At 30.1% G+C, this 116,452-nt stretch overlaps 4 protein-coding genes across 9 annotated transcripts; 2 read left to right on the plus strand and 2 right to left on the minus strand.

The window, feature by feature from the left end:
* Positions 1-7,618: 7,618 nt before the first annotated feature.
* On the plus strand, positions 7,619-67,808 carry LOC106784682. 5 transcript variants are annotated; one of them, XM_014744485.1, is made up of 7 exons: positions 7,619-8,384; positions 26,639-26,716; positions 40,138-40,254; positions 50,694-50,887; positions 64,472-64,627; positions 65,718-66,051; positions 66,926-67,808. In XM_014744485.1, exons 3-7 carry the CDS (start codon positions 40,185-40,187, stop codon positions 67,078-67,080), a joined length of 909 nt encoding a protein of 302 aa, XP_014599971.1. In that variant the 5' UTR covers positions 7,619-8,384; positions 26,639-26,716; positions 40,138-40,184; the 3' UTR covers positions 67,081-67,808. The 5 variants fall into 5 exon arrangements, with proteins under 5 accessions (XP_014599971.1, XP_014599975.1, XP_014599974.1 ...); XM_014744489.1 differs by having other exon boundaries at positions 26,639-26,712; XM_014744487.1 differs by lacking the exon at positions 7,619-8,384 and adding an exon at positions 17,257-17,272.
* Positions 67,809-105,526: 37,718 nt separating this feature from the next.
* LOC106784643 lies at positions 105,527-109,981 on the minus strand. Its single transcript, XM_014744417.1, has 2 exons — positions 108,894-109,981; positions 105,527-106,690 (listed from the first exon to the last, which is right to left on the minus strand). Exons 1-2 carry the CDS (start codon positions 108,999-109,001, stop codon positions 106,397-106,399), a joined length of 402 nt encoding a protein of 133 aa, XP_014599903.1. The 5' UTR covers positions 109,002-109,981; the 3' UTR covers positions 105,527-106,396.
* A 1,206-nt stretch (positions 109,982-111,187) lies between these two features.
* On the minus strand, positions 111,188-114,393 carry LOC106784642 (mitochondrial dicarboxylate carrier). Of its 2 annotated transcripts, none has more exons than XM_014744416.1 (8): positions 114,106-114,393; positions 113,196-113,296; positions 112,969-113,124; positions 112,700-112,866; positions 112,432-112,639; positions 112,280-112,360; positions 112,160-112,216; positions 111,188-112,070 (listed from the first exon to the last, which is right to left on the minus strand). In XM_014744416.1, exons 2-8 carry the CDS (start codon positions 113,286-113,288, stop codon positions 111,951-111,953), a joined length of 882 nt encoding a protein of 293 aa, XP_014599902.1. In that variant the 5' UTR covers positions 113,289-113,296; positions 114,106-114,393; the 3' UTR covers positions 111,188-111,950. The 2 variants fall into 2 exon arrangements, with proteins under 2 accessions (XP_014599902.1, XP_014599901.1); XM_014744415.1 differs by having other exon boundaries at positions 113,196-113,312; positions 114,106-114,391.
* A 596-nt stretch (positions 114,394-114,989) lies between these two features.
* On the plus strand, positions 114,990-116,348 carry LOC106784622 (peptidyl-prolyl cis-trans isomerase CWC27 homolog). The gene is made up of 5 exons (XM_014744371.1): positions 114,990-115,191; positions 115,269-115,478; positions 115,543-115,743; positions 115,833-115,972; positions 116,052-116,348. Exons 1-5 carry the CDS (start codon positions 115,150-115,152, stop codon positions 116,311-116,313), a joined length of 855 nt encoding a protein of 284 aa, XP_014599857.1. The 5' UTR covers positions 114,990-115,149; the 3' UTR covers positions 116,314-116,348.
* Positions 116,349-116,452: the final 104 nt, after the last annotated feature.

Below are 116,452 nucleotides of genomic sequence, written 5' to 3' on the forward strand. Positions count from 1 at the left end.
CGCCTAGGTGCTTCGCCCTACTCACTCGTTGCGTGGGATACGCAACACATATTTTTATAATCTTATAAGATTCAGAAAAAGAAAAAAGAAGAAAAAGAAAAGAATAAGATTTATCTCGTCAAAATTTTATTTCATAGATCATACAAATTGCAAAATCAATGTTATTTTAAGAAGATCAAAATGTTAAATTGTTGGTGAATACAAAATTTGGACTTTTTTCGAATGTCGTTTAAAGTTTTCTAACAAATAGCAACATCTTCGATAAAACTATCGCATCCCATAAGTTAGAAAACCTTAAGAAGAATTTCTATTCGTGTAAAGTCGTGGTAAAGAATAAAAAGATCTATGAACATACAAGAAAGATACATAGGAAAACTCGTAACTCTAGTGAGAAACGTTAGTCTCGAGTCAACTTTCGCGTCGTTGCACTCGCTTGAATCCGCATAGTCAGACTGAATAACGGGCAGGAGGGGGGTAGGGGAGGGGGAGGGGGCGCGGTTATGGTGGCGGTAGTGGTTCAGAAGAAGAGGATTGTATCGAGATCCTCGCATATCGAAGACGATGGGATCACACTTCCGAAGTCATTTGGAAGTTGGAAGAAAGGATGGGGTGTGCAAGTATGGAGAGAAAGGTTTGTAGGGTCTATAAAGATACGGGGGTAGGAGAGAACGGGGGGGAGGGGGTGGGGGTAGGGTCGATTGAAAGAATGCAAACGTGCATGCGGAGGTAGATCAACGAAAAGAAAAGGAAGCGTTAGTGGGAGAAAGAAGAAACATTTGGTATATCCCAGTGACGGTGTTTTCCTCTTGGATGTAAATCGTAGTAGAAATTTCAAATGAAAGAAAAAGGAAGAAAAATGAATGGAAAGAGAGAGAGAGAGAGAGAGAGAGAGAGAGAGAGAGAAAGATAGAGATAAGAAGAGACAGTGTAGAAGTGGATGGAGGATAAAGAGAAAAAAAGAATAAAAAATGAAAAAGAGAGAAGGAGAGTTATAAAAGCAAGAGAAGAGGGATGGGTGGGGTAGATTTGGAAGGAGAAGGAAGTACTCGACTAGGAAGCATTGCTTGGTGACGCTTTTCGAGGTGGTTTCTGTCGCACGAACGAAATTGCGGCTGTTTATCTGAGCCAACCGACAGAAATTCCATTTCGTCTCGTGCCGGCATACCGACTCTTCGTGGCATGCACGCAAACCTTACACATAGACTCGAATACGTTTCTATAGTTGTATAGTGGATAAGAGAGAAAGAGAGAAAATAATATAGTTCGTTGTATGTGTTTTTGTGTGTGTGTGTGTGTGTGTGCGTGTATCTCTAGTAGTCGCGTTCGAGTCGTTGGCACTCTTATTTATTTCGTTTCATTGCATAGAACTAGCGATTCTCACACCGAACTAAATTATGTCCCCCAATATATATATATGTATATATACATATATGTGTATATGTGTAAACATATGTATGCATTTAGGTAGTTCGTTAACAATACATGAACACACATTAGATTCGAAATAGAGTTTGCATGTTACCTGTCAATAAATGCGACGTCGATTTTAAAGTGGTAACGTTTTATATCTGACATGTAATGGACACTTTTCCATGTCCTCTTTCTCTTTCTTTTTTAGCAATGGACTCAGAAGAAAAAATAACATTTTATATGTATATATATATATATGTAGATATATATATATATGAAATATTAGCGTAAAATGTGTTACCCTTTTAAATGACGCGTTCCATTTTATTATAGTTAGATCAAAATTTATAGGACGGTTATATTTCTTTTCGTAACTAACTTTTCCTGGGTTTATACGTATCAAGCGTGCGGATTTAAAAATGGATACCAGGGGTATGTTATAAAGTTGCCGCGAATATTCCTGGTCTATATTATCTTGTTGTTTTTTGCTTTGCATTTTTATATGTTTGTTTAGCTTTCTATATTTTTATTTTTTGTCTCGCTTTGTTTTGTTTTGTTTGACTTTCCACCTCGTGTATTAAGCGATCCCAGATAATTTAGATTTATGACCATCCGTAAAGATACGTTTCCATAAAGCTTGTGTTATCAGTAAGAATAAAATACCTATACGAATATATGCTATTCGTTAATATCTAGAGTATTTTTTTTCATTGGCAGATTAACTAATGAGTTTAATATTCATAATATGAATACAAAAAAATGGCTGTTTTTATTAATATTAATATTAATTGATCACATCGTGCCATTGCTTTTGCAACGTTTCTTGCAAAATCTGGAAAAAAAGTGTAAAAACCATTTTCCGAAGTATTTAAAATTCTCATGAAAAGTTGATTACTTTGAAACTTAAGGAAAAGAGAGAAGTTCACTAACTGAACATTTGTTCGTTCCTTCGTTCTCGTTCGTTCACGTTCGTTTGTTCGTTAGTTAGTCAAGTTCTTCTTTTGCCCTTTGCGTTCATTAACCGACAAGAAACTTCAAAATCCTCTACGATCTTCGTTTCCCTTTTGCACCGAAAGAAACGTATTCGCTGACTCAATCGTTACTTACCTAGTCTCGATTCTATTCTTCTTTTCCACAATAATCATAAAACGATTATTTCATTTGGTTCTATTTATCTTTCTATCTTTTGGATTACTTTCTTTCTTTTCTTCTCATCTCTTCCTTCCTATTCTTTCTTTAATTACCATTCTTCGTTTTACGTGGTGAAAATAATTATAGCATTCAAAACAAAACAGTCATGTATTGTTAAAACTTGTTGTTTTATATGGAAAATCTTTGCAAAAATAACTATTGTCCAATTCTATTCTTATATAACTCATCATTGTTAAGGATGGAAGGAAGCTACTTGTTACTCGAAACGAATTCCTCCGAGGACAAGAATATTGTTCAACGATAATTGTTTTCCACTTGATGAGTTTTTAACTAGAAATCTTTCTATTATTGTTTAACCCTTCGTTGTTCATGAATTCATTGGTCTTGAATAAAATACATTATGAGAACTCATCTCTCTCTCTTTTTCTCTCTCTCTCTCTCGTGTGAAATATTTTTCGATAAATTTTACATAGAAATGAAAAAACTTAATACACGAGAAAATTCATTATTTTATTTAAACCATGTTAACCATTTTTTTGTTTCTTTAGGTAACTTAATATTTTAAAAATTACTAAAACCATGATAAAAAAATACTTAGTATAATGTAATACTTGAAACGAACATTATTCTATTAAAATATCGCGTAACAGAATTTCACATTGACTCAGAGAATGATCGTCATCATGTTCGTGTCATATTTTCGAAAGGGAAAAAAACTTTTGACGGCTTTTTCCACTCGTCAAATTTCTAATACGGGACCATCCCTTTCCTAAGAGACATCTTGTCCATTCAGTTGTCACTTCATTATTCACCCGCATTTTTAGAAAGGAGATGACAACGAGTGTCTTCGAAAGAATCTATCCATAAAAAGAACCATCAGCAATATTCGACTGAAGTGTTCAGCTTTGATCGATTCCTTTCGTACTAGTAATATCAAAATTATCTAACCTTTCAAATTTTGTGTCTCTTGAAATGTCTCCATTAGAGGAAAAAAAAGAAAAAATATTATTTTTAAACCACAGCGCGGTGTCCCGATGTTTGATATGAAGATTCACGGATTGACATTTCAATTATATTTAAATTGAAAAATGATTATTCCCGTAATAATTATTTAACAGAGAAAATTATTACTTATTATTTTTTATGACAATATTCGTTTAGATTTCCGATACGAAAATATTGAATATTCATAGAAAAATAAATCTATTGATAGATCTGATAGACAGATTGACTTTTTAAATTTGACAAGTTATCGTGAACGTTGGGCCAAACTTAGTAACTAACTTAGAACGTAGAATATTCTATCTCGAGCAGAGTGATTAACTTAAGATGTAAAGTAATACCACTGATCCTTGAGTTGGGTCGATGCGATTACCCCTATCGTAGTAACCGGAAGGCGGCTTCGGCTCTAACCCAATTAAATCGTTGCAAGCGTAATTCGTGTAGAATAGGCATCACACCTTACAACGAGAACGGTTTAGCTAAGTGACGACATTAATTGCTACTTTGCAATATATATGTGATCGCACCACACTACTCCACATTCCTTAATAATTATCAACATAATAGAAAAAAAAAATTACCAAATAGCCGAATCGATAATAATTATTTCGATATATTTTCAAAATAAATGATCCTCTCTGTTTTTCTTTTCATCATCAAATATAATATAAAAATGAAACGATTAAGAGTAAATTAATGAAAATAAATTGTCGACACGAAACGCGCGCGTACGCGTATACCAATATTTTTTCTCATATTATTTAATAATTAATTATTTAATAAACCCACAAGAATACAGTGAAAAAGAGATATTCAATTGTTAAATTAAAATAAAAGATCCTATATGAGTCAGAATTAAAAAAATAATATTTCTTTGCATTCTAATTAATCATCATATATAAAAATGAAGATCATATCATATATAGAAATGAAGAAATTAAGAAATTAATGAAAATAAATTGCTAATTTAAGATATACACATAAACCAATATTATTTCATAATGTTGGATATCTATTAAATATCAAGAAAATATAACAACAACAAAAAGTAACTTAAGATGAAGTTATCGAAGAAGCTGGAAAAGAAGACGTTAAATCGGATAAAACGAAGTCATACTATTCGTCGTTGTTACTTTAAAAGAGAAGATCTCGTTTGTCAGCTTTTCAAATAGTATTTCTTTGTCTCGTTCGTAAAAGAGTGAGTATGATAGAAAGAGAAACAAAGAAAGAAAGAGAGAGAGAGGGAGAGAAAGATCACGTTGGTAAGCCTGCTTGCTTCCTTGCTTGCTTGCTTGCTTGCTTGCTTGCCTTTCCAGAAAAGTCCAACGTTTTTACGGAGAAGTAAAAGTGGAGCGGAAGAATGAAGTAGCCGAAGGAAGAAGAAGTAGAAGAAGAAGAAGAAGAAGAAGAAGAAGAAGAAGAAGAATAAGTTAGGTGCACCTCGGTAACGGGAGAATGCATTTACCCTGGCGAGCCGATGAAAGGTCGAGCGAACTGCCCAGTGAGAGAGTAGAAGAAAAGGGATGAGTAAAATAGAATAAAAACAGTCGGATCGAAGGGCATTAAGAAGAATTCCAAGAAAATGGCGTAAAGAATTCTCCATCGTGTATACCTATGTATATACGTGTGTGTGTGTGTGTATGTGTGCGAGCGTGAGTGTGGGTGATGTGTGGGCGTGAGTGTGGTGTATGTGTAGGTGTGGGTGTGGGTGTATTTGTGAGTGTGTGTGTGGATGGGTGAGTGGCCGGGTGGTTGTGTGTGTGTGCATTTATGCAATACGTGTGTAAACGCGTCCAAGTATATATGCGTATCACTGTCCTCGAAAAAAAAAGGAACGTTAGTTCAGGGGTCAAAAGAATGCGAAAAAAATATTACATCCTTGGATGCGAGAAAAATACTTACGCATCATTCGCCGAAAATAAGAATTTCTTTGTTCCTTTTGTTTCATTTTGTTTCTTCTCTTTTAAATTACAAAGTCGACGAGAAAGTTTTCTACGGTCGGTTAAAAATGCATTTGGTTTTTCTATTTCTTAATTTTTTTCTTTTCTTTTTCTTTTCTTTTTCTTTTCTTTCTTTTCTTTCTCTCATTTTCTTTTTTCTTTTTTCACTTTAGACAAATTAGAGGGAAGTTTGTGGTCAGAAAAAGAAGGACGGAATAGAAATACGAGAATCGTTTAGTTCTTTTTTTTTTTTTTTCTCAGTTTTGTTTCGGGGTAAATGTTGGGATGTACAGAATTTCATTCAAAAATTTAATTAATGACTATGAGAAAAGGGAATTTAATAGAACAGAAATAGAACAAATTCTCTTAGGATGTTCTTCGTGTTCTTTTACTTCGTTTTTTAGGGTGATAGTTGAATGTAATAAATGCTATGCGAAATCAGGATTTAAGCATAAAAATTAATGAGTAAGGAAGAGAAAGAGAGGGAGAGAGAGATAGAAAACTTTTTATCAGTCTAACAATAATTAAAGGAAATACAGCGAAAAGGCAAATGAAAATCGAAATAAAAGTAAATGTTACCTAGATTTTCTTCGTATATCCATACTCTCTATTTTTGAATGTAAAAAATGTCATTCGAAATCAGAATTTAGGTATAGGAATTAATGAATAAGAGAGAGAGAGAAAGAGATAGAACTTTTTGTCAGTCCAGCAATGATTAAAGGAAATACAGGAAAGAAACAAATGAAAATAGAAATACAAGTAAATGTTACCTAACTTTTTCCTCTCATGTTCTTTACTCCATTTTTGGATGTAAAAAATGTCATTCGAAATCAGAATTTACGTATATAGGAATTAATGATTAAGAGAGAGAGAGAACTTTTTATAAGTCCAACAATGATTAAAAGGAAACGTAATGTAGAATCAAAGGAAAACGTTTCCAAGGTGTTCTCTATCGTAGATCGTTACTTCATTTTTTACTGAAAAAAAGAAAAAAACAAACAGAAAAACCCGTCATTCTCTAAATCAGAACGTAGGCGTGGAGTTTGCAAAAAAAGAAAACAGAAAAAGAAGAAGCAAAAAGAAATATGGGGGACAAAGCGAATTAAAACCAAAAGAAAAAAGAAAGAAAATAAATTATCTTTCGTACTCTCTTGTTCCCTCTATCTGTAAAAAATTTTCGAATCTTAATTGCAGAGAAATGGTGTTTAATGGCGTGAAATATTGGTTAGAAAAAGATGCTGACTCTTGTCGCAACCGAGGAAGCTTTTAATCCGTTGGTTGGGAACCTGTGTGAAAAAATGCTGACCCACCGATTTCACTGCCAATCCGTTAGAGAAAACGCGCAAGAGATACCGAAAGAGAAGAAGAAGGCTCTTTTTGAAATAGTTTAACGTGAGAATAGAAGAGAATAGAAAGAAAGGAAGAATGAAAGAAAGAAGAAAAAGATGATAAAAGAGATGAAGTGACAGACAAAGATACAGATAAAATACGAGATAGAGAGAGAGAGACCGTGGAAGAAAGACAGGGTGAGAGGGAGAAGGAAAAGCGCGGGATATGCGCGTCAGGGCCGTAACTTGGGATTGGTATTTAGTGGGGCGCAGGCGTCGGAAAATAGGAAAGGAATCCCCTCAGTCTTCGAGCGAACCCGATACGCGCGGCTTCGCTTCACTTCGTTTCGTTTTCCATGTGGAGTATCGAAAAATCCATTACTCGACTACTAACTTTCTTTCTCACGCGTATCTCCCTCTCCCTCCCCACCCCACCCCCCTATACCTCATAACACAATCGTATTACGATCGATAAACTATATACTTTTTCTTATAATAATATATGTATTATTTAATACATATTTCTAATCCCTAGAAAAAAAAACAGACAAATAAAAAACATGCAAATTGTTTGTTTTAATTTCATCAATAATTATTATATGTTATTTTGTGTAGATAAAACGTTGTTTACTTTTTTTTCTTTTTCCTATTTTTCTTCTTCTTCTTCTTCTTCTTTCTAGATTTTATCTCTTCTTTTTATTTCTAATTAATTTTATTATTTATTGTTAATATTCGTTTTCTTTTTTTGTTAAGAAAAATATTATTTTCTTCTTTATCCTCTCTCTCTCTCTCTTTTGAAATCGAGAGTCTCGCTTTGTTTATTATAAATTTGTCTTACGTGTTACTATTTTCACGTGATACTACTATCTTTTTAAATTTCTGATTGTATATTGATTTGTTTATTTTTTCTTCTTTTCTTTTTTGGTAACGAAATATTTATCGTTGTTCCGTATTATAAAGTATATATTAAGAAATATTTGTCCAAGTTGTAGTAAATTTTCTCTTTCAGTATGACCTGGCCGAGCTGTACTTAGTAGCAAATATACTGTAATTAACTCTTTCGGTAATAGATTAATCATTTCGTAACGAAATACGGTTGAGTAATTTCAAGTGCGTTGGTAATATTCGCTGACGCGTGTTAAATAATTAACGTGAACTCTCTCTCTCTCTCTTTCTCTCTCCTTCCCTCCCTCCCTCTCTCTCTCTCTCTCTCTCTCTCTCTCTTTCACACACGCACTCCCACTCTATCACTTTCTCACTCGCTCGCATCTATCTATTTTAAAATATTGTAATAATAGTTTAACCAAATTAGATCGTGCTTTAATTATTATTATTATTATTATTATTATTATTACTAATATTATTATTATCATCATCATTATATGTAAAGCGTAATATAAATTAAAGCGTTTATACTTTATATTCGTCAAAATTTAAACGAAAACATCAAACGAGAAGAAACAAATTGTAATATCAACAAGAAGAACAGTAACAAGGAACAATCTTGGAAGAAATTATTGATACAATACAAAAGGAAGCACTTGTAAGAAAGGTAAGCGATCAAGTATACTCGATAAACGAGTACGTACTTAAAATATATATATATAATAAAAAATAACTTTACTTACTTGAGTCACTTTAATTCATTCTCTGAGATCTCACTTGAAACGAAAGGAAAAATGAAAAGACAAGAAAGAAAGAAAGAAAGAAAAAAAAGGAAAATAAACTTGAGAGTTAAGTTAAACCACTTTTCGTGTACTCGACACTTTTTATTATAATTCTTAAGAACGATCGATAACTTACCCTTATTGGTGTGTAATAACTCGAAGTATGGTTGGGGTAAAAAAAAAAGAAGACGAAAAGAATGAAAAAAAGGGAGAAGAAAGTTTAGCATTTAAGGGTCGAAAATTTTTCTTAGATTAATTATAGTCATTTATAATATTTTATAGATCGAAAGTTAAATTTTTGAATAGTTATCGAAAATTTTATTTCGTGTAAAAATGTATACTTACTTTTAGGTAAACATTTGATTTAATATCTTCTTTTTTTTTTGACATTTGGGGAAGTTAAATTTTATTAAAAGATAAAATTACAATTATTTATAGATTATATAGATTTATAATTTGATTGTATAATTTGAATTATATTACAAATTAATCAAAAAGTAATTTAAATCTTTCTTAGTATTAAAGTTTTCAAAATATTGCTAAATTAGAATGTTTGGTAATTTGAAAAGATCGAAAATCCTGTCGTCTCAATAAAAGTAGTTCGAAAGCATCAAAAGAAACTTTAGTTCTTCAAGTAGAAAGAGAATGAGAGAGAAAGAAAAAGAGAGAAAGAGATAGAGGGATTGGACTTCGACGTTAGAAGTTGAGTTATGGATTTTTCATTCTCCCCTTTTAAAAGACGTTTAGAATCCTCTCTGGCACGTAAGGGCACACAGGATTGGTTGCTCAGGCACTGTGTGGCCAAGAAGAAAAATGAAGTGTTCGAGTATACCTAAATGGAATGAGAAATAGAAGCAGAAAAAGGGAGAGAAAGATGGGAAATTATTGATCTCTAAAAAGCAAATACGGGTTCGAAAAGGGTGGAGATTCTTTCGGCGTGACGTGAAAAGCAAAATGAAAGAACCCCCGTGACAAATTTCTTTGAAACGAGTCACGAGCCTCGAACAAGAATCGCAAGTACAAATACTAACACAAATACGAGTTACAACCACGGGAGTTAACGTATGCAGATTTATTACTGCTCGTGAAAAAAAACGAAAAAAAAGAAAAAAAGATTTTAGGTAGTCATGCTTGCCTCAGGTTGCTGGAAGCTATCAAAAACGTTCTTACTTTCGTGGATAAAGACGTCAAGATATACAAACACGCATACACAGAGACATTTATATATTGTGTCAGGTAAAAATTGTCTTTGTATTTTAATGCAAAAATGAAAAAAGGTTTTTTTTTCTTTCATATTTTATATACGACCATTTCTAAATTATTAAAAACATTTTTCTGATTGACGTTTAATTCATTATTCATGTCATAACTGTTAACGTGCATAATTGTGTCAAACAATTCATCAATTTGTTCATTTATTAATCGATCAGAGTTCTTTTGTATCTTTGAAATCAAAATTACCAAATGAAAAAACGTATTGAACGAACTTTTCACAATCCTTATCGATACTGGGAACATAATTTAATTACTCAATAATATATCACTATTCTCACAAATCTACTTAAATATTATTGACAAATCCAATTAGTAGTACGACCAGAGGTATGCGATTATAAAGTAATTTACCGAATAAAATATGAGGCAATTTTTTTCACCAAGTTCGATATACTATCGGAACGATGGGTAAGTTGTAAAATCGAAGATTAACGTGGGAATTTTTTTTTTAACGACTTTCGGTAGTACGATACGTGCCACGGGACATTCGAGAGCCAAGAAGAAAATATCTTTCTAGTAGCAACGCGTTACTACCATTGTACCATTTTTACTTCTACTGCAACTGCAAATGCAACGGCAAATGCAACGAACTCGATGTTCTCGCGAAAAATAATGGGGAATCCAATTACGCATGGGCCAGTGGTACATTTTCGTAGAAAATAATGTCGAAAGTACCTACCTCGTTACACTAACGAAAGGATTAGGGGGTCGAAAGGTGGAGGAGAGGGAGAGAGAGGGGGAGGGGAGGGGGAGGGGATACTACTGGAAAAGTAGGAGAAAAAGAGAGTGCAATCAAGAACTTTACTTGTAGATTTTTAATCGTTATAGTAATCAACGAGTTAACTGCCGTAGAAATCGTAACGAGTTTCGTGTAGTCGAAACGGGGTAAAAGAAAGCTTACTGTTCGACTCGATTTTCCTACCATCTTGTCTCCTCTTTTTCCTCCTTCTCTTCCTCGTCTTTCTCCTCGTCCTACGACTACGACTGCTACTACTACTACTACTACTACTTTCACGTCTAATTATCTCGACTTACTGCTGCACTTTTAATTAGACATTCATTGTACATTTCCGGTCATAAAGTTTAGTCCTGCGTTACGTTTATTGTAACTAAATGAATACTACTACTTATCGTTCTAACAATTCACGACTAGATTAGTTGTATTTTATTACGTTTTTCTTTTTTCTTTCTTTTTCTCTCTTTTTTTATTCAGTTGGGTTAAACAACAAATAATGCAAAGTTCATTCGTAAAGCTTCTATTATGTTTTTCTTCAAAATTTTCAATTTTTTTCATGCACCTTGATAAATATAAACTTGTTATCCACGATAATTGTGTGGTACCGCAAGAAAAATGTAATATTTTATATCTAAACAAATGACGAGGGGGTCTAGAAAATATTTCGTTAATCTTACAATACTTTTTCAATATTTTATATTTAAGTAAACGATATACATATTCATTTTCTTTTTTTTATTTGACATCCTAATATATTTTTTTCTTTTTTATTTATTTTTATTTTGTTCATTCGTATAGGACTATTTCTTCAGGAAACATCATTCATGTTATTTTGTTAACAATGTTAGCGCTTAATATCAACACGAACTCATGTTTCCGTTATAAATTTCATAACGATCGATCCCCATCCCCCTAACCATTCTACATTACTCGACAAAGAAAAAAGACTCTCACGAAAAAATAAATGATTTGACCCGAAAGTGTCGTTCGATTTAATAACCGTCGGACGTTCACTACGTGACTAGGTTTCCCTAACGCAGAAATTCTCTACTATGGGGGGGCAATACTAATGGCCTCGAAAGCTCTCATTTTGAAACAACTTTTTTTTTCTTTTTTATACAAAAAGAATGTCTAACTTTTGTACATCTCTCTTTCTCTCTCTTTCTTTCTTTCCTTCTTCCTTTTCCTCTCTTTCTTCTTTTTTGTCTCTATCACCAAATCTTGTTAAAAAGTCGTTGACAAAACTTTCTTAAATAAATTCATTGAATTCGAAAGTGAAAGAGAATGAAAGAGAAAAAATGTAAATCGTCCGAGAAGGAATAAATATTTTTAATATCTATGAATTTTCGTCTCATTTGAATTTACAAACAGGAAAGAGATAGGAGGAAGAAACTATTACTCGGTGCATATGTATAATATATAGTACATACATGCACACACACACACACATAATATATATGTATATATATTATATATATGTATATCTTCATGTAAGTAACGTGCGGAAACATTCGTCAACATGCAAATGCAAATGCAACGTGTGCAAATTTCACGTACAATGTTACGTGAAATCACTTGACGACATTTACATGAGAAATATTCTATGTGAGATATCGTTCAACTTTTAGATAAGAGTGGAATTTAAAGGATGTTTTTCGCGTATAACATATATATATATTTCTTTTTGTCTATCAACGATAACAATCAAATTATTTAAATGGCTTGTATTAAATGATTCACCTTGTATATGCTCATGTTACTTGAACAATGATGCAAAGTTTCATTAAACAAAGAAAAGATAAAAGAAATATAATATAATGGAAATCGGTTTATCGTTGAGTATAAAAGCGGAACAAAACTAAAGGTAAAATAAATAAATGGCTTTTCTAAACCCTTCATGTATCTTCCTCATCGTCAATTTCCGTTGGATATTCTTTCGGTCATTCACTGATTCGTTCATTCGTTCGTTGATTAGTTAGTTCGTTCATTCATTCGTTCATTCATTCATTCGTTTCTTCGTTCGAGTAACGAACGTTCAACAACTATCATCGACCGAGTAATCCCTTCTAGCGCTATCGTTCGTTCCGTCACGGAAACGAGAAACGCAAAGTAAACAGCTTAATTCTCTCTCTGTCCGTCTTCCTTGGAATTTAATTACAACACTGAATTCCCTTACTACTCCATGCAATTGCTATTTTCATCATTTAAAAGGCAACTATTCTCTTCGATACTATTCTAACAATAGACAACTATTACGTATACTAGATTAATTATTCTTCACTGTACGGATAAATGTTTTGATTATTATTGTTAAACTACTTGATATATTAAATATAATAATATTTGAAGTATTTAAATACTCATCTTGAGACAATTGTTTTTCTTTTTTCAAAAGAGTGTATTTCTCGATATAAATTATAAATACAAAATTCTTAATAATATCATACATCGTGTAAAGATATGATAATAAATCAGACAATGAAAATACATAAATTAAATATATCATCCTATCTGAGATATTATTTTGTTCCCAACCAATTTTTTGATATCATACGTAAAGTGTTAATTTTATATAAAAAAAAAAAAAAAGAAATAAAAAGAGTAAAAGTAAAAAAGTATAAATTACATAAGTGGAATAATAGAAATGAACTAAAAGAGAAGAAGATAAAAAAAAAAGAAAAAATAAAGGGAAAAAAAATAACAGTTACACAACGGAAAGAAGGTAAAATTCCAGTCACATCTGCGTCGAATCCTTGAATTTTGGGATCGCTAGCAGTTTTCTCAGCGAATAGGAATACGAGGAAAACTCGGTAAGTCGGAGTTTCGAAAGAAAAGAAAAGAAGAAGAAAAAAATAAGGAAGGAAGAAAGAGGGGAAGAAAAAAAATAGAGTTTGGGAAACAAAACATGGAAGGTCTGCGGAAATCTTGTGGATCTTGCTCGCATTACTTTTTCTCTCCCCGAAACGGGCAGTCGGTGGTGGGTGGGAGGGAGAGTGGGAGAGGGAAGAGGGGGGTTTAGAACGTGGCGACCACTGTTAGAGGAGAACTCGACCATGGAAAATTTGAATAAAACTCCGGACGAAGACTCAGAGAGAGAGAGAGAAAGTGTTTTTTTTTTATTTCTGTCTTCTTCTTCTTTTTCTTCTTCTTCTTCTGAGTCGTCTAGTTTCCCCTCAACCCTTCAGCAAGACCCCACGTTACCCTTTCTTTTCTTTTCTTTTTCTTACTTCCACCCTCCCTGGTGCAAAAGAAATGCAAGTTTTTCAACGGAAAGTCGTAAAGAGTCGCGACCGTGTTCGGGAAGAATCGCACACTCGACTTTTCAACGTCGTCTCGACATCTGCGCTCCGAATTGCGTTCCTTTATCCAGCCCTATGTTTCCGTAAAGTTAATTCGATGAATATTCGAAAAGAATTTTCGTTTTATTTTTTTTTTTTATTTTTTTTTTCCGGTAGAATTCAAAAAGAGGATTATTATTATTATTATTATTTTGAAGGATTTCTCACGTTAATGCAAATTTATTCGTAATATTTCAATGGGTCGTTAGAATCGCGTTTGAATGACGTATCGTTAAGATAAGAAACTGATAAATCAGTGATATAATTCGTTGATATTTAATGTATATTCTTTTAACTCATCTTTGATAAAAGGGTGGTAAAGAGAGAGAGAGAGAGAGAAAGAGAAAGAGAGAGAGAGAGAGAATAAGGAGAATAACCAAAGCTTCAACACTTCCTCCATCCATTTTCACAAGTTGTTGAGAATCCACCTCAAGTATGCGTGCCGCAGTCCCCAGAAGCAAGTTGCTGTACTAACTTGTCGTTTCCGACCAAGGAGAAGGAATCCTCTTCTCATTTGTCCAATAACCCACGAACTGGAATATTCCATTTTCTCGAGTTTCGCACTTCTCTTGAGAACCGCGAACCAACCAACCAACCAACCAACCAGCCAGCCAGCCAGCTAGCTAGCTAGCTTGCTTACTAGCTTACTTGTTAGATATCTAGATAACTAGATACCTGCTAATCCAAAGAACTAAATTCTATATCTATCTATCTATATTTATCTATCTATCTAACTAACCTAGTTGAACCATGCCAGAAGGAGAAATTTCTTTCAAAAAGAAAATAAGGATATATCCTTGATCGTACGATAGAACGCAGATAGATCGTATACCGCATACGGTATCCTCCAGGGTTATCTTCCACAGTCACTCACTGACCGACACCCCAAAACCACTGGGAGAACTATGTCCTATCTATAACACTCTTCGATTTAAGAAAGAAACTCGGGATTCGATTACTTTTCCAAAAGATTTTCAACATTTGTGGAGACGTTTTATAAACTAGAAGAATTTATTTCTTACTTTAAAATATTCTTTTATTTTTTTTTTGAAGTTATTCTTGTTTTGGCGCACGTTTTGGAAAGTGAATTTAGATGCGACCGAAAAATTGACACCACGAAGTTGTCGATATTTACGATACGCGGGCAAATCGATTTCAAATTTACGTCTTGAAGTAATTCGTAAATATAAATAAATTAGATTGTACATATTTTAAATAAAACCTTTATCAATGGTATTTAATATCTTCATTTTATTTTATCATATTATCGTCTTTTCGACATATGTAGAGTATTATATTGGTACGCGAGATAATTGAAGTTACTTTTGAGGTTATTGAGGTTATGTTCGTTTTGGTACGCTAAAGAAGTATAACTTCTTACGTGCGTACATAAGTACACACACCAGTTTTTTTTTTGATTCTTAGTATTTTTTGTATTACTTGATAACTATCATCCGGTATCAAATTTTCGGTCTTCTCGAAAACTAGGTATCTATCGGCCGATATTTAATTTTTATTCTTGTTTTTTTATAACTGTTTGGCCCACGACTGGTATCCGATTAATCGTATTCTTTTACTTTCTTTTTTTTGGCAACACATATTTACCTTAAAACATAAACACATATTTAATTTTAATGCGGATTAGATAAGGTTATGAAATGAAATAGAAACATTTTTCATTGTGAATTTTTAGAAAAACGCAGCTGATTCTGGTCACGAGTTCGTGCTCAAGTGATCTGATACTTATCAAGTTTTCAGTTTCTGTCATGAGCGATCAATAAAATATTAAAAACGCAATTGAATAGTATAATAATGTAACCTGATGTTGTTCCTTAACGACATAAACTTTTTTCTAATCTTTTTCTTTTTGTTCTCAGAGTTAAACGATAATAACGATAATACATTTGCATAATAAAACGTTGATACGTCACTACTCATAAAAGACGTTATCACCCCTCAGATCTTAAATATTATATATATACAGAACAAATGGCACGTGCAATACGTTAAGTATTATACTTACCTACGGAACTTTTCCAATCCCTTGGGAAAAGAATACAAAATCGGAGATTCTTATCGGTTACTCTGACGATTAGCATAAATACGTTTACGTATTGATCGTATATATTATATTTTATGTCAAGTTAATACATAACTTTTCTCTTTTTACGTCATAATAAAGATAAATTAACATTTATTGATTGACTAGAGAAACTGATCATCCTAAAGAAACAAGATGCCCAACCAGAGTACACCCTAGTAGTAAATGTAAATCTATCAAAGTCTCGCGAAACTTGGTACACAGAATTTACTCAAAGTCTGAACGTCGATTCTAGGATGCTTACCTTATTACAGGTACTGGATCAATGTCCTGCTAACTCAGCAAACCAATCCTATAGCAAATACCTCAGTGGTCCATTACGAAACGGGTCGTTGATTCTCATAAAAGAAAATAAACCCCCAACTAGGGTTTAGACCTATTCTTACTTTTATGACAAAAGATTCTACTTTTATCTTCCTCAATTAATTTATTTTTTCTTTACCAGATTACATTCCGTCAAGAGTTCACAATTTTTTTCTGAATCCATCGAAAATAATGCTTCCCATATAAATTAAGTATGTTATCTGTTCGATATAATAATTTAATCAATTTATGTGATATTTATTATCCATCAAATTTCTATTCACGTTTATCTGACGCAATTACCTTCAAAGAAGGGGGTAAATCTTGTAAATAGATTAAATAAATTTAACTGGGTCATCTCAATGATATATTTTAAATCCGTGTTCGTAATACATATTCTCTTATCACTACAAACCATCCGAAATCAGTTCAATAAATATTTCATAATCTCACTAATATTTTCAGATAAAAATAACTCACACATATACACACAAACACACACACACACAAATTCATACATACATATAATATTACACATTTTACATCGATCTATCATCGTAATTACCAAAAACCTTTCAGGAATTATAAAGTAAGATGTATAAAATGAGAAAACAAAAGAGATAGATATATATATATATATATATATATATATATTTATTTGGAATCATGTGAAATCGTGGTAGAACGCGATCGTGATCATAAGAGCTGATCAACTTGGTAGAATCTATGCGAGAAAGAAAGAGAGAGAGAGAGAAGGAAAGAGAGAGAGAAAGAGAGAAAGCAAATGGAAAGTTTCCGAGTAGAACTTTGTGTTCCACAGAGGAAGTTAACCAGGACGATCATTAGCATAGCTGGGGATGAGTTTCGGTTAATTCCGTGGTTAGCACCCAGTGCCACCTCGTTACGGCCACACTCCAAAGTGCTTCCCCATTTTCGGGGAGTCCCCGGGGACTTTGCGTACTTTTACTCGCTGCGTATCGTCCTATGTGGCAACTTAAATGGAACCAACTCGATATACATGTATGTATGTGTGTATTCCTCTTATTCATGTATTCATCTATGTATGTATACATGTATGTACATATGTACTTATATATTATATATCATTAACCAGCCATTACCTTCAACTTTACACATGGACCATTTACTTTTTCACCTTCGCTTAACATCTATTTCATTTCTTTTATTTTTTGCTAGTTCTCTTTCTCTTTCTTTATTTCTCTTTTTCTTTCTTTCTTTCTTGTTAGAATTCATTGCCTTGTATTTGAAATTTTACAAATAGCCAATACTTGTAAATTATTATCAGACGTTGCAGATGAAAATGTTACTTGATTTGAAAATAACCGTATAGTTGTGTAGATTGTAGATAAATGACAGGTTGATATACTGATGTACGACTGGAAATAGATCGAACTATAAGCTTCGTCGAAGTTATATATAAGTATTACTTTGCTGGAATACGTGTATGCGGGCATCAAGTAAACGTCAATAGTGCTAATAATAGATTACCGTATAAAGACAAATATCTATCAGCGTGCAAAACGAATTTTGCGACCAAAAATAGAAAATATGTGCATTTAGCATTTGTTTCGTTTCAAATAAATTTGCAAATTATTTTTCTACATTCTAAATTATTTTTCTTTTTTCTGCGTTCTTCAACACATTTATAGGCATATAAATAAATACACGTGCGCTTGAGTTTCATTGAAAGAAATCAGTAAAAGAAAAAACATTGAAATAGTTTAAGAAAATAATCAACGAATCTAATTTGTTTGGGTTAATCGTTTTATGGTTTAATAAGTCAAAAATAATTGGACGATACTCAAATAGGATATTTGACTAAAAAGAAAAATATTTCTTGGTTAGTTGATAGAGTCGAGGAAAATAAATTAAAATTAAACAGATGTTACGTAGAAAAGCGAACACGTACATAATACATGCGCACATATAATCTACGATGTTTCCAATTACAGTTGGTCAGAATTTCGTTAACAAGTCGGAGCATATTCCGGACATCTGTTCGTTGGAAGGGTCTCTATGACGTCGAGCTGACCTTATTAGAAATTTTGCTTAACTAATGAAATTGGCAACAACGATACAAATCGTGTCATAGCTTTTCTACAAACTATACGCACATCTTTCTTTAACCGATTTATCATATCGCAAGCGTGTCATTTCTTAACGAAGGATTTTTTTGCATTCTACAACGTATTATTACTTGATACGAAATATCACGATTAATTATAAATAGTAATATTAATTACTTGTAAGGCTAATTTCATATTTTTAAATTTCAAATTACAACGAAAATTCGTGGAAATTCCTTAAATACGAAATCGCAATATTAATTGACTTAACACATTCTTAAGTATAAATATTAAAATAATTAATTTTAATATATTATACTCTAATTTATTTTAAGTATCAAAATTATTGTACAAATCCGAAATACTTTAGGTCAAGTTATTTGCTTTATTATCACGATTTTATAATTAGATCGATCTAATTGATCCAATATACACTTTAGAGTTGGAAAATATTAATGAATTTCGCATTATTAGGAACGATATTAATTAGACCGTTGTTAGTAATTAAGGATTTGTAGGAAATCCTGAAAGTAAACGAGTTGTATCCGGTAGTCCGTACGAATGGAGCTTGTCTATTCATTTATCCATCTTGATAATGGATATTGAGTCAGGATACAAAGCGTTCGATGACCGGTCGTGGTACACGTTACGTTGAAATAGTAGTGTGAGAGTCTCGTACTATTGAACAGAGAGAATAGGAGAGAAAGAGAGAGTGAGAGAGAGAGAACGGAGAGGGGGATAGAAAATAATGTATACCGATACGACCGCTAACCGAGCGAATGATCGGTTGCCATGATCGATCGTGATGCATCATGCCCGTTCTCGTTCGTTTTCCATTTGCTGCTTTTAAAATCGTCGTGCTTTCGAATAATTCGCTCGTCGCTTATAAAAGCTTTCACTGAGCGCCATTTTTCTAAAAACCTTAGCTCCGATTCGATCACAAACCCCAACCTCCAACCCGCCCCTTCCCAGCCAATCACGATTCCCCCGCAAAAAAAAAATAAAAAAAAAGACAAAAAACAAAAATTCAGGTATATTTTATTTTTATTTGTCCTTTTTATTTTCTGACAGTTTTTGATAAAACTCGTTTTCATCTCCATAATAATGTTTTTTTTTTGCTCCCTCGTAAACAAAACAAAACGAAAAAAAAAAAACAAAACAAAAATATGGCCGAATAAATTTGGAGTAGTGAAATTCGTCTGACGATTGCATTTTTGACACGGTTTACGGATATTAAAAACGGGAATATTATTATTCAACGGTTGGTATGTAAATGTAATATCTGATTACTGTTTAGAAAAAACACTAATGCAGCAATGTAATATACCGGAGTTTGGATACAGTTCGATAGAAAACTTCCTAACGCGGGATTATCGAAGTCGATTTAAATTACAATCTTTATTGTTTGTCAGAGTTTAAAATACAATATTTCTTCTCCTTTTCCTTCTTCTATTTTTTCTTTTTTTTTTTTTTTTTGTTAAGCTATTCCATACAGTCAGCGAGTTAGTACCTAAGTTCTAACATGGAAGATACTTTAAAATAAGTACTTTGAATGTAAATCTTCTTTTACATTGTTATAGTAAAACTGGAAAGTAGTATGATAATCAAATGCAAGTGATTGGTAATGTACAACAACATTTATTTTTAGAGTTTCAGTTTGCGAAATGTAACTTTATCTTGTGTGTGTTTTTCTTTTTTCTTACATATAATCGCATTTTGTATGTACACGTTTTGAAATTATAGTCGTCGGTTCATTTTTATTCTCTCGTTAAAATCCTTTCTCGAATATTATTTTTATTATTTTGTACTTTTTTTTTCTTTGTCTTTTTTGTTTGTAACAGAATATTATTTTAAAAATATATATATATATATAAATGTATGAAGATACGCAAGGATCCTTTTACTCGTTAGTTAAAAATTGTACATTGAAAAAAATTGGATTACATTTTCTTGTTCTTTTCGAGATGATTTAAGAAAATATTTATATCCTACACACGCGCGTATACGTTTTCCTTTTATAAAATGTAATTTGGCGAAATGGTTGGTCGTAGTTGCTCGTTATCGAAGCAAGCTGTTGCACTACGGTTTAAGAGGCTGTGATTCGAGTCGTACAGTAAACTCACTACACAATAATGTTCATTTTTATGTTTGCTGTATTATTATCTTGCGGTTAACAAGTAGTGCAGCATTGTATAGTATACTACAAGGGACTAAAAAAAAGTATATCATATTACTAGAAATGATAAAAAATGTCACCTTGCATTTATAAGTTTTCTTTTTTCATCATTATATTTTTCTCGTTACATAGAAGGAAGAATTACAATTTGTATTATCTTGCGGTTAACAAGTAGCATTCTACTTTGGTATAGTAAAATAATAATAAAATATAATATCACGTGTACACTTTAAATTGCTAAATGTTAGTATACATGTTTTTAGACTGTTAGATCTTATTGAATAGTAAATAGAAAAATAAAATAAGGAAATAGTATTAAATATAATATTATGGTGATCTAAATTTTATTGAAAATCGATAAATATTCATAGACATTTAATAATTTCGCACTAAAATTATAAAAAATGCAACGTTGGTTTGTTCGGTTTTGCAAAGAAAAAAATTCAGGACGGTTCTCTTGAGCATAACAAAGAAAGAATAAGAGAAGCTGACAGAAACGTAGAGTCGAGTCGAACTCGGGAGACGTTGTCGAGGATGTTTGAAGGGGGAACACACGATCGCGTTTACACGCGCTGGGAGAAAAGTATATCCGACAAATCATGACACCTGTTCCAAATGGAAAAAGCCTTTTTCTAACATCCTTTGTATACACATCATTTTTTTTTTTTATTTTGTTCAAAATGTACATTTGTGCACTTAATTTATAATCAAGAATATTTCTCGTTATAAGGTACTCGCAGAAAAGAAATTATTTTTAAATATGATAATGCATAATTATAAACATACATTCGTCATTGCGTTCATAAGTGTACAATTAATGATATTTAAAATATATTTTGTATAAATCAATCCTTACCTGTACAAGTTGCAATCGACTATAAGTTTTATTATCACTTCGTGTGTACTTAAAATGGTACACGTGACTAAAAACGTGTTAATATAAAATATTTTAATATTATTATTTTATATTTTCTGCATACTAAATATATATATCATGGTAAATTTTATTTAAACAAAAATAATTGAATACAAAATATAAAAACGCATGTATTATATCATGTCATTCACGTTTTTATTGAGCAATAATAGGTTGGACGTTAGAAGCACGTGTTTGAAATTATTGATGAAACGGTAGATATTTGGTAAAATAGAACATTGAAAAATCGAGGAACAAAATGTCGACACGACGTTCGAAATGTTGACATACGATATTTCGATAGCAACCGCTAAACTCTTCCTGGTTTCAAACCGTAAGCCATAAGTTACGCGAACTAACTGCTCATACACGAGCTCATGTTTTAGCGCTTTCAAGTTTTATGCATCCTACCGGACTGTTTCTCGATAGAGGCGAGAGATTTACGATCTTGTTTTCTATCTCTCTCTTTAACCCCCCCCCACCCCCTCTCTCTTTCACTCTCTCTCTCTCTTTCTGACTCTGCACTTTCGTTTCCATATTTCGCGTTATTACAAGCTCATACTTTTAAATCGAAGTGCCAACGCGAGTAATGTTAAGTGTCAAAAGTTAAAAACAATATTTTGTCTCAAAGATAAATTTATTTCCAGTCGAACGAAACATATACACACACGAATGACCCAAATTCTTCGACGATATGCCAATATTTGTTACGCTAAAGAATAAATAAAATAAAATAAAAAAGACGAAAACCCCTATATAGGTACTAGTATCCATTATAAACATTTGTCAAAGTTTTTTTTTTAGGACACTAAGCTCGAGTTACAACTTGTCAATTTATCTTTATGATCTAGACGCATATTACACTAGCAGAGCCTCAACTAACAATTCTCTCTTTCTCTCTTTTTTTTATTTTTTTATTTCTTGTTTTGTTTCGTTTCGTTTCTTTTTTTGTTTAACCTTTCTTTTGGATTCACGTTACAACGATTCATAATGCCTCAATTTTTGCTTCGGACATTTTTACGATATTCAATTTTCGCGCAGGATTAAAAATATCGAAGAGAGGAACGATCAACGATACGTTTCGTTCAGGATTACTATACCGCTAGTGTTATGTATATTTAAAAAACATGAACTCTAAATTTACCTTGATTGGATTTTTCGTATAATTTTTCAATGTCGTTAAATTAATCGTCGCTGTTTGATTTTTCTTTTTTCTTTTTTAATAAACGACAATTCATCTTCTAATATTCGCAATTAATTTTTTCATCAAAGTTTTCATCAACATCGAAAATTCTCCCCTTTTTTTTTTGTCATTATTCAAAGACACACACACACACACACACTTGTAGACAATTAATATTACATTTGATGATTAAATATTAAATATTCGATTTCAAAGTGAGAATTATAATCAAAGTAAATACGATGTTTCGTACTTGATGTTGTAAAATATCTAATATAGTAACGCAATATTTGAATTATTCAAAATAAATATTAAATATTATTTTTACTAACGATAGGAAAAAAAAACCAATTGGGCATTTTTATTCTTTCTTTCTATTTTTTTTTTTTTTTTTTCTATTTATATAACTTCCATCGACGTAAATTCGTATTTAAACATCAAAGAGTTAGGGATATATATTTAAATTCGAAACCCTTTTTGACGAGAGTATTTAAATCACGTCGCGGAATATTTCGATTTTAATTAAACGTTGCATTCGTGAACGAACCAAGGCTGATAGTTAACAGGCAGCGAGCGTTCTAATCGCTTAATGCGCCGAGCACGACACGTTTACGCGCATTTTTATGCGTCCATTAAAGGTCTCGCCCGTTTCCGTTGTTTCAACTATCGCGCGCAATATTTTATCGCGGAAAACTGTGCTAGAGTTGGCCGGCCAGCTTGGTTGTGGTGGTGTGATGCTGGCCTTTGGCAAAAGAAAGAAAAAAAAAAATAAAACAAGGAAGAAAAAAAAGGGTACAATAAATTCATTCACTTACGGGCTTTTAACGTTACGTAAAGTATGTTCCTATGAACTAACACACACACACGCATGCACACTTATACATTCAGACAGACAGACAGACAGACAGACATACGTGTGTGACATTTAATTCGAAATTATTGATCTCGACGATTCGTAAATCTATTTCTTTTCTTTTTGTTTTTTTTTTCTTATAAACGAGAATAAAGTATATAATAAAGTTAAAAAGCATTAAAAGGATTAGAATTTATTTGAAATTGACTTGATATAAATTTCGTGAACGATAACGATCATTGTAATGTTAATAATACCTAAGTTCTAACACTTTCTCTCTCTCTCTCTCTCTCTCTCTTTCTCTGTTAGTAAAAGGATAACGATAATGATAACGGTTACGATAACGTAGACCGAGATAAATTTCGACGCGGTTTTGTGCACATACATTCAGTCGAGAAAGTACGCCTTAAAGGGAATTACCGATACCGTATCTAGATCCTCCTGAGAACTCTCAGGGACATGGTTATCGTTCAACGATCGTTAGAAGACGAGAAGATAAAAATTTGTCTTACTTTTTTCTTACTTTCTTTCGGACAGCTTAACTTTTATCGTTAGAAAGTCATTTCATTTTTCTCTTTTTCTTTCTTTCTTTCTTTCTTTCTTTTTATCGTGCCTTACCTTAGTAGTAGATTTCATACAACTTCATTAATTTAGATTAGAAGCTTAATAGATATTTAGGTATTCGAATTAAATACTGAAATAAATGACAAATATATTCAAGAGTATCGTTTATATTGAATTATGTGTTACATTTTAAGATAAAGATATAAATCAAGAAAATAATTTTAATTGAAAATCGATGACGGATAAAAAAAAGATGGAAAAGAATATGTGGAAAAGAAAAAAAATATCAAATGAAATTAGGAAAGTGAGAGTTTAGGTGAAATATATTCATGTTGGATTTCGTTTATTTCTTATCGTTAGATCGTGACCATGTAACGTTCCATGTCACGACATTGTGTCACTGGTATCGACCTACTTTTAAGCAAAAGCCGAACCAACGGGTCATTTAACATGTTGCATTACGTATGACAGGATTACAAGACACACAAGAGGTTGGTTATTAATTCGACACATGTATGTGTGTATATATATTGGATGTCCATGACGTAGCTTTCTCTCTCTCTCTCTCTCTCTCTCTCTCTCTCTCTCTCTCTCTCTCTCTCTCTCTCTCTACGGATATGATATCAATAGTTCGACCAAACAAACGTTTAACATTAACAATATTAATGTAAAAGGAACGAATATGAAATATCAAATCAAAACGTTATATTAAATTCATTTATACATTCCAAGATATAATTTCAAATTCTTTAACAGGAAAGTTAATACTCAACGTATACATAGCATATGGAAATATACAGGTGCACCAGTTGATAAATCTGGGAGGAGGAGGCAGGAGTGTTGGTACTGTATCACGTCATACGTTAGAATCTTAAGAATTTATAAATGTGTTAGATCTATAGTGAGATTTACTGTTCGATGCAATCATTATTCCTAGAATACATCAACTTTGTAACCCAAATGATCCAGTTTCAACGAATCTCTCGATTGAGGTCAAACACTTGGATTTCACACGATCTATAATGCAACCCTATTCCGAATGAATCGGAATACGAAAAAACAAATTCTCGAATAATAACAATAGTATATATAATACATTGGTAACAACAAGAGAGTAAGAATTTTTATATTTGTTTTTTTCTTTTAAATCGAACTAACCGTATCTCAAAATTGCACAAGATTTGATTCGAATAAGGTTTATCTAAAAGTTTTGACGAATTGAACGTATGAAATTAAACATAAATAAAGAATTGATAAATCAAAATCGCATGTTATATCAATAAATAATCGTTTAATTGATATCAGTTCGTTGCATAAATTCATTTTAAACCGTTATAACTTTACGAAGACGTTTATCCAACCGCTTCATCGACCGCTACCCGATTACTCAGCTTTTCAGAGGAAACCATTGGTTATCGACCGCAATCCGATTAATCAAATTTACGGATTTTACTCGTGTCGTTGTTATTTTGTTTAAAAAAAAAAAAAAACAAAGAAAAAACAAAAAATATAAAAAGAACCACAACGTTTATTTTACAATTTACTCATAAAAAATTTTTTAAAATTTCATTTTACATCGATTTCAATCTTACGAAAAATAGATTACATATAGATTATATATATATATATTTGTTCAAATCTAATCAGAAGAAAACGTATAACAATTTAGAAGAAGTTTCTGGTTTATCCTAAACTAGCGTAATCCTAACAACTCTCTTGTAACACGTAGGTACCTATAGTAAAGCCGACCACAACGGCAGACGTCGAGTTTGGTATTACAGGTTCTAAATCCTGCCGATCCTATCGTGTATCTTTCGTGTATCTTTCGTGAACGAGATTTCTCCGATGTATCCTTCGTTATATTATATCGTTTCTCAACGATATTTTCCTATCCCTATTCTCTTTCACCCAATCTCCTTCCTCCTTTTATCCATTGTTCTTCAATTTTATTCTCCAATTTAATATCGAAACGAAAATCTGTATCTTATTCCTTTATATCTTTTTTTTTCAATGTGTGATGGGGTAAGGTGAGGTGGGGTACGATGGGGAAAATTATTTTTTTCTTTTTCCAATTTTCATGAAGAAATACATTTCGTTTCTTTTTTCTTATGCCCTTACCCCCTCCCCGCCCCTGCTCGTTTCTTCTCTTTTTCAATATAATACACACACACACATATCTATATATATACACGAGTTCGTAAAGTTTGTCGTTATAAGTCGAGAAAGAAAAGTGGATTGATTTCTTGTATAGGGAAAAGAAGAAGAAAAAAAGAGAGAGAAAAAGAAATGGTATGAGATCGAGACGTGACCAAGCTGTTCTCGATAGGGATAATTTGTCAAAGAACAAAACCCTGAAGGAAAGAGTCCTTCTTCCTTAGCGGAATTTTCACAACGAAAGGTAGTAGTAAGAATTCTTAAGAGAGATGTTTCTTCTTAGAGTAGAGGACCTTAAGAAATGCCTTGCAATCGTAAATCCTAACGATTCGAACGACGAAATCTTTTTCTATCTTTTCGTTTCTTTTTTTTCTTCTTTCTTTCTTTTTTTTTCTTTTTTTTCTTGTTCCTTTTTTTCCCTTATTTTTTCACATTCTTTCTTTCTTCTTTAAGAGAACTGAATGAGACTTGGAAATCGAGATTCGAGGAGACACACGACGAAAAGAGGTTAAAGAAGTAAGCTCGTAGTAAGTAAGTATTCTTATCTATGAGGATAAAGAGAGAGAGAGAGAGAGAAAGGGAAGAAGAAGTAGAGTGGGGTTTGACGGGGAAAGGGGTTGGAAAAGCTATGTCGTCTTAGTTGATAAAAAAACGATCTAATTCGATTGGACTTTTATCTTCTTTTAAAGTAGACATTCTAAGTAAGGAAGATAAATCAGTGGTTATATGTGACATTTAAATGATTTTTTATATATTTGTTAGAGAAATATTTCTATTTTTTTTGTTTTTTTTTTTCTTTTCTCTTATGGTTTCGATTATTCGTTTGAAATTTTAGAAATATATTTGTTTATTTATAAAATGTCTCCCAACGTGTTTAATTTTCTCGTATTCAATTTTCGCGTCAATATGGTTAAATACACATGCGTAATATTTTCTTATTGGAATTATTAAGAATATTTCCAAAAAATAATTACGAAATTACTTTGATAGTAAATAATACATAAAAACAAAGAGGAAACTTGTATATTGAAATTAATTTGACTAATTAAAGAGGAGGAAAAAAAATGGTAACATTTTATTGTGTCAATTGATTAACAAAAATAATACAATTTTATTATTTTAGATTTATTGAAAAAATAGACATTTTGTACAGACGAATTAACTTTTCTCTCTCTCTTTCTCTCTTTCTTTCTCTTTTCTTTTTATGATTACCATAAATATTCATCAAATATGTACTTACGAACATTTTTCATGTTTCATGATAATACATTTTGCGAAGAAAAGTAAAAAAAAAAAGATCGAAAAAGTATCGTCATAGTCAGGAACGCTTAACGCTATGAATGGAAGGGTGCGAATATTACTTTTCCACCCTCAACTTCCAACATATTTTCCTTCGTATCCCGTTGTCCTCGTAAAATCGAGGAAAACATATTGTACTTGACTTTTCTTCTTCTTCTTTCTTCTTTCTTCTTTCTTCTATCTTCTTCTTCTTCTTTCTTCTTCTTTCTTCTTCTTCTTCTTCTTTTTCTTCTTCTCTTTCTCTCATTCTCCTATTCTCCCATTCTCCCCTATCTTCCCTTTCTTGAAACGGTCGTCTTACAGACGCTGATGTGGCAGGAGCCTTGAAATTCCACCTCTTCGTTCCCGTCTTCCATTCCCTGGTTGATCTGTCGAACCGCAATCTCAGGAATTCTGCTTCTCGTGTTTGACATCGATAGGAGGGTACACACGCCCCTCTTCGTCCTACTCGTTGAGAGAATACCACAAGGGAAAGGGGGAATCTGAGAAATGAAGAGGAAGGGTACAAGTATCCTGGGAGGAGTATATATATATATATATATATATATATACGTAGACATATATGTATTGATAGACCACTACAATTCCGTTTAATGAGTTCAAGTTTATCTCTACGATATGATAGAAATACTATATTTTTACTATTAATATAAAACAATAATTCGTCAATTATTTCGATCGAAACTTTAACTGCAATTAATCATTTGCACTAGAAACCTTTTTTTGCTCGGATGAATCAGTAACAACTCGTGACGATTTTCTCCATATTTTTTTTAATTTCTTTACAATTATCTTGAAATGATTTCACAGACAATTTAATTTGTAAGACATTTATATTTTTATACTTCAAAAAAGAAGAACATCTGTTAAATATTAAACAATAATATTAGTATGACTTCCACACGTGCTGGACTCAGAACTTTTTAATTCTTCTCTACGTATCAGACACAGTACATTTCTATTATAAATAAGTATTACTTCCATTCGTTTCCCGTGTAAGTATGAAAAAATCTTATCGCAACCTTTCAAAAATTATGATAAAAATTTGTATCTCTCTTTATGATAGTCTCTGAATTTTTCAATCTTCTATTACTAGACTCAGGACTTTCTAGCCCCTTCGAAATAACTGCTCTTCTTTTATATATATAAAATACTTTTATGTATCCCATGTGTTGTACTTGTTATGTCGTACATTACCCGATCCCATAATCCAGGCAATCTAGAACGAAATAATAGATATAATTCTACTACTTTTATAACGCGTTACACATACATTTTTTTCATTATTTAAAATCTTTATAATACATGCATGCATGAATTATTATTTGATATTCATTAAACTATAATTAATAAACATTTTTTTGTATCTCTGACTTCCCTTCTCATTTAATCCAATTTTATAAAACAAAATCTAGATTTGTGTGTTATAAAATATATACAAAAAAATAATATTTCCTGTATAATGATTCTCGACTAATAATATAGAATCAAATTTTTAATCAAAAACTTCCCAATTCTCTTTCATCATTAGCATGGAATGAAATGACTCAATTCATTTCTTTATCATCGTTCTCTCTCTGGATGTTAAAAAAAAAGGAAAGATAGAAAAAACAAACAAAAAGCCCCAAAAAAATAGAAAACGAAAGCAAAGTGTCGTGCAGCAATAGTATTGTTCACCAAAACAGAAATCGATTAAATCGACACAACGACGACGACAAAAAATGACGGTCAACGATTCAACGATTCGAACGAATTTTCCGGCAATTTGAAAGTCGACGAGTTTTCTCACTTCCCCCTTCTCCGTCAACCACACCCTTCCCTTCTTCTTTACTTCTGTGTCTCTATTTTGTTCACTATGAATACTTTACCTTTCTAATCCCGTTCAACAACAACTATTTCTCTCTCACTCATTTTCTTTTTCCGATTATTCGAGAATAAACCTCGAGAAGAAAATGGGGGGAGAGTGGTTGGGTGAGAGAGAGAGAGAGAGAGAGGATGCAAGGTGGAGGAGTAACTTCGAGTGATAAAAAACTTTAGCGAGGCGTATAATAAAAAAGTTTCCTTTCAATCCGGTATAAAAATGTGACGCCACAACAAACCATGAATGGATATGGAAACGATGCGTTTTTTCGAACGCGTGCAAACGACCGCAATCGTTTAAATCGATCTATTTACTTGCCTACGATTCTTTCGAACATTCTACACCGAAATAATAAAAAATTGAATTTTGTGTATTTATAGATAGAACGATGTTTTTAATATTAAAAAAAATATATCAAATTTAATAATTAGATAAATATGAAATATTTATTTTGAATATAATTGTTGAAGTATAATGTTATCCACAAGTGTTCTTTTCTTTTCTTTTTTATTATACAAAATTGAAAATTAAATTAATAATTTTAACTAATAATTATATTATGTGAACTTTCATAAATTTTAATACATATTGCGTTTATTATGGGACGTATATGCGTGTATTAATTTCTTTTTTTCTCTCGAAATAATCGAATTTCTCCGACTTTAATTCACGATTATTTCAAGTTGGGGATCTCATAAAAAAAAAGTGTGTATATATATAGGATAAAATAAAAAGATAAAAAGAGAGAGAGAGAGAGAGAGAGAGAGAGAGAGGAAGAGGGAAGAAGAAAACGATATGGCGTTCACAATGCTCACAATCTATCGCGAATTCTATTTTTCTCCTCGTACTAAAAAGTGTTCGAGTTTGTTCGAGTGAGAGATACGAGTGGTACAAATACATGTACACATACATCCATACATACATACATACATGGTTATCCAATAAAGATAAAAATCGTAGTGATCGCAATTTTTGTTGCATCGAATCGGAACGTACGAACGAGAGTTCGATCATTAAACCGAACAAATCGAAATGACTGGAACGATATTTCGATACGCTGGCCAAATTACAAAATCGGATGGTTCTGTTCAGCCGTTAAATCTTTTCTATATTAATTTCGATATTATTATTAAAAGAAATACGATCGGATAAATTTAATAAGCTGACAACAAATAATAGAAAAATCATTTTTACGATTTTATTCGCACTATCACCTCGTTTGATTTAAAAATAAATTGTAGAAATAAATCGAAACGCGTAAAGTTCTTTAAATTATGTTTATAATTTTTATAATTAATTTTTTACTCATAATATATATATATATATATAAATATTAAGTCTAAGTCTTTTTTTTTGTATGCAAACAATACGTAATTTATATAATAAATTTTTTCATTTATATTAATAATATAATTATATATCGTTATGATCAGAAAGTTCTCAATTGATCACTAAAGTCAAATAACATTGGGCACGATTTGGCCTTGGATGGGGTAACCGCTTGGCAAAACCAAATTATCCTCATCTAATTTTACATATAATAAAATAATGAAAATCACACATATATTCAATGACATAGCCACGTTGAATTAATCGGCTTAAAATAAACACATTTCTATATTTACATTGGATAAATAGTTCTCGTCAGATCACTAAAATCAAGCAATCCAGGTATCGTTAGTAAAATGGATGGGTGACTCGTCCGAAAAAATAAAAAATAAAATCCAGACGGTAAAAAAACATGACCATTTCTCAATGATATTAAATAAATATGAAAAGATGTGTGTGTGTTAGTAGAAAAATGAAACTCGAATCGTAAAATGGGAGAGTAAAAAGCACAAATGACAATTAAAATCGCATAAACATAATTATCAGAATAAAAATAGTAAATACTATATTCTTAACAGTGTATAGACATTGCAGAAATTTGCACAAAAGAGAGAGAGAGAGAGAGAGAGAGGAATTTAATGGAATAATTAATTACGAATAACGAGTAGGAGAGAAGTGTCGAAGGCTAAACTAAAGTGTCAGGAGAGAGGATAATTGACACGCGACACATAGAAACAGCCCGTTAACCCTAAGTTGGACTACGCAACGATACACGCTAGGTTCACCATTGGTTCATCTAGCAATCCAGTTGCTCCGTTTCCATTGTCTATGCGGGAACATCAACTAATGTTTACCCTTGCTTAACCATACTACAGTACCCAGACTGCAATTACTTCATTTGACGTAGTATCTCCACATCCATATCCTTCACACACATACAAACACGCACACATTTATATACACAATAGCATACGAGTTGGTCCCTGGAGGGCTTCGTACCCTAACGGCGTTCACTCTGTCTGGCAATATCGTTTATATGCGCTGTAAGAGACGAACTCGTGCATATATCCATATCCATATGCATGTATGAGTGTACGTAAGAGAATAAGGACTAAGGAGTAAGTAAGAGAGAGAGAGAGAGAGAGAGAGAGAGAGAGAAAGAGATTGAAATTGATGAAGGGTCATAGGGAAAGAGGATTAACCTGAACAATGGACATTCTGTTAATTACCATTGTAATAACTAATAGCATAAAAGAGATAGGAATAAAAGGTACCACTAGATTTCTAACATCCTTTACCTTTAAGTATCAACCAAGAATCTCCATTATATATTCGAGTTGTATTACATATCAATCCACTTCAATTTTATTGTCATATCGAAGGATACGAATATTATGGTTTAAAGAGGTTAACCAAAAGTACACAAATTATTAGTCGAGTTCTATAACTATACCAAACAGTTACTTGTCTAAGTTAAACATGCTGTCGGATTGTTATGATGATACGACAGACTCGTTCTGAGTTTAGGTTAACGATTATTAAACTTGTCAATTTTTAAACTATCGTTCATTGGAACATACTATACATACCATACATATCATACACATATTTTATATGTATACATAAACTCTCTTTTGGTTGTTTATTTAAGAAAAAAATGGCGATGGTTATAAAAGAAGAAGATGGCATCGTGCTTTGGATACTCAAAAGTTTTCCCTTAGAAACTTTTCTTTTTTATTTTTTTTTTTTTTTCCCCGAAGGCTCACGTCGTTTCGTGCCTGATAAGCCCGATCAAATCTTCAAATACCTTTCAAACTTCCTTTGAACTTCTTTCAAACTGCACCACGTACTTAACTTTCGCGAGAAAAGAAGAAAAAGTAGAAGAAGAAGAAGAAAGAGGAAGGGGAAAGGGGAAAAAAAAAGAACACGTTCGAAGCATAATTAAATTACGCTTCGTGGGAGGGGGGAGGTGACTTCTTTCAAGTGGTAAAAAAGATGAAAAAAAAAATGTCCCTACCAATTTTTGTTCTCCTTATATATTCTAAAATCGTGCAGTGAATAATATTATGCGAGATTTTCTTTCAATCCTTTTTAATGAATATCACTTTAAATTAAAAACCACACACATGTGTATACAAATATAAAATGCATATTTAAGAAAAAGAAATTAGAAACAAATTATTCGTTTCTTTTGCTATATATATAATGGTAAAAAAAAAAAACACACACACACAAAATACGTTTAAACAAAAAATTGAAGTCTTTAAATTCGTATTAATTTGGAACGCAAGCCAAAGGGTTGAAAATAAACGCAAAACGATTTAAAATCCGATTGGCGAAATAAAAACGAGAATGAAAAGAAATCAAAGAAAAAAGATGAAAACATAAACAAAGAAAGTATGCGAGTGAGTGTAAGAGAGAGAGAGAGTAAGAGAGAGAAGAGAAAGAGAGAAATGAAGAGAAAGATGTCAAGGGATCGTCATAGGGCGTGAACAAGCATCCTCTTTCATTATGACGTCCCCAATAAATCCGAGCCCTCACCGGGGGAGAGGGTTTGCCATCCTGTCGGCGTTCGTTGGCTGACATCGACAGCTCATTACATCGTCAAGGAGACCGCTAGCTCACTCACTCGCATACTCACGATCCCGTGATATACATAATTCAAGTATTCCCGCGTGCGGCTTCCCCATCACGCGAAGACGTTTCCTACAAGGGCTTCACCTATCTCCGTCTTTTTTTTCTTATTTTTTTTTTTTCTTCCTTTTTTTCTCTCATACTATGACGACAACAACGACAACGTCGTGACGACGACTTGACCTCAGCTTCTTCACGTCAGGCTTTAACGAAATACCATAAAAAATGAATTTACATTTATGGGAAAATAATTCGGTTTCATTTTTTATCTTTTTCCTTTTTTCATTCTTTTTGTCGAAGGAATTTTTTCGAAAGGAGGAACATTCAATAACGATAAGCGTAGAATTTTAATGACTTTTAAGATATTTATTTTGCGATCGATGATGTGTATACTTTATTAATCCTTTCCACTCGAGGCTTTTTTAATCGGGCGAAACATCAACGATTCAAAACGATTTTCCGAATATTTGATGAATATTTTAAAGCTATCTTAAAATTGATTTCAACAGACAATTTAACATTTATAACTTTGATATTGTAATATTTTATATATTTCTTTAAAGAAAGAGACATTCGTTAAACATTAAACTTCGTATTATTGTTTTGTGTGTGATACTTTATAAAAGCAATCTCCATTATACGAAATTACACAATTTATTTTATTACCTGTCAATAATATATAATATTATTATGTTTAGTAATAAAATAAATTAATAATATATATATATACAATTATTGAAATAACAGAACTTTTATTATAAAATATATAATAGAGTTCATAGCAGATTTTCTGTTTTTTTTAATGTTAGAAAAATTAAATATTAGTTGTTAGAAGAACGTGCCGTCCTAGATTTTCATAATATGTGCCATCTTGAATATCTACTACTACTTACTTCTATTCTTATTTTCCTTCTCTCTCATTCTCTCTCTCTCTCTCTCTCTCTCTCTCTCTCTCTTTTTCTTTTCAAAGGAAGAAAAATCTCTCCATATGTTACCAAGCCGGGTAAGGTGACGGAACGATACCAGCTCTGTGTAAGATATTATATTGCCTTCCTAACAATGGCGTTCACGGTATCAGAAGCGGCAAGAACGTATTACCGTTAATATATCGACGCTCACAGGGATCGATAATTTCGCAAGACTCGACATTAAATCACGCTTTCTCTCTCTCTCTCTCTCTTTCTCTTCATTTCTCTTCCTTTTGCTCCCTTTCTCTCTTTCTTTTTTGTTCTCTTTATATATCTCTTTTCATACTCGTTAACTGGCACTTCTTTTGTAATATATTTTTATTATTGCTTACGACAAAATGTTTTTTTTTTCTTTTCCATTTTTGCGCAAATGATTTGTCATAAATGTTATTCTGGTTTCTTTCTATTTTTTTTTTTTTAATTTTAATTTTAATTGATTACGATTCAAATTTTTGTCTTCATTCTTGAACGACGAATTATTTATATTATATATATATATATATACGTGTATGAATCTGTTGATATTCAGTATTTGCATTCGAAATAAATTTTCATTTTAGTTTAACGTCCTACTCTATATTCATTTAAACTCGTATTTTTTTATCACCGAGAATGTCTGAGAATATAGATTTATTGTCATTAATTAATGATAAAAATAAGTTTCTGATAATAACGATTATTTTTTCTAATAGATTTTTTTTAATTTTCTTGGAAAGATCTATTTTTGTTTTTTTTTTCTCTTATTAATAAATTATTCTTATTAAATGGTAACAGAGAGAAAATGTACTATAGTCTGCGAATAATTTTAATAGATTATTGCAAATTAGTTCATATCAGCGAAAAAAATGGAGAGAGAGAGAGAGAGAGAGAGAGGATTAAAAAAAAAAAAAAAATTGGATGAATATTTCATAAGGATGTTAAAAATTTAAAGAGACCTTTTTATGTTCGTACTTAAAATTTTACAACACGCATCACGAGATTTTTCACAATCAAGAAAAAAAGATATTATCTTTATAATACTCGAAAATATTCCCGTTTTTTTTTCTCCTCCTAGATAAGGATTATGATACCAAACTTGTTTTTAGGCAAAGAAAAAAAATAAGGCTTACAATTACAGTAAAAAAACAAAACAACAAAAAGGTAGGAAATAATGGAAAATAACTCAAATATCATATGTGTGAGAAAACTACCCTACTACTTACGTTATTAATGAGAAGTGAAATTATCCTTTAACGTTCTTTTTGTTTTCCTCTTTCTCTCTTACACATGAAACAAACACATCCACACACAAACACACACACATACCTATCTATCTTCGTAGACTCATTGTACTCGCATTGAATATGATCGTCTTCGCATATAAAATATGAAACGATGAGAGAATGAAAAGAAGGAAGTATAATTCAAACGATTCGATGTGCGCTTGATCCAAGATTAATTCGTCGCAATTTACGCCTCGGTCACCCAACGCATCCACCCATCTAACCCCCTCTACATAGACACACGTACAGAGAAACTACCCTTCGGAAAGCTTCCCCGAATATACCATTCATATACATACACAGACACACATACATTCATCCAACCGCAAATCAATGTTAATCCTTTCCCACCGACATGAATATTCGTACTTCGAAACGATTTGCAAGCACGATTGTAAATCGACCTCCACTCTGCTATACTTGCATTGCATTGCATTGCATTGCATTGCATCGCATTGCATTGCATCGAACGATACAGAAAAATTATGGAAATGACGTAGTGTTTAAAATGTTTACCAATTACAATCCTCTGAACTTATGTTCTATAAGTATATACGTTTGTTGTATGTCGATGTATATGTATATGTATGTGTGTATTTGTTTATATGTGTGGATATATATATAAATATAATATCGACAGGTATATTGTATATCACACAGTACACATTCGCATACATTTCAAGTAGGTCAATAATACTCGACAATTTCGAATGTGTATGCAAGAGTACAGAAATATTTACGAAAGTAAAAATGAATGAGTGTGTGTATTGTATTTGTGTATGCATGCGAGAGAGAGAGAGAGAGAGAGAGAAAGTGAACAAATCGATCGAAACGAAAATTTAGATTCTTGATTCATCGACGAAGAGAACAAATTGTGCTCTTGGGAACGTAATTAGTAGTGACCAATTCATCGTACTTAATTGAAATTCGAAACTAACCAAACAATAATCTCTTATCCTTTCTACTGTTGTCATATCTTTCAAAATAATTTTTTATTATGATAGGAAAGAAGGGTGACGGTAAAAGTTATTTATTTGCTCATTTACTCATTTGCTTATTAACTCACTTACTCATTTACTCATTTATTGATTACTTATTACTCATTACTCAAAAATACTGGTTTCCTTATTGATTTTTAAAAAATTAAATAGAACACAAATTAAATACTAAATTATAATAAATTATTGTATATTATTTCGCTATATAGGTTTATAAAACTAATGAAACCTTTATAAAAAGGGAAATGGAAAAAAGTGTTCTTGATGCGTTGTCAACGTAATCTTTACTACAGAAAAAAGAAAAGAATAAGGAAAATGAACCTATTATCGTATTCCGTGAATGGTTGAATAGATCTTATATAATCCAAGCAAAGAAGATTCGGGAAGGGAGATTAAGAAGATATCTGACAATAAGGAAATTGCTTACCATCCTTCTGAACTTTTATCCACGTAATACATCGTCTAAGAATATTACGTTTAATCCTAAGTATTTTCTTTTGTCGTAAAAAAAGGAAAAGAAAAAATAATAATAATAAACGTTTACGATATGTTCTTGCATAATGATAAAAGAAATAAAGAGAGAGAGGGAGAGAGAGAGAGAGAGAGAGAGAGAGAATGAGAGAGAAGAAGAAAACGAAAATGGAAAATTGTCCTTAGTTAATTTTTTTTGTGAAGTCAGTATTTAAACATTAATAAAAGAAAAAAACATATAAGAGAAAGAAATTAAATCTATAATAACCTTAATTTACTCAATTGAAAAGTAATAATATACAATATAAAAACAAAAGGATATATTGGAAATAGACAAAATAGGAGAAAAAAGAAAAATGAATAGAAATGAAATCAGTTATATTATATTTGATTCCAAAAACTAGATCTAGAAATGATTTCTTGCGTACGATAAAACTATTTATTTTCATTTTTTTTTTTTTAACCTAAACTGTGTTCTTCGACCGAGTTTCTATCCTACCCCTCATCCTCTTTCTCCGCGTCTTCACTTTTCTTCAAATATTTTTTTGTTCCTTTTCTTTTAATTTGTTCTTTCTTCCCCAACTTCTCGTCGTGAGTAAAAGTTTTCTTCCGCGCGAGGAATTGTATAAGCGTGAGTGAAAGAGAGAAAGAGAGAGAGAGAAAGAAAGAGAGAGAGAGAGAAATAAAATTGAGAATTCGTTCATCGATCGAAATGACAGAAAAAGACGAGATAAACTAAGAGAGGAAAAGAGAAGTATAAGAAGGGTAGAGAGGAAAAGTTAATAATTCGCGAGAGAACATCGAAGGGGATAGAATAAATGCAAATTGCAAAGTACGATGCGACGGTGTGACGTTGCATGAATATTCGCGACTCGCCGCAGGCACGATTTACGATCCGTCACGGATAAGATCCGTATCTTCCGGATGTGTACGAAATATACTATGCATATATATATATATAACTATTCTCTATTTTGCTATGAAAATTTGGAAGAAAATGATGTCGCCGAAATACACGAAATACACCAATTACACGAATAATTTCATTATATTATTGAATTTTTTTCTAATTCATTTGAAAATATTCAAATGATTTCTTACGTTACTTTTTTTCTTTTGTTTTTCTTTTTCTTATTTTTTATTTTTTATACTAATTTGATATAAAGGCGAATTATAGTAAGAAATAGTAAAATTATAAGTCTGTTATTATAATTATCTGTTATTATAATTATATTAATTATATATTATAATTATAGTAAGAAATAGTAGAATTATAAGTCTGTTATTTTAAACAGAATACTTCATTTGCTATTGATCGACAATTCATTTATGAATTAAACAAAAATTTAATGGTAATTGGCAATGCTTTGAACAATTCATTTTATTCGAATATAATAATAATTACTCTCCATTTACAATTTCTCGAATTTTCGATATCGTATTAAGAGAATTATTATTAAGAAAAATCTTGATCATCATATATTTGCAACATTAACAATATTAAAATACTTTAATATAATATAAAATACTTAGATTATATTATTCCTACAAGAGATTCAACAGTTTCAATAATAAACTATGGAAATTTTATAATGATAGAATCATTTTGTTACATTATTAAACAATTAAATATTATTACTCGAGTGATTAATTCAATGATAGTTATAAACGTTTAGAGAACAAGTCCATTTTCAAAAATGATGCTCGTTTTTAATCATAATGATAAAATTAGCCGAACAAGTATTGCACAGTTTAATTCGAGAATAGTCGAAAACGAGGAGACGATTGTACGAAGTTCGCAAATGGCATACTTTTGCAGAAAAGAGAAAGAGAGAGTGAGCGAGTGAGTGAGTGAACGAGTGAATGAATGAATAAGAGAAAGACAGAGAAAGAGAGATGGAGAGAGAAGGAGAAAGAGATAACAACAATACTAACACTGGGAACATAACGAGACGATGATTATGCGCTCCGTACGTTCTGCGACAAATCGTCGCTAATGCGAGACAATTTGCATTAGCAATTACTCGATAGGACGAGTAGTATGTAACTGCATCCGTTTAGTTATGCAGACTCTGCAAAATTAGGATAATAAAGAAGAATGTGTATATATATATATATATACAAGCTTTGTAATACGATCCGCCGGGAATTCTATTATTTCGAAGAGGAATTTCATGATTCACCGATTGAAGTATCACCTAGTAAAATTAACCCCCATTTCGAAGGATTATGATCAGTATCCAGAAATCCATAAGATGAGAAAGAAAAAATGTTATATGTTATTAATCCCTTAGGCATAGAAATAAAATAGAATTCTATATGTTTCAAAAAAAAGATTCTTTTTTATTTTTGTTGTTTATTTTCATTGAACAATTATATGAATAAAATTAATAAATTGCGCGAAATATTTACATTGTTAAATATTTACTTATATATAATAATAATGGAGAATAAGTAGTATTGTTTCAATAATAAATTGTGATATATAGTTAATTCTGTAAATTAAGAAAAAAATTATGAAAACTTTGAAATATTGTATGACAAGGGGTTAATAAATTTGTTCATATAGTTTCAAATTATCAATCTTATTTAGAGACTTTAATTTACGAATGCATTCGATAATTAACAACATACAATAAATTTCTGTAAAATTTGAAATTTATCATTTCAAAAATTTATGTTTTATTATATGAATATTAATTTACGAAAAAATTGACAATGATTATTCTTAATTGTGGAATTGAGTATAAATAAATTAATGAAACTATGACGCTCTTAGTAATATGATATATATATATATATATATATATATATATTTATACACATATATATCGATCTCTCATAAATAATTTAACATAGTCAAACGAACGTTATTCTCGTGACCAAGTGCAAACATCTATTTCAAACATCATTTCGAAAGGTAAATGTTTTATAGAATAAATTATGAAGATTTTCATCTGATTACCCATACCCAAATCGAATAATGACAATCTATAGAAGACGTGGATTTGACCGAATTGATTTATCATTATTGATACACATATTTCGGTCATCTCTCGTGGTTATTGTTTAATCAGGAAACATATACCAGTTATTAAAATTTTTCCATATTATATTTTTTCTCTTACAGAAAACTTCACATAAATATCGTCGTTGATTATGGAAAGTTGAACGAAAATGGTGTTGAGCGTGTTGCTGCCTCTACTACTACTTGTAACAACTTTAATTTATCTCATAAATTCTACCGGTAAGTATAATTACAATAATAATTACGGTTAACGAATGAAACTTAACCGAAAATCATATTTTATTTGTCCAATAGTTTTTAAAATAGACCATAAAAGTTTCTTTTATAAAATACACAAATTTTTTAAAAACAAACAATTTATTTGTAAAAATAATATACACATAAATTATTGATTACCATTCCCCTGACGTAATCATACAATTCAAACTTTATATATTTCTATTTATAAATCAAATAAGAAGAATTATAGTTCGATTTATAGTTCGAAGATTAATTCATTGAAGAAGAAAACAATAAAAAAATAGAGTGATGAATATAAAAACGAATTCATCATTAATCACGTAAGAAAATAAGAAAAAAATATGTAAAGCATTTCTCGTGTAAGTCGAAGAAAGTATAGGTAACCTAGGTAAACTAGGAATAGAGGAAATAGTTCGACTATCTTCATCCAGAGGAAACATCGACCACGGCGTAGAACTTTCTCAATTAGTGGCCCAGCCTGATCGACCAAGAGCTCATTCGTATTCACGATGAAGCCACGATTGTAGCCACGATTGTAGCCCAGAACAGAACGATAACTCTCTGTTTCCTCCTTTACTTTATTTTCTATCTCTTTCTACTACCCCTTCCTAACCCTCTCTATATATCCCTTTTATACCCCCCTTTCCATCACTTTTCTATCTTTTCTCTTTATTTTCTATATGCACTATCAAAATACTTTCTATCTGCTACTCTCATTAGTTCTCGTTTTATTTAACATTCCCCACCCACCTCTCTTTCTCTCTCTCTCACTCTTTTTCTTGTTTCATTCATAGTTTCCTTTTACCTTCTCTCTTTTTCTTTTTTATTTCTTTGTCTGTATCGTTTTTTATGATTTTAGTTGTCTTTCTTTTTTGACCTATCAAAGTTTTATTTAACATTTTCTCTCTCTCTCTTTCATATTTTCTTCCTATTTTCTCCTCTCTCTCTCTCTCTCTCTCTCTCTCTCTCTCTCTCTCTCTCTTTTTCTTGTTTCATTCATCCTTTCCTCTATCCTTCTCTTTCTCTTTTTCTTTCAATTTTTTTCTTTTCTTTCTATATATCCTTTTCTATGATTAGAGTCTTTTTTTTTTCTCTTTCCTTTTTTGTGTGGTCTATCGGAAATACCCTATCACTCAGAAGGACGACCAAAGATAGACGACGACTGAAGCTACGGCCTCGCGAAAATAATTAGGGTCGCTGCTTTTAATTACTCGTCCGTTCGTTTCCATCCATCTCCTCTTTCCTTCACTATTTCTCTATTTCTCTATTTCTCTATATCTGTAGTAAAGAACCGAACGATGTAACCCGTCTTTCTCGACTCTATGCACGACCATTCTCGATCCGGTCTAACGGACGTGCTTTAAAGCACGAGCTTTCATCTCTCTATCTCTCTCTCTCTTTCTCTCTTTCTCCCATGGTATCCAATCCCAAACTAGGAATAATATCGGGAATCGAAGTCAAGCGTGAATCCAAGTATCAACGTCGGAAAAATGAACGTTTAACAAAATTTTAAACTGTTATTACTATTTCCTTTCCCTACTCACCATCACCATCCACCATCACCAACAACCATCACTACCAACACCCCGCTCTTTCTTTTTTTTTTTATATCGTCCATCTATTTATTTTTCTTCGTAAAAATAAAGATAGAAAGAGACAGACAGACAGACAAAACGATGGAAGAAAATCGTTACGTTGAAATAAATTTATAGAAAAATAAATAAAATAGAATAAAATTCTTATAAGCGCGGTGAAAAATATGGAAGGGAAAAAAAAAAAATTTGTAAGGAATTTTCTACAAGATTCTCCATTACCCAGGATCTCTATCTTTTATTCCCTTCAACAACTCCCATAAGTCTCACGTTTTAATACTGAATTTTTTTTCATCTCTCGATTTCATTCGTTGTCGCCACCTCTTTAGATATTTTCCTCTCTCTCTCTCTCTCTCTCTCTCTCTCTTTCTCTCTCCTTTCCGCCCACCATCTCTCTCTCTCTGTCTCTCTCTCTCATTCCTATTTTTTACTTTTTTATTCATTGAAATGCATCGGAAAACGCGATTGAAATACCGGTTGTTTCTACTTGAATAAATTTCAACTGAAAGTAAGAAGAATGAGAGATCTTTCAATGTATAAAGAAAAACGGAGAGAGAGAGAGAGAGAGAGAGAGAGAGAGAGAGAGAAAGAGAGAGACGAAATGGACAACTTGCTTTTTTATTTGCTTCTCTCTCTCTTTTTCATTCCCTTTCTCGTTCCCCTTATTTCTTTCTCCCTCTCTCTCTCTCACTCTCTCTTTTATTTTCTTTACTAAAACTCGATTCGTTTCCTTTACGTTAGATCTCCGCTAGGTTCTTTTTTTGTTTTTCAATCTATTTTCTTCCTTCATTTTTTTTTTTTTTTGCAATCGAGCGAAGAAAAGGCGTTAGGTCGAGAACCAAATAAAAACCCCATCGTACAGATAAAAGGATTCCGAGGAAAATCAAAAGCAACATTACTGAAAATCTTTATCATCTTTATTTTTTTTCTATTTTTTTTTTTGTTTTCCTCACACTTTTTTGTCAATCCTATTACGAATAAAAAAGGAAAACACGGATTTTCGATTCATCGTTAAGATTAATTTGTTAACGAATAATAAATACAAAATATATATTGATAAAATTTAAACGTAAAGTAAAGAAAAACGGAGATACATCGTGTTAAATTTCATCGTTAACGATCCAGCTAGATTTTTCTTCTCTCTCTCTCTCTCTCTCTTCCTTTTTTATCTTTTTGTTTCTCATTCTCTAACGTCTATGTAAGAAAGAAATTCGCTCGAAACTTTTCTCTCGGTTCGAACATTACAGCAAAATACTTTTCTATCGTTTCCAACATCCCACCCCACTATACCCCACCTCACCTCTATGTTCACCTACCTACTTACACCCTATTCCTGTTCTACATTTTTATTGTTTCTATACGAAAAGACCTTTTTCTGTATAAGAATCACCACTACCAACCATTGTTGGTTGCAATCCCGATGTAATTGTATTCTCACCTAACACCGTAAAAGTAAATACAATATTATTCTATTCCGTTTAGAAATGATTACAAATTGTTAGTGTGTATTCTCTGTTCAGACAATAATCTTATTTTAATATAAAACTCTATATTAACATTGTTCTATATCAATAGATTGATCTAACTTCCTGCTGACTAATTAGTTCTCCAAACTTTGTTACGATTAATCGTAACTAACAATAAGAACGTTCTATCGCTATAAAGCTAACTATTAAATTAGAAATTGTTTTCTTACTTAATTCTATTGTATATTCGATATAATATAATAAATTAATAAATCGATATTAATAAATCAAATCGATAGATACGCGATAATATTAATTAATTTAACATAAAAGTAATATTTTCTTTTTTCGTTTCTTTTTTTTTTTTAATATTTTATCTCAAATTATTAAATTTATTACAAAGTTAATATAAAAAATTGTTCGATTCAATGATTCAAAAATTCGATTTACTAGTGAAGAGAGTGCGCATTTCAATGTTCATAGCTATTCTCTAGCTTCTTATTAGGAAGGAAAACATGCAGAAGAGAGAGAGTGTGTGTATGTATGTATATATATGTGTATGTGTATGTATGCACAGCAGCACTTTCCACTTCACTTTAAGAGGCCACGACGGCGAGCTCGTTTGCATCGTTATTGACTACTTCGAAGAACCGTTGCGAGCGGATCTCCTACTTTTCCCAACCCCCTCCCCTCCCCCTCCCCCTCCCTCAAACCCACCCCCTTTTCCTCATACCTACGTACCTCATTGTCAAACGTGTGCACTCGTGCTTACCTCAGGACCTGGGATACCATACTACTAGTATAGTAGTTCTATTCCTAGCACATTGTCCTCCTACTATTATATTTACCCACCAACTTATACTGAGGTGAATTAAAAGTTTTTACATTATTTTTTTTCAATTAATTATTTAATTAATTGACTAATTATTTTTCAAACTTTGTTATCTAATTTTTCATTCCTTTTTTGAACATACGTACCATGAAACTTTATCCCCGCCTCTCCACCCCCTCCCCCCCATCACCACCAAAAAAATACAAGTTAGTTGCAAAGTAATAGCAAGTTATTTTGTAAAAAATTCATTATAACTTTTTCGAGACGTAACTTTTTAAATTAATTATTATTTTTTTTTTTTTCCTTTTTCTTTTATTTTTACATCGCAAAATCTCTCGTTCGTCCTAGAAAATTTTTTTCCGTCCGATTTCGTAGAACTTATCTCGTGAAATATTTTATCTGATGGGTAGAGCTTTTGGTACATTGTAATAAATTTTGTTTTTTTTTTTTATTTCCTCCTCCATGGCTTTTTCTTTTTTTTGTCGTAAATTTTATCCTTTCTTTTTTTTCTCTTTTTTTTTATTTTCTTTTTCTTTTTATGATTTATGTCTCGTTTACGCGATAGGATAAATTTGATTAAATAAAAATTGTATAAACAATAACATGTGTGGGGCTCCTCTTATCGTAACTTTTAAATGAATTTTGATCGATATGGGATTTATGTAATTTGTATCCCTTTTCTATCGTAATTAGATAATACTTTATCAAAAAGCTTTCTCCATTCATCCATACCAACATCATCGTATATCTACATTGAGCATCAGACCGCGATAACTTGTACGAGGAAAGAGTTCGATACGGATTACATCTCTCTCTCTCTCTCTCTCTCTCTCTCTTTTTCTCTTTTTTTTTTCACACAACCTATCATGAAATGCATGCATCCGTGCAATTTCATAAATCCTTTCACACGTTCTTCTGACGAGCTTCCATCGCACTGATTACTATCGTCACACGTATAGACCTCAATCGATGAACAACGTATTTGTAGAGACAAAGTATTGGAAAATGTATGTAATGAAAATTTCGAAGTAACATTTTAATATTATATATACACAATAAAAATATATATATTTTTTTTTTTATATTCACTTCTATTAGAGTTTTTATTTATCCGCGTTACTTTGTATTTTTATCATCAATATTTTGTAATTATTGATATTATTTTGTAACTTGTTTAAAGTATTTAACATTTATTATATTAATTATTATTTTATTTTCGAATTTTTATCGACCGATACGATTTCGTATTCAAATTTTTATCATTTTGTAACTACCAGTGTTTAACGTTTACTTTAATTATTGTTTTATTCAAATTTTTATCGATCGGTACGATTTCGTATTCATATTTTTATTATTTTGTATCTCTCAGTGCTTAACATTTACTTTAATTGTTATTTTATCCGAATTTTTATCGATCGGTGCTATTTTTATTTTTATCATTCTATAATTCACAATATTTTACATTTACATTAATTATTATTTCATTCGAATACTTATTGATCGATGCTAATCTGTATTATTTGGAAATTTACATTATTTTACATTTATTTATTTAATTATTTCTATTCCATAATATTGATTTAAACAACATTTATATTGTCGAGTTTAAATATACTTACCTTTAGATCGATTATAAATAAAAAAAATATAAGTCATTAGAATGACAATAATAATATAACAAACAAGTGGCAGAGAGAAGCCACAAATGTACTGCGAATTGACATTAAAGCATTCGAAATGGGAGAGCAAAGTACGATTAGGCAGTGACAGCTAAACGATAATTTCGCGCAATGATTCGACGGATCACTAAACGAACCAACAGGTCTAAACCGATACAATATCCTCTAGGTTTTCGAATGAACCGTCAAACGAATCACCACCACATTGCATCGATCTCGATTGATTTGAGTTTTGTATATGTGAGAACCGAACTATTACCATATACAATTATTCCTTCTATATATATATATGTAAATATATGTGCATATGTATATGCATTTATTGAGAAAATTTTACCATGTATTCGTCTGCATACATAATATATTTGTAAGTGTATGCATGTTAATGTGTATGTATATTTCTATATCATATGTATAGATAAAGAAGTATGTCTGTTTGTTGTATGTTTGTTGTGTATATTCGATGATCGATTTGATGGTAACATAGCGAGTCAAAGCTTTCCCTTCTATATAGAGATATATTTCTAAAGTTACCTTTATCCCTTTTAGTCAAAGCTCTTTCAACCATTGATCGTGTTCGTTTTAACTCCTCGGAGCTTAGCCAACAGGAAAATTCTTTACAATATATGTTGTTTATGATTTATGTCAAAACTATATTTCTAAATCTATCATTTTTATTCTAAACGAAGATCAAGAATAATCCAAATGACAAAGTTCAATTAATATATTATGAAGTCCTTTTGAGAAATAATTTAAACTTATATTATATATCTATTTATTCCTCGTGAAATATAATAATTTAAGCTTCATTATTAATTTTAGTCATCGTGAAATAAATTGGACTCATTATCAATTTATACTCCTTTTAAATTATTATTATTTTTATTTATAATCGGATTGTTTTAAATAAGATATAAGAATAATACTAATAATAATAATAATAAAAAATAATGAAAAAAATGATTTATGTTGTAGCCGAGTAAGAAGAAAAATATGAATAATGTTATATTATAAATAAATAAGAGTGAAAAAAATAAATAAATTTGTTTTTATTTAAAAGTTTAAATTTCAAATAGAAAGTTTAAAAAGACATAGTAGAAAATAGGTTAGTTTACGAGCGGTTAAAATAGAGACACTCGCTTTCCTTAATCGAACAAAGCGTACCCTGTAGAATGAGTTAAGAGATAATTAAGGTGATTCGCGACACTCGTTTCCTTCGTAATGGCATCGTCCAAGCAGCGAGCTAAGTTTTCGCGAAGGAAGCATCTGGAGACTTGTTCTCTTCCAATTTCATTCTAATCGACTTTCAGATCGAGATAGAGCAAATCTACGGATAAGATTTGTAAGAGAAAAATAAAGATAGAAAAGGTAGTGAGGTCTTTTTCCATGAAGTATTTCGTTAATGGAAGAAAGTGACAAGAAAATATTAGCTGTGTATGTGAATAGAAAAATAAAACATTAATCTTATATGTATATATATAAAATTAGATTTAAAAATAAAAATTATTAACAATATCTCTTTATTGAAAATATTAATTTAATTTAAAATTCGAAATAGTTTTTATTTCAATTTAATTTTCTCTTTTATTTTATAAGTTTAACAATTTTATTTTTATTTTAATTACAATTATTTCACAATTTTATTTTATTCATTTAAAATAATAAATAAAAAAAATTTAATTTGCTTTTTTTTTAATTTTTCAGGCAAAATGTGTCAATTTTTGTCTACTATCCTTAAGAATATTTATTACCTATGTACTTTTTATAGAAATTATAAAAACTATACAATTTAACACGAATGTGATTTCAAACGAATTGGTTTATGAATTTTTTATGATAGAAACCTATACGATATCAAAATGCGAATATAGATATAAAAAGAAATATAAGTATGGATAGGGATAACCAATGGAATTACATCGTAGCTTTAGAAAGAAAGATATCTTGTATGATAAGAATTCAGATCAGATCTCAAGAGACTCAACCCTTATAAACATAAGGGTATNCTAGGTGATACTTCAATCGGTGAATCATGAAATTCCTCTTCGAAATAATAGAATTCCCGGCGGATCGTATTACAAAGCTTGTATATATATATATATATATATATATATATATATATTTTTTTTTTAATAGACTGACGTAAGTTATTTAAATGTTTTTCTATAAATAAAGCAAAAACACACGAATTAAATTTTCCCCTCCCATTGAAATATATTTATTCTCATTAATATTCAGAGATTAATAAAATGATGATGATGATGAAAAAAAAAAAAGAACGTGTAGGTAAGAGATTTAATAAGGGTTAGACTGAAGGGATTTAATTAGGAGAAAATTCGCAAAAGATTTCATCTAAGGGTCTTGAAAGGGTTTCGTCGGGTCTTAGCCAAATAGCGCATATAGTCCGTTGGTAGTCCGAGTTAATTCCCTCCCACTAACTCACCACACCCGCTCCCTGCATCCACACCCACCCAACCTTACCCAACCTTACTAACAACATCGAGAGATAACGTTTCTCTGAATCGGGGGATTGAATTAAACAGTGTAAGAGAGTAAGTGAATGAGTGAGCGAGAGTGAGTGAGTGAGATAGAAAATGTTGTCCAGAACGGCATGCACAAGTTAGGCATACCAACGATGCAAAAAGATAAACAGAGAGAGAGAAAAGGAAAAGGGAAGATGGAAATGTTAAGAGAACCAGAATTTTAAAGTACCAGCTTTAATAGCTAATGCAATTTAAGGAAAGTCTCGTCAAACAAGATGGCAGTTTCTCGCGTTACCAGTAGACACTGTGGTGGTTTAGGGAAACGTATAGCAACGTATACCACAGCCATGAAAGGGGCCCAGAATCTGAAATTCTGCTAGCCACCAACGCCACTGTGGCTAACGTCTCTTCCGTTTGCATAGTTAAAGGAATAGCTCGTGTAATTACCGAAGTCCTAGTTTGCTACTAACTACCATCCTTGTTTATCTTATTATTTTATTCGATTAATTTGTCTATATAATCTTTCCTTTTTTTTTTCTTTTTTCTTTTTTCTTTTTTTACTTCTTTCTCCTTACCCGCCCCCCACGCTCCGCCCGCCCTAATTACAATTAATTATTTTATCATAATTCGTATCATATTGATTGTATTTCAAAAGATTTTCGTCTATATGTATATTTTATTCACTCCTTTGACACATATTTTCATAGTTCTTTTTCATCCGTTCATCCGAATCTCAAAGATCTTGTCAAAGTAAAGGAAAGGAAAGACTTAGTAATTTCATTCTCGATATATCCACTAGAAAAAGATCTTTCAAACGGAACGGTAATAATATAAAAGGATTCTCTCGTATCGTTCATTTGTATAAAATATCACAAGAGGAGAACAATCTTTTTTTTTTCTTTCTTATTTCCGGTCAACAAATACGCATTCAGAATTTTCTTTTCCTTATTATTATTTCCTCGTGGTATTAATGTTACATTTACAATAAATTAATCATACAAATATACAAATACACACACACACACACAAAATATTTATCAGGTCAGTCCAAAAGTTCGTGCGCATTACACTATTTTCAAATTTCGCAAAAAGTGTGCACAAACTTTTGGACTGATCTGATACATAAAATTATTGTAATAATAACCAATCACGAAAAAAAAAACACACAAAAATACGTAGAAAATATTTTCCCAGTGCTGTTTTTCCTTACGATTTTAATCTGCAATTTGTATTGAATGAATTAAAATTAAATTAATATACACGTCGCGTAGAGATAAATTTCGATCAAAACCCATGTAAATACACACAGTTATTTAAAATGATTATAATATTTACATATATGTTATATGTGTGTGTAGAGCTGTTTCGCGTCGAGGGCATCGTTATCTCTCTAGCCTAGTATAAACTCTCTATTACTCCCCGAGAAACTTCCTAGAAGTTTCCAAGAAACTCGAGGTATAATTAATGGGCTCTCACATTGATCGACGACTTTGGAATAGCAAATCCCAAAAGGCAAAACGCATCTATAGATCCATTAAATCGTTTACCTACTCACATACTCGTATATGCACACGTGCACACATGCACGTACACACACACACACACACACATCTCGTTCGACCGGAATTGTTAGAATAAAACTTCAAATTTGATAGTAATTGGATGTACGTCGAATAATTAATAGAATAAAAAAATTAACTAAAAATAAATTCCACGAAAGAAGAAGATGTAAAGGAAGAAGAGGAAGGGGTGGAAGGGGATGGGGGATTAGGGACAATATAAAATATAGCAAAGACAAGAAAATCGTTAGAAAGTAAGTAGGAAGCTTAGTTTAAATGTCGAATGCTGTAAGGCAAAGCAAATAAATCCAAACTCGAGAAAGTTTTCGACCCAAACAACAAGCCGACGAACTTTACCAATATACCGCAGGAGTAAAGTTTTAGCGGTGAACGTTTATGTCTCTTTCTCTCTCTCTCTCTCTCTTTCTCTCTCTCTCTCTTTCTCTCTCTCTCTCTTTCTCTCTCTCTCTCTTTCTCTTTCTGACAAACCATTTCATTCCACGTTTTGTCCTCAGACGACGACAGTCGGGAGAACATTCGAGAGAAATGCTCGAAATGAGTTTACCTGGTACTTTTTGTTTTTTTTTCATTTCGACCATGTAACAAGTCTCTACTTAACTCTTAGTGTATATAATCCTGTAGCAAACCTGTTAACTTCCTACTACCATAAACGTTTCAATATATAACCTTGAAACGAAAAAATCTATTTTAAAGTTAAATACGGTTTGAATTAAATGTTAACTTTTAAGGACTGTATGAACCGTGTAATTGAGAAATGTAAAAATTGTGTCATGGTTTGTTTGTTAGATGCAGTAAATACTATAAACACCACCACCACCACCACTACCACCACTACCACCTCCACCACGGTGGGGAATGGAAAAAGTGATGATGATGATGGTACGAAGGATGTTATCAGACGTGGGGAACTCGTGACAGATGTCCTTGCACAAAATGGCGGTACTGCTGTACTTCCTTGCATGTTTACTCATCCTGGTTTAGTAAGTAAATCATTTCATTTACATTTTAAAAAATAATACAATTCTAAATGAAATAAATATTTATTACAATTGTGATTAACGTCGAAATTAATATTTAATACGTTTGACTAAGATTTAGATCTTTTTAATATTTATTTATATATTTAATCATCAAGGAAAATCATCACGTTTGTTTTAATATGATTTAAAATGACAATTTCATAAATTTGTTCTTAAAAATCATTGAAATTATTACTATTATTATTGTTATCCAAACCCCTTGTGGATAGGGGGATAGAATATATCCACAGTATCCTCTGCTTGTCGTAAAAGGCGACTAATAGGGGTTGAGTATTGACTTGACAACCCAAACTCGTAAAAAGTCACTTGTTAGGAAAACTTCAGGAAGAATAATTTTGCTGATTCTTCGATTCAAACTTTTTGAAAAGAAATTCAAGTCCTTCTTCGAGCTATAAATTTTATTGGATATATAAATTATTATTATATTTGAAAAAAAAAAAATAATCAAATTATTATTCGCAACTATAAGAAATAACATTTCACAATTTTGAGATGAAATTAAACAAACGCGTGGTGTTAGTCTCAAGAAAATTAAATAAATTAAACAATTAAAAAGAATAAAATAAATGTGAAGTAATTCGAAATTTGTATACACACAGAATTATAAAAATTTCCTTCAAATCGTACAACGAAAGAAACTAAAATTTGTATGCACGTACACGCGTATATCCATAGGGATACAAAATGTCAACTAATAAAACAAACTGAACACTCTAACACGTACACGTGTAAACAGTCATAAAAATTTCAAAAAAAAAAGAAAAAGAAATCATACAACTGAAGTTAATTGCAATTTAATCACATAAATACGAAGTAATAAACAAAATCTTATCACACGTTAAAATAATACATAATATTACATAATGAAACTGACATAACACTTGAAAAACACTTAAAACGTATACACAGAGAAAAAGAAATTCTTTTAAATCACACGCTTGAAATAAAGCGAATTTAAGTGCGCGTAAATGTGCACACCATTAACAAAGAAACAAAGAAAAATACGGAGAGAGAAAGAATAAAAAGCTAGACGTTCGTTCGCAGTAGACGTAAATAAATAATCCAACTGGTCTACTGGGGTATTCAAGCCAAAGGTTAGTTCTCATGAGAAAGAAGTGTAGGGTCGAGAAATCGCGAGAGTTGGAAAGCACCTTCCGCGAATATATTACATGCAACGAACCTTGGCAAGATGAAAGGGAACTCGCTTAAGAGAGAGAGAGAGAGAGAGAGAGAGAGAGAGAGAGAGAGAGAGAGAGGGAGGGAGAGGGAGAAGAAGGGGAGGGGAATAGCAAAAAGCAACGTCTTTCGTATAGAAGTACGTCTAGGAGGGCATCCATCCTCACCCGGACGTAATTTCTCTGCATTAATGTTGCAAGTGTCAAGTTGGCTCTCGTCAAAAAACTATGCCACAAGAGTAAACTCCAGTTCGGTTTAGACTACAAGCTCCTGTTCTTCAGCTTCTCTTTATCCAAAGAAAGAGATAGGGTAAGAAAATTGTTTGCTAGTATTACATAGGAAAACAACATTAATAAAAGTATTATATCTTGCTAGACCGAAAAGTTCTCTCGGACAGATTTATTAATAGAATAATATTTGTTGTATATTTTATATATTCGAAAAAAAAAAATATCATATATTATATTATATATAAACTATATACTCATTTGTTTATTTTGTCCGCGTAATATCTTTCCGGGTAACCGAATGAATGAACAATAATACAGGAATATAAGAAATACAGGATATTGTTAGGTAGAAAAAGTATATTAGAAAGAGAATATCTTGATGAAAATTCATTTAATGGTATGAATATTGAAAAATAATACAATAGGAATGAAATTGAAATGGAATGTTTTTGTAAAAGGGTTGTTTATTCCTTTTTAATGCACTCAATCGTGTTTTACGATTCCTTGCGGAGTTTAAAAGCAAACCACGGGAGGCAAGGAAACAAGGAAGCAAGGAGGTTAGCAAACAAACCATGAGAAACGCGTAAAGTGTTCTACTACCTCTCTTTCTTCTTATTTGATCCTTCTTCCTCCTCGCATGGAAATAAGTTCGTCGTTGGACGGTGGCCGTTGGCTTTTGCTTCTCTTTGAAGCGGTCAATTTCAGACCGGTGTGCTTCGTTCGACGCCGCGGGGAAAATTGCACGAGAGAATTGCATTTCCTTTGTCCTTTAAGCTCTCTTGAACGTTGGTATATATCTCTCTATCTCTGTTTCTATGTATATATGTGTATGTATATGTATATATGTGTATATGTGTGTGTGTCTTGCGTCATGAGTAGCTTTGATCCTCTGTTGGTGACCATTACCACTAGGCAGGAAGGATACGTGGAATTGATTTTCACTTTGCAACGTTTCTGACGAAGGATATGTTTACTTGTTGACGATTAATAATTCAGATATTTCTGATCCGCTCTTCCATAAATACTCATTCTATTCTATTTAATATTATTCTTTTTATCAACACGTTTCTTTTATTTTTATATGAGATATATTATATATTTTTTTAATACCATAGGGTTATATATATATAAACGAAAATTTTTGAGCTTTAAAATTCGAAACTTCGTAGATTAATTTTTGTTTCGTTAAGTATTTAGAAACATTAAAAATCTCATACAAATTAGGACGAATAGATTATTTTACAAAGTATAATATTTGTTTAATAATTTTGTATAATACAACGAGTGCTAACTTTTTGTTCAAATAAATAAATCAGGTTCAGCAATTAATAATTAAAATATAAAAAGTAGAAGAATTTTTAATATACAAAAACACGACAGATTAAAAAAAAAAAAAAAAAACGAGAATAAATTTGATAGGAGGAGTAGTAGTAATATCGAATAGAAATTATTTTCGATAGATCGATCGAGATGTTTCAACGAGGGTAACAAAGAAATCAGTTTGATGCACACTCCCCCCCATCGCCCCCCGACTCATTGCTTCCTTTCTTACCCATTCTCTTCCCTTCCGGAACTTCCCCGTTCCGTACTGCTTTGAAACGAACGTGCATCTGACAGGAGTTAATTACACCACGAGAGAGAAAGAGAAAGAGAAAATGAAAGACATAGAAAAAGAAGTGGAAGAAGAAGAAGAAAAGAGAACGGGAAAGGAATTATCGTGACAATGCGACCACCTTCCATTGAACCGAAGATTCGAATTGGCCGAAAAGATTTTTCCCTGAATTCTCAATCTATCTATCTATCTACCTATCTATCTATCTTTTTATCTATCGATTTATTTTCTTTTTTTTATCTCTTTTACTTTTTTCCCTTTCTTTCTATTTTTGTTTTCTCTCTTTGAGAACTCGGCAAGCTCCAAATAAACGCACGGCGTATCGGATTACGGTCGAACACGTCGAGAAGGAAAAGGAGATTAAATGTTTGTACGACCCAATTCCTGTGCGAAGCTCAGCACTCGTTGGCTAATCGTGCGATTCGTCTTTAGTCCTTTCGTCGATCGCCACTTTCTTATAAAAAAAAATCGCCATCTTTAATTACACGAAATTATTTCCAACCTGTATATGGAAAATAAATACACGCGTGGCAAGAGAAACGTATAACACAACAATAGTTTTCTTTTATTACTATAATACTATAATTTAAAACATATTTACTCTCTATACTACAACTTGTTTAGGAAATAAAAACTTATCGGAAAAAAAATTTCCTTCTTATTGAAGAAAATTTTGTGCCATCTTTTTAATTACACGAAATTAATTCCAGCGTATATTAAAATTAATACAAGTGGTTAAGAACGTATAGCACAACAGTATTTTTTCGTTTACTACTAAAATACTATAATTTAACATATATTTACTGTATCACAATTATTCAGGAACAAAAAATTGTGGAGAAAAATTTATACATATCATAATTTGTTTTTTCTATTTTAAAACTGTCACATACGCGTATGATGTCGGATTCTCTAAACAAAACCAGGACGTCATGCACGTGACGTTGCTCAGAACGTATATTTGAAAAATATATATAGATCTATTATATATTTAAAATATATCAATCTTCTCTCTTTTTACTTTAATTTTTGTTATTTCGAGTCGTTACGTTGATAACCAGTTTCAATTAAATAAAATTCTCTATCATCCTTTAATTACAATATATTTTAATTTAGATACGATCTAAATATTGACCATGAAATTATATATACATTTTCTATTTTTTTCTTCATATATATATATGTATATATATAATATTTTTTTTTTCTTTTTTTCCTTTGACATTTTTCGTTTCTCTCGGATTAAACTTTAAAATACGAGATAGTTTATTTCGCAGTCGTGTTTTCTCACTAAAACTTGCTTCATCCATTAGAAATAAGAGAAACGAGGTCGAACGGTAAGATGCAAGGAAAGATCATCGACTCGAAAGATGAAAATAAAATTTAACAGCACTCCTTATGCTGTGGAAATCTGTCAATTCAATTTTCAAACCCCCAATATATATCTATAAATACGTATATATATATATAGAATACGTATATATATAGAATACGTATATATATATGTATTCTCGATAGCTCTGATGCGGAAGTTAAACATTAGAATGGTTTTTCCAGTACACTGTACCATATTTGCTACATGTTCTAAAAATATATAGTACGCCATACGCCATAAAAAATTTCAACTTATTTACATTCCCGAAGCATACGAGCGAAAAATTCGCTTTCGATATTTTACGGAACTTCGTTGAACATGAAACCCCCTCAAAATAAAACAAAAAAATATATATATATGAAACAATTTATTCTTAATATTCGTCAAAAACGTTGTAAAACAAATAAAGAAATTGAACAAATTCGTTCAACTTTATTACCAAATTATTTATTTATATAATATTCATTCACGAGATGAATGAATATTAATAATAATCTTTCTCGAATATAAACTCATCGATAAATTTATATTCCACTCTATTAATCGTTTATTTATATTATTTAGATATTTTATAATGAGAATGTTTTATTCGTACACGAGTGTGTCCAGATTTGAATGAAGACAAAAAAAACCAATAATTATTTTTATCGAAGCGTTTATTTTTCCCTCCGCCCCATAATAAATGAAAATATAACCCCTAATGGTTATTGATCGTGATTATTGGATCGTTCGATTTAACCATTCGTTTCTTTTTCTTTTTTTTTTTTTTTGTGTCGATGACAGATCGTCGACAGTTGTCTTGATGGGCTCGTTCGAACGAGAGGGTAAACGTTCGTCAGGAGTGGTAAATGGAACCTTTACCGAAACAATAGGCAAAGAAACGAGCTTACGGAAATAGCCCACTTAACAATCCCTCCACAATATATACACGGTTACTGACATTAATGGCTTAGACTTTTCTTACTGACAATGATTTTCTCCGTTGTATTTTAATATCATTGTCTTTACTACCCTCATTTAGTATTATAATTCATTTCTAGTTTTATTCTCTTTAATTAAATCCTATATATATATATATATACTACTTGTGTTCTAATTTTAATCAACATCAATTATTGTATCTCATTCAAAGTTTTGTACAATTAAAAGTTACCGGTACGGAAATAGCAATAGAAAAATTTAATTCGTGATTCGGGATAGGGTGGAGAGCGAAGGGAAGGGGAACACATTGGAATGACTTTGAATAATTTTTGTGATCTAATTTCATTTCATTTAATTACTTAACGCATAATTTGATAATAAGATTGTGATATAGAAATTGCAATAAAATAATTAATTCGAGGTTTGGAAGGAACATATTATAACAATAGCCTTGAATAATTTTATGGCCTAATTTTGTGTTTTATATTATTTTATTGTATTAAATTTTATAAATTTCAATACTAATTGACATCGATTCGAACTAAATGTGTTATACTTTACACCTAATTTTATATTTAACAAAAATTATTCCGATGAAATTGCAATAAAAAAAAAAGAAACAGAATTTAGATGTATATAAAAATATTGAAATATCCTAAATCAAAAAATCAAATTATTTAGGAAAAAAAGGATTTAACATCAATGAACGTCAGTCTTAAGAATAATACAATAAACGCGATGTCACTCGTAATAAATGATCAACCTAATAAATATTCATTATAAGCTAGAAAACATTTAATTGGGGTACGTTTAACGAAAATGAAACGATTAAATTGAACTTAATATTCCTTGAATATGTTCACGTATCATTAATCTCGATAGTTTTGGATCGATTGAGTTTCGAGTCTAAATTCGATTTCATCAAATAGCTCACGTTTCTCTTGCTTTCGACATTCTAACATATACATTTATATCCAATTGTAAGTATATACATCTTTCTCTATGTGCGTATGTGTAAATGTTTGTTGTATACTTGTATGTATCGTTTTGAGTAAGGTGCAACGATGTTTTCCTCGGATCTACACTTGACTCCTTCTGTGATTAATTCAGCAGTAATATAAGCAGTACACACCTACATAAATACATATATTGGGTTCAACACAAATACATGGATATGTGTATCAAACCAATGGCGAATAGGACTTGCATGATACGGCATATCCAACGTGTCGAAGCCGGAATGGCATTCTCGTTTGATGAGACTAATACCTCGAGCTAACTACGATCCAACCTATATCCGCTTATAATTCGCTGTTAGAAACGCATTTATGTCATCTGTTCATTCCAATAAATCTTTCAAAAACCAACATTCTTAAAACTCCTAATTAAAAAAACTATTCTATTACGATATCATTTATATCCAATTAAACAATAATTGTCATTTCGAATACTTCAAAACCGAACAAATATATTACGATATAATTTCAATCCGATTAAACTATAAATGTCATTTCAAATACTGCGAAACGATCAAATTCTAAAAACTTGAAAAACAAAAGATACAATGAAAGTGACATATATAATAATTTTATTTGCAAATGTAGTACCTATAATTTTACATAAATTATAATTAAATCTATTCTTTTATACGACATTTTATAAATGGTCAGAAAATTTTGCTCTGACTAAAAAATATTAATAATAAAAATAATCAAAGTCTTGAATAATAAATTATGAGAGAGATAACATTAATAATAATAATAAGTTTCTCAGATTATTGTTGGAAATTTTGTTGAACAATGAAAATTTCTATCGAAATAAATTCAAGATTTTTCTTGCCAGTTTTTTTTTTCTTCTTTTTATGTCAAAAAATTCATTAATCATTCGATGATAATGTTACTAATAATAATAATAATAATTTGTTAAGATATAAAAGCAATTATTTACACTGAAAGATATTGTAGGATCTATAGGGGGAGGGTAATAGTGCTGGTGGTCGACGAATCGGTCGGATGGAAATTACAAGGAGAATAACGCCTACTTTACAACTAGCAGTTACACTAGAGAGTGCTTCGTGGTTTTACAGGCATAGGGAAAGCCTGCTCTTGGCTAAGCAATTTACGTCGAGAGGAACTGTTCAGGAAATTAATCTTCGACGATTAAACCGTGAAAACCGTTTAATACGTTTCGTTCGAATCTATTGCTACATAACTTCGAATTTCATAGATGAACATGTTAAGACACTACATATACTCTAACTAGGCATATATCAATCCCATAGCTATATTTTAAGCATTATAATAAACTTAAATGTAATTCCCTATATCACGTGATCTTGGGAATTTAACTAGAAATTTAATCGAAATATTATATATATTTTTTTTTATTTAGAATCCTAATGAAATTTTTCTTTAAATTGGACAACACCGTTGATCGTGAAATTAAATTAAAAATTTGATTACAATTCTGTTATTTTCTGGGAGTCTAAAGAATACAATTATAGCGTTTATAAGAAATAACAAAAACATCATTGAAAAAATATTAATTCTATTAGTGTCGATCAATCGAATAAAGTTAAATGCGGTTTCGTACCGGACACGACGTTCGTTTGATAATCAAAGCCCTGACACATAGCTAGCTGTCGTGTTACTCGTGTACTCGTAACTCGGTACTCATGTACTGTTCGCCTACTTGATCAGCCATGTCGAATTAACCAACGATCAGTGTACCTTTCGTAACATATCTATTCACGATTTCTAAATGTACCCTTAAACAACAGGTCCATAAATTACCATAATACTCAAACTAGAACTGAACTCTGTATCGGTCTATCAAATTTTATCATCTAAAGTAACCACAACCAGATCAGATGACTCATTTTAGTATTTTTCAATTGAAAATCGCTATTTAAACTTGTTTTTTTTTATTTTGTATACATTTAACTTTAAAATATTTGTAATTACTAATTGAAAATTTTATTGATGTTTAATTATTATGTTAATTATTATTTATATACGCATACATATTTTTTGTTGTTGTAAAAAACTGGTCATAATTTACGATAACATAAAAAAAAAATATAAGTAGTGTGGTATGTTAATAAAAAATGTATGCATTTGATAAACTTGCATTATAGTGGTTTCGAATAATTTTACGTTTAGGATCTCGGCTGATAAAAATACGTTCCTGTTTCTGGTTACGACATGATATGGAATATGATAGGTGAAAATTTCGATAAATTTTTTCTAATATTTTGTCGACGTAACATCGTAATTGTCGAGTGCGTAACGTAAGAAGAAGGAATAATAAAATGGACAAATATTTATGTTCGTCGTAAATTATTAAACGATATCGAACGACATTTCTCTGCTACGGTTCGATAAGTCCCATCGAACTTTACGTTCAGTTCTCGTAAAATGGTTATAAAAGGGAAATATCCAAAGTCGATAAAGTTTAACATATCGATTGTCACGTGACGTTAAAAGAAATAAAGAAAAAGAGAAAGAAAGTTAACTGCAACGAAGGATAAAATTAATCGTTCAAAAAGATATTAAAGATGAAAGGTATCGTGATTAGGGGGAAAAAAGGAGGGGGGGACGATAAATTTGTGGTGACTTATTTTTTTTTTTTTTAAGTATCACACGAAATAGGAATTAAAAAGAAAAAGAAAACACATAAAAAGAAAGAGTGAAGAGTTTTAATGAACGAGTACGATATTTTATATATACGTTGAACTTAAATAGAATATGCAAATGAATAAATGAGAATTGAAATAGAATTTTGTCATTGTACTAGTTGAAATATTATCGAGTTATATCAATGTTACCCAGAGAAATTGTAATTTATTTTCTATCCTATAATCGGGAGAAAAAATAAAATCAAGATAACTGAAAGGGGGGGGGGGACAAGAACAAAAAAGGAATAATATAATATATTATGCGAACCGTTGGAATTTGGCGTCAATTAATTTTGAATAAAATCTAGGCTAACGAAGGGTCGTGGGAGGGACGTGGGAGAGAAAATGAAATACAAATTTGTTGATCAAATTGGATAAATAACAAAATATTTCTTTACAAATTCAGAACAATATTTTATACCATTTGTTAATTCGTGCATGCGCGCGTACTAATCGATACAAACATTTGCGAAAAATTCTTCTACATGTGCTTGTCAAATCGAGCTTTTTGTTTTATTTTATTCTCCATTTCTCCGAGATTTTTTTTTTTGTTTTTTCCATATACGAATTAAAGCGAGCAAATGCGATTACGGTTTAATTAGAATTGACATGGTGGGAATTTCAAAATTGATTAACTCGGTTGCGACAATACCGAACGCGATTTGTTTCGTCGAATGATTGACAGTTTTATCATTTACCGGATGGGAATGACACGTTCAGCAAGGCACTAGCAATCGGATTTTCCGTAATTAACGTCATAGTCGAAGAATCAATATACGATCAGCAGAGAAACGTTACTTCTTTAATTAATATCAACGTAATTTTGGTCTCTATCGTCAGAATTTAACTTTCAAAACATTATGTTAACAAATATCTTTCAAACAAATACCACAGACAATTAACCAAAAATTCTATTATATATATATATATAATATATACCTAATATATACCTATATATATTAAGGTATTATATATATATATATATACCTAATCGACGCGATAAAATTTCTACTTAAAAAAAAAAAAATAGAACGAAAAGGATAAAAAGAAATGGAAAAGAAATTGAACGAAAGCCCTAATAAAATTTTCCCCGCATCCAAATATTTATTTTTATCTTTTATTTATCCCCCATAACAATGCCTATTTACTTTTCATACTATACCTATCCTACATTTTTACATTTTTTTCTTCAAGTATCTCTCTCTCTCTCTCTCTCTCTCTCTCTCCCTCTCTTTTTCTATCATTTTCTTTTCGCAGAAAAAGCAACGTCAAAATATCCATATACATATACGTAAGTTAGGTAAACGAAAGGATCATAAAAAATGGTCTATCGTAAACTCAAGTATTGAGCGAGGATGTTTAGTATAGTTGAAGCTGTGAAAACTCACATACACACACACACACACATAAACGTATACACACCTATATACACATTTAGGCTAACAACGAAGTAAGCCAGCATGATACCAAGCAATAGAAACGCGCATACGCGAAAAGCTGTAGATAATAGGTTCACATTCTAAGCAGACGTATACTTGTCGGTTGGCTTGCTTGCAAGCTGCAACGTCGAAAAGCACCAAAGAAGGCAATCAATATGCCAGTGACACCATGGACACGCAGAGAATCATACGAAGCATCGTCATCTTTTATTCATGGTGCGTGTCGTCCTTGCTTTTACTCCCACAACCCACCTCTTCAGACTCTCTTCACCCCCTTCACCCCGCTCACCATTTTCACCTCAACCTGCTCCTTCTCGAACCAGTAGCAGCACCACCACCACCACCACCACCACCACCACCACCACCACCAGTCCCCCTTTCACCATCATCTTTATCCTTCTTCTTATTCTTATTCTTATTCTTTATCCAATACTTTTTCATCTTTACCCCTATTTTTTCTACTTCGTCTTCTACTTCTTCTTTTTCCACTTTCTTTTTATCATATTCAATGCTTTAACGTTGACAGATTTCCTTTATTGTTTCGTTTTGCGTCACTTTATTTTCTTTTCCTTCGGAAAATGGAAATCTCGCGTTTTAACAAAAAAAAAAAAAAATAGGATAGATAATTTTTGTTTCATCGATTTGTATAATCGTATTCATAGGATGAAATTGAAGATTGTGTACGTGTGAAAATTTACAGGTCATATATCTCAATAAGAATTTATGAATTAAAAGTTAACAACATATTGATGTCCAATAAATGTTAAATTTGTCGAGTATTTAGTTAGGTCGTTTTTATCAAAGAAACCTTTCGTTTTATACTGTAATTGTACCTTTAAAGCGTTTAAATTAGTCATGAATATTAGCCTTCTCTTTCTCTCTCTCTCTACCTTTATTTCTCTCGGAGTATATAATTACCCAAACAAAGAGAGAGAGAGAGAGAGAGAGATTTTAGCTGAAATAATAACGTTACGTTGCACACAGGACAACAAGACAACTTACTACCGATTAAACACAAACATCATTTCACCGAATCTCTGTGTTTTTGTTAATTTGTTTAGTTAGTATTTACAGATTTATACACTGTTAGTATATATAATAGTTATATACAAATTACCAACAAATTTAATGAAAGTGCAGTAATTGTTTTATACCTTTTTCTTTTTCTTTTTTTTTGTAGATCTGTTCTTTTTTTCTTTTTATTATTATTTTTTTCATAACTCTTTTTACATTAATACAGGTTTTTCATACTACTGACCTCAACAATTTGAGGAATAAACAATAACCTACAGTTTACCATTACAATACACACACACACACACACATATACACATATACGTACGTTTAATAAACGATTTATGCCTAGATATTTTATTTTTTTTTATTTTTTTTCGGATCCTTTTACAAGTATACAAACCGTGCAGTCTATCCGTACTGACCTAAATAATTTGAAGGATAAACAATAACGTTGAGTTAACTGACGTTTTATAAACGGTTTATACTCTAACTCATACACATTGGTTTTATGTATATGGGCAGGTGCATAGACGATGTTGCAATAATTAAAGGGACGACTATGGTAACAGGAGGCGTTTGCAAATAGCCGTCCATTTCAGATGCAATAAATTTCTGAACTAGTCATAGTGTTCGTACATAGTGTTGTTACGAATGTTCTCTAACGAGAAATCGAATGGTTCCATCTCTCTCTCTCTCTCTCTCTCTCTCTCTCTCTCTCTCTCTCTCTCTCTCTATTCTAGCTTACGTTAGTCGATTAAATCGGACTAGCAACGAGATTTCAACAGAGAAATAAAAAAAAATCAAACAAGATCAACTGAACTGAAATCGATAGTTTTTTAGTTTTAATTTTTATTTTCTCTTTCTCTTTCGATTCAAAAAGTTGAAAACACAAAGAAAGTTTTATTTTTTTTTTTTTTTTTATTTATTTTTAAACTATAATAATGAAAAGTTTTACAATAGATTCAAATTTATGGTTCAATGAAGCTTGATAGTATTGTAAAAATAATCGATTTAAGTAGTATAAACAGGGAGAAAGTTATATATATATGGTAAGACATTTTTAAGTAGTATAAAAAAGAACATTTTTAATTAACGTTTGCAGAGAAAGATAACTTAAATAGCGATTGTTGATCATTGTAAATAACGGGGTGTGACTAAAAAAAAAAAAACAAGAAAAAACATTTTAAAACTTTCTTTTTATTAAAGTTATAAACTGATTTTAATTTTCGATTTCTTCAGTCAAACGTTCCTCGTAAAGTTAACGAAGTAAAAGAAGAAAGTTCAATTATTTTTTGTTTTCTTTTTGTTTTAAGTCAGAATCTTATTCCCTCTTTTATTTCGTCGTTTTTATTAAAAAAAAAAAGATAAAAGGATTATTACATACTGGTTTTAATAATACGGAACAAAAAACCGTACCGTTTTATACGATGTTTATAATAATATACGAAGAAATACAGATTTCATTGGTTTAAAAGGAAAGCAGAATGAGGAAAGAAAGAAAAAAAGAAAAAGAAAAGGAAAATTCTTATTACTTTTTTCTTCCTTTTCTTATTTTATAATCCCGATTTTTTCCTCTTATGAAGAAAAGAAAAAAAAGAGAGATAAAAAAAATACATAAAGTAAGAGTTCATTTTGTAAAAGAAAAAGCAATATCGGCTGTAGTATAACAATTATGGTAATCTAAATTATCGCGTACTCTAGGTGAATTAAACCATTGAATTTTCAAGCTCGTCTTGGGCTTTGTTTCTCCTACGAACTCGACTTTATCGAACGTTGATAAATAGAATTTACTGGACCGAGTTAGTGATTCGATTTATAACGAGTAAAACGAATGAAAAGCGACTTTGTGGTTACTTTATCCTTTCTCTCTCACAGACTAACACTCTCGATACATTAGTACGTTGCACAATTACGAGATTCGATAGTTATTCGCACATTGTCGAATAAACTGGCCTAATGATTTACCTCTTCGCTTTTAAAGAATTCGAGTTAATGAATACGAAGATATGAAGAAAAAAAGAAAATCAGGTAAAGAATAATTCAATACATGTATGTAACATAATTTTTCTGAATTTTAGGTAACATGGATAAGAAGGAAGGATAAACAATTTTTAACATTAGGGAGAATCACGTATTCCATAGACACGAGATTTATCGTCTTACCCGATAAACCTAATTGGAATTTATGGATTAAGAATGTTAAACACGAGGACGGTGGTATCTACGAGTGCCACGTGAGATAATTTCTTAGTTATTTATATCTATGTACTTAAAATGTGAATGTATAATGATAACGGGTATATATAAATCAGTTTTGGGAGAAGAGTGCCTTAATATAGGCAACCATTTGTACGACAACGTGTTTCTTTGCGCAATTGTATTTACTAACACCTGTGTATGTACAAATATATTGCCTATATTAAGGAGTACTCGTCCGTAGTACGAATATAAAAGGTTGTCTATCCTAAGGAACGTTAATACTCTTTACCTTTTTCAAAATTGACAAATATGAAAATTTGTTTAACTTAAAGCGCAATTTTTTGTCTAGTATTTTCAAAAAGAGTAATTAATACAAGATAATCGATCAAATATCATCGGTATAGGGAATATACAGATGACATTTTAGTAACTGTGTTTGAGAAAGTTATCTTCTAGTAAATAATATATAGTTTGAAGTATTTCTATGATTGACCTAACTCGTTTATACTGTCATTTATTCATGAGTACTAAATCCAGTTCCAAAGAGACGACTTCGTACCGACAGAATATATTCCTATAGTCTGATCCGCGAACACAATACGTTTATATTAATCGCATAAGATAGCATGCCAATGGCAATGGTGATGAATCGTACGGTCGACGGTAGTAAAGGTTTATCTTGGACAAACAGTAGCTATGACCAGTCACGATCGGACAGCAGTAGTGATAGTATAATACTAATACGGTGTGAGAGAATAGAATGGTGACGAACTACGACCAGACAATAACTACATACTATACTTACTCGGAAACTACGATAATAGGATAACCTAATCTTAATATCATTCTATAAAGTCTTCGACAGAAATGTTAATACATTAAAAATGTTACGATTCAAATTAATCTCTCACTAAAAATTACAAAATGAACCCATAATCTTTCGATAATTTCAAAAAGTAATTATCCTTTTTGTATATCTAAAAATTAGAAGCCTCGCTCGTAAATTTAAACTAATGTTGTAAGCATGTCGAATGATTTTAGAAACTTTTTCTTAATAAATTGTGGCTAAATCTGTTACGAATATAAATAATATATATAATCGTATTATTTTGTATTAAATTAAAGATACAATCGGAACCAATGAAACAACGATTGATTCGTTTAAATATTACCGACGCCTACTCCGTCATACCTGGAAGTCCAGACTTACATATAAAACAGGGCTCGAACTTACGTTTGGAATGTCGATTGATGGCAGCTGCTGAAACACCTAGTTACATATTCTGGTATCGCGATGATCGTATGATCAATTATGATAATGAGCCTGGAGTTAAAGTCGAGGCTACGAAAAATGGTTCGGTTCTTCTAGTAGACAAAGTTAAATTGTCCCATGGTGCTAATTATACTTGTTCACCGAGCAATGCAAAGCCAAGTTACATCAGGATACACGTTATCGAAGGTTAGTCGAATATAATTAATAAATAGTATTTTTTTTATAATAAAAATAATTTTATCCAATAAAATGTAAGATAATTGATCATTTATTAATTGGTAGATAAAATTTATAAATGATTTTTTGTTAACAAATCATTTTTCAATATATAAAACGATAATAAGAAATAAAATAAAAAACAACAAACAATTTTTGTTCGCATAATTCGATCGTAATTTTATGAAAATTTATTGTTTGAAAAAAAAATCACGTAAAAAATATCGCACTAATCTTTATCGTACAGATTATATACGTTTATACCGTGAGAATAAAAAAAATTGAAAACAGGAGTTCATCGAAATGGAAAGATAATGGAAGAACTCGGCGTAGTGCATACAAACGAGAAGTGGAATCGACCGCGACTCATGGCTCAAGATATCAATTTATATCTGTCTTTCAGCAAGAAGAAGAAAACAGTCGACGAGTTTAATCCACTTTTGATAGTAGATCGAACGTGATCGTGAAAAAGTTAATGGAACATTGAGCTCTCCGTGCTAGGTTTTTCAATAATCACGAAAATAAAATATTCTTAATTTATTGAACACATATACAATACGATATAAATTAAATTATTTTTAATCGATAAAACGTAACATTACGTTATTTGTAACGTAAATACAATACGATTAAAATTAACATTGTCTTTATTTAAAATTATGTTAAACTAATATATTGAACACAAAAAAAAAATCAAAGGGAAATAAATTTATTTTGTATGAAGATCCGATAAAAAAAAAAGAAAGGATTTTCCTTAAGGATTTAAATTAATATGTGAATAATAGTAAATTTTTAACGAATATTTGAAATTAATATTTGTTTGTATATTTCATTGTGCTTGCAGAAGAAGAAAATCTAGCAGCCATGCACGGTGGTAGCGAGAGAAGAAATTCAACGTCGAATACGAGGAACAACGTTTGGTCCATTTATTTTCTTCTTTTATTTTCTGTAGGAGCTTTCGAGTTAGTCTTTCGGAAAAATTCCTTATCAACTACGTGACTGTCAATTTAAATAAATCTAGGTATATACATAGGATCGTTGTAAGTTTTATCAAGCATTAATAATAATATTATTAATAATAATAATAATAATAGTAATAATAATAATAATAGTCATCATCATCATCATTATCGTAATAATATCATTTCTTTTCATCGATTAAATATAATAATTAAAATTTGAATCATTCGCAATTTAATAATCGATACAATTAAAAGAGAAAATTGAAATCTAAAGTTGAAATAAAAATTCTTATAGAGAAACCTAATACGATTCGAAAGCTCCTACAACTTTATCAAAGCAACTATTCTACATAGTAATTTAACAAACTTTGTAAATTCACTCGAAGAACACATCAAAGGTATTATCGAAACGTACACTTAACAATGATAATGATGAATACAAAGTAATCATTTATCTAGTTCTATTATATCTAACCAATAACGTTTGTTAGTAACTAAATTGAAATTCAAACAACTTGTAAGCCAATAGAAATATTTCATTCGATTTGAAAGCACGTGTAAATCAGTTTATTGGAATTCAAATTTTACAAATTTACGATAAAGTTAAATCAAATGACATATCAAAGAGTCCGTTGATTAAAAAAACCAAAATAATTATTCCTATCAAAATTCAATCGTTTAACACGTAGAACCAACAAAAATATCTAATACGATTTAAATTTAATTTAACAAAAAATTTGTACGAAACAATATAATTCATATAAAAAAAAAAAAAGAAAGGAATAGAGATCGTTTAAAGACGAAAATATGAATATTAAAAGTGAAACAAATTCGTATTGAAATGATATAGAAAATCTTATAATATAACCAATTAATTTACAAAAGCATTGTAACATAAGTCAAACTTGGTAAATTATCTACGAAGTTAACTCGAAGGACACGTTTCGAATTTCACTGAAGTATCGCTTCCTTGGATGTAACTAATACAATATCAAAAACTTCCAGCGTGGCATTATTAGGTGGAAACTTGGTACTTTAATACTAAAGTTACTACCACTAGTGGTATAACTTTTGACACGCGTTACAATTCGCCGTAGACTATATTAAACTTCTCGTAAATTTTTGTCTTCCCTACGAACGAAACAATGAAAACGGGAAATGATACGTCAACGTATACCTCGAGATACCCATTGTTTTTAAAAGCTTTAAAATTCGTAATAGAAAACTCTGATAACAATTTTTTTCATTTTTTATCATTATCATTATTTTCATTATTATTATTATTATTATTATTATTATTATTATTATTATTATTATTATTATTATTTTAGTTTTTATTTATTTTTCTCCCATTTTTAATATTTTTTCTTTCTTTCCTTATTATTTTTTTTGTTCTTTGTTCACGTGACATGCCACCATTTCTTTTCATGCGCGTCTAATACAAAACTATTGTANTATATCAAAAATTTGAAAGAAAAAATCTCTTTCTCTCTCAATATTAAAAATAATGATGATCAAGATCAAACGAAAAAGAAATAGAAAAAAAAAAAGGAAAGAAGAAAGGAAGGAAAGGGTCAAACGTTGTAGGCAGAAATAAATTTGAAATTATTTTTTCTTTCTTTCCTTATTATTTTTTTTGTTCTTTGTTCACGTGACATGCCACCATTTCTTTTCATGCGCGTCTAATACAAAACTATTGTATAATACATTACTTCATGTCAGAACAGTCACGCGCTTCGCAGCACGATTTTTCCCAGTTAACGCTGGGCACTTTATTAAATTCCACGCCACCGGACGACGTCTTGAATGCGTTTTAATTAATCCACTAATTGAAGGTATACGCGACAGAAACGAATCGTAATTTTCTACCTCATTGAAAGAGTTTTCGTTAATATCCTACAATCCTTAATTATAAATACATCATCGATATAACGTAATTTTAACCACTTATTTATTTGTTAAAAAGAAAAAAGAAATGTGTACTTCGCATGAAAAAAAAAAACAAAAAAAAAAAAAACAAAAAATTTAACCATTGTTCTACCGACAGAGATGCACGATCATTTTTAAGACCACTGCACAACCAAGAAGAAAAAAATAATGACTATGTCTCTATGTGTAAATGAATGTGTTCACTGGTATTCATGTATATAAAAAATATATTACACACACACGCACACATTCTCTCTGTCTCATTTTCTTTTTCTTTACATATAAAAATTGCTGTAAAAAAAAATACGTGTAATTATTAATTACAATAGGATATAATTAAAAAGGTAAGTGTTATTAAAATAATTTTTTGCGAGGGGGTTGGGGGAGGTAGGGTAGAGGGGAGGAAATATCATGTTAACGTGCACATAAAAGATTACCATTGGGGAAATCGAAAATGCAGAGAATTCGTTTTATACTGAGCCTGTCATAATCCTTTCATAATAAGGATTAGCTTGAACACACCGAAGACGATTACGATCAGGCTCGGCGACGATGCTCGATTATTGCGAACATTGCGGAAAACGTATCCAGCGTATCAGGGTCAACATTTAATCCTATTTACCTTCGCAGATTAATTCCTCGGTCTACACGTGAAATTAATTCTCAGCAAACAATTTCGTATAGTCATCTATATTGTATTTTATCGCTTCTCAAAATAAATTTTAGTAATCGCGTTCCCTTCTTTTTTGGGATATATATATCGCGAAGTATGATTTTTGTATTTTTATTTTTTTTTTTTTTTTTTCAAATCAAATCATTACGGTAAAATTATTTTTCACGATTCCCGAAGACGTTACTTATTTTTCATTCGATTTATGCGAAATGTGCGTCTGAATATTTGTATATCGTATAAATGGGGAAAGTAGGGGATGAGGGTAGCATATTATAATTTTTTCTTTCGCGGGAAAATGTTGCACGTTTAATAATGTTGATTATTAATTTTCATCATGCACGGTTGTTATTATTACTTTTTTCTTTTCTATTAAACAACGATATAAATTTATGTTCTTCTTTATATTCCAAAATGGAAAATATAAATAATGTAAGGCGTTAATTTGTTAATTGTCTACAATACTAATTTGAATTGGTACACATTTGTGAATAACCCACAGTACACGTTTATATTGATTCACAATTCTGAATTATACACAGTACAAATTTGAATTGGCACACATTCGTTAATAATTTCCCACAGTACAAATTTCAAATTGTTACCAATGTTTTTTTTTTGTGTTTTTTTAATTCTTTTTGAATTAATAATTAGATTGAAAAAGATTACAAAAAAATATATTTTTTTTAAGGTTTCTATGTAAAAAAAAAATGTTTGATCGGATAATAAAATAAAAAAACAAATGAAAAAATAACTATGAGAAGATCGGAAAATATAAAAAAATTGTCCGTTACTCCATTGGTAGAAAAAATTTGATTTACCCATGCCTTTCGAGAATTCGAGGATCATTACCAGGAACGATGATTTCGGAAAGAATTTTCCTAGCGTATTATTACAAAGGGGAAAAGACATTCGACATATCTGACGAGGGACAAAGAACAATCGTTTCGAAAAACTCGTGACCTACATAGATCAGCCCTCGGTGATGCAAATTCTCGCCAACTCCCATGAGATAGGAAAAGAGAAATAGAATGACAAGATAGAAGAAAAACAAAAAAAAATATATAATAAAATATTAACAATTTATTCAATATTCCTAGACTTTTTGTAATATTTTTTTTGTAATGATTTTTCCTTTCGATTATATCAAAAATTTGAAAGAAAAAATCTCTTTCTCTCTCAATATTAAAAATAATGATGATCAAGATCAAACGAAAAAGAAATAGAAAAAAAAAAAAGGAAAGAAGAAAGGAAGGAAAGGGTCAAACGTTGTAGGCAGAAATAAATTTGAAATTATTTTTTCTTTCTTATAAACGTAAAACGATATAGGATCAAATTATCTCGTTATTCGTTCCTCTTTTAATTACACAAAAAGAAATGATTATTTGAAAGATACTATCGAAATATATAATAATAACGGAAAAGGAGACCTGTTTTATTTTCTCTTCTTTTTTTTTTTTTTTTCATGCTCGCTGAAACGAATGCAAAAAAAAAGGATTATTTTTTTTAGAATACAAAGCTCAAGTTACTCGGTGTACCGCTTAAAAATGAGGTCGGATCTACAATATGGTCGAAATAAAAAAGCTAAAAGGAAAAAAGAAGGAAATAAAAAAGGAAGAAAAAAACAAAGAGAGAAAGATAGGGGAAAAAGATAGAGATAGAAAAGGGAAATGCACGGTGCTTGAAAATACACCTCCACGTGGCATTGTTAGCTGAACATTGGATTACTTTCTTTAACGCCGCTTGATAGCAAAGCCATTGTTTTATCCTGAGACAATATAGATACATATATATGTATATATACGTGTGTGTGTGTATGTATGTGTACGTATGTATATATGTATCATGCTCACAGCTCGTTTTTACAAGGAGTTCCGAAAATACACAGATGGTACTCTTGTTAAAAGCAATATCATTCAATATTGAACAAATACAAAATAAATAAATAAATGTATAATAATAAAATATAAACTATAACAGTCAAAATAATTATCCATATATTTTACAAATTAACATTTTAAAATATCAATTTTAATAATTGCGTTTCGACAGATAATTCAATTATTCGATTAACAATTGTTCATATCTTTATTTCGATACTGATTAATAATTTAGATAAGTTTTTTTAAAACTTAACAAAATTATCTTTGAAAATAGAACTTTGTGAAAAGAGAGAGAAAAAAGTGGTCTTCTTTTTCTTTCTTCTTTCTTTTTTCTTTTTATTTTATTTTTAAATTTCTCCCTTTAATTTATATACGATGAAAATGGTTGCTCAGTTATATGGGTATTTTCACTTCAAGCTTTTACCTTCTGGAAATTCCTACAAATTAAATAAATAAGATTAATAGGAGAGAGCCACTCGTTGAAGAAATTAAATATCCGAGAAAACGAGTTAGTTTAACTTCTGAACGTTTCATTAGTATTAATAAGTGAATCTTTCGGTTCTTATCCGTCACGTATCAAATTAAACGCGAATACAATAATATTAATTAAAAAAAAAAAAACAACATATTGTATATGTATATTCAAAAAAAATTTTTTTTTCACACGAATTTCATATGATTACAAAAATAATTTTCTAACGATATTTATAATAGAAAACTACTTTTTTTTTTAATTGAAATTACATTTAATTTTTTAAATTTATTCTCTTATATTAAAATTCATGAAAATTTTTAATTGATATTCAAAATAAATCGAACTTCTTTATATTATAACCGTATCGTTTAAACTCTCAATTTAATTGAAAGGTCAAGTTAAACTAGAGATAGTTAAGCTAACATGAAGTAATAAACGAACGGAGTCAAAGCATGTGTATGTTTCCGAACAAATTGAAACTAATAGAAACACAAAATTCACATTCTCTCTCTCTCTTTCTTTCTCTCACACACACACACTATCTCTCTATCTCTGCCTTCCTTCAATGTTTAATCCAATTTTCTTTCTGGACCAAATATTGTACAGCTTGAGATAAGAAGAAAAGTATCACTACCTGAACCACTCTCTCTCTCTTTTTCTGTTTCTTATTTTTTCTTTTTATATTTTTTTTCGGACTATAGAAAAAAACATAGTCTACTAAATAAAAAGAAAATATCATCCAATTTATGACATTGAATAAACTTTACACTTTAAATCGTTATACCCAATCGAATTTTAATAGTTTTCTATTCAATTGGCTTCTAAATAATATCCGAATTTTTGATAATTTATATTGAAATAAATTACTATAGTATTTTTTATAATTTAAACAAAAATTTTATCTTATTGCAAAACTAAATAAATGCAACAACATTAATATTTTAATAATAAAAATGTTGATAATACTTATTGGACATATTGAACATTTTCTGAAGATCGGAATAATTTAAAAAATCGTAAAGGATTCAAAATGTATTTTTTTTTCTTTTCTAAAAAGAAAACAAGATCAACTAACAACTTATTTTTTTAAACCTCCCTCCCCCTGAATAAATTAAAATACATAACACACATACATACATACATACACATATATAAAAACATCAATTCAAGAACAATTTGAAGATTTCTCTAGGGCAAATGAAAGTTTCGCTTGATCGTGTCGAATTTAAAGGAATCAACGAATGAAAATGTTACTTCCTTCGGGAACGAACTCTCAAGACGCGACGTATCGTGAAAAGAAAAGGAAAGAAAAAAAGGTCGTTTTTATCTTTACGAAGAAATGGTCGTTTTTATCTTTTCTTTTCGTGATGTCCCTATGATTAGACAGAGACGACCATCCAATCAGACGAAAAGAAAAAGCCAAACGAATATGCTTTCAATTTTCTTCTTTTTATTGCATCCCTTTTTCCTCCTATTTCTTTTCACAATTGCGCAATATATGCTCCTAATTAACCCCTTCAACTGCATGGAATTAAATAAAAATCGATATCTCGTCAATTTAGTTTTCTTTTTGTACAAATTATTTACGAATAATATACGAAAAAGCAATATACACTAAGAATTATTAATATTATAATATTATAATATTAAATGTGAACAATTATATATGAGAGAATTATTTACGAAAGATCGATATGCTAAAAATTTATATACCTATAATAAATATATATATAAATTTATATCTATATATACACACACACATCTAATTCTGTTTTTACACGATAGATACGTTCCCATAGAATACATTTACAAAGATTCATGTCAAAAAATATATTGTATCTATCGAAAAATAAAAGATTGATTCCAGTGCTAAGAAATCAGCAAAAAATAAGACAATAAACGATGATTTTACAAATTTCTTCTTAGAATTATGGGTCAATTGTGTATTAAATCAAAATCGTGTAAATAAAAGTTCGTGTAAAAACGTAACTGGGTATATAGTATGTAATATATAAATATATTAATATATTAGGTATAAATCCTTAGGAAGATTTGATATCATAACGAACACGATAGATGATCAATGTTGTTTGATTTTCGCTGCAGCTGCGTTAAAGTAAATAGTAGTGAGAAACGAAATAGAAAAAAAGAGAAGGGAAGTTTAAAAAAGAAAGAGAGAGAGAGAGAGAGAGAGAGGGAGAGAGAAGGAGAAAAAGCAAACATGAAAAGCCGTGCCGCTGGCGGCTACACATCGAATCGATCACGTGAAAATTCGATGATCCAATAAACGCGAATTCAACATCGTAAACATCCTTCCTATTATATCAGCTTATTTTTCCAAGAAAATATCGATAATCGATATAATGCTATGTAATGAATTGAAATATCTATTCGAGCATTTGTATACTCGTAATTTATTTATCCTTAAAAAAAAAAAAATGAAAAAGAAAAAAAAACAATTAAAAAGAAAAATACGAAAAAATATAACAAAAATATTTAAGACGCTCAAAGAAAAACTCGACGTCAAGAAATTCATAATAATCTATAAAATATATATTAATATTCGTTTTTACAAGAGATATTATTATTAAATATTTGTATTTATAAATTATATTATATTTCTTAATGCAACAGAGGAGAGAAAAAAAAACTTCGTTTACTTGCATCAATTTTTATAATGGTTTCCGTATATCTTTTTTCTTTTTGTTTTTCTTTTTCTTTTTCTCTCATCATCTCTATCCATCTTTTAGAACAATAACGTGTTCGCGATATAAGTGCATGATCGTAGTACTTTACTATATATACAAGTAAACGCAGCATGATTCATGGATATCGGTTTCCGATATAAACGCTTGGTATATTCGTGCGAGTTAATTTCAAGTATCTTGGATGGCACCCTAGAAGATTGAAAATTCCCTTTCAAGGATATAACCATAACCTAGGTTCAGAATAAAGTACATCATGGAATTAATATAGATACCCATAAATCCTTAACTGGACACTACACTACACTACACACACACACATTTTTATCTTATTTCAATTTTAATATTTAAAATAATAAGAGACCTTAAGAAATTATCAAATATTTATCCGTACACACGTATTTTGCCTGGATCGTAATAAATTTGAATTTCATAAAATTACAAAAATATTTGTGTAAACTATAAAATAGATAATTTATATAATTTTTGTAATATTAGAATTGCACGTTCCAATTTGGATCGTAATAAATTTGAATTTCATAAAATTCAAAAAATATTTGTGTAAACTATAAAATAGATAATTTATATAATTTTTGTAATATTAAAAATGCACGTTCCAATTTGTTGCATATAAAACAATATTGCTAATAAGGAGCCATGAATAAAATGTTGAATTTCCTAATGACATGCCTGGTATGTTACATAAACCTAACAGTGATACTTGTAGGAAAATAAAGCAAAAAATATGTTTCCTGTCTAAGGGCTATAAGCTCGCGGTGTTTGCGAATAGGTCGGCTAGAAAATAAAAAGAAAGAGGAGGAGGAGGAGGAGGAGGAGTAGTTCGTATCACAGTCATGACTACGATGAATAGAAGCTGAAAGCATTTACACTAAGCAACCAGGTTCCATAGAAAAAGAAGATCCCTTTGCGTCTACTACGACAAGTTTGTCTAATATGTATTTGAATTTTGTTCAAATAAACGTGAAAAATATCATCGGTAGATTTTCTTGCTTTTTCGTTATTTATTTATTTTTATTTTTTTTTTTTTTCTATAATTAAAATCAACGCAATTATCCTTTTCGATAAAAGTTACATCAATGAGGATACTAAACGTATTTCTATTTACGAATACATCGTATTTTGATTTTTCTGTTTTTTTTTTTTTTTTTTAATGTGAAAATGAATTAAGTAATTTTCGTCGGCTAATAAATCCAGCGATTTAAAAAAAAAAGAAGTGTTCAAATCGAAATAACCAGATCGAACTTTAGAAAATTTTAATCATCCTGTTAAAAGGTTTACCGTTCTAACGAGAAAATTAGCCGTAAAAATATTAGCAGATTAACAGGAGATGATCATGGGAGAAGAATAATTGATGAAATTACCGGATCGTTCCATTCATCTTCCTTTATGGACTATTGATATTAATTACATATAATCAAGAATTCGCGGAATTACGAGATAAGGTTGATGAGAGCACGAGTTTGAAGTATCGTTTGCATTAACCTAATTCCGATTTTACTGATTCAACGATAATTAGCGATATTACAAACGAAGGGGTATACGCGGGTGGTTATTGGAATTTCCACTGATGAATTCGACCAGCGAATCATAGATTTATGTTAACTATTTTGTCATAGAAAGAGAGAGAGAGAGAGAGAGAGAGAACAAAGTATACTAAATCTATCGAAATACTACATGTATACCTAAATGATTATAAACAATTCAAATTTTATGCTATTTTTTAAAACTTGTTTAAACTTATCTTTATTTCATTATTAAATCAAAAGTCTATACAAAATATTTTCGATTCTACAAAACATTGGACTAAATTCCACAATCAACAAATTTTTCCAAACAATTTTTTTCTTAAAGTTTCCACAAAACCGAAACTTTTGATTCAAATCGCATTAATAAAATTTAACAGGCTTAAATGATAGAATATTTAAGAAAAAAATGTCATTAGAAAAATTAGCTTATTATTTATGCGAAAATATTAAACGCGAGTTAGGAAAAGCTAAGAAGAGACTAATACATAATTTCATTCGACCCTCTCAGCAAATACTAATTCGCTGGAATTAGTCTCCCTAATTTAAGCGACTCCAGTCCTAACATAAATACAATTTAGCGACCCTCCTTCCTCAAACTGAAATATCGAAGTTATACTCTGCATTTGTCGGAGGCCCGATGAATGAGAAGGAAAAGAAAAAAAGGGAAAATGTGTATGTGTGTGTGTGTGTGAGAGAGAGAGAGAGAGAGAGAGAGAGAGAGAGAGAGAGAGAAAAATAGAGGAGGATGAATAAAACGAAGGGGGAATAAAAAGTAAAAGTAGGACAGCCGAATCGGCTATAATCTTCTCAAAGAGTGAAACAGACAGAGACGGATAGATGGATAGATAAAAAAAAAAAAAAAGGAAACAGCAGTCCCTTATAAGTTCCAATCGAAACGATATATCGGCGGACAGCTGATTTCCCATGTGGTAGACATCGTCTTTCCACGTCGGATTATTCGTACTAATAATTCGACGCAAGATGACGTCAAACGAACGCAATAATACGCGGAGTGTGGTGTAACGTTGATTATTAAAAGAGACCATTAGTAGAGATAGCTCGTAGTCGTGGATTATTAGTGTAAAAGTAACACACAAAAGTAACGTCAAATTTTTAACAGGAATTTTGTCAGCCCCGTTTCTTTTTTTCACTTTTTTTTTCTTTTTTTTTTTTCTTTTCTTTTCTTTCTACATTACGCTCGTCAGCAATCCCCCAATTTCGCTTGTCAAATGAGAATCTCAAAAGGCATGAAAAATTTTATTGCGCGTATCAAGGGAGGAGATGGTAACCGCGCCGCTCGATAAATAATACCCATGAAAGTATACAGAAGGATAGAAAAAAAAAAGGAAAAAAAAGAAAGGAAAAAAAGAAGATAAACAAAATAATTAAAAAAGTCATCGCTAAAAGGAGGAAGTTTTACAACGCAGCGATTTAATTTTGCAATATTTTTTCACTCTCTTCGTAGTCGGCTTCTTGAATTTACTACATTGCGGTTTCGCGGTGAAAACCACGGGTTACGAGCTTTTCCAACTTCAAACTTTTCTCTCTATTCTTGAGTTTGCACTTTACGGGACGTTGAAGAACGTCTTTTTTTCGGTTTTTTTTTTTAAACAAGTAGAAAATCTTCACAAGATACTTCCATTCCACCCACTTTCGCGACCGCCTACTTTGGAATAATAATAAAAAAAATTCCTCGTGACATTACCTACTGCCGATGTTCTAGTTTTAAGTAATTTTTGCATTTCTGAACCTAACAACCAACCTTCTCGACGAGCAAGGAAAATATTCACCCTGTTCTCTGCCTTCGATCTTCCGCAATATTCGTGATGATCCCTCCCTTAGTAGTCGGTCTACAAATAACTTAATGCGGTTGTCGTGATTCGAAAGAAAAATGTTAATTCTTGTCGGTAAACATATATCTACATATGATAAAGCAGATTTCGCAGAATTCTATCGTTGTTAACGCGTTTCTACGTTATCGACAAAATTACTATCGATAACATATTGCCTATAGTTACCTTCCTTATCGACTACTTAACATTCGATAAGTATACAACCTACATTATTTAACGAAATTTTTTTTTTCCTTATCAATCAACGAAACTCAATACTAAAAGAACTTTCCCAAAAGATGGAAGATTTATCGTAAACGAATTCCGAAGTAACTTCCAACTATTGTATCTCCGATCGATCAAAGTAGTAAATGTATAGAAAACACGACTGACTCTCTCCAATAAGCAAGCTTCCTGTCAATTCCGACGTCCTTTTAAATGTGAAACCAAATAGAATAAATAAAACACGAGACTAACAGTGTACGCATTTAATAGGTAATCTAGAAAAATGTAATGCGTCATCGCATTAGTAGGCCTTTCAAAGAACAAGATGCGTTTGCAACGCTACGATCCGATTAGTCCGCACACGAGCGGCAAACATTATTCTTTCGTGGCGTTATGTAAAAGCGAAGGACGGCGCTTAGCTAAAAATAGAAAACAGGCGTCGAGTTCATATATATATATGTCTCTTTCACACGAACTATCTTGCGTTCTCTACCGTCCCAACCAGTCAGTCAACAGAAATTGCCTGTTCCATCTCGCATTACCCTTTTCCCTGTTTTTGCGACGTACTCCAGAACGAGAGAGGACGAAATGCGCATAACTTCGAATAGCCCCACCAAAATGTCGTAAAGCAAAATCATCGAAACGAACGACGACCACGTTTCCTTCGCGTACGACCAAGGTCACTTGGTGCTTATTCCATTCGAATGGTTACACCTTTCTTTAACTTTTTTTCGTCTTCGAAAAACATATTACAGAGTCTTCTCCGCAGTACCTGTACGCCCAGAGGTTCTCAACCTATCGAAATTAATCTAATTGTAAAACAATTAAATCGATCTAACCAAATTAATTTCCAATTTTATATCATACGCCTAGAATATTTTTTTTTAATTTTTTCTTTATCCGACAATGAACGAACTATTGCAACGATGATGCGCATTATACGACACCTAACAAAACAGATCGCGCCTCTATCATCAAGAGAAATCAATAACGAGAAAGCGTCGATCGAGAACGAAAGGCGTCCAACTACGACGAAATAAATAATCGTCAATTGTTTTATTCATTTTTATATAGGAAATCAAGAAATCTGCATAAATGATCTATACAATATTCTCTCTCCCCTTTTGTCTGTTTAAAGTAGAATTAATCTACGAAAATAGATTAGAAACTAGTCGCTCTCTCTCTCTCTCTCTCTCTCTCAGTTACGTAACAATCAAATAGAATAGTCATCGTTAGTTGAGAAACTATACGCTAAACTACTTCCTGTATTACTTAAAACGAACAATTATTAAAAATGACTGTTTAAAAATAATAAAGAAAAAGCCATTTTGGAAGCGTAGATGGCGCTACAGTTTGCCATGCTCCATTACTAGTCTCCATTTGTCTACCCTCTAAAGTAGAGGAAAAAAATCCTCGAAAAAGTAGTGACCTTGAGAACGATCTCTCCCTCTTATTCTCTCTTTATCTTTCTCTCTTTTTCTGTAAGATCGTTGGTATAGATGGTAGGGCAGCGCAAAGGCATACTTCGACGGCTTGGAACGCGGCGCTTATTACGAAGAAAGAGAAAGAAAGATGGACAGAGAAAGACTGACAGAAAGAGAAAGAAAGAGAGAGAAGAGTGTAAAAAGCCAACCGGCATAACTTCAACACAACGGAGGACGAGGCTTCGTATTGTAAGATACGAAAAGTGGGGAGGAAAAGGAGGAGAAGTCATCGTTGTGAACATTGCGCATATGTGTGCAGCACAAACACAGTTAAAGAGTCTTGAGGTAGGGCAGTGGAAATTTCCACTGTGCTCGCTCCGAGACGACGGTCAATACTCTCTCCCTCTCTCTTCGAATTGCTTGCGGAGTTACGGCCGGGGGAGTACAGGATGTTTCAAATAAAACTATCTGTCTGGGTTGTCATTATCATTAAACTTCACCCAAATTCATTATGACCATGTCGTTAAGGAAGATTGGGGTTTTTTAACTATTGGGATACTTCTAAGACAAGAGGGTAGAAAATAATTTTCTTGAGTATCAATTAAAACGGTATGAGAACTTGTTTGGTTCAACAATTGTCTTAAAATCTACAATTAAGGTCTTAAACATGAATAGTAATGGATACGCGAAAACAAATTTTCGAAAATTTGCGAAACAGATGACCATAGAAATAATTGGATATAGTTCTTTTGTGTGTGTTTTTTTTTTCCCCAATATTCAAGGAAGAAAATGAAGGTTATTTGAAAGCGAATAACAATCGTCAGGGATAAGAATTTAAGCGAGATCGACTTTCAAAGGAAAAAGTTGCTTGCTGCGCGTCCTTTCGTACATTTATCGAGCTACTTATCTTCGTCTGTATACCACTTTATATCTCTCTCTATGTGTTTCTATATGTATAGTCGATTCTACTGTAGGAATTGTCAGTGACTCGACCTCAGCACCGTCTCGACGCGACTACATGAATCGAGGCCAACCTCGAGATCGGTAAATTTAAAATGACCAACGAACGAGCTTTCTCACCGATCGAGATACCAAAACCGACGATGCTCGCGCCAACCCATGACCGACGTATAAAAACTTTTCTCTCTAATGATAGTCTCGCAAAGTTATCTTAGCGAACTAACCCTTTTACGAGATGATCTTTGCGAGTAACGCCATCATCAATCTTTCTAACAGTTAATTGTTCATCTTGATTAAAATGGCGGATAGAAAACAATATAGCTGATACTACATTTAACCTAACTTTTTATATTTCCATTGGACTTTTACAACGATTTATAATTAATAATATTATTTTATTTATTATTTGAGTCAGTACCAACTTAAATTATTATCTGGAATTTATCAGCGCTAACAGTTTTTAGGTTAAGTGCAAATAAAATGTAAGAGAAATTTGCAAGTGGTAGATATTGAAATAAAATGGCAGACGATCGAAGTCTTCAATAATTCGCATTGAAATAGAAAGGAATTCGTTACCAAGCTTGAAGTAACCTGTACAAGTCTGTAGATTTTCTCTTTCCACGAAAGAACAGCCTAACCCCTTACTTACGAAAGGGTCGCCGAGGGATTCGTTCCTGACGACAAAGAAACGGCAGCTAGCCAGCGGTCACGTGACACGATTTGAATGCAGCGAGAATCTTTAAATAGCCCTCCGTCTATGCGCGAATACTTCGAGTTCTCCTCGTTCGTTCAGAGTTATCGCTAAGAGAGTAATTCTGCATGGAATGCACTGAGTCTCATTGTCAATGCAATCCTTCTTACAATTTTTCCTTATAAAAATTACACCAATTTGCACCAATCTTTTTCAAAATTCAAATGACAGCGGAGTGTAGTACGCAATAAACAAGAAATACATAATAGGCAGAAAGTCAACCGTGTGACCACATGTTTTCTTTTAAATGAAGCATATTTCAGAAATCAAAGGTCAATTGATTGCATTAATTAATTTAGTATGTGTGTAATGCATGATAATAAATTAAAAATAAGTAAGACACTGTAATTTGATGCGCCATCATATTTTTTTAATTTATCTTTTTTTTGTCTTAAATGAAAACAATTCAAAACCCAATGAATATTTGGTGTTACATCAAAACGATTAGCCAAGAATTTGTAATATATGATAAAATGTTTACACAGGTAAGGGGAAAAGTATGCAATCTAAATAAGGAATTTCTTGTCGAACAATTGATTCAGACTGACTGTGAGTGAAACTCACATATCGTTACGATTGAAATTTGCAACGTTTTTCTTTCTTAAGAAGAAACTGTCTTTAATGTAAACAACTTCTTCTTTACGTCTTTGATTCTTCTTGGAATACATTCGATGCGCCAACCTATTACCGATCGCTTTTGCGAACTACGAAGCAATTTGAATTATTGGCGGGAATCTTAATCTCTTCTTTCGATTATTTTATTGAATAAATCAAAAACAAATTATCATATATTGTAAATTATTCATTAATTATTGAATTTAATGTTTGTAATTATATTCTGATTAAATTATTATTATATTTAATTTAAATTAATTCAGATATAAATATGCACACACACACACGCGCACACATATATGTGTTTAGATATTACAGATGAGGAATTTGAACGGAAAAGGTTAACCACCAAATAAGAACCCAATAAGTCTCGTCTTCTCTTCACATTTACGTCGTATGGATTAGAAAGTACTGCATTCGATGGAAAGCAATCTCAAAGGAAGACGAAGTTCGAGTCCTCTCGTTCGAAATAAGAAAGAAACTCGTTCGCAGGCTCGCTACTAACGAGAAATCAAACTAACATACAACTTTTTACACATTCTTAACTCGGCATATTCTTTTCCTTACTTCTAAGACTAAATGTTACCATGAAATAAGACATAACTATTCCTTTTTTTACATTTAACCACACATAACATAAGAAAAAAGCATAACATATAATTAAAATCACGAGTGATTTCTAAGCAGGGCGAAAAGGAAAAAAGGAAAATATTCTGAAGCACGGGTAAAGTGCGTCGCCATTTTGAGAACAAAAAAGTTTCACAAAATGGTCAAATCATCATCTTTATTTTTTCTCGTTTTAATTTAAAATGAGGAAAAAAGGGAAGAGATAATTGTGTTTAAATAAATTAACTTTAATGTAACCGAGAAAAAAAATATAATGATAATGACGCGCGTGTAAATTTCACGTTTCGTTCGAAAGACGTCATATTAATATTATCGTTGGTTGAGTCCAAAGCTAAGAAAATAGTTTTGATACAAGTAGATAATATAAGAGTGAAATGGCACGTATGTAGGAATATTTACGTATTTAAATACTTATTGTCAGATACTAACAGATACGTGTTTAATCATTTAATGCATACACGCGAGCAAGAGAAAAAGAAAAGATAAAAAAGAAAAAGAATAAGCCTAATCGTTTTAATAAAATTGAATACGTTTAAGATAAACTGTAAACATCTGGCGGCAAACATTGAGATAAATTCGATCCAGTTTCTACGAATATATTTCATCATTGAGACCGACGTTTAGCATTGATCTCACGTTTTATTATTTAAACAAATTTTTATTTGTTTTCTTTTTTATTTTTCGCCATGCAAACAAAAGATGAATTATTTAGAAGGCGGAGGGGTAATAGAAAAAGGAATAAAATATCATATAAATTTAGTATTAAAAAAATAATTTGGAAAGAATTTACCAAAGTAAAAAATTGGATGATTTTTCATAATTTTTGTAATAACCCAGGGTCCTATTGTTAACATATTCGTACCTGAATTACGAGCGGGTCGTCCTCTCGTCGTCGTCAAGCAGAAGCTCCAAAGAGTCCAGAAAACGAATCATCATCGTCCGTTTCCAGAACTGAAAGCGCGACCGCTTTATCGTTCGTCCGACCAACCAACCAACCAACCCAACCACCAACCAGCCAACCAACAAACCGACCACGACCGACCGAGTTCACTTCAGACGACCATAGTATTGCTCCCTTCGCTCGGTAAAACAGAGTTTTCGACCAACGACTCGTTTGAAGAGCTCGAAATCATCCACAGATGTCATCGAGTTTAATTACTCTTTCACATTCCTATTGAAAAATTTTTATTTATATTTTTTCAGTTAGTTCATACACATCTCCGATTGTAAGATTTATTTTACATCGATGTAACAACATTATTTTAACGAAACAAACAAAGCGGGAAAATTTTACTTAGAATACACGCTAAGTATAATACGTCGAAAGTTCGTGATGCATTTTTGTTTATTTTAATTCTTTTAAAAATACCCTTTAATATATGCATCGAAAGTAATTTAATATAAATTTGATGTAATTGGAAAATCGGAAAAATTTAAATACCCAATCACGCGAGATATTTGAAGATAAAAAAAGACGCGTTGGATTCATTTTATATTTCTTATTTATTATTCTTTTAGAAGATTAGTAGTTACTTAATATGCGTGTGAAAGTAATTTAATGTAAATTTTATATAGTATAAAAAGACGAATTAATTCAATATGATAAGTGAAATAGAAAGTGAAAATAAAATATTATCCTAATTTTAATTGCACTAATTTGTTCATTTTTATTATTTCAAGTATATTAAATATCGTAAAATACGTAACAATAAAATAATACGTGTATATGTATATATATATATATATATATATATATATATATATGTACAATATCCGCATAGAGCAGGAAAAGCTAATCGATAACGATGTGTGCTTGTAAGCTTCAGTAGTCTCGATAAAGTTCTCGCACAATATTCTCGAAGAATCCCTATTACGCCAAATGCTACGTATTTCCTTGTCTAATCCGATCAGACGAATTTCTTTTGCAAGTCACTTTCTCATTCTTTCCCTTTTTTTTTCTTTTTTATTTATTTATTTATTTTTTTTCGATCGTAGTTATCTCTTTGTTGTTATACTGCTTGTTGATTGCCAATGCACTATGTGATATGCGTCTTTGGAAATGTACACTGGTGATATTAATTGTTAAACGATAATTGAAAGGTGACTTTGCAACTTTTTTTTAGTCTTCTTGTTACTCTCCAATGGAATAAAACTTGTGCATACATATTATATGTATCTATTATACATACGCTAATATGTATACGATTACAAATATTTTATATATACAGTTATGATGAATATACATTTGTATAAATAAAATACATTATATTTTATTAAATCTCAATATTACAATATTATATTAAACAAAATTAAATATACTTAGAAAGTTATACAGAAATTTGTTTCAGAGTTTATAATAATAATAATTTATTATAATACTATATATTCTTAATTAATTTTAATTTATTATTTAAATCGTATATTTTGTTTAAACAATTATAAACTTATTCTATTATAAAATAATAACCTAACAAATAGACTAGAAAAATATTAACAATTGTTTAGTTATCAGTAAAAAATATCTCATATAAATGAATTAAATTAAAATATATATATATATATAATTGCTTATATATAATTTATATTATATAAATCATTTGACAATTTCATTCTAATGAAAATATTTCTATTAATAATTTCATATCGATCGATAAGAATAAGATAATTCAATATAATTATGATTCATATATTAAACAATACATCATTATTCTCAATAATAATTTTTCAATGAACATTAATTATAAATTAATATAAATCGATAAGAATAAGATATATGTAATAATTATTGCGTATTTTAGTGAATCATTTATCAAGATTCTTGACTGATTGGAAGACTTGAGATTAAGAACTTTCCGTTGGCTTGATAAAAATCGTTCTCTCTCTCTCTCTCTCTTTCTGTTTTTTTTATTATCTGAACGATAAAATATCTAGAAAAGAAAAATGATGTTAATCGTATCATGGCGCGTGCCATGCAATGAGGTTTCGTAACGATTCTCGCAGTTTGTTTACAGTCTCGCAACCGTAGACAAACGTTTTAGGTCAGGTTCGGCGAACCTACAAAAGAGAAAAAGAGAAAGAAAGAGAAAGGGCAAGGGGTTCAAATTTAAACGAGACCTCCTACGATGCTACGAACCTAAGAACTTTCATAAAGATTAAATTTAGAATTTAGAGTTTGATTTATATCATCTCCGATAACACACCTAAATTCAACTTAAAACAAAAGATCGCCGTGTTGTTTACGAAATTGGTCTACTTTTAAAAACAAAAATAATACAAATTCATTAAAATAATAATTAATTGCGTAATTAGTACAATGATAAAAATAACGAGAGAAACGAATTGTTTCATTTATTTTTTATCTCACCTAAAATGTATATTTATTTTTACAATTAATTTTATTTTGTTATCTGACGAATGATTTTCTTCAAATTTGCAATTCGTTTAATTGTGTTATCGTGATAGAAACGACTAGATCGAATACATTTAATTATTTTATTATATTTTCGATCTATATTATTTTTTCAATCATTTTATTTATCCTACGAATTATATTTCTGCCTTACGTTATTAGATGGTATTTGATAAATGGCAAAATATATGATTGGATTTATTTCGAACTACATTTTGTTTATTAATGTAAAAGGTCACGTGTCAAGAGAGACGAGATCATCCATATAAATCGCACATATACACAAACATATACACGTATATGTTAAATTTAGATAAGAAAAAATATGAATATTAAAATGTTATTAAAAATAATCAGAGATGTGTACGTTAATTGATAATAATTTTTAGAAACATATAAATATGTGAATCTATTTCTATAAAATTTATAGGGAAATTAAAAATAAATCGATTGATAATAAAATGAAGAAAAAGAAAGTAAATACAATATGTTTGCAGAAGAATATAGTAACGAATTCAATGAAATAAACGGATAAATAAATTTAACAAGTAAAAGAAGGTCATGACGTATTAGGCCAACGTAGTATTGATTTCAGTTGGTTGGAGAAGCTCTCTTCATCGGTGCATCCCTCAATTTCGTAGTGCATCAATTGTACTACGACGTAGATCGAATATTCACAAGGATGGCCAATCCTAAAGCGAGAAAAACAAATTCTAAAAATCAAATATTCATTTTCTATCAAAAACCTAGTTATTATAATTCTTTAATTTATTATATATAAAAAAAATAAACAATTGCAATTAACCACAACAAAAGGATAATCGATCTAGAAAAAGAACGCAATAGAAAAACAAAAAAAAGTTTCACAATCTAAAATTGCACGACGGTAAATAAATTAGCCAACTAACTATTGACACAAGAGAAGAAGAAAAAAAGAAGATGAAAAAACAATTCGAACGATCTGAGAGTATCATCACTTAAAGTACAATCTAAATTTACATCAGTAGACTTATTTAAAGATCCTAATTCCCCGTAGAAAGGAACACACTAGTCTCATTGGCATTAGTCCATAACGTGATTCTCAACAGTGGACTATAAGAAACATTAACAGTTGTAGCATCCAGATGACCAGCAGAAGTAATTCTTCTTTGGAATTCTTTTGTATAGTAATTGTAGTAGTAGTAGTAGTAGTAGTAGTATTAATAGTAGACATTGGTGTCCGTGACATTAGAAAGACGATGAAAAAGGATTCTTCAAACTTTAGTACTTCCTCGAGTTATTTTAAGCTTGCAAATTCTGACAGATTAAATTTAAATTCAAACAAACCCACATATTCTTCTTGGTATTTCCGGTTCTTGATTGATTAAGATCAAGGTTTATCCATTTCCACGTAAATCACATTTCTTAGAACAAATAAATTAAACAAAAAATAATCTGCGTTACATTATTTTAATATAAATTTATGGGGGGGAAAACAATGTTAAAGTTGCACGTGATTTGGCAGATAATGGTTGGTGACCTTGAAAAAAGAATCTCCGAAGATTATATATCTAATAAACTACCTTTCTTCGATCATTCTGAATAGAATACAGACGACTTGGCAACTATAACTACTTCGGATATGTAATATAGAAACGTTTTCGAGACAATAAACGTCGCGTTAAGCGAATCTAAGGCGCCTTAGATTTTTATTGTTAGTATGATCTTCTCATGCTATTGGTTATTCCCTAAAAATAACTTAATATAAATCTGTTTGTTGTTCTTGCTACAAATTTAACACTACACGTATTATTTTATATATATATTTATATATATGTTATTTAAATATATATATTTTAATATAATATTTACCATTCAAATATGTTATTTAAATATATATATTTTAATATAATATTTACCATTCAAATATAAAAATAAAATAATATAAAAATAAAATAATATAAAAATAAAATAATATTTAAACAAAACTATATATGGAAATTTTTGTATTAATTCTTAATCATTAGAAAGTCGAGACTGCATATGAATGGGTTCTCTACTACGCGTACTATTTTTAGTCAGATATTTTGACAATTTTTACTAAACATTCAATACATATATATTACAATGTATATAAGAAAAACAGGACGAGATTGTTTTAAGCAAGCAATTATCAAATTTTAGCATAATATTTTTCGATTAAAAAAAAACTTTAAAATAATGGCAAATATGTTCATTTAAAATTTGATTTGACACAACAGTTGTAAATGCGTGGATGGTTGCGAACAAATTACACGCTTACATTAATTTAACAAACAAAATTGGTTAGAATTTGTAATTTCTATTGTGGAAAATTCACAAATGTGCGCAGATTAAAATTTGTACTGTAAATTAATTTGCATACAAGTATGCGTCAATGAAAATTTATATTGCAGCCAATTTACATACTAAACGCGAACTTTACTTTAAATATTTAAATAAAATGTTACATATCTTTTTTGTAGATAAAAATATAAATAATAAAATTTCGATAAAATCTTTCGCCCACGTTTCTCAAGCGTGGTATCGATAAATCGATTGAATTTTTCCACACCCTTGCATTATATTGTTTATTCAAAATATTAAAATAACGTTCATCCCTTATCTAAAAATATAATTTAACTGTGACTAATTCAACATTTTGTATCTGTGCCATCCAAATACTCAGAAATTGGCTCATTTTTCCTAAGAAAAGTTTTCTATATATGTTTATCTAGTTTCTTTCTCATATTACTTAAATTTATTAGTATAAATTCATACGCGAATAAAATACACATACACACATACTGTAAATGTTATTTTTATAATTTGAAAATGTAACGAGATGTAATAATTTAATAATATAAATTTATATATAAATAAAATACACATGTACACGCAAATAATACACACATACAGTACACGTTTCTTTCTCGTATTATTTAAATTTGTTCATGTAAATTCACATATAATTAAAATACACATACACTAATAGTACACACGTACTTATAATATTTCTATCAAACGTATTAGAATTCATTTTGAAATAGTTTTATAATTCAATTTTATTGGCTACCGAACGTCATTTTATATTTATTTCTCTCTCTCTCTCTCTCTCTCTTTCTTTCTTTATCTTCATCTCTGTCTCTCTCTATGTTAGAAAATAGTTATTGCAAAACTAACATGTGTCTGTGGCGTGAAAATCACGATCAAATCTTTGATTAAGCCAAACGGATGATGATGCATAAGATCTGTATTAAAGGTAACTACGATTGAAATATATATCGAATAAATTTTTTATTGTTAAATTGTTTGGAAAGAACAGGTTGAATAATATTAGAAAACACTCTTTATTTATTTCTTTTTTTTTTTTCATTTTTTTTTACATTCTTATTTACTTCCTTTTATATTTATTCAAGTTTATAAAAAGAAACAGATTGATAGATCTTATTATCGCGCTGTCAAATGAAAAATAAAAGAGACGATATTGGCAGAGTAAAAAAAAAGAATTTATTTTCGTCATGCTACGATGACTTCGTCTATGTTTAAATCTGACAACATTTACTGTGACGTAAAATCGTGTATTATACTATGTAAATCGAAGACAAACGTGTATAAATGTGTATTTCCATTATTTGCATTGCTAAAAATAATCTGATCAATCAATAGCAATCATTAAAATACTGCTTATTTTTTTATTTCACCAAACATTTTTTAAACATACTAAAACTATTCAATTTTTTTGTTGTTAAATTTATTAATTAATTAAATAATATCTACAGATATAAATATGATTTTAAAAATCATCCAAACAATTCAACATTATTTATTTGTATGCTCTTTTAAACAATTATATAAGTAATATCTCGTTTTTAAAAAATTGTTTTTAAGATCGAAAAATATCTGTCAAATGGTTTAAATTACATGAACAATATTCTACTGTAATTTTCATTGTAGCTAAAAATGTTTTTATTTTTGTTTCGTAGTAAAATATTACGAAACTTTAGATATATTTAATAAAATGATCTATTTCAGGGAATAGTCGAATGTTTGTTGATAGCAGAACACGTATGTTAAACCAACACATGAATAGTCGATACTATGAGTCTTTAATTAAATGCAAATTCGCGCGTGTTCGTAAAGAGGATTAACTGACGCACGTGTACTTTCAGAGAACGTGTTATTAACGCATGCAAATTTTCCTTGCCGAGAGTTGAAGACTTCAGGATTTTCAAGATTGTTCATTTATTGCATGCTTCCTCTTCGTATTTGCGGTTAGAAAAGTTTTAATAGAAAATTATCCACAATAAATACTTTTATTATATTATATTATATATCGCAGGTAATATAAGATTAACTTTAGATATTATATTTTCATCTCAGAAAATCGTTATCTTTTCTTTATTCTACTCGATTTAAAATTACATTTCGCGAACTATGAAAAACTATATTTATTAAATCATGAAATTATTTATAAATTTTGAAACATTTCTCATACAAATTTGAACAATTCGTAAGTTATTGATAATGAATTTATATTGAATTATAAACGAATATTTGTTTTCTCGTTTTCTATGAATAAATCACGTTCAATAAATATATTAATAATAATTATCATTATTAAAAGCAGCATAACAAAATGATTTTTACCATCTTCCTGATAAATTGACAATTATAATAAACAACATACTGGTAATAAAGTTCAACGATAACGCGTTCAAAAAAATATGCATAATCTTCCGTAGCTTATTATGCACATTACATTGAAACGTTCACATATGTATATATTATATGTATATTATACATGTGTATGTGAAAAATAAAAAAGGAGAGAGGGAAAGAGAGATAGAATAATATTATCCAAGGTGGGAAGAAGAGAAGAAGAGAAAGTTATAATCTCTTGTGACTTACATGAGTTACACGGATCGTTACAAGAATGGAAAATTTTTCATCTATTTTTATCTACTCGATTGAATACAAGTTATAGTATTATTTTCCTCTTTAAATATGTGTATTTACTTTCAACATTATCCTTCATCGATTTACGATTTCTGAAAACTATTTATCATGCCTGAGAAATTATTTTTTCGAAATAATATTTTAAAATAATTATTAATAAATTAATTTTAACTTTAATCAAACATATTAAATGGATACTAAATTTTATTATTGTTTATCATTAATTATAGATTTAAAATAATAATCTATTGTTTGAAATGGCTTTTTTTTTTCTAAAACAAAATAAAAAATCATTTCACACGAGATAATTTTGATTATCGTTCATAGGAGAAACAGGCAAATAATAATTTGAACTTGAATTGACAATCTAACAATTTCAATAACGCGATAGATCTTGTAATCCTTAGATTTTCTTGCGTAACTTTATGAAACATTACGACAGTGTTATCATCATCTCATTGATATAGATAACAAATGATCTATATCAATAGGATTATATTGTAAGAATAGATATTTCTGATTTATCTTTGATACAATGATTTTCAATGACTCATATTGATATTTCGTAGAAAATAGAATTCTTAATAAATATGACTAATTTTTTAATGTCATCGTTAGAATCTTACAAGGATAATACCAGATCCGTATACCTCGGATATTTTTAAAACTTTATACAATTGTAACCCACGATATTTCACCCATGATCCAGTGATTCGTTATGAGATTAAGGACATTTATTTATTCTTAAGAAAATGATTATTTATGCGCATGTATAAAACGAAATCATAATTTATTATAAAAATCCTTTACCAAGTTTTCTAAGGATAAAATTTGTTCCCAATAATCGCAGTTTTAATCTAAATACGAGAGAATAAATAACACTATATAATAATATAAAATAATGCATATATATAATTATAATATATAATACCATTTTATATTGTACAATTAGATATAATACATGTTAGGCACCCTTAAAATTTTATTTAAACGCTTAAAAGTATTTAAAAATATTCATAAAACATTTTTAAAATTAAACAATTTACTTGATAATAATTGGGTGTGTTTCTGAATACAATACCACCGATTATTTCCAAGTGTACAAATTCTCATGATAAGATTACAGATCAACTTTCATGAGTTCGCATTAATTACGGATCATCGATCGTATGATAGATAAAACAACTACGCAAATATTAAAAATATCAGATAGAAATCTGTTATTAAATGATGATAACATTCCTCCGTCTATTTTTTATAACAATTACAGTAGATTACTTTCAATGAGTCAACATCTCTACATCCTATGAGTAATATTTAACAATTATTACGCGTCAATAATCTATTATTTTGTTGTAAGATTTTTCAAATTATTTTCAAAAATATATAAACACGTTTTCGTAATTCATTGACATGATTATATATTTTATTATTGTTAAACAATACCAAATTATTAAATATGTTACATTTTATACATTTATTATAATACATTTATTAACTATGATATATTTGTTGATACATTTTTATTTGTCAGAATGTACAAGAATTGAGTTGCAAAATTTGAAAACCAACGTATCTCTTATGCAATTATTACATTTGCAAATAAAATATTATAAATAGACGATTAATTAATAATTTAATAATTTATAATGATTCCAAAAATAATTTCAATCAAATCAGAAATAGTAGCACCGTTTTGTAGAATCGATTGCAAGTTTTACTCTACATCAGCCAGAAAGTCCATCGACCTGAATTCCTTTTCGAAACACCGTAGACCTTAACTTCAAAATATATATATATATAGACACACACACTCATATACATATTTAACCATTATACACATGTAACAGTAAATATTCTCTGTAGTAAGAGATTCACTCAAACTTATAAAAAAAAGTCATCATCAACAGTCGTCTTGATCGTACAACGTCGTGTATATTTTAAAGAGATGAAGAGATGAAAGAAGCATAAGACACACATACACACACATACAAACTCTACTTAACATGCATACACGTGAAAAGTTCAAAGACACTTTTCCTATTTTCTTATTTGTCTCTTCCAAAATATTTCGACGATCTTAACTCGTAAGTGTCGACGACTTTACAGAAACATATAAATATTACTCCTTCCTCCCCCTATCCCTCTACCCTCTCCACACACACACACACACATACACACATACGCGCATGAAAGAAACACGTTGCAGAATTTAATTTAAATATAAATGATCTGAACGATTTTTCAAAATTATTAGCATACTTAATATACGAAATAATTATCATTGAATAAGTTTTCATCAAATTATCAAAGTAACTCTTTCGTCGAAATAATCTCGCGTGTTTAAGATTTATTTAGAGACTATCTAAAAAGAAAATTATATAGAAGTACAAAAATGTTCATGAAGACATTTTTGTCGAGTTTTTTATGAAGCTCATCATTGGTAAGCTTACGACCTCGGTTTCTTGGCAAAACATGTCACGAGATATTATTACCACCCGAGACCGAGGTAACAAAAATTCTTGCGATAAATTTCAGTGCTTATTTGTTATTATTATTATTATTATTATTATTATTATTATTCTACTAAAATTAATGCAACAAAGTTAATTACAGACCCTGCATATGCAAGTATCATATTGTATGTAATTATACAAATGTACAAGCATGTAATTATAACCACGTATACATGTTTAAAAAGTTTCTTTAAGATTAAATTCTAAAAATTATCAAAAAATTAATAAAATAAAATATAGATGGCACAATTATTGAAACTAAATTAAAAAGAAATTTCGCAATATCGCGCAAATAAAATTGGTTTCGACGTTATAAACGAGTAATTATTCGTTTCTCTCATATATTATCCATTATTTATAGTTATTGGTAATTTAAAATGGAATCTATTTAAATAAATACACATCGAGGAAAAAAGAACCGATATAATAACGATTACGAAAGAACTTACACTCTCATTCGTGTCTTCTCACAGTGTCATTGTAATTTTCGCCTAATGACTGACCGACCAACGAGAAGACGGTGACACACCGTCGACTTACATACGAGGCCTCTGCACTAACGGAAATTTCCATTCGAGTTAACCATTGGCGTAACCATTCGCACATTCTTTGCTAAAATTGTCAAGGATACTATTTTATATTTCATTTCATCCGGAAAATTGAAAAAAAAAAAAACAAAATGAAATGTTCGTTTACAATTGGATACAAAACTATTGCACTAAAGAAAATTTTCATTGGGTAAACTCATTGGCGTAACCGCGTTCACACATTTTATTCGCGAATTCTTTAAAATATCTATAACTGTGTCCTTCATTTTAATCGAAAAATTTCCTATTTTTAACTCACTATCAGTTTTAGGGATTAACTAATATTTGTATTATCGAAAATTATTAGCAAAAATATTCTCAAATTGCGTCGGAAAAATTATAAATAATACTTTGATCCGTTATTTTATTTGGAATATTGAAAATAACATTGTTTTTTACTACAAAGAATGATTCTAACTTTGTGAATTCGTTTCCAAATATAGGTTATGTTCAATATGACTCCTATCATACTAGGAAACAGGTTATACATATATCAGAAGATTATTTGTAACGTTGAATTCTTTGTTAATATAGTCATCAAACGAAATAGGAAACATTAGAATTGAATGGTAGTGAAAAAATAAGGAATTTTGACTTGCTGCTAGTTAAATTGCGTTTCATTTAAACATCGATACGTCTAATTTTAAATCAATGATGATTTAGGGTAATAAATTTATACCATTAAATCAATCCAAGTCGAGATAAATTTGTTAAAAAAATAGTATTAACGATTACTTCAACTTAAACTGTACAATTTGACATGTGTTGTATTAATGAGCACATTAACATGTGGTTTTTATTATCGTCACATCAATCAAAGTCAAGATAAATTATTATAAAAAGAACACATTTTTATGTTTAAGTATAAAATCAAAAATCGAATTGAATTGATGAATACATTCAGATTTATTTTATAATTAAAAGAATTTTACTTTACTTTAAATTCATTTTAAATTGAGAACACATGATTTATGATATATTAATAATTTAATTAATCGAAATATCAAAAATCATAAGTTTGTATACTAAAAGAATAATGTTCATCATTAATATAATTTAAACATTAAATCTGAAATCCGTCAAACAAACGATTCGATCAAAACTCCATTACTTCTTCATTATAACACTATACAAATTATAAATCAAATTAATATAAAAAACGGAATATAAATTAAAATAATAAAATGAATGCTACAAGATAATAGCCACAATATTTCCAAATTTTATCATAAAATTGATCAACACATAAAAATCCAATTATTTTTCCTCTAATAAAATCTAATTTAATTTAGATTTGGAATCAATAAAACCATATAAAGCATTATTTAAATCATTGCATGGATATTAAAAAGAAAACTAACTCTAATGTTTCCAAATTTTGATAGAAAATCTGTAGAATATAAAATCTAATAAAACAATTCTATAATTAAATATAAAATTAATGCTAAGAAATAATAATAATAATAATAATAATAAATAAATAATTTTATCGTTAAATTTTGATAAAAAATCGATTTAACTGACTGAATCAACAAAATTACCAAGAATCCGATCTAATCTATCAATTAGATATCAAAACAAATTGCTAATATGTACATATGTATACCTATATATCTGTATATGTACATATATATAAAACAAAAAAAAGAATTATTCTTAGAAAGACCGCTAACATAAGTTGAACCCGTTATACGTCGCAGTTCGGTTTAGCTTTGTCGAGTTCGTCGTTGTCGACATCGTCCAGAATTGCACGACGCATATTGTCGTCGACGAAACGACGCCACAAAGCCAACGACGAACGGGAACCTATAACAACTCGTGACACGTTTCGTTGGATTATCGATAAACGATATATATTCTTATCATTATTACATGACTCGTCCAAAAGCTAATTCGGATAAGTCCCCATTTGATGTCTATTTTAATGGAATTTAGATAATGAATGGAAACAATTTTAATATTGTTTTTAGTTATTGCAGGATTTACTYGTTRTTATTTTAATATTGTTTTTAGTTATTGCAGGATTTACTCGTTCTTATTTTAATATTGTTTTTAGTTTTTGCAGGATTTACTCATTGTTATTTTAATATTGTTTTTAGTTATTACAGGATTTACTCGTTGTTATTTTAATATTGTTTTTAGTTATTGCAGAATTTACTCGTTGTTCTTTTTCAGCTTATCGAAATATTATAGATTAAAATCCTATTGTTTTTAATAGACCACAATTGATTGTACAAATTGCGTTTTTATTTGCATATCCTACACGTATTTTTTTATTTTTTTTCGAGAAAAAAGACTTTATATACTTTTCTGATCCAAATAATAAATGATACATTTTTAAAACTGATATATTAAAAAACATTGATTTTCTCAATTTTTGTTTCTTGTATTTAATCGTATTGGATTCTAAACGAGTCATATATTACTGTCATATTTGTAATATTAACGATTTATTAACGACTACATTTAATGTTTTTATGAATAATACATACACTTTATTATCTTTAGCCTTTTCTTTTTTCTTCTTTTTTCTTTTTTTTGTATGAATAATTTATATTCGAATGAGTTTGCTTTATGTTAGTTATTCTTAAGAGATAACAGAACAATAATTGTTCTACCTGCCCATTGAAAAAGTAGAAACTTCCAGAAGGTTTCAGCCACGCGTGTTATTCAATTCCTACGTATAAACGTATTTTATATATACGTGTGTGTGTGTGTGTATTTATATATGTTTCTATGAGTTTGATGGTGTGAAATAAAACATCGATGATCTTCAAATGAGCTTCGATTGTGTTGGATGGAATTGAAAGTTGAACAAAAATTTCTTTCAGGAATTTCTATCCTTTCTAATTGTATTTTCTACATATACGGTGGGCTAAGAATTACTTAAGCGATTTTAAAAATCAATTACTATTCCTTAAATTTATTTTAAGATATGAATTTTTGTATATCGCAAATATCAGAGGCATTTAATCGTAAAATGGTAGGACTTGTTGTTAGTTTTAAGGGTTTTCAAAATTAACAACTAGAATCGTTGAATTAATGATGAATCATTTAGTTACACCATGTACATATAATTTTTTTTATTATGTATATCTACGTATAATCTAGTATATAACGTTTGACCGACTCCAAGTACATTGACACTGTTTTTTTCCTCCGGACATAACGAAGATATATCCTTCCTACGTTTTATTCTTCCCCCATGTTTGCCTTCACTTCCGATAAATCTTTCATTTCAATGTACACTATATCATGGGAAACGTTGTTACTATAATTATTTTCTTGATTATAATTTCATTTATCTACTTTCAGTAAATTCATTTTTATCACATTTGACAAATGATTCGATAAAGTTATTAATAAATAGAATTTTTAATCGTAAAAAAATAATTTCTTTCATTATATCTCACTTTTCAATAATACATATTATGAAAATTATATATTAATTTTTATTACACTCAATTATATATTTAACGAATTTCTAATTTTAGTATCGAATACTTTAACACATTGAAAAAAGAACAAATTTACATGCAAATGTAAGGAATTAAAAATTCAAATTACGTAAACTTTAATTATTCCTACATTTGCTTATGTATAATTCGACTAAATGCGTAATAAATGCTTTGCCTTTATTCTCATTCTGTTCATTGAAAATGCAAGCGTAAGAACTATTTTAGTAACTCTCGTTCGAATCCAAATATAATTTTATAACGAAATATTGTTAATTAACGAGAAAGTATGAGAGTAAATATTTACGTAACTCACCCACGCATACATTTACGTATTAACCAATAATGGTGAAAATTAAATATAGGAAATAGAAAAGAAAGGGGGTTTGTTTAAAACTCATTTATTGAACGTGACATAAAAATTACGATACATAATAATAATAATTAATGAAAAACTGAAGTCTGTCTCGCAAGCTTCGAAACTTTCAATATATTATCTTCGTGTTTAATATTATTTCGTATGAGAATCCTTATATCAAACGCTAACAAATTATTCATTTATTTTTTTCTTTTTTTTTTATAATATATATATATATATATATATATATAATATACATAAGCTACATATGTTATATATATATATAATACAATATATAATATATATATATATATAACTAAACACGTGGAATGTGCACCCGGTAGGCTCGTCCATTCACTCATAGTCTAACCATAATAAAAAATTCAAAGATGATAAATAGTAAGCGTTTATTAATAAACTTAAATCATTTCTTATCAGTAATAATAACGATTATTACTGAAAAATATCAAAGCGTTTCGTTTCATCTTCAAGTTGTTCGTTGTTCTTGCTTCCTAAAAGCACAAACTCTACCCTCTCACTTTATTATTTCTATTTCTCTTTCTCACTTATCATAATTAACATAACATTTCTCAAATAATATTCTCTGTGTATCATATTTCTCACTATCGAACGATATAATAATAATAATTTACGAACAAGTCTTAGGAATTTTTTCGCAGCGTATTGACGAAGATCGATGTAACGAGCAGAAAAAAATTTGTAAAAGAAATTATTTACGTATAATTTACTATACACGCAATAACTTTTTATAATGTGTATAAATATAATTATATTGTAACGAGTAATAATAAAATATTGTATTAAAGTTCAAACAATATAATTCGTTAATTAATTTTAAACGAATTTATTTATGGTGGGCTAAAAATGTTTAAGTAAAATTAAATTATCTTGAGTGATTTTTTTAAATATATCAATTATTCGTCTTTGTGTGAAAATTTTTCAAACGCAAATAGTTTTACAATTTTCGTAAAGAATTGTTCGAAAAAGTTTCAATAAATATAGAAAATGAATTTTTCAAAATACGATGAAAGATTTTATACGCCTACAAAACTTTCAACCCACTCAAAATAGATAAAAAAATAAATACCGAATAAATAAATTTCGATCGATAAAAATGGAACCTCTAGCCACGAAGTATTCCCTTTCTTTCTTTTTTTTTTTGTTTTTCTTTTTCATTTCACGAACATTCCAAATGGAGCCGAGCTTTACGGGTAAAATTGAAACGAAATATATAAAGAATCAAAATTAAATCTAGAAATTAAAAGATAGATAAAATATAAAATAAATTATAAGGAACAATAATTTATATGTAACGCGAGTGTGTTGTAATTTCGTTATAATTTTTTTGTTTGTTTATGAATCAGCTTCGCCGCGCATACGCATATAAACATAGTTTATTTTGCACTATCTCGCTTTGTGTTTAAAATCCTGGGCTTTTGGCAGTGACATTCAATCGCTATGGATGAGGAGAAAATGTGTCCTTCGAGTAACGCGATAAACAAAGATAAATATATATATAAGATCAAGTTTATTTCAGAACACTGGATTCTATTTTTATATTCGTCGGAATTAAAAACCTCTTTCTTCTTTTTCTCTTTTCCTTTTTTTTTTTGCGCTTTTTAACAAAAGGAGCGTAAATAATCGATTTACAGTCCCCGACCTAATTTTTTTTTACTCTACGAATAAAAAATAATGAGAAAAAGATGAAAGAGAACGCGTTATATTGTCAAGTTCTTTTAATAAAATAATGCACGTTTATTAATAAACACGAAATATTTAAAAATAATTCGATTGAAGTATGGAAATTATTATTATTATTATTATTATATTTTTTACTTGTATATTGATGATAAATTCATAAATCATCGTAATGGAACAAACAATCTCCTCAACCATGCGCTAAAAATCCGCTCAAAATGTCCCGAATAAAAAATATCCAACGTATATATAATCCATTAAATATTAAATAGTAATTATTATAAAAGATAGAGTCGATCAAAGCATCGAATAATAAATTATTGTTTAACGTACATATGTATATCTCTGTATATGCGACCATATGTTTATTATTATTATTATTATTGTTATTATTATTATTATTGTTATTATTATTATTATTATTATTATTATTATTAATATTAATATTAATATTATTATATTACGATCGCGCGAGCATTGCGATCATAGAATAAAAATGTTGATCGAGCAATAAAAAAAAAAAACAATTCATTTACTTGTATTTATTAAACAATCAAAATTATTATTTTCTAATAAAAATATGAAATATATATATATATCAGAATTACGTAACACGTACTAATTTCTTAAACCGATTCACATCTTATTATTTATATATATATACCGTTTCTTTTATATATTATAAATAAAAATATAGAACGTGCCACAAAGCAAGGACGGATAATAAAAAATAAAAATGATCAAAAGGAAATAAAGCTCGATCTACTTTTTCTTCTATAATCCGAGGCCGCCGTTCAATAAATAGAACGTTTATAATACATGTCTCGTCGTTTGACTATAATTTCTAAGTTTTATTAAACACTATTGTTTTATTAATTTTTTCTTGTTGTTTGTTTAATTTTCTTTCTGTTTAATCTTCATATCTCTTTTTCCCTAATCAGTACCAATTATGTTATTTCGACGAAGATTATCGAGACGATTGTATGGATTTGAATTTTGTTAAACACACATACGGACAAAGACAATTGGTTAATAATTGAAAATTTGTTTGTTCGCATCTCGATACCAGCCCTTCGTCGCAACAGCTGCACATCATTCTGATATTCTAAATAATCTTCATATATATATTTATACGACTATATTTTTATTATTCATCTCGCGTAAATCATCTTGTATTTATATATTTATATATATATCGATCTGTATATATATATATATATATATATATTTTTTTTTTTTTTTTCGTTATATCTCTAAAGCAGTCTTACACGAAGCGGCAACTTTTGGAAATTATTTCGTTTTGTTTTTTTTTTATACAACTGTAATACGATCTTTCCATCTTCTTTTTCTTCATTTTCATATCAATTTGTCGAAACCATTTACTTTGTTCTTCTTCCATCTTCTACTTTATCTTTTCTTTTCTTTTCTAATCTTAATTATCCGATCTTTACGTGATTATTTTTCACATTCAGGAGCAAACATGCAGGACGACGACGACTTGGATCAAATTTTCAAAATTTTCCGCACGATTACATTTATCTTGACTATTTTATAAGTATATATATATATTTATTATGTCGACACTATAAATCCTCATTTATTTATAAGTCATTTTTCTGTTTTTGTTCTTTTCTATTTCTTTTTATTTTTTTTTTTTATTTTGCTTTTTAATATTTGGGCCGAAAAAGAGAATGACAGAGACAGATTGAGAGAGAGAGATAGATATAGATATGAAAAATGATTCTTTGTTTTTTTTTTATTATTTATTCTCCTACATGAATGTTCAATGATTTTTTTATTTATTTATTTATTTATTTATTTATTTATTATTGCGAATGTTTCGATACGTATTTTCCGGGAGAAAAGGAAAAGGTGAGAAACATTATATAAACTTTGAATATAAAAATGAAATTTTTGTTTACTTCAGTTTTATTTAAAAATATTAAAAAATAAATCGTAATATAAACTATTATATATGTTGTTTTATACTTTTTCATTTAAATATCGAGTATGATCAAGAATATGAAATCACTTTGATGTGAAACGTTCGATTTAAGTTGAATTTCAAAAGATCAAAAATATCTATACTCTTTGATCGAATAATTTGAACATGCAAATAGAAAATGTTCAACGGTTTTATTCTATGTAATATTTTAAATATCAAAGGATTGAAAATTGATAGAAACTACAATATTCAATCAATTAGATTGATTTGATTTATGTCGAATATCAAAGGATCGAAAATATCACTTTGATCAATTTGATTTTCATTTCCAAATTTATTTTCTCCAAATTAAACGTTAAATATTATAAACAATCAAAATAATAATTTCTTTCGATCTATTAGAAAAGCTAATGAAAATTTGTAATATAAAATAAATAAAAAAAAAAAAAAAAAAGAAAAGAAAAAAAAGGAAAAGAAAAGAGAAAAAAAAAGATTAAAAATATCGAATTGATTTATTTTTGATTATTGAAATTAGTCTTCCTTATATATTTTCGAATAGATTTTAACACGTTGACTGCCAGTGTCACTCATGACCAATGTTTGATCTTATCAATGAGGGTCACGTGGGTCACCGGTGACCGATTTTAGCACATTTTTAACATGTAAAATTAACATGGCAGTCAAGGTGTTAATTTGTTAATCAACTATTCCATACTTTCTCTCTCTTCTTCTAATCTCCATTTATCGTTGCAAAATAATTCTATGCCTTATAGCTTACGGTATCACAGAGTTACACACATCATTTCATCGCTCCCAATATCTCAAGTTTTTATTTTTAATATTATTAATATTTATTATTATTATTATTGTTGTTATTGTTGTTGTTGTTGTTTTTTTTTAATTATTTAACGTGTAATTAATTAATCGATGAATTAATTAATTAATTATTCATTCATGGAAAATATGGTGAAAAGATGTGAAAAGAAAAAGAAAGAATAAAAAAAAAATCTACTAACGCGATTATTAATATAATAGACTTGTGTATTATTTATATATTGTTTAAACAAATAAAATAAGCCGCTTTTCTCGAAGAAGAAAAGCGGAAATGGACGCAGAAGACTTCGACCGTTCCCTCGACGGACAATCCATCTCGTTTCACGTTCAACGACGTTGTGTTAACGTGCATTTTCTTATCGTACGATCTTTTATACTGGAAAAAAAGGAAAATAAAAATAATAATCACACAGCAGACAACTATTAAAACGATAGACACTAGGATTAAGTTATCAATTTTTACCGATGATCGATTATCATTTTTCTTTTATAAATGTTCTCATAATAAATAGTTCTATCGATATATTCTCACGTTTATTTGTGTGCGTGTCTCTGGTGTGTGTGTGTGTGTGCGCGCGTGTGTGCAATATCTTCAGAGAAAAAAAAAGAAAAAAGATAATTTAAATTTTACGACAAAAAAAGAAATTGTATTTTTTGGAATTATATTTTACGTAAATATATAATAAAATTAAAATTCCTACGAGGTCGTCGATAAACGTCGTTCTGCATCCGAATTTGATTTGTTTTTTATTTTTGTTGTCTTTTGCGACGGTCAAAGTTACGTATTTTCTTTATATTGTCTTAAAGAACAAAAATTATAGCGTAATTATATATAGATAACATTATTAAATAATTAAACATTTCTAGATTCTCGCCAATTTTAATATAGATAATTTAATATAATAACATATACAAGAAATTTTTGTACCCAAAAATGTTTCTAAATGATTCATCAAATCAATTATTATTATCTCTCTTTATCGAGACGTTTGTGCTTTTAATTAAGGATTCATAGTTTAATATTACGATTTGAATAACAAAATTCTACGAGAAAGTTACAATAAAAAAAAAAAGAATAATTAATTTATTAAATAATTAAAAAACATTTTTGGTTTATCCTGTATATATATATATGTATTTGTAATATAAAAAACAAGAAAAGGAGAGAGAAAAAACAAACAAAAAAAAAAAGAAAACGAATAATCAACGAAACGCAACACATTCACTTTTGTTTTAATACTTTCTACTTTTAATTTAACGAGAGTCTTTCAAAAACTTTGGTGATCGACGCTACTCTCGCGTCTCAAATATTTATTAATATTTATTAATTAATTTTTTATTTTGTCGTCTACTTTTTCTTCTTTTTCTCGAAATAAAATCGAAAGTCAACGAATTCGAGGGTGGTCCACTCTCGGAAGAGTAAAATTCAAGGATAACGGAAGAGGGGAATTAGGGGGGGAAAAAAGAAAAATCTATTTCTCCTCTCCACCCCCTCTCCACCCCCCTCTCCAACCCTTTTTTCCTCCCTTCACTCGTTTTTTAACAACGCTTTCTGATTCGTGTGTTGTGCACGTTTACGTCGAACGCGACTATCGCGTTTTTTATATGAAAAATATTCTCTTCTCCTATTTTCTTTTTTTTTTTATTCCTTTTTCTTTTTCCTAATAAAAGCTATAATTAGCATTATGTTACTTTATTTTGCAACTTCGTTCCGTTCTTTTAACGATGATCTACTTATGTAAAAAAAAAAAAAAAAGAAAGAAAAATAAAAGTCATATTAACTAAAAAAAATTAAATATACAGAAAGTGGATTTAAAGTTTTACGATCAATAAAAGTTAGACACAAGTTAGTCTGAAGAAAATTATTAAAATTATTTAACGACTTTCTTTTTTTGTAACCCACTTCTGTATAAGATATATATAATGTATATAAATCAAACAAGATATTTAATAATTGTAAAGAAAAATATTCTACACCAAATTTTGACACCAAGTAGACTAAATTTTCTTCTCTTGCTCAAATTTTAATTGTGACTTAAAAAAAAAAAAAAAAACAAAAAAAAACAAAAACAAGAAAAAAAGTAATCAACAATTTTAAGAAAAACAAAAAACAGTAGGATTAAATTTGATAAGAAAAAATAAAAATGGACGTATAAGTGGATCATTTCTTAAACCTAATCCTGATTTTCATACGCATGAGGCACGCTTACGTCATATCGGAAATAGGCTCTAAATCGGCACGCTCATTGAACAAAATTCCTCCTCTCTTCTAATTCAAACGCATATTTTACGCATAATTCATATAACGTGTGATTCACTCGCATCAATTAGAACTTCGCCATTACCATATTTCTTTTTTCTTTCTCTCCTATTAAATCCCTTGCTTCGAGGAAGATATAAAAACTACGATCTTAAATCGGTTGTCTCGAATTCGAAAAAAAAACAAGTAAAATAAAAATGATAACCATTTCTTTTTCGAACTTGTCAAAACATCTTAAGTACTTACTTACAAGAAGGAACTTTTTTTTTTTTTAAATAAAAATATAATCGAACGAACTTAAAATGTAATTAATTAAAAAGAAAAAAAAATAATTCTAAAAAAAAAATTATATAATCATTTCCTTTCGTATGTTTATATTTTATACTTTTTTTTTTGTTTTTAATTAATTAATTCAGTAAAGAGAAAAAGAAAGATCTGATTATTTTTGTTGATAAGAAAAAAAATATCACGGAAAGAAAAAAGAAAAATGATTGGAAAGAGGATCGGAGAGGTGGGGGTGGAAAGAAAAAAAAAAAGGAGAAGGACAATAAAATTATTTTCGCAAAATTGACGAAACCTCGTCTTGGGATTGGCACTGACCTCGATCCTAGTCGTCTGAATGCATCGGAAGAAGATGCATCGAAAACTGCATACATTACAGCAAACAGCTTCTTGTTTCTTCTTCTTCTTCTTAATCTTCTTCGTTTTCTTTTTTTCTTCTTCTTCTTCGTTTTCTTTTTTTCTTCTTCTTCTTCTTCTTCTTCTTTTCTTCTTCTACTTCTATTTCTACTTCTATTTCTACTTCTACTTCTACTTCTACTTCTTCTTCTTCTTCTTCTTCTTCTTCTTTTTCTTCTTCTTCTTCTTCTTCTCCGTTCGTTAACTTCGAATACGAAGCTGCATATTTCAGAGACGATCTTAAAAAAATCCTTTCTCAATCGTTATCAAGCACAATAAATCGATAACATAACCTTCCATCGATGATAATAACATTCTGAGAAGGGGAAAGAGGGTGGTGGGGCTGGCTATTGTTAGATTTTCTTTTTTCCATATAAACATATATATGATTTCATTGAAAATAGAAATCTCCCATTGATCATAAATCTTCGAATATATTTATGAAAGGAAAGAATAATTTTCAAAGGGAAACGAAAAAGAGAGAAAATTTAGATTGCATTGTATCAAGAAAATGTTGTCATCATCATCATCATCATCATCATCATCATCATCATCATCATCATCATCATCATTATCAGTGTTGTTAAACTTTCAAAGTCGTTGTTTAATCGAATTTATAATATATAAAATCCTCATTGATTTAATGATCATTCTGATTCTCTTAACATTCGCCATTTTGAATACTTCTCTCTTATTAGCTGGTCAATCCAGTTTGGTCATCCCGTTGGTTGGTTGTTTGATCGGTTGGTTGTTGATTGGTTGGTAGTTTGGTTGGTAGATTGGTTGGTAGGTTGATTGGTTGGTTGTTTCATTCGTTTCCCATCTCTTTCCTCATTTATTAGAGATTTACTACCACGCCGAAGGTTGATTCGGACATGATCGCGCCACCACTCCGCTATTCGGTTCAATTGTCGCGACTGGTGCCGAAGTTCGACGGATCTCGATCGGTTTCGAAACGGAGCCTTGTGTCCGCATCGAAACCCTGGAACTGTTTCATGATAAGTTTCTTTGATCTTCCTCATCGTCGTCTCCTTTTTTCAAGCTTCTTTTAAGTTTGTCAACGAGACAAATGTGAAACTTGTTGAGGGAATTGGAACTACCGGTCTTTGGGGGAGAGGAGCCGGTACTTTTGCTTGGGCTCTGAAGCGAGCTCTGAGACGCTCTTGACGATGCTCGAGAGAAATGTCGAGAAGTCAAGGGTACAGACCGATGGGCTGGCGAGGTTAGAAAATCCGAACCTGGTGATGTCGACAAGGACGGTCCTGCCGATTTTGAACATTCCGATACCTGCAACAATAAACATAAAAACGAACATTCTTTTTTTTGTTTTTGTCAATCCTTTCTTACAATTGTTTTGTAATATTTGTTTCTATTACTATTGTTTAGAAAACTAATTTAATAGTATTACGTTAGCCGAAAATTGTGCAAAACACTACCCCTCTTATGTATTTGAATATTTATAATAATTAATTAATTAATCTATACAAATATTCATGCCGACCCTAATAATTATCTCTATGATTGCTATTATGACCGTTTACGCTTTACTATTTGTCAAATAAAATGAATCCCTAATGTAATATCGAACACCCAGATCATTGAACTGATCAAACATTTGCTACACAAATTGATCTATACAACCCCTAATTCAAATTTGCTTACGGATACCTATTTAAATTAGAAATGAAGATATTCTGATGATCGATGAACGTAACTACTCTATTCATTCAATAGAACGTGTATTTCCAACGAAATACTCTAGAAGATAAGATAACGATCTCAAGTAGGAACGATGTTAAGTAACAATATTTGGTGAGATAACAAAATATAAAAACGAGTGTACATTTAAAAAGAGAGAGAAAGAGAGAGAGAGAGAGAGAGAAAGAGAGGGACAGAAAACACATTGACGCCCGTGACCACGCACTCGCAAGAGAGTGCAAGGTTACGCGAGACTATTAGATTCACCAACCATGCGCAAGTAACACTTCCCTCCTTTTACCATACGTCTCGCGTGCGCAAGGCCGTCGTCGTTGGTCTCGATACAACATACCACTGGTGTATGTAACATGGGTATGCTACGGGATCTTCTATATGAACATCTTCAGTGGTTCTCGATCATCAAGTAGATTTTTTATTGGAATTTTTTTTTAAGGAAGTTCAGATAATAACCCTCATAAAAAGTTATGATCCATAGAACCGGTGTATGTATCTAACCGGTGTATGATCCTGCATACACACAGTTACAAAAGTACATCTCGACTTTTACAAAAAATTTTCTTTCTAATTTTTCTGTAAAAGTTCAAACAATCCCCATAAAAAGTTTGAATGCATACACAAAGTTACTATTATTTATGATATTCTATATAATTTTCTTTTAAATTTTTTTGTTTAAGAAAATTAATATAATCCCTATAAGAAATTTGAATATATGCAACTGGGATGTACGTAATACAAAACCTTGTAAAGGTACGATTCTAATAGTTTTTTTATTTTGAACAAAAATTTTGTTAATATTTAAATGAATCAAGCTAATAATCCCCAAAAGTTATGATACGCACAACAGATATAAGATCAGTAATGCTCAATTCTTAAAAGAATTTATTTTGTAATTTGTTAGTAAACTCAAGACGTAATTCCCCTTCCCATACAAAAATGTTACTTTGGGTAGAAAGAATTGAGTACAATAAACGATGAAGCCCAACGAGATATTTGAGGAGGCTATTGCGCAATATCGTGACGCGCAAAATAGCAGGACATACATACACACACACACACATACGTATACTTGATTGTCTCAATATTTTCTTTTCTTCCGTAAGATGAAAGGAGACAGAAGGAATAGAAACAATACAAGAAAAGGAAATTGATCGTTTATTCACGCTGCTAACCACCAACCAGCATAAGATTTAAATAAATTAATGACTAAGAAATGTGCGTATGTATTATATGTCTCTCTCACTGATTGGGAGGGAGATATTAAAGTACACAGATACATACACATGTGATAGATGTAATTGAGTCGACTCTCCCTTTCTCTTGCTCTCTATTTTATAATATAATATATATCATACTAATTTTTAAACCACCTGTTTCCTTTTTTACTATTCCAAATATTAAACAAAAATATATTTTTTTTAATAATTACAATTATTCTTTGTTAAATTCAAAGTTTGCGTAATTAAAATTTATATTTATGTTAGTATCTACGAGGGTGGATCGAAAAATTTTGAGCGTCGATCAGAGAAAAAAAACTTGCATCATTTTTTTTTTTTAAATAAAAGTAAATTCTCAACCGAAAAAAAAATTTTATATTAGGCTCCAAGAGACTTTTCAATAAACTCACGTATTGATTTTGAAACCAGCTGTATATCTCTTTTCATTGTACTTCGAGTTTTATTTAATGAATATTTCTTTTTTTAAAGGAAATTCAAATTTGGTATAATGAAAGTTAGTTTGGCTTGTATTTTTTCTTCTCTTGTAAATAACTCACCTTTCTACTGCGACAGGCACGAGGATTCGAACATTCGGAGGATCTCCTGTTTCGATTGGTTTTGTAAATGTCCCACTCATTTTTCATCACCGGCATCATAAACGCCATCTCTGTTGTTACGATAATACAAGCAGAGTCGAGTTCTTTTTTATCAAGTTTTATTTAACCTTCCTTTTTTTTCCTTTTACCACACTCGTTTCCTTTATCCTTCTCTCTATCTTTCTTCTTTTTTTATCAATAAAATTTTATCTCTTTCCCTTTCTCTCTCTCTCTCTCTCTCTCCCTGACTTTCAAATGAAACTCCACGCGCCTTCTAGAAAGTTCAAAACGAGTTTTTTCGAGTACTCCGTGACAGCGCTGGTAGTATGATGGTAGTAGTGGTGGTGGTGATGGTGGTAAAGATGTAGTTGTTGCTGATACCGAAAAAGAAGGATTTAAAGAAACTATTTCCTTTGTGGATGAAGGAAAGAGAACAACAGAGGTGATTAATCGAAAATATTGAATTAATTTTCAAATATAATCACCCGAGTATTACTTAATTACGATATCAAACGTAAACGTAATCAGTTATTCTCAAAAAGGACTCTTTCTCAACGACGCGTAATATATAATTCACGTCGATTTCGAAAGTAAGTCTTTATTTCTTTTTTTTTTCTTTTGCTTCCTTAAAAAATAGGGAAAGCGTGTCGTTCGTCTCGATGTCGATTGGCCGGATCCGGTGATCGTTATTTATCGGTGATGTAAATCAACACCGCAGTTGACAACCCTTTCCAAATAGAGAAATCGTTCTAACTCAGCCACCGTCTTTTCTTCCTTTTCTTCTTCTTCTTCTTCTTCTTCTTCTTCTTCCTCCTCCTCCTGCTCCTCTTCTACTTCTTCAAATTCTACTTCCTCTTCTTTATCTTCTGCTTCTAATTAGAAGTTGCTGACTCTGAGGTTGCTGTTTTGTTGACTTTATTTAGCCGACTGGAAAACTGCATAGATACGCGTGTGTGTATATATGTGGTATGTGTATTTCGCGCGTTAGCCTTTTCAAAATAGTCCGACGTCAACAGAGTCCGATCGGTTCGACGGTCTGCTACAGAATGAGCACGTTAAGGGGGGCGATCGTGTTGGTAGGTGTTTGACGGCGCCTAAGAGTGGGGTGTAAGGTACGGAAGACGATTGGATGATCGCGAGGCGGGACTGCTACTACGTCATCCCTTACCATTGATTTTCCAATGTTGATACACACTACGGCGTGACGTGGTATTTCGGATTGATTTCTTTTTTCTACACGGTTCCTTCTCGATCCCATCTAATGTAAGTAAATACTTGCATGAAAATATAGAGAAAACCTGCCAACTATCATTGTATGTATGATTAGTTAGGATACACGAAAAGGGAATATCTTAAAACATTGTTTTGCAACTTTGATACGAAATGACGCATTAAATGATACCTTGATCGATACGACCAGAATAAACTACTTCAAGGTTAACATTTAATCTCGTCGCGACGTTAATAACTGTTAATAGGACAAAATAGATGCTATTCAGATTGTATAAACAAAATCTATGTATGCGTAGACGTTAAAGATGTATATACTTTTCTATTGCACTAATGGGTAAGGAAAATAACAGGAAAAAAATATCATACAATGATTATCGTACCGGATTTCTTTTCAGCTAACATCAAGGTTATCTTATATAATGATATAATGATATTATTTTGTTAAAATGATATCCTGACAATCGATAATCTCGTAAGGATTCCTATCTGCTTGACAGATTTTTACATTCAATAATATAACAATTGTGGAAAAGAAGCGACGTTAATCGTGCACATAAACTACAGACTTCTACTATTACCGACTGAAACAAGAAGGATGGTAATATCTCTTAAATCACCGCAGAAAAGTTGGCGTAGAACCTCAACAGCAAAAAGAAATGAATAAGTGCTCTTAATTACTCACTAATTGACATTTAAAATCCATAATTGCTCGTTTTATTAATTAATTATTTAATTAGTTATTAATAATTGAAAATACAAAATTTTTTTTTCCTATTTCTAAGCAAAGCAATATATAAACGTGTTACCATGTATCGATAAAATAAAAATCTCTAGATGACATAATATTTGAATGTGCTACCATCTATTGATAATTAAGAATTTTACTATTTATAATATTCGAAACGTATTATCATCCATTGATAACATAACAATTTGTCATAGACACAAAATGTTACAATTACAATTTTTTAGTTGTTTCTCTTTTAAGAATTAGGAATATGAAGAAAAACAATGCGTAATCATTGTATAATAATTAATTCTTCTTGTAAACATAACAAATATACATGTATATTGGCAATTACAATGTGGACGCTCAAAATATAATAAATATTTCGATCTGAAAATATATTTTACTTTCGAGCAAACGAAAGATTTTTTTCAGATGTGCGTATAGCAAATATTTATTTAAAAAATATCAGTTTTGGATAGAGACACCTAAAATTCTCGTTCATTGTATACTATGTACGTATAATGATAGCAATTGTGCATATCGTACGCATGTCATTGATCCGTGTGATTAAAATATCCGAATCTTACGTAGTCCTGCTAGTAAGACACATTCGGATATCATTAACACAACGAAATCAATCAGTTGCGTACATATAAACGTCAATATAAATACAAATGTATATCGTTTCATATATATATACGTATATGCCTGCATATAAATAACAATCAATAATATTTACATGGAATGTATGATTGAAAAATACACAGCGACTTGTTTCTTTTAGGGAACAGAATTTACGCATACCTAAGCAATTCCTTTTTTTTCTAATTACGATTGCACGAATAATCCCATTTAAAAATAATACGAATTAATTGTGCAAAATGTTTGTAAAATAATTACACGCATTAATATGGTAACAAAGAAGATATAGACATAGAGTAAAACTGGCAGCTTACACAAATCATCGATAAACCCTATACTCTATTATGTGCGTTTTAGGGCGTACGGAACAATATCTCTTAAGTTAATTTTATGTCTAAAGAAAAAAAAATATCTCATTGAGGTTTTGGTTTTTCATTTGATATTGGAATACCAAAATAGACCCTGAGTTGTTCAAGAAATAGAAATGTGAGAACTGTTTGTGGAGCTAGTCGTATAAATGCTGGCACATATCCCTATAATAATTTGTTATTAATACATAATAAATAAAATTTAATGTTATTATTATGTTTTTCTTTGAAGTTAATTTTATATTCGAACTTACCTTAAAAAAAGCTAATGGTCCGAGTTTGGCAGTATATAAAAAGAGATCCGCAAAATTCTGTAAAAAGATCAAACAAATTGTTAATGATGCTAAAATCATAAAAAATTTATCAATACTCACCTTAAATTGTCCAACCTTGGCATTCATTGCACGCGTTTTTAGAACATCCAATGGTTGTGTTAATGTTGTAGCTACAGCACCCTTGTGTAAATAAAATAATTGTAAGTCTTACAGATAAGTAACCTATACTGACAAAAAATAATAAAACTTACTGCGCATAGGCTTGAAATTATATGGGTCGTAGGATTGTCTGTAAAATAATCGCTAGACAATAGAATTATTTTAATTTGATCATAAAAACTTAATTGTCCTATTGTCATTAGCATTGCTCTTCCAGTTGCAGTAGAACAACCACTAAACAACCGTAATACACCTTCTTCTTTAATAACTCGTACTAACCCATCTAAAGCATGCTTGTAACTGCAAAATTAAAAATTATTACTATTAAATATAAACAAAATGTATATATTCATTACTTACTTTCTTCTAAGGTGTGACGGTAACTTAATATCATTTTGCATCCTAACGTTAATCAAATCTCCTGGAGTACCAACAACTCCGCCAGCAGCACCTGTACATCCAGCCAAAAGCAGCTTTTGATAAAATGGCATAGGATTCCCATGTGATTCAATCTTCTGCTTACCTACCTAGATATAAATATTAATAATAAAATATATATCATCTCTTCGAATACTAATTTTTAGATATTTATGAATTTTCGAATATAAATAAAAATAATATAAGCAGACCTCATAAGCACCAAATCTTGTCATAGAATACGTAAGCTGACGAAGTAAGGAAGCAGAGAGACCGTTGTACAAAGCTAATATACCATCCTTTTCAATAATAGTAACAGTAGAGCGTATCGCAGATATTTTACCTTCTTGTTGAGTTTGCATATGAACCTAAGATAATAACAATACTGTTTTATTTATTTTCTTGTTACCGCATTAAAAAAAATAATCCAACATAATACCTTGAGCAAATCCAATGGATGTGTAACACATGCTGCGCCAGCAGAAGCAATTCCTCCAAAATACCAGCGAGATGATTTTTTTATATCCGTCATCTTGTCCTCTTTTTTAATTCGTAGCTGTAAATAAGAAACAAAGAAATTAGTATAAAATATTGACATAAAAAGGAAAAGACAATGCTTGAAATAAATAATAAATTTACAAACTATTACATAAACTGACTTACATTGTTTCTTTTTTTTTATTATATACAAGAACATCTATAATAAATTTTCCAACAATATCATGATGTTAATTTAACATAATTTAAATAAATAATTTCAGACGTGCGTATACATACGATACTGAAAACATACAAGAAACAATTAATTAGAATAACAATTTAATAATAAATATAATAAAGGAAAATAAATTTTTTTGTTTGATTTTTATGTAAAATGAAAGACAAGATTATAGAAAATATTTTTAAATATTATAAATATTTTGTTTTATAAATAAATAAATTGTATAATAAAATATCTCAAAAGAAAATATGCTAAAAAAATCACATAATCGAACCAATCCTTCAGACAAATATAATAAGTAAGACTGTAAAATATAGGTTGCTATTACCACACAAAATGATAAGAAAGACGATATAAATAGATTATAATATTCATTATCTCAAATAATCACGCTATATTCATATATACATGCATACATGTATTACATTCATATAAAACCGTCAAAAGAAAAAAGAAAAAAGGAATTAATCAAATAGTAATTAAAATTTGCATAAAATATAAACATACACATACACATATGGAATAAATATTAAATTATGAATAAAAAGAATATTTTTAATACAATTTAATAAAAATTAAAGAGATAAAGATACTTATAGATTAAAAAAATAAAAGGATGAATGCTTACAATTGGTTTGGATAGTAAGAAGAATTACATATCACTATGAACGAATATCACTGTATTCCTGGAGGGGAACTGAACTGTAACTGGCGTAACGTATCCGCGGTAATCGGCACAGTTCCCTATGGTCAAACTCCAGACTTGTATACATATATTTATTCGTATATATTAGAAGCGCACGCATCAGCTGATAATTTAGCACACATGTAATATACACATCGTACATGTATCTAATGCATATACTAGATGTTCCATAATAAATGGGACTCACTTCAGAAATAACCAAGGGATCAAAATCAATTTAAAAAAGTATGTTCTATTTGACCTTGGTTCAAAAAATACCCAGAAATAAATGAATTTTGTACTTGTACGAATTTTTGTTCATTGTTTTATGTTTCCTGTCACTCCTAAAGTGGATCCCATTTATTATGACACCTTGTATATTTAATACGTATATGCGCATGTTGGAAGTTTACCTTGGCCCACATGTTATCCTGATTAATAAATTATTTTTAAAACGTGTATAATAAATTTACATTGATAATAAAATAATTTAATAACTTTTAGCTAACCTTACTTATTTATTTTTCCATCAAGAATTATTCAAATTAATCTTGCAATTCATATGTACAATTTTAATTAAATTCAATCATTCAAATAAATGTACGCGTTTAGTGATTCACTGATTTACTTCGAAAACTACAAATTTGATTATTTAATTAAATTAATGCATACTTTTTTTTTTATTTATTTAATTTAAAAGTATTCATTATGATATTCTGCACTTTCATATTATTTATTTAAAAAAATTAAAATTAAAATGGCGCGAAATTGAATTTTTGATTGTAGTTAACTTGCAGCGCCATCAGTAAATTTAAAAAACTTAGTGGCGCCGTCTGTGGAATTAAATAGTTATTATTGTATGGTAGAAGCTTATGAGACAAAGTTATAGTTTATAATCATTTGATCAAAGTTATTGTAATTATTGTTTATCCTATATAAAATAATTATTTAATTGAGTAATGCTATTGTGATACAAAATTAACAAAAATGAGTAACGTCTATATTCAAGAACCTCCCACGACAGGAAAGGTTAGTTAAACTTCTATAAAATTAAATAAATCAATTGAATTGATTGCTCTTTATGAATTATTGTTTTTATTGATTAGGTTTTAATGAAAACATCCGTTGGAGATATAGAAATTGAATTATGGGCGAAGGAAACTCCTAAAGCTTGTAGAAATTTTATTCAATTATGTATGGAAGGTTATTACGACAACACAATATTTCATCGAGTTGTTAAAGGGTTTATAGTTCAAGGCGGTGACCCAACAGGTACAGGAGAGGGTGGTGAGAGTATATATGGTGCTCCTTTCAAGGTAAATAAAAAATATAATTATTGATGAATGAGAATATTTATTAAATAATAAGTATATATTTTAGGATGAATTTCATACTAGGCTGCGCTTTTGTCGAAGAGGTCTTCTTGCCTCGGCTAATGCTGGCAAAGATGATAATGGCTCACAATTCTTTTTTACACTGGCTGCTACACCAGAATTACAAAACAAACATACCATTTTTGGCAAAGTCATTGGAGAAACTTTGTACAACATGCTCAAGCTCGAAGAAGCTCTTGTCGATGAAGTAATCTAATTATATTTTATTTAAAAGAATTATATGAAGATGTTAAATGATAAATGAATATTTTATTATTATTATTTTCTATTTTTAAGGATGATAGACCTATTTATCCACAAAAGATATTGAAAACAGAAATTTTGAACAATCCATTTGTGGATATCACACCACGTATTGAATCCAAGAAGAATAGCGATGCAAAAGAAAGTAAAAAAGAAAAGAAAACTGGAGTGAAGTAAGCATTATAGAAATGTTTATTATTTCTTTATAGATTAGGTAAACATTAACATGTATGAAAATAATCATTTTTATAGAAATTTTAAGTTATTGTCTTTTGGCGAAGAAGCGGAAGAAGATGAAGAAGAATCTGTGATTTTAAATAAGCAATTGAATAATAAGGCTAAATCAGCTCATGACCGGTTATCAGATCCTAAATTAAGTTCGCAACCAGTTATTGATACCAGTGAACCGCCAAATAAAAAATTAAAAGAAAGTGATGACGTTGATTCTGAAAGCGACGACAATGCATTGCAATCTTCTGAGCAAATAGCAGCCATCGCAAAAGAAAAATCGTGAGTTGAAGTTACATCCTGTAAAAAAAAAAAAAAAAAAAAAAATCTAAAAAAACATTAAATCTACATGCAATGAAATTTTTTAAGTTTCTCCTGTAGTTTTTCGGAAAATATTTGAACAATCGATATTCCCCCGTTTCTCC

This window comes from Polistes canadensis, unplaced genomic scaffold (genome assembly GCF_001313835.1).
Source record: "Polistes canadensis isolate GaletaPanama2010 unplaced genomic scaffold, ASM131383v1 scaffold_38, whole genome shotgun sequence".
Taxonomy (NCBI): Eukaryota; Metazoa; Arthropoda; class Insecta; order Hymenoptera; family Vespidae; genus Polistes; species Polistes canadensis.

What these genes read in the sequence shown, in the direction of transcription:
- LOC106784622 (XM_014744371.1), top strand. Translation starts at nt 115,150, where the DNA reads ATGAGTAACGTCTATATTCAAGAACCTCCCACGACAGGAAAG. An exon ending in TATATGGTGCTCCTTTCAAG is followed by an intron (nt 115,479 to 115,542) that starts GTAAATAAAAAA and finishes TATATATTTTAG; the next exon opens with GATGAATTTCATACTAGGCT. An exon ending in GAAAAGAAAACTGGAGTGAA is followed by an intron (nt 115,973 to 116,051) that starts GTAAGCATTATA and finishes TCATTTTTATAG; the next exon opens with AAATTTTAAGTTATTGTCTT.
- LOC106784642 (XM_014744416.1), bottom strand. Translation starts at nt 113,288, where the DNA reads ATGACGGATATAAAAAAATCATCTCGCTGGTATTTTGGAGGAATTGCT. An exon ending in CAAGATTTGGTGCTTATGAG is followed by an intron (nt 112,867 to 112,968) that starts GTCTGCTTATAT and finishes ATTTATATCTAG; the next exon opens with GTAGGTAAGCAGAAGATTGA. An exon ending in GACCATTAGCTTTTTTTAAG is followed by an intron (nt 112,071 to 112,159) that starts GTAAGTTCGAAT and finishes AAATTATTATAG; the next exon opens with GGATATGTGCCAGCATTTAT.
- LOC106784643 (XM_014744417.1), bottom strand. Translation starts at nt 109,001, where the DNA reads ATGGCGTTTATGATGCCGGTGATGAAAAATGAGTGGGACATTTACAAA. An exon ending in GTGCCTGTCGCAGTAGAAAG is followed by an intron (nt 106,691 to 108,893) that starts GTGAGTTATTTA and finishes TTATTGTTGCAG; the next exon opens with GTATCGGAATGTTCAAAATC.
- LOC106784682 (XM_014744485.1), top strand. Translation starts at nt 40,185, where the DNA reads ATGGTGTTGAGCGTGTTGCTGCCTCTACTACTACTTGTAACAACTTTA. An exon ending in GTGGTATCTACGAGTGCCAC is followed by an intron (nt 64,628 to 65,717) that starts GTGAGATAATTT and finishes ATTAAATTAAAG; the next exon opens with ATACAATCGGAACCAATGAA. An exon ending in CAGGATACACGTTATCGAAG is followed by an intron (nt 66,052 to 66,925) that starts GTTAGTCGAATA and finishes TTGTGCTTGCAG; the next exon opens with AAGAAGAAAATCTAGCAGCC.